The 144179-nt window shown below is 39.2% G+C and overlaps 1 protein-coding gene across 1 annotated transcript; it reads right to left on the reverse strand.

Moving 5' to 3' along the window:
- Window positions 1–5844: 5844 nt before the first annotated feature.
- On the reverse strand, window positions 5845–104402 carry LOC122654829 (exportin-7). Its single transcript, XM_043849094.1, has 31 exons — window positions 104274–104402; window positions 103383–103551; window positions 102895–103233; window positions 102276–102436; window positions 77065–77130; window positions 58975–59092; window positions 58719–58828; window positions 58493–58588; window positions 54663–54786; window positions 53889–53956; window positions 43120–43206; window positions 42845–42997; window positions 42664–42759; window positions 42392–42451; window positions 42167–42288; window positions 41991–42078; window positions 36271–36375; window positions 36091–36195; window positions 35957–36009; window positions 35777–35840; window positions 35515–35649; window positions 35157–35269; window positions 34978–35071; window positions 33625–33844; window positions 29878–30008; window positions 27541–27687; window positions 22534–22662; window positions 14883–14984; window positions 9621–9659; window positions 6278–6458; window positions 5845–6245 (listed from the first exon to the last, which is right to left on the reverse strand). Exons 3-30 carry the CDS (start codon window positions 103133–103135, stop codon window positions 6321–6323), a joined length of 3165 nt encoding a protein of 1054 aa, XP_043705029.1. The 5' UTR covers window positions 103136–103233; window positions 103383–103551; window positions 104274–104402; the 3' UTR covers window positions 5845–6245; window positions 6278–6320.
- Between the last annotated feature and the right edge of the window lie 39777 nt (window positions 104403–144179).

Raw genomic sequence — 144179 nt, forward strand, 5'->3', positions numbered from 1 at the left:
AAAAACGTCGTTGTAGGAAATCTTCCACGGCGTTTATTAGAAAACGTTGCGATAAAGATACCTACACAGTCACTCCCAAAAAACGCCGTTTTTACGCCGTTGTTGTACAACCAAAAAACGCCATTTTTACGCCGTTGTTGTACAAAAACGGCAGTACCTTCACCAACATTTCTGCGGCACAAAGTATAAACGCCGTCATATCATACGGCGGCGCTTTTTGGATCTATAGCGGAGCTTAAAAACGCCGTCGTAGAACCAATTTCTTGTAGTGATTATACTTTGAGTTCCCAACTCTTGGAATCTCCAGGGTTGTTCCAGGGCACCTCGAATTTGCATGGGCATCCTATTTTCAATTTTTAGGGTTTCCATGGTAGCCCATGGTGTCCTACTGTGACCCTACTAGGGTTTGGTATGACAAACCAATGCCTAGTCCATCTCTTTGATGTCCCATAAAAATTATGGGATCCATGTCAAGGAGAAAACACATCTCTATTCCATCCCATGGTAAGAGGGATCCATCCCATACCTGAATACGCAGCGGAACGGAATCGATTCGGGTTACTTTCACATCCCATGAATAATCATAAAATTAAAACAACAGGAATTAACATAAATTTGCTAATCTGATGAGCCTCAAGTATTGCTCCTCCAATAGACAGTGATTCTTCCTCTAATGAGCACTCCAAGTAAACAGATCTAAACCTCCAATGGTGCAGCCAAGGTTCTCCAAGCCAATCCTAGATCCTCTTTAGTTCCTCAGTCACATATTTGGGTTTCCAAAACCCTAACTCTTAAAATATCTAGAGACCTAGAAGAAGGAGAAGAGATCACAAGAGAGAGAGGGGAAGAGAAGAGATCAGAGAGAGAGAGAGAGAGAGAGAGAGAGAGAGAGAGACAAAAACATGAGCGAGGGGGCACTGCCAAAAAAGTGGAACACTGGCCCCCCCTCTGCATTTTTGGTGTTTATACAAAGCAAGTTTCTAAAACCTTGGATGAGAAAAATCCCAATGAGAGTCTGACTCTCTCTCCTTGTTGGCTTAATCCTGTTTAAACTCAAAGTACTTCTAATTGGTGAAGAAGCAGAATCTAATTGGAAATAGTACAATTAATTAATTATTTTAATTTATGAATAATTACAATTAGCATCATATCCATTAATTAAATAAATAACCAATTATTTTAGCATATTCTAAATAAACCCTTACATGATAATTAATTATCATGTACCACCCCTCCACTAATCAACACCATCAGTATGGAATCTAGGGCATGTACACTAATACTACCAAACCCCATTCCGTAGTATATGTCCATATAAGAGTGTTTGTGTATCTGATCGGGTCCCGTAAAACTCGATAAAATATTTTAATTAAATAACTATATATAATCCATCATTTTATGTAAAATAGGTTTCGCAAAAACCATTTCCAAAATGGCACTGGATCCAGATTTCGATTTGACCATTCACAGACAACCTCAATCTTGGTGTTCCCCAATCGAGTAGTGGTGAACATGTTGAGTAACTCCTCACTCACAAAATGTTTGCGCATTCCCAGAACACCGGCTTTGACTCATTGAGTCTCTGTCATTGATGAACCAAAGAATGCGGTTACATTTTGCAGTGACAGGGTCCCCTCAAGTACAGGGTCTCGGCGACTCATGTCTATCTCATCCTACATCTGGCAGTAACACATGAGGGAATCGACAAAGTAGATTCTTCACCAATACACACATCGAACATGTGAGTACTCGCATTCGTACCCTGACATCACATGTCTAGGCATACCCAACGCGACGACCATATGATAAGGGTGCCTAGTCCAAACCCCAGTCGTGACTACCATTTTAAGTAATACTTACGGACACATAATGCTCAAAAATTTATAGCGCATGTGATAATATTAAATCAAAATGTATAAAGGTTCAATACAAAGTAAAACCGGATCGAACCGGGTTTGATGGACACATAAATCCAACAATTTGAAGTATCACCCACCATGCTGCCGTGGTTGGCCCGATCTCTCAGATCCTCCAAAGTTCTGTTCGTTGAAGTGGGTGAAGAGCTTTTCCTGCAGAGGCAACAACAACAACCACAAGCCTTCCTCATCACCTGCAGTTGCTCCCTCATCATCTCCAACACAAGGCAGTAATGGCGCCAAGCTCAATCAGCAACTCTCCCCAATAGGGAAGCCCCTCTGAAGGGTTGCTTTCGACTTCAAGGAGGCTCAACAATTGCTCCTCCTTACTAACAACACATGCTCCTCTCCTCTCTAGAGGAATTCCACAACTTTTGATCTTCTCAAGATCAGTGCCTATAAGGCTTTCTTAGATACATCTCAATTCCTGAAGTTTGTCAATTTCACCTACAACCAGGCCCTCCTTTTTAAGTATTTGATGGGTTTGGTGGAGGTTGCCAGTTGGGGCCTGGGGTGGTGGAAATGAAAATGGAGCCAAGAGGATCTAAACTGGTGGAGCGACCGGGGTGAGAGTATAGAGGGCGGAGATGAGAAGTGGAAGAGTTATTGAGGGGTAAAATTGAAAATTTACTTCATTTGAGATAAGACTAATCTAATAAGGAACCCCAAACATCACTTTTAAAAGATTAGGCATCCTTGCACCTAAGATGTAATTTATCCTTTTTTTTAAAAAAAAAAACTTGCATATTTGGGTGGGTGATCCTCTCTCTCATCTATATTCTATATCATAGTTGGAAAACCTATGAAATATACGTACCGCTTCTTAAGTGCCCACCATTCCGCTCTAGGTCACGAGATGAAGTGTAATATAACAACAACATCATCATGGTCCAACTAAATGGGGTCGACCACTCGACCACATGGGTCTTTGCTTTCCAATCAGCTCTATTTGAGGTCATTCCAAGAACAATGCCTAAGGTTATCTTGGGCCTACCCCTGGTTCCCTCAATCAGGGTCAGGTCACTCCTCGAAACTAGGGTATCCAGAGGCCTCCATTGAACATGGCAACATCACCTCAAATGACTTTCTCTAAGTTTGTCGTGAATCGGAGCTACTCCCAACCTAGTTCTAATATGGTCATTCCTCACTTTATCATTCCTAGTTTTCCACTCATCCATCTCAACATCCTCATTTAGCACACCCAATTTATTTAAATGACAGTTGTTCGCCGCCTAGCATTTCGTTCCGTACATTATTGCCGGTGTAATCACCGTCCTATAAAACTTTATTTTAAGCTTTAAAGGGATACACGGATCACACAGAACTGCAGTCGTACCTCTTTATTTCATCCATCCTATTTTAATCCTTTGGGTAACGTCGTCATCTACATCGCCCTCCTTGTTTACGATTGATCCCAGATATCTAAAATGATCACTTGTAGGATCTCCCTCTCATCAATGTTCACCATCACATTATCCCGCGTAACGGCTAAAGTTACACATCATATATACCGATCAAGACAAGTTACATTTAAAAAAAAAAGAAATTTTAATGCAATAAATATATATAAATTAGTTTTAAAATATCAGAAAAATACAAAAGAAATATGGAAAAAGTAGAAAAAAAAATCAAGAATCACTTCAAATGCATTTTCAGTTTATACCATTGAACAATAGAAGGAAGTCAAGGAGTCGAGAGTTTCTTACTGTTTTAGAATACTGATTTACTATTTTACTCAACTCAGTTTCTAAGTGAACCGGCTAAATGGTTTTTAAAAAAATAAATAAATCACCGAGTTTGTCATGACTCGAGTAGAAATACCGACTCTTATTTGATTCAGATGATTTATGATCGAGTCTCGTCATTTTTTACCCTGATCGAGTCTATATGACTCCTGACCAGGTTTGCCAAAATTTGGTGACTTGCCCCCAGTCAAAACTCAACTTTCCAACTAAGATCTATGCATTGGACCCCACCCACGTTCTAAGGACACTTGGAAACCGTGCAAACTCACCCCAAGTGCTAAGAAAGGAAATGCTCTGCAGGAATAGCAACTTGCTGTGTTGATTTCTTGACCTGTGGACATTCCCTTGACCCCATTCCGGTGCCACTGGCAAAAGATATAAGTGTGAGGATATATCAGGCTGCCCTGTACAGGGAATTGGTGTGCCAACCTGAATAATTATCACCTCCAATTCGCTGCCCGCTCCAATTTCCTCCAATTCCTCACATAGGAGCAAAAATGACCACCCTACCCACCTTGGGCAGTGTGTGGCAGGAGGTAGGGTGGTCATTTCCGCTCCTATATGAGGAATTGGAGGAAATTGGAGTGGGCAGTGAATTGGAGGGGATAACGAGTCGTGCCAACCCCCCCCCCCCTTTTATTTCCTTTATCCTATCATTTCTAGGGCTAGAAATATGATATTAGTTTTCCCTAAGTTTATGAATGCTCTGAAATTTTCCTATATTTTTTGTTATTTTAATATTTTATTTCTGATTTTTTCTACATCATATCATGTTTTTTAGTTTAGAATTTTTTTCATTCTATGTGCATTTTTATGTCATTTCCATATTCTAATTCATTATTTAGGTTTATTTAGGCCAGGTTTATATATATATATATATATATCACATTTCATATTTTTTTGCAGAATTATAGATTTTTTTTTTTCATTTTTCATGAAATAACAATTTTAGCCATTAGGTTTGTTATTTGCATTAAAAAAATCATAAAAATTTGATTTCATGTTTCAATTGCATCATCATATTAATTAAGAGTTTAGTTGGATTTTGATCATTTTTCGTTTACATTAAAGATTTTTGAGATATTTTAACATAAAGGGCATTTTGATCTTTTGGCCATTTTCTTCTTCATCCGAATTTTAAATAGGTTCACCAAAAAAAAATATTAAATAGGTTTTTATTTTAGTTTTCCATTTCTCTGTAGAATCATGTTCAATAGGATTTTTTAATAGTTTCTTGCACTTTCATGCATTTTAATAGTTTCTTGCACTTTCATGCATTTTTTAAGTTATTTCACATTGGAGGGGAATTTTGGTCATTTTAAGCATTTTTTTCCCTAAAATTTTCAGAGTCCATCTTCTGATTTATTTTGGCATCAAATAGCTTTGTCTAAGTAATTCTTGATTTATTCTACGGGTGCTGTTCTCTGTGCCGCAGCGCAGCCTGCGCCCAGGCACATGGAGGTGGGCACAATGACCACCCTGCCCCCCCTGCACAGGCTGCCCATGTGCCTGGACACAGGCTTAGCTGCGGCACAGAGAACATTCTCCCTTTATTCTATATCGTTCTCATTTTTAGGGTATTTTAGGCATTTTAGTATTTTTTTTCCACGCATGTTTATATTAACACTATTTCCCTGAATAAGATTCTGAGCATTTTTTTAGCATTAGTTGGTGTGGATCAGGAAAATTCATGCATTTTTTAGATTTTTTTTTTTAAATGATGATTTAGTCTTTTTTTTCCCCCTGTAAACTTGAGTTTTTTGTCGCTCGTTTCTGAGTTTTCTAATAACAGTAGTCAATTGCAATTTATTTTAATTATTTTTTTCTGATTTTAATCATGAACCATTCATCTAGCAATGTTTAATCAAGAAAAATTTTAAGCTAAAATCTGTCTATAACTATAAAGCACTCAATTGTGTATTTTGTTTACCTTTGTTTGGCATTGGACGCGCATGAATGAATAGCCTTCTTTTCTACTCAAAAAAAAAAACAAAAAAACACTCGATTATGCAGTAAATGTTCTAACCATATGATGAATGTTCAAATGATTGCCTTAATGATCATACCGACCTCTATCTGTAAGGCTCTCATCACAAAAAAAGCAGAGAAGCCTTGGCTTAATGACATTTTCACAATTTCAACCTTATACCAACAAAGTAAAAGAATCAAATTAACAAGATATCTGCTTCAAATGACCTTTTTCTTATATCAAATTTATGAATCATTTACAACCATTTTCTACTATTAAGAAAGAATTGAATTTCCACAGAAGCTCCAGAAGAGACACCAACACTAAAACATTGCCTGTCATCAGCTTCTGCACATTCTGAACCCATCTATAATAGACAAAGACCACCACTGCACTGTACATCCTAGATCATTCTAAGCCAAAAGAACACATATAATATTAACAACCCTTCAGATAATTCAAACAGGACCACCAGCCCATTCCAGAGAAACTCAGCAATCTTAACAAGATCCTCCTCTCTGGTGGCAGGAAATAAGATCAAGAACTTGAAGTAAAAGATGACCCAGTTCGATGTCCAAAGTCCATGTCTTGACTGAAAATGGTATAAAATGCCAGCACTTTTTCTTTTGTTTTGCTGACTATTGGATGGAGAGATTCTCCCAAAAACTCAGCTGCTACATTGAATGGAAGTTATTTGGCACGGAATTCATGCCTAAATATTGTCAGATTTTGAGTGAACTTATCCCTGTTCTTAGAATCCAAGCTCCGGGTCATGTCTGCCATTAGTTTATCAAAACATAGGGAAAGACGCTGCTGTTGATTCACTGGCTGCAAATCAATAGAAATGAAGCACCGTATGGGGCACATAAATCAAACAGATAAAGAGAGGAAACCATGACAAGATTCTAGTGATCAGAAAAAAAAGAACTCCTAAATCATGAATGACAAAAGCATATATTGGATGGGAAAAACTGTTGGATAGGTATTTGTCAATATTTTCTGGGCAAGGCAGTGCTGAAACTGCGTATATATTTGAGTTAGTCTCTAGGGTAAGGCAGTGCTGAGATTGCGTATATATTTGAGTTAGTTTCTAGCTGATACTAGTTTTACTGTGCTACCTTTTGCTTCTCGATTTTGCTTTAGTGTTTGGAGTTATGTTTTAAACTTTTCTACAGATTACCAGTTCCCTTATGATGACCTTGTGTGTCTTATTCATGTATCTTATTATTGTGTATCTTCTTCTTGGATCTTTCAGTACGTGCATGCTTGTAGAGCTGTTTCTCCGTTTAAATAGCAGCTCAGTAAGCTTATGTATATGCGTTCTATTTTAAGTGTTGAGATTGTCTATTTAATGCATTAGAGTTGTCCCTTTCATTATAATTTTATACATAAAAAGGGCGTATCCAGTGCAAAAGGCTCCCGCCACTGTGGGGTCTGGTAACAGTCATAAGGTACGCAGCCTTACCCCTGCTTTCACGGAGAGGCTGTTTCCAGGCTCGAACTCGTGACCACTTGATCACAATGGGAGCAACCTTTATATATATATATATATATTTATTTATTTTTATTGGTGAGTTAGGTAAGCCAGCCGACACCGTCATATATTCAGCCAAGCACATTTTGCAAGAATCTTATTTTATGAGTACTATTATTTAAGTTTCATGTCCTATCGACCTTCTGCTAGGGAGACGTGCCCTATAAGCGATGTGCCACACTGACGGAGAAGAAGAGTTACCATCGCCTATATTCCATAGACTAGATGGAAGGATAAAAAAGGTAAGGTGTTGGACGACTTTAAACATTGGTATACAGGAGATCAAGTAATAGAAGTAGAGTGGGCATAGTAGTGGATAAAGACCTTAAGAATAATGTGTTGGATGTTAAAATTTTTGGAGATAGGATTATATCCATCCAGCATGTGTTGGAAAAAGGGGTTGTCAATATAATTAGCACTTACGACATCCCAAGTAGGATTGGATGAAAGTAGTAAGTTACAATTTTGGGAACACATGGATGGATTGGGGAAAGGTTTTTGTCAAGGAGAAAAGATATTATAGGGGGTGATCTGAATGGACATGTTGGGAGAGATCGTAGAAGTTATGAAGGCGTATATGGAAGCCATGGATTTGGAGAGGGGAATGAGGAGGGGATCTCAGTATCTGACTTTGCAGTAGCTTATGATTTATCCATTGTGAACACTTTTTTTTGTTAAAATAAAGAGAGGTGCATTTAGTTACCTACAAAAGAGGTCATCACATCAACCAAACATATTTCTTCCTAACAAGAAGGTCCCATAGATTGGTGGTCCCGGATATGTGCCTCATTATGTAGAATCGTAAGTGGGAGCCTATTTGCCTTAAGATAAGGCGGGGTGGAACTTAAAAGGAGATTCCTTGAATTCATTTACTGATAAAGTGGTAAACCAAGGGAAGTGGGATTTTGAGGGCGACACTAATATGATGTGGAACGAGATGACGACTTGTATTACGAAGGTTGCTAAAGAGGTTCTAGGGGAATCGTAAGGTAAATGTCATGCTCCCAGGCAGACTTGGTGGTGGGATGATGAGGTCCAAGTAACTATTACGACTAAGAAAGCTAGTTTAAGACCAGGCAAAAGACTAAAGAGGTAGAGGATCTAAAAAGGTATAAATTTGCTAAAAATGAAGCAAAAAAACTCGTGGGGAAACCAAGGGCAACGAAATATGAAGAAATTTATAACAATCTTAAAACAAAGGAAGGGAAAAAACCTATCTATAAGACAACTAAAGTGAGAGAAAGGAAGAGTAGAGATTTCGACCATGTTAGATGTATTGATAGTGAAGATATCAATGGTAACAAGTGTGCAAAATAGATCAATCCCATGTCATTTTCAGCAACAGTGGTTTCACTTCCATTAATGTTTAGATTCCATCATTTGGAAGATTTCTCATGCTTATCGAAAAGTAAATGGGGTTGTGAATTCTATAGCCAAAAAAAAACGCAGCTCATCATGCTTCTGTCTCGTGGCCTACTCACCCAGCTTTGTTACGGAGGATTTAATCTGGGACTCAAGATAGACCAAGATATAGATTTTTGCATTCATAGTGGCAATGTAGTTCTTTGATAGAACACTTTGTATGTTTTTGGTTAGAGGACCTGCTGATGGCAATGTTGAAGTTGGTTTCTCTAACAATCTTCAGTAGTCTTGTTCCCTGCTGACGGCCATGCCGAAGGTGTGTTTCAAGTCTATTTGATTCCTTTCGTATTGTTTGGTCTGGGCCTGGATATTTCTTTTGTATATCCTTTTCTTTATTATTTTTTAATATAACTCTTTGCTGATCTTTAGCAAAAAAAAAAAGTGTAGCAGAGATGAGGATGTTGGGATGGATGTGGCAAAACTAGGAAAGATAAAATAAGGAATGATCATATTAGAACCGAGGTGGGAGTAGCTCTGATACATGATAAGCTATGAAAATCGTTTGAGGTGGCATGACCATGTTCAATAGAGGCCTTAGGATGCTCCAATACAGAGGAGTGGTTTGATCCAGATTGAAGGATCTAAAAGAGCCAGGGGAAGGCCTAAAATAAACCTAGAAGAAGTGGTAAGGAAAGACATGCATAGCTTAGGCCTCATATCTTGTATGATTTAGAATAGAGTTGATTGGAGAGCACGGATCCATGTAGCCGACCCATTTAGTTGTGATAAGGCTATGCTGTTATTGTACACTGCTGAGACTGCTGCTCAATTAGCAGTTGGAATCAAGTGGCCAAAACTTTCCATGGAATATATGCTGGACAAGGATGGCATCTAGTTTCCCAATGCTATCAATCATTCAGTATTATCATATAACCAGGTAAGATCAGATTCCAAAAGGGCCAGAGCTCCAATTTCAAAATTCTCTGTGTCACACTAGAAAAAAATCCAGGTAGAGAAAAAAAAAATGCACTGGAGATGTAACCTTTGTCTAAGAAAAAAAAAATATGATAATCAAGCAGAAGAAGAACACTTACTTGTGTAGCTGAAATTTTTGCCTTCAAATCAGTGAATATCTGAAGTTCAAATCATGATTTTGTCAGTTAAAAACATCAGTACATGGAGAAAGAATCAGTAGTTCATACATGCAATCAAAAGCACAATTGTTTCATGCTCACACTAAATTAGGTTTTTTTAAGTTGAAATGAGTCATTGTATACAATCAATATGCTAAAGATAGCATCCAAAAAATGTGTGGCATCAGAAATCACTGATACTGCAACCCCTAAGAGGATATGAAATGAGATGAGGGCACTGGAGATGAGCAAGGTCCCTGGGAATGAAAACCACAAGATCTAAATGAAAGCACAATTTTGTCACCAGCGAATTTGCAACAAGAAGCCTGTGTGAGAGGGTAAAGAAATCTAAAACTCGTATCGTGGTAATAGAAAAAACCTAGTAGAGTCCAATCTACAAGAAGCCCATTGTGGAGCAAGGTATAACCCAAAAAAAGCAGTAATAAGCACAAGGAAAGAGATAAAATAGAGATCTGTTAGTTAGGTATTTCAGACAAGCATTAGTCGATAAGGAACTATGAGAGAAAAAGTTGCCAGAAAGGATAAATTTGGAGAGGAGAGATAAAATTGGAAATAAACAGAGGGAGAGAAAAGGTAGGATAAAATCTAGGTTTTAAGTATCGATATGTATTGTATCAATATGTATTGACCGTATTGGTCTCATATGTGTCTATTTTGTCGCTCACTGATATGATATAGAACAATATATAAAAAATTTTATGTATAGAACTGTAATGAACCAACCAATACAATAATGATATGGATCGATACAAGTGCTACACATGCTGTCAAAACCCAAAATCCCAATTTTTTAAAGAAACTTTTCCTACTCAAATTTTTTGGCCAAAAATCTAGGTGTATCCCATCAACACAAATAAGCGGCCTAGGAGTGATTAAACAAGAAAAAATTTGTATTAAATCTCTCCAAATTGAAGATCGAACATCAAAGCCACAACTTGAAGTATGCTAAAAAAACTATTTTTTCTTGCTTGCTTTTGCCAAGTATCACATTTAAGCTGAAAAATTGACAGGGTCTATGCATTTATTCTTGAAAAGGACAAAGATTTATGCATCTATTTTTGAATATTTTTTCCAAAACTAAATAATGAAATTTTGGGGAAAAAATCAATTTCATTACTTTAAATGTAATATTCTAGTGTGAACACTATGTATGTGGTTTGTCTTGCATGGATCTATGATTCCCATGATTTTTAAAATTTTTTGAATTTCATTAATTTCAAGAAATTAAAAATAGAAAGTGGGTACTTTTTTTATATGTAATTTTTTAACATAAACATGTCAAAATTACATGTTGACCCTAGAAACAGCCTCTCTGCGAAAGCAGGGGTAAGGCTGCGTACATTATGACCCTCCCCAAATCTAGCAGTGGTGGGAGCCTCGTGCACTGGGTACGCCCCCATTTGTTCCAAATCCTTCGAATGTTTATATATTTCTGAGAAATTGCATAAATAGGGATTTCGTTTCCTCTCAAATGATATGAAATTAAAACAATTGCATAATTAGGTAGATTTGAATTATCTTGAATGACTGATCAATAATGTATAATTATAATTTTTCTAATTACTACTACTACTACAACAACAACTACTACTCAGCCTTATCCCAACTAAATGGGGTTGGCTACATGGATCCTTGCCCTCCAATCAGCTCTATTCAAGGTCATACTTGATACATGACCTAACCAATGCATGTCTTTCCTCACCACTTCTCCTCCTAGCTCTTTTAGTTCCTTTATTTTGAATCAGATCACTACTCCTTACTGGAACATCCAAAGTCCTCCGCTGAACATGGCCATGCCACCTCAAACGACTTTCTAGCTTATCATGTATCGGAGCTACTCCCAAATCAGCTCTAATATGATTATTCCTTACTTTATCCTTCCTAGTTTTTCCATTCATCCATCTCAACATCCACGCTACACTGAATTTATCTATATGATGCTTCTTAACTACCAACCAAGGTTCGAGAACTCGGGTCTCGGTGGCATCTCGGCTAGGCCAGAAACCGAGTCGAGCCGAGATCTCGCCGAGATCTCGGCGAGTTGGTGCAATTTTTTTTTTGGACTCGGACCCCCAACTCGGTGGGTTGTACACATATTTTGGGTCCGAAACTTGGTATCCAGCCTATTTCGGGCCATTTAAACACAATGGCATGCCCAGATTTGCCAAAAAACAAGTCCAAATATGAGTTTCACTTTGGACCATAGGTTGGTAGCGACGAGTCGTACTAAAAGTCTAAAACAACATAATCTATATATAATTTAGTAAAACATAGCAAATTAGCAATCAAAACATTCTAATTAGCACACATCAATCAAAACATTCAAATAAAATGTACATTACATCAATGTTCACTTAATTTGTTACATAAAATGAGATTGAACAAGAAATTCATCCCTATATCGATCCACATATAATTCCCATGTCATGGAATTGCTATAGTGTTGCAAATAGTGTGACACGACTTCCATATAAGTCTTCTGATCAACATATACCAATCTCCCTATCTTAGGGTACATGGGAGGTTGGTATGAGGTGTAAGATCCACTCATTGTCATATTGAGTTTGAGGCATGTATGACTGGTTTGGGACTAGGAATGTATGCCCAACACCGACCTAGAGCTGATCGTTCATACTCGGGCGCGCCCATCGACCATAGGCACTATAATCGAACCGGTGCTCTCTGGCCATAGTCATAGCCATGATGATCTTGAGATGATTGCCATGATCGATGCTCACTAGTAGTATCTATACTCATGCTTCCGAAACTTGTAAGCATGGTGTTCATATGCCTTGTTGTCCTCCTCCCGAGCATATGGACGGATGTGAGTGTTTTTGTTTCAAAACACCTTTGAAATCTTGCAAATAGGTGATGATGCTCCAAATTGGCACTTGAATCTTCACTTGGCACTTCAATCTAACTCTAAACAATGCATTCCATCCAACAATCGAAAGAAAGAAGAAGAAATTTGAAGGAGAGGTTTTTTCCCCTTGGTTTAGAGCCTAAGAACTTCTTCTGCTCTCTCTTATGTTGGAAATGGTTTTTGGGTGAAAATTGGGCTAAATACAACTAACTAGCATCTTTGGGCCCAACCGAGATCTCGCCGAGATCTCGCCGAGATCTCTGCGAGATATTGGTTTTTTGTACTAAAAAACCATGATTTTCACCTTCGAGATATCACCGAGATCTCGCGAGATCTCGGTCGAGAAATTGTAGTTTTTTGTACCGACTAGGAACTCGACTCGGTTTTGCCCAAAACCGAGAAACTCGGTGAGATCTCGGCGAGATCTCGCGAGTTCTCGAACCTTGCTACCAACATTCCGCACCATACATTATAGCCAGTCATATACAACTTTATACATCCTATTTTAATTCTATGTAAAACATCATTTTCTATATCACCTTCCCTATTTATGATTGAGCCCAGATACCAAAAATAATCACTTTGCAGAATCTCCCTCTCATCAATTTTCACCACCTCAGTATTTGTCCTAGTGTAACCAAAGTTCCACACCATATACCCCGTTTTTGTTGTACTTATCTTAAAACCTTTTGATTCCAAGGTTGATCTCCATAACTCCAACTGGGCATTAATCCCTACTTTTGTCTCATCCACCAAAACAATATCATCAGCCAAAAGCATACAACCAAGGAACCTCATCTTGAATGTTTCTGGTTAAATCAACCATGATAAACACAAACAAATAAGGTCTTAAAGCTGATCCTCGATATAATCCAATTGTAATTGGGAATTCACTACCTTGGCCTCCTACAGGTCTTACACTTGTCACCGCACAGTCATACATATCTTTAATTATGTCTACATATTTAAATGGAACACTTCTCTTCTCTAGTACTTGCCAGATTAACTCTCTAGGGACTATGTCCTAAACTTTTTCTAGGTCAATAAAAAGACCATTTGGAGATCCTTCTTGGAATCTCTAAATTTTTCCATTAAGTCAAGTAAATAGCTTTTGTCGTGGACCTTCCTGGCATAAAACGCAATTGGTTCTCCGTAATAGTAGAATGTTCTTTGCTTAAAAAAATAGAGGGGCAATAGAAACCTTGGAGTGATGCCAAGAGGACTGGTGAGATGCTGGTTGAGTTCTAGGTGGGAGGTCCTAGTCCATGTCTCTCTTTCTCTATCTTTTTCTCTTTCCTTTCAAGGTCATATTCTGTTCTTCAGTCTCTTGCGCATATTATTTTCTTCTTTGGTTTGTACTCGCGAGTACTATTCTGTGCACTAGGTGTTGTCAGAGTTTTCTTTTAAGTTTTGGCCATATTCTTATGTTATAGATAACTCCAAGCATCCCTTTGAACCTTCAAATTGTTAGTAGTTTACAAACTTCCTTTGAATTCATGTGCCAGCCCCATATTTGATTGGTTTCTAATTCTGTTCTGCTACATTCTATTTTCTATACCCACTTACTAATTTGTTCTCCATAGTTACCAATTCCATTCCCCAGTTTCCATTTTTATTTCATTTGTTATTCTATACATTTATTGATATTTTCTCTGTTGCTAGCAATTCTGAAATCCAGTTTTTAGCAAGTTATTAATTAGGTAATCTCTTGACATAATCAAATCTGAACGTTGGATGGAAACCAAATTTTGCTGAAACATTCATCACCTCCTAAGCCACTCGACCAGACTTTGGGCCACATCAGACCCTTCCTAATCAGGTTGCTAAAATTTATCCTACTCGAGCTAAACTTGACCTATGGTTTTAGATCATGGTGCTGGTTTCTAATCCCCCTAGCCCTTTGATGATTGGTTATCCATCACTAAATCTTTTGAAGCCCATTAAATTTTCCCATTCAATCATTAGCTGCTGCATTACCTACAGCAACAAGATGTACATACAACAGCAATAATATTGCATGGGCTTACTGAACTCAAGTATCAAAGTCATAAACAAAATTCTAACACTAGCAGGCTCACATTCGGTATAGTCCTACAGCCGGATTAAAGACAGCACAGACTGAATAATGTAAACAACAGGTAAGGCACAATTAAACATCCAAATAACAACATTAACACAGGTGAAAGTAGTCCTCAAAGAAACTACAGCAGCAGAAAGCATGAAGGCTTTAAGCAACAAACGACACATGAAATATACATGCATAGAAATATCTCCAGTATCCAAGAGAATAAACTATGAGAAAACTAGAGAAACCTAATAAATATTATGGAGACTCCGACCTGTTCACTTATAAGTATCAAACTCAGCATTGGTCTACTGAGACTCCACTGATTGCTACAGTCCTCAAATAAAACGATCTCAAAGAGGGTCCTCAATATCTGCTGAAATGACATATACACATGTTATTATTAAATTGTGTTTCAATTGAGAACATATTTCATTAAGCAGAAGATAAAAGAATATAGAAGGGCAAAAAGTCACAAGGAATCAGGTCAAAAGGGCTGTTAGATCTTGCAAAATAGCATGAGGTCCAATTAGACATTCAAATCATTAAAAAATAGGAAATGAGGACAGTGATGATGGCCCGCAAACAACAAATGGAATCAAATGGCCCAAGGGAACATATTCCTCCCTATGGAAGGCCAGGCTCAACAGTAATAGATTTGAGCCAAAGTTTAAGGCCAGGTTTAGCTAATCCTTGTTTCGGACCTTCATGGGTAATAGATAATATAGGTATTTAGGCTTGCTATTTTGTGGGGTTTGTATTGTACGGTGCCTGTTTATAATGCCATAAACAGGTGGTATTAGTCCAATACGAGAGTTAGGATTTAGTTTGTAATTTCTGTAAGATTTTCTAGAACTATGGTCTGGAGATTTTACTATTAATAGGGTAATTTCTATTTCTGTTTTAGGAAGTTGTATCACGAGTTTCAAGTTTAGGGATTCAAGCTCTCTCTCTCTCTCTCTCTCTCTCTCTCTCTATACACACACACACACACACACACACTGGTTTGGGTTTTGACATGGTGAACATGTGCATCTCAAAGTGGTTTTGCTAGAATCTATGCCTGGTCAATTGCTACTAGAATATATTTGTTAGTTGCTGCTTTTTATGCTCTGTTAGTTTCCAGTTTGATATTATCACCTCAGGTCATGGTTTTATTACTCCCTGCTATTTAGAGTTTCTAACTTCAAAATAACATTGTACAGGTTCTGTTCTGGCTCGACTTGTTGGAGTTGAAAGAAAGGGTTCAATTCTATCACTCCTCCATTTAACCAGGGATTTTAGGGACTTCTTCAAGGTTATCATGAGTTCTGGACTGCGTTTCTGACCAGTTGATAGATTTTTACTTTAATTTCTGGTCCAGATTTGGAATTCTTTTTAGCTGGATTTCAGAGGTTCAAGGGTATTGTTCTAATCCTAAAATATCTAGTGATTTGGAAAAGGGGTTTGGTTCCAGAAAACAATTGGATGAGAGCTGGTTCTCTGATTGTCAAGAGGTTGCTCCCTGCTGCTGAGATTCCTCCTTGACGAGCCAATCATCTCAGTGAAGTGTGCAGAATTTATGATGAGACCTTCCTTGGAATATCCAATGACATTCCCACCTCCAACGCTGAAGTCGCCTGCGACATTTTTCCGAGAGAATCCGTTCCCTATTCTCAATGGAGAAAATTGGAATTAGTGCAATCTTTTCTGCAGCTAGCTAACTTGTACAAGTTAGAGAAACCAAGGCCACCAAATGGCAAGCTCATGCTGCCCATCCCCACTGCAGTGATAAGGCCTCTGGCGCACATAAGCTTCACTGCGACAAGTAGCTTAACCATTGCAGCTCCCTTGGTGGTCCCGCTACCAGAATTGGGATCACAATTCTCCGCCGCCTGGCTTACATGTGTTGATCCATCCAAATGAAAATAGCCCCGAAATTGCCACTAGAGCATGCATTGGCTCATTCAAGTCAGTCCCACTACTCCATATAATCTTTGCCCAGCCCACTCACCGTCATCGGCCACTTCATCAAAATCTGCATTTATTGTTTATCCAACTGCTCTTTGTATACAGCATGATCTCTCTCGGAAACCTTCAGCTCCATTCTTCAAGCAGGATTTTCCTGAAAGTATATTGGAAGTTGAAGCTCATCAACAACTAACCCCTCCTTGCATGAACCCATCCAGCTCCAGTACCATTTATTCTCAACTCATTAATGTCACCGTGGCTCCATAGGAGAAGTGGTGAGGAAAGACATGCATAGCTTAGGCCTAGTCTCATGTATGACGTTGAATAGAGCTGACTGGAGAGCAAGGATCCATATGGGTGATCCCATTTAGTTGGGATAAGGCTATGTTGTTGTCGTTGTTATTGTGAGGTTGTTCAGAGTCAAAAGGGTATTAATCTTTTGCAGAGGAAATATGTGCTTGATCTTCCGTCCGAGACAATATGTTAGCCCCTAAGTCTGTTGATAATTCTATGGATCTTCATCAAAAGCTTGCGATGTGTGATGGAGCATCAATATCAAAGGTTGGTTGGTAAGCCTATTTATCTTCATTGTGACTAGGCTAGACATCCTTTGTAGTGGGTGACATAAGGAAGTTCATGGAGACACCTAAGTAGGTTCATTGGGAAGCTACATGAACCTACATGTCGCACTTACGATATCTTCAGGGTGCTCTAGGAAAGCGTCTCGTTTACAAACCTCATGGAGATATTAATCTCGTTGTTTACTTTGGTGTTGAAGGTGAGAGGGGGTCTATCACTTTTCACTTGGAGGAGTAAGAACAAACTACAATGGCAAGGTCTAGTGCTAAATCTAAGTATAGAACTGTGGCTCATATGGCACATAGTTGTCAAGGCGTCGCCTAGGCGTCCAGGTGGTTTTCTAGGTACCTAGGCGGCAGCCGCCTTATTGTAGGGCGCCTTGAACTAGTTTAATTGGTGTCGAACCAGGTTCGGGCACTTAATTATGCAAAATTTGTTATTTCATTAACTTAAGATATTATTCATTAATATGCAAATACCCCCTACTTGAATCCAATAAAAATAGTTAAAAAAACAAATTCCAGAAGGACAAAAAGTCAACCCCTCAGTTCAAGAACAAAAACTGGATTTTTGGCGGTAGGTGAAATTTTCAACTTTCTAATGCTGGGGCTTTTCTCAAATCTAAAAATTTTATAAATCTTAATATGGTAAAGCATTGCTAAAAACTAAAAGTGCGGTAAAATGTTCATTTGTTTTGATATCTAAAAAAAAAATTTCATTCAAAGGGATTTTGATAGCATTCACGTACACCATAGAAGGTTTGGCCGGAACTTAACTCCTTCAATATAAATCAGATTTAAGCAATCTTGGATTTGTTGGAAAGCTGGTTTTGTGCTCTACCTAATACAAAAAATCTCATGTAAAAACAAAATCATTCGATCAATCAAATTTCTTAGAGAACAAGAACATTTCTCTAAATCGAGAGCAGGTTAATTACTTGTTGATAAGATCATATTTTGTAAGAACAGTATAAACCAAATGTGAGACTAGGTATACCTGAAAATGACCAAATCCAAGCACATATAAACCAAATGTATGTTTTGATTGTTTCAAACTTCCAATAGCTTGCTTCTTCAATTCTACTGTCTTCTATTTCTATGTTGATTTTTGATGACTTGATATGGCTTAATATTGATTTTTGATGACTTGATGTGAGTTAATGTTGATTTTTTATGACTTTTTTTTTTTTTTAGGATGAATAAATAATTCAATTACCAAAGGGGGGAGGAAAAAAAAAAGGGGGGGGGGATACAAGCAAAGTCAACACTAAGCCCTACCAAAAGGCAAGGACAATACAAAGGCCTAAGCCCAACCAAAGAGCCAATCCCCGCTCAAAGAGGACCCACTAACCCGGGTCAATAAGCTCACCACTTAAATTGAAAATTCAAGAATCTGAATTGAGGGTCGAATCCAATTTCGGGCCGTGCAGGGAGTAAGAATTGTAAGGACACTTCCTAGGGAAAGGAGGGGAGCTGGGATTACGGCGACGAAAAACAAGGATAGACTGAGAAGCGGAAGGGAGGGGAAGACGGGAAGAATTAAGGGAAGAGGGGTTGGAGGGAACAGGCCTATTAAGACCCAATGGGCCAACCTGAGAGGACCAGAGAGAGGACTAAGAAAAAGAGGGATAGGAAAAGGAAGAGGAATCTGGACCAATTGGACCAAAGGAGGACTAGGCCAGAGAGGGAGAGGATAAAGGAGAAGTAGACGCAGTGGGGACCACATCGATTGAAAGGGGGACCACGTCGATTGGGAGGGGGACCACATTGGTTGAAGGAGAAGTCGGGGAGAGAGGGCCTATGGGATAAAAATCCCTTAGGTAATGATTTGAGGAAGGCACAGATACCGAGAGGCGAAGGGAAACCTGCAAAGGGGCAACAGACTCAACAGAGACAGAAGGGATGGCAGATTCAACAAGGGCTACAGGAGCTACAGGGAGAGAGGAGGTCAGCACATCGAGGGAGGAGGAAACTACATCATCACAGAGCCTAGCAGATTGGAGAATGGAGAACCTGTTTGACCCTGCTGTTGCAGGTTGGGGACCACTGGGACAGAGGGAGAAGGCCGGCGAGGAGAAATCAAAGTCGGGAGGCCTTTCCGGCGAGTTCTGCGGTGGCGGCTTCTTCCCCGATCACGGTTGAGATTGCGAAGAGCAAAAGCTAGCAGAAGAGAGGCATGGACTTCTACTCCGGTAACAACAGGGACCACTGGAGCCGCGATTTTGGGACTTGCTACTCCGGTCACAACAGGGACGATTGTGGTTGCGATTCCTTTCCCATCCACGACGGGGAGACTTATGCAAACCGTTACAGCCGGAGATATGATTTTCGAACCAGGGACCTTGACTGAGGTACTGCTGGGCAACAGGCTAGGGCAAATCTCCAAGGCATGGGTGAGATTCTCGCAAGAAGAAGGCGGAACAGAGGAGGCTTCCACTGTAGAGGGATCTTCAGCAGAGGCGCCACGCCCAGCAATAGGGCATTTTCCGGTCGAATGGCCTAACACCTTGCAAGATAAACACTGGGGAGTGGTCCATTCATAGTGGACAACCTGGTTGAAGGACAACCCTTCGTCATCAACTACAAGGATGGAAGCCAGCAGGGGAGCATCCGCCGAAACTTCCACACAAATTCTAGCAAAGGCGAGACGATCCTGGAGTTTGGTTCTGCCATCAGAATAGAGAGGGTTTCCAAGGACTGAGCCAATAACAATGAGGCCCTCCTCACACCAGAAATGCAAAGGGAGCCCAGGGAGAGAGACCCAAAGAGGGAGCGAGCTGAGATCGAAGCGATGTGGCTGGAGGTAGTGATTCCATTGCCGGAGGAAGAGAGGTTTTCTTCCAACATTCCAAGGGCCTCTATCCAAAACTCTGCCTTTGCCTTCTACTTCAGCAAACTTGAAGATGAAAACTCCATTGTCTAGCAGGTAGGTTTCAAAACAACTCTTTGTTTTCCATTGCTTCGAAAGGGAAGCTTTGACGAGAGGGAATGGGGGTCGAGTTCCCAAAAAATGCCCTACAAGACAGTTGTCCCATTTCTTAGCTTCAAGATAGAGGAGATCGGCTTCATAGTGGGCTGCTTTGGAGCCACCGATGATGGTAGGACGAACAAAGTGGAGGGGGAAGCCATCACGAGATGAGGGGCTTAGGTTTGAGAAAAGGGAGGACCAAGGCCTAGGATCAAGGGGTGCCCTGGGAGGTGGCGGCACCACCCCAGAGTGGTCGGACATAGGGGAGAGAGTTCAGGCAGGTTCCAACATAAGGGGAGGCCAAGATTTAATCCCACCAGTCTTAATCACACACAAGACAATCTTCAGCAATGATATTAGCCGTAAGTTGTCGCATTGTACTTGTCAGAATGTGATCTCAGTAATATATTGAGAGCCCAGCAAAGAAATACTAACTAAAGTCTCCTTTCATTGGAGATTATGAATTTTGATGACTTGATGTGGCTTAATGTTGATTTTTGATGATATAAGGTACATGTTGTAGCATACTAAATAATGTTAGAAAAGAGGGAAAATAAAAAATAACACTTGGGTTGCCTAGGCAGGCCTCCTAAGCGGTTAGACACCCCTCCACCACCTTGAGTCGCCTTGCCGCCTTGGCAACCATGATATGGCAGCTGAGTTGCTATGGTTAAAGCCTTTTCTTCAAGAGCTTGGTTTTTCAACTAATAAGCCTATTGACATGTATTGGGATAATCAAACAGCCCTTTACATTGCCAATAATCCTGCTTCTCATGAAAAAACTAAGCATATTGATATTTATGCTCCAGCTTGAGGGGGAGTGTTAAAGAGTTAGTACCGTAGGGGTATTTCCGGAATAAATTTGTTTATTAGGCTCTTATGTCTCTTATGTGAGTGTTACACAAATAAAAAAAGGTATACCTGTAATTCTTTTATAGTTTTTATTATAAATACAACCCTACTCCTACCAATTGGATGATTTAGCTATTTTCTCCAATAGGGAGCTTCTGTTTTCACTCTATTCTCTTCTTCTCTTCTCTCTAGTTTCATACTTCTTTTCTTCTTCTTATAAATACTGTTGCTAGTTGTTCTAGATCTGACGTCGTCACAGTCAGGAATCCAATCTATGGATGAAATTACCCCAAAAGTAAAAGTAAAGTATTTAATATCTGGGTCGATTGGATATATTCGGGGCTCCTTCAAAGAGATTCAATATGGACCGTTTCCAGCTTTCCGGATGCTTCATGGGTATGGAAAAACATTCTCAAATTTAGATACTTAGCCCTTGGGGCTGTTACTACCAAGATTGCTGATGGCTCCTCCACCAGACTTTGGTTTGATCATTGGCACCCCTTGGGCATCCTCCTTCCCTTCGTGATCTCAAGAAGTATTGATAGGACTGGTCTTCATAGACTTTCCTCACTTGCCAACATCATATCATCCGGATCTTGCCACCCCCCCCCCCCCCTCCTTCCCCTAAGCTTGCATTTATTTGGAATTCTCTCCCTCCTTTGATTAGAAGGGCAACAAGATCTGGAGACTTGGTTTCTTGGACTTCATCAGCTTCAGGCATTTTCAGCTCCAAATCGGCTTGGAATATCATAAGATCTAGAGGTCCAACTATTGCTTGGTTCAAGGCTGTTTGGTTCAAAGGGCATATTCCAAGACATAGCTTTTGTGTTTGGCGTACTCTTTCAAACTGTCACCCAACTCAGTCTTTCCACATTCACCGACATCTAAGTGTCTCTCCAGCTTGCTGGCTCTGTTGGAACGCCTCAGAAACTGTTGATCATCTGTTCTTTGAATGTTCTTTTTCGGCTACTATTTGGTCTGGAATCTTCATCAAATGCTGGCTTAGAAGAAGAATTTTGACTTTTCAGAGAGAGTGGAAGTGGATCATCCAATCTTTTGGGGGTATCCCACAATGTGATAGACTTGGCTGGTTGGCTTTTGGGGCTACCATTTCGCATATTGGGAATTTGGGATGGAGCGCAACATTAGGAGATGGACTACCAACTCTACATCTTTCAGACAGATTTGGGATTCCATCTCTTTAGATCTCAGCTCCAAATTCATCTGCCCTTACCCCTCGTGTGAACTCAACAAAGAACAGGCTCATTGTTGCTTCCTGGGGTCTCCCATCTTCTCTTCTCTCCCCTTCCCCCTAGGGGGTCAGTTAACCCTATGTATTGTAGGATGTTCTCTTCTTTTCTTTTTCTCCCCCTGAATTCTGGGGGTTTCTTGTTTTCTCTCTTTGGTAATGAATTTTTTATTCACCCAAAAAAAAAAATTTAACATAAAAAACACAGATACTTCATGAAAAGAATATATCATGGTTTAGACATATTAAATATAATATGAGATCATTGAGATATCATTTAGTTGACTGACAGGAACGTAACTAGCAAAATAAAGAATCTTAAACATACTTCTGGAAACAATCTGGGGCACTCAGCAATATGTTGGGCTAGACTAACTGCAGCTGGTGATGTAGGTGCCTCCCCAACTGTAATGTTGTTGAAATAGAAAGAGGCCACACTATCCACAGCAGATGCACACTGCCATGAATAAACAAAGTTGCATCGTCATATAAAGTGGCAAACTGAATTTCACAGCAAGAAAAGATGACAAATAAACAATCAGAGTTAACAATGGGAAAAGAAGTCAGCTTTAAGCATATGCCTATTGCCCAATGAAGAAAATTGTCCAATTATAATAAATCACTGTGAGCAGCTCATGTAGGGCCAGCAACAGAAAATTTGAGAGAGAGACACAATTAAAAAAGCCCATCTGGACATTGTTATACACCAAGAAATCAAACTTGAATCTTTTGATTCTAGAGGGGTCCAAGGTGAGTTGTCTGCTAAGAGATAAGAGGTGGGTTTTTTACATTTTAACCTTTCCATGGGTGCATCAGGCGGGCAAATTGTTGTGGAATCATAGATTTACTGAGTTGATTGAGGACCTTACTGGGGCTCAGTCTATTTCTGTAAAACTAAAAACTGTCGATGACAGATTTGACTTCTGTTTATAGCCATAGTTGTCCTAGGAAAAGAAGTGGCCTGCAGGAAGAGTTGACTTATGCTGGTACCATTGTGATCACAAAAGGTGATACTTTCCAAGTGTGGGGCCCATTGTCAAAATATGGGTTAGTCTTTCCAATCAATGGGGGATGCATGTATATCAAACTCATCAAATAAGAAAGAAAAATAAGGGAGAAGGAAATAGATTGCAGGAGAGAGAATAAGTGACCAAAGAGAAGGGGATAAAGGATAGAAGTTCAAACCACACTGAGTTTTTGAAAAATAATTTTCTAGTCTATCCAATCGATGTGAGGGGGGGTTGGATACATGTATATAAAACTAATCAAAAATAAGAATTGTGCTACAATTAGCTTTCCTAAACCTGTCATGACTCTTAACAAATGTAATAATCTTCCTAACAAAACTCAGATACTTCTTAAACAACTAACCCACGTTTTGACAATGGATCCCAAACTTGACACCTATCAAATATCATATTTAAAAGAACAAAAGTACAAAAATATCCTAGCGACTTAAATAATCCCAAAGTAAACTAAGTGTTGGGCCTTGTCTGGACCCAGATCTGAGCCCAAAGCATAGTTGGCAAGGCATCGCCTAGGTGTCCAGGCACTTTGGTCAACTTGGACGCCTTGGCTGCCTACTTGGCGCCGCCTTGATTTTTTACCCTCTCCAACGCCTTGGGTCGCCTAACCGCCATGAAAACTATGGCCCAAAGACTTGGAGAACGGTCTGGATCTTCGGTTTCCAAAGCCTATCATGCTTATCCAGTCATTCTAAAGCCACTGCATCATGGAGATTTTAATGTTGTTAAAATTTCGAGTGAGAGGAATGGGGGTGGCAGAATTTCCAGAAGAATGAGAGGACCAAGTCAGTCTCAACTGTTAACATTTGAAAACTCCCATCTTTCATTGATAACCTCAGGATTTGGTGGAATGAGCCTATTGATTTAGATTGAGACTTGAAAAGCTATAAATCTGCGAGGAATTGCAGAGCGTGGAAAAGGGAGGCCTTCAGAATTCTAAGAAGAAAAGAAATCTAAATTGATTCAAGAACTAGATTATAGGATAAAATAAGAGAAACACAAATGTGGAGAACACTGAAAAGGAGAGAGAAAGATTAAGATCTGAGCTAATCTAAGTGCTGAAGAGTGAAGAATAAAGAGGTGAGTTGGTGATAAAAGTCTAGATATAAGCGGATTAAAGGGATGCGAATACTAGATCTTTTCAATCAATTGGCTAAATTTCACCTCTCAGGTGAGATTGATGGTCATCAAGGTCTAAAGTATCAGTATCTACAGTATATCAAGAGGGTTAGGAGGAATTTCATCTTTCCTCAAGTATGTTTGCTCTCTGTGTTGAGTGGTGATCTGAGTCATCTTTTCATCCACTGAAGATTTGCTAGAGCTGTCTAAGCTCGTTTTGCAAACATCTTTCGTTAAAATTGGACGAATCCTCTAGGGATCCAAGATCTCATGGAATTTTGGCATTCAGCTCCCTTTGACAAAAGTAGAAAGCATATGTGGCCCTGTGTGTTACTAGCAACCATTTGGATCATTTGGGAAGAAAAAACAATAGGACTTTTTTAGGGATGGCAGGGGTCAGTTCAGCAGGCTATTGAGCTCATTATGTTGGGCACATGAACACCTAGATTGGCTGGTACTCTTGCAATATTCAGTGGTATAATCGATTGATGAAACCTTAAGGAATTGGGCAAGAGTGGCTATGTCTACCACCTATGAGACCCCTATTTCATAGCGTATCGAACCCTCTTCTCAAAAAACATGCTGAAGTTCAATATGGATTAGCAGTTCTTTTGTTAATCTTGGGCCACCTAGGGTTGGGACTCGGGGGAGTGGGGACTCAGGGGAGTCATGTTTTAAGAGATAATGATGGAAACATCAGACTGGCTTTCTCTGGTTCCACCATAGTTATTAAGGTAGCAAGGCAACCCAAGGCGGTGGAGGAATGCCTAAGCGCTTAGGCAGCAAGGCGCCTGCCTAGGCATTGCCTAGGAGACTAAGGCGCCAAAGTGTTATTTGTATTTCCCCTCTTTTCTAACTTTATTTAGTATGTTACAGTATATATCTTACATCATCAGAAATCAACATTAAGCCACATCAAGACATCAAAAATCAACACTAAGTCGCATCAAGTCATCTAAAATCAACATTAAGCCACATAAAGTCGTGAAAAATCAACATAGAACTAGAAGACAGCAGAACTGAAGAAGCAAGCAATTGGAAATTTGAAACAATCAAAACATACAGTTGGGAAGCAAGCAATTGGAAGTTTGAAACAATCAAAACATACAGTTGGTTTATACTGTTCTAACAATGGTTATTGTCATGGTATATCTATTCTCACTTTTGGCTTATACTGTACTTAGAAAATATGATCTTATCTATATGTAATTAAACTGCTCCCAATGTAGAGAAATTATCTTGTTCTCTAAGAAGTTTGACTGGTCAAATGATTTTATTTTTACATGGGAGTTTATGTATTAGGTAGAGCATAAAACCAGCTTTCCAACAAATCCAAAATTGTTTAAATCTGATTTATACTTTCCAGTCAAACCTAATTCAGTGTGCACGAATGCTGTCAAAATCGCTCTGAATGAAAATATTTTTTTAGATATCAAAACAAATGAATATTTTACTGCTCTTTTGGTTTTTAGCAATGTTTTACCATATAATGATCCATGGAACTTTTAGATTTGAAAAAAACCTCAGCATTAAAAAGTTGAAAATTTCACCTACTGCCGAAAATCCAGTTTTTATTCTGAAACTGGGGTTTAATTTTTATCCTTTTAGAATTTGATTTTATAACTACTTTTATTGGATTCAAATAGGGGGTATTTGCCTATTTATGAATAATATCTTAAGTAAATAAATAATATTTGCCATAAGTAAGGCCCAAAGCATTCAATACACAAAAGCAACAACCGCTCAGGCCCCCAAAAAAAAATTAAGGGCCAAGGCATTCAATACACTAAAGCAACAACTGCCTAGGCCCCAAAAAATCCGCTTGGACACCTAGGCGGCGCCTTGACAACTATGGGTCCCACTGGTAATTGTGATTTGGTTATAGTAGAGTTGAAAGCTTCCATACAGGAAGAGGTCCTAGGAGACATGCACTACATCGTGAAAATAGAGCATAATGCACCAGTCGAGACTTATGCATAACATGGACGATGCGTTCAGCCAATTCACTACCCAAGTTGGGAGTTTCTAGGGATGTTTTGTACTTGTGGCCTTATCTTGTTGTGTAACTTCTTGAGGTTTCCAACCTTACGAGATTAGTGTTGTTATAGTTGTTGTACAATAGTCTTGTTTTCTCTTTGGTCTTTTAAAAAAAAATAATAAATCATAGCACTAGGGTTCATTAAAAAAATGAGGGAAAAAAGAATCATAATTTCAGATAGCTCCACTATATTGATACTATCATGCAGACCAATTTCCTTCTCTACTTTTGGTGTTGGTCAGAGGTAGATGCAAGTTGATACATGGCCATATGTGGTTATGGTCACAGATGTATCAAATACAATCTCAGGGTTCACAATTTAACACTTTCCAGTTGCCATGTGATTGAGTTTTCAAAATATTAACCAATCTTTTTATGTGATGCTTGCATCATCCCACCTGTAATGGTCAAATTCAACTCTCTAGCATTTCACTGCATGACCCCTCCTTAGTGCACTAATGCAATTAAATTTTCTTAACTCACTTTACTGCAACTCTACGGGAAAATCAAGTACGCTATCCCCCCCCCCCCCCAACTGTCCACATCGAAAAAAGCCAAAATTTTGAGTAACTGACTTTTCTATATTCATATTTCAGCTCCAACAGTATTTTTCTCCTAGTTCAAACTCTGAAATATTAGTGATCCATTGGATGTGCTGATAATGGGAATGCACCTGCACAGTGGGTTTCAACTGCAGTTATGGGCCACATAATTTTCTTTTTCTTTTTTTTTTTGGATTAACAATCGGCCTCAAAAATAATCCTAATCAATCTTTAATCAGAGGCACCACAAGAATGCTTCTAAGAGTCGCTATCAACTAAAAATGCCAAAATGAAATAAAAATAAGCACTCATTGTAAAAGTAATATCTTTCACTTTTACACATGTCCTTGTTGGTTTTTGAAAGTTTGAATAGAGATGGAGGAGGTTGTAAAAGACAATCATGTCCTCTGAACATCAAAAAATTAAAGTTAAGGAAACAAGAATATGGGAGCTTGTTTACCTTTTCCATAAGCAGCAAAATTCTAATTAATGTGCTAGAAATGTTGGGGAGCAGGGGATCACATCAAATAAATCAAAAATAGAGAAAGATGGAAAATACATATTAGTTAAAAGACTAAAAAGTAGAACCAACAAGCCAGAACGACACATACCTGTGATGAAATATTGGAATCTAGGCCCTTAAGACCAGATTCAAGAGACAAAACAATGTGCATGAATGTACTTGTATCGAGCCTCAAAATGAAAGTAATATGGTTGCTGAACAGAACATCTAGGAATGCAAAGTATGCCCTAGAAAGCTGGTAAAAAAGAGGGAAACAATGTAAAATTGTATTCCGAAGAAGAGTGATAAAACAGCACATAAAACAGCCATATGTAACAATGATAGAAATAGACTAAAACACACAATATTTGGCAAGATTCAATGTATCGATTTATGAGAATACTTTTAAGTTTCCAGGCATTTCTATTTCCCCCACCCCAAGTAAGAGATAATTAATTGATAGGAAAAATATACACTGGCACAACCCCTTCTAGACGTAAGGAAATGCTTAGGATAGTGCAAAATACAGTTTTGAAGTATAAAACACTAAACAAGTAATGAGTAAAATATATTACATATAAAAAGGAGAACAAAGTAACATGAGATAAGTGCATTCAATTGATTACGTATAAAGGATGAGGTTTTTACATGTATTAATACCAGTTTTTTTAGGTATTGTATCGGTATCTTAAAGATACGATAGGATACTTAAAACCTTAATGGGAGTGATTTGGCCAAAATAACAAAAACTGAGGTTTTCTGGGAAGTTACCCTCTTTGAAGTCGAAACTGAGGTTTTTTAGGAGGTTTGTAAGGAGAAACCTCCTAGGTATGTTTCTCAGGGGGAGAATGCTGGTAAAGTTTGTCGACTTCATAAGGCAATTTATGGGTCGAAACAATCACCTAGAACCTAGTTTGACAACTTCAGCTCCATTGTTACCAAGTGTGGGTTTACACAGTTATTCTGATCATTCAGTCTTTGTTCGTCAACGGAACTCCAAAGTGATTGTTAATTGCTTATGTTGATGATATGATATCTGGTAATGATACACTTGGTATTACAGAGGTGAAATCCTATTTACAACAGCATTTTTAGATGAAAGACTTGGGGCTTCTTAGGTATTTGCTTGGTATTGAGGTTATTCGTTGCAAGAAAGGGATCAGTATCCCTCAAAGGAAATATGTGCTACTGTGCTAGACCTTTTAACTGACTGGTACATTAGCACCAAACCCGTTAATACGCCAATGGATCCACATCAAAAGCTTGGGGCTAATGATCGTGAAGAGCTTGCTGATAAGCATCATCAGTACATGAAGTTAGTTAGTAAGCTTATTAATCTCACTGTTACCAGGATATACATATCCTTGGTTGTGGGTGCTATCAGTCAGTTTATGGAATCGCCTAAGAAGGCTCATTGGGACGCCGCCTGTCAAATTCTGAGTTATCTTAAGGGTGGTCCAGGAAAGGGTCTTGTTTATAGACCTAATAATCGTATTGAGTTGGTTGGCTACTCAGATACAGATTGGGCTGGCGCTGAAGGTAATAGGAGATCAACTACTAGATATTGCACATTTGTGGGTAGTAATCTTATTACATGGAGGAGCAAAAAGCAGACTATTGTGGCTGAGTGTAGAGTTATGGCTCATACTGCAGCTGAATTGATTTGGCTGAAATCACTTCTTCAGGAGCTTGGTTTTCCTATTACAAGAACTACAAATAAGTTTTATGACGATCAGGGTATTATCTACATTGCTGGCAACCCAGTCTTCCATGATCGGACAAAACACATTGAAGTAGACTGTCATTTATACAGAATGCTGTGATGAGGAAACTGATCTCACTTTGCTACTTCTAGAAATCAGCTTAGTGATATGTTCAGTTGTTCACTAAAGCCTTATTTCGTCCAGCCTTTTAGGATGGTTGTTTCAAGCTGGGCATTGGTGATGTATATGCTCCAGCATGAGGGGGAGGGGGGGGGGGGGGAGAAGTGACGAAATTAGTAGTCTAGTAGTAGTCTTTCCCCCGTCCTGTCGATAGGGGTATTTTAGGGTTTGGTTTCTTCTTTTATATTTTATATATTAAGAATGTTGCTCATGGTTTACCCTCTCACAATCAACTTCCTTCTTCTATTCTTCTTTCTTCTACTTTCTTCACTTCTTCTGTCCACCTCTAATTACAGTTTTGGTACTGCTACAAGTATTAACCATAAGAGAAGGACAAAGACAATGTGGAGCAATATTAGGAATATCACCAAATGAGACCATTCTAAAGCAAAATTTACTTACAAAAAGGGTTAGGACAAAAATAAATGTTTTTTATGTTTTTTTTTTTTTTTTTCCTAATTCAAATATGTTATATTGAAACCATTTCTATAAATGAATCAAAACATTATTCCAATTTAAAAACTGATAAATCATATGCAAATGACTTGCTAAAAATGCCATACCTTCCGATATGCAAGTATATCTGCTAATGGAATTGAAAGTATCATCTTTAGGGCAATATCAAGCACATCAGCAAGTGCTCTATCCCCATACAGTTCAAATACGCCAAAGTTGCAATAGTTTCCAGCTAGTGCTGTCATATAAAAGCAAATTACTAAGAAAAGCAGTATACAGTGTTACATGAAACAATTCAGATTAACAAGTAAACAACAAACAAAGCAACATAAAAGGAATACTTCATTGTGGATATCATGGTAGAGCAGTAACAAACAATAATTGGCTACAAAGACAAAAATGAATGCCACCAATAGAAAGAGGAAAAGAGGTTGTAAGAAAGGGTACATGTGAACGACCTTCGTATATCTGCAAGAGAGAGTAGAGAGAGAGAGAGAGAGAGTTGCTGAGCTCTTGGTAGCATTCAGGGCTATCAACTTCATGGGTCAATACAGACCTACATGAATGAAAATCCTATGTTGGACTGGAGTCCCTCAACATTCCCTTTTAAACTTCTTAAAAAGTAGAAGCTTTAGAGGTTACAGATCTTGGATTCATTGTACAAAATCTGGTTTTAGTCAAATCATGCACAGAGATGAAACTAAAGAACACAGCAAAGATCAAATGTGCATCACTTTTGATGGTAATAATGAGTATATGCTTGCTTCCTGGCTGGCTGGTAATGCAAGTCAGTTTACCATGTTTTGAAGGACTGCAGAAGAAAGGGAAACCATAAATCATCAAGAAATCAGCAATGAGCCGATACCTCTTTTGATTAGTTATGGAGGAGCTAATCAGACACATACCGGACAAAGTGCCAAGGTGTGTGCACTGTGCAGCTTGCTGATTGTATCATTTTTGTTTACGACACTGGAGAATGTGCAAAAGCCCAGGTAGGACAAAGGGCTATCAAATTGTCCAGCATCATTGAGTCAAGTTACTACAGAACAAGAGGCTTAAAAAGAGTGGTCAACCAAAACCCAGATAAGTTATATGTTAAGTGGGTCCCCTTTGGACTTGATTATGTGATTATGAGTCTTATTTTGCTTGCATTTTATCATAAGTCCAAGAAAAGGCTGCTTTTCTGTCGTCTGCATGTATTTGGCAACTATATAGTTACTTCTTCCAGCCGAGTATGAATCGCAAGGTTCAAAAAGAGATTTATAAACTAATTTACAGGGTTCACACAAGTAATATGGAGAGTATACATAGACAGTATTCTCATTCCACTTAATTCTATTATATTTGTCTTTCCTAGATATGTCATCCTTCATGTAGGTCACCATTAGCCTGTCGAAAACAAAATTGACCAATGACTCCAACACAGAAGTGGACCCATCAAACAAGCAGCCCTCGCATGGACAATACATAAGCAAGGCCATTACAGATGGCATCTCCATCATGGTCTTACTATTAGTTCCAAAGTAACGGAGGTTCCTTTTTCCCTGAAAAAAAGCCATTAAGTTCCGCTTGTTAGTGGATAACGAAGATAAACATATCCAAATATCAACCAATCATGAAACGAAACCCTCTTTTCAACAATAACAAATTTCCTTCCAGTCCTAACATGAGCGGAAATTCAGCCCTAGTTTGCAACCCTGGGCTAAAAATGCCTGCAATTGTTTTCCAACCCTTCTATTGCACCTTGTGTTTTCCCGTTCTTCTACCCTTTAAAATTTCTTCTGCCACGTCAACTACAAAACATGCTTTCCTTATTCCATTCCCTAATTTTATACTATCTCAGTCTCTCAGAAGCTGCAACCAGATATAAAATTCAGTTCAATCACATAGGTTGAAGCCTTAGAATTCATTTTCAAATTTGATATTTTGAACCGTGGTAAACTTATATCCTACCCAGTTTCTTCATAATTCTCAATTCCCATTAATCACAGTCTATCAATACTTCTCTAATACAATGTCCCAAACAAAGGTTCCCATCCAAATTAAAATATACGACTGGTTGGTCTCACCTCTGCTTTACGACACCCCTCCCCCCTTAAATGCAAACCAGTTTCCAGACCAAATAGTCTACCAGAAAGTAGTCTAACACAGAATCGCAGAACATGGAAACAAAGAGATCTGGCAAAAACTTTACATCTTCAAGACATACCCTAATTGAGTATGTTCTAAATTTCTAATAGCAGATTTAACCTGCAAAGTTTGAGCCAAAACTGATAGCAGAATGGGTAGTTCTAGTAGAGTCCTAGAGCCACTGGAATGAGAGTACTAAACAACTACAAAGTTTCAGATCTGATTACAGAATTGAAACATGAAAGAAACTTAAGTTTCAGTTTAGAGCTTAAACAGAACAATATTCTATGGGATATTGCAAGCATAATAGAACTGAAATAGAGACGAAAACAGGGGTGCCGCAGGGGTGAAGAACTGTTAAGAAATCTGACCTGTTAACTTGGAATAGAATGATAGAGAAATAAGGGAGATAACACAGGGCATTGATCCACCTGAACCTTCACTTGGAATCGACCAAGCACACCTGAGAATCCACTCAAGTAGAAGCACTGAATCCACAGCAGAATTTCAGAAACTGAACTGATAATTACTTTAAATTGGGGGTAGGACGTGAGGCCTTTACATCAATCTATAAGATTTGTGAAACCCGAACATGAATGACTTTAGAAATGACTAAAGTCAATCCTGACCTGAACAGGAAAAGAAAAACATAAGCAAAAAAAGCTTCAATTTCCTCCAATTGAACCATTTATTTGATTGCCGTAAACTAACTAGGACTGAAAACAAGCAAAAAAAGACTGGAAAATAACTAGTGTCTTATCCCGCCTCAAGATTAAGAATGACTAACAATCAGAAAAATGAAAATAGGACTGACAAAAGACCCAACGACCAAACAGCCATGGAATTCCTACCAAAACTAGGAATCTTGGAAACCACCTACATTATTTCAGCCTTCTACCCTTTTCTTCCTCTGGTACTAAACTTCTGCATAACTCCCCCGCCCCCGGCGGCCATACAACCATAGTTTTCTCTTCTTTATTCTTTTACTTTGGGCTGCTAGCACAAGTTTGTAGTTTTTGTTTGCTTTTCTTAGTTTGTATTCACTCCGAAGATGTGATACTGGATGCTTCCAGGAAGGTTGTGTGATTTTTATTGTTTTTCTGCTTAGTAGAATCTATTTCAGCTTCTCCACTTCATTTCTCTGCTATCTTATTTCATTTTACAGAGATACTACCTTAACGACACTCAATTCATACCCCAATCCATAAACCACCCTAAAACTCTCCAAACCTCCACTAAAACCCTCAATTTCTTGCCTACATCCTTCAATAGATATACCAATTCATGAACCTTCGGAATTTGTTTCTCAAGCCCATCAAACCCTATATTCCCCATCTCTTAAGTAACTATATTTCCCATTTCTTATGATTGAAATGCAAAACCCAAATTCCTGTAGTCCTAGAAAAACTTCGTAATTGTCCAGTCCTACCTTGGTTAGCAATATGATCACTCAACTCCATGACAAAGGAAGGAGGAAATTCATTTAGCAATATAGAGCATGGTGAACACAGCCAGACATCCTACTTGACAAGATATAACATGCAAGATGGACATTAAGTACCTTAGCAAGTAGTCAACATGGATCAACATGCCAAGTACTATTGCAAACCATAGTACTCCAGACATGTCTCACTAGGCAGATGCATCAATCACAAAGCAGAAAGAACACAACCTTACATTTGCAACATAAACAATGAGTCCCACTCACAGATATAAAGACATACCTCTTGAAAGAATAGTTAAACAAATCCACATTCCCTTGTATTTGAAAGCATAAATGTCAGCAGCATTGGGAAGTGATAGAATCCTTGTTCCATAGGCAACAATTAATTTGCTCACTTCTCGGAAAAGAAGTATGCCATTAGGAGATGAAGAATCAAATGTTAAACGTTGAGCTTTGTTCAGCACAAACTCCGCCATAAATTTTAATAGAGGGGTTGTAACCTGCGACATTTGGTTGTAGAGAGAGAAGGGGGGAGCTTATGAACATAGAAATACAACGAAAAAGAATAAATTAAATAATCAAGAGTGCCTGTAGAGAGCTTTCATTTCACAATCATGACTAGATCAGATACACAACAATTGAAAGAATATTAGTTAAACATTACTTAAGAATTCTCTTTAGCCCAAAAGGACCCTATTTGGACCCTTACAACCAATCCTATTGCCAATAACTACTTATTCACGATGAGACATCTTCTTATCTTGGTGCTGGGCTTTTGTTTCATGTATACTTGGGATTTCAAGCCTTCCTAGGCTGAATTTTCTATTTCTGCTTCTTAGCCGTTTCATAGACTCTTCCCGGACATTATTAGCTGCATAAATTGCATCACAAACATTCTAGGATAAACATGTGATACATTGAAACAAAAAGGATACTAATAAACAACCAGCCACAAAAATAACTGTAAGTGAAGCAGCCTATATGAAACTTATTTTATAAGGAGAACTACGGATAATATCACTACTTCCAGGATGGTATTGGAAATGCTCACTGTTGGACAGACAGGTCAAGGTTTAAATAGGTCATGTGTCTAATTTCAGCCTCAAATTCAATCATTTACCTTCCTCTGTAATGGCATAACCCCCCCCCCCCCATATGTCCCATGCACCCCCTTGGTAATCCTGGATCCTTAAAATGGTTTCTTTTGCCACCTGGCCAATGCGGATTGGGGTCTGAACTTGACACATGGGCAGGGGACCTTGGGATCAATCTTTCACAAAATTTAGGCCCCATTGGAGCTCCCACGTGGCAGATATTTGATGCAAGGTGACGTTTCATGAACATCTTCTCATGGGCATCCCATAACATGGACCTTATGTTATTTTGGTTGAATTTCTTCCAACAAATTAGATGACAATATAGAACCAAATACAGAAAGGCAAATCCATCCATTACAGGCTCCATTCAACAACAACATAGCCTTTTCCCAACCATTACAGGCCTCATCGCAGAATCTAATCGCAATAAGCATTGTCTATAATAAAAAATCACAACCAATTAAGGCATGCTTAAAAATTGGTAGATGAACAAGGTATTACAGAAGCTTCAGCAGAAGGAAACTGATGCAGCATACCTCCGGTGTATCAGCCCAAAGTGAGACACCCTTCAAGAGAAGAGGCATGTGTGCAGGATATAGCCAATCAAATAGCATACCATATGTTCTGCGACTGGACATAGAGTAAAAGGCATGCATATAGAATTAGATGGAGACTTTGCAACTAAACCATACTACCAGAAAAGGCATTAACAAACCTGTTTGTAGCCATTGCAATCCCTCTAAGATCCCGCATCAACCCAATCAATGTGTATTTTACAGTATCAGTGCGAAACATAGCATCAGGTGTTGACTCCAAACTAATGAAAACCTAAAGAAAATTAAAATAACATATTATAGAAGACTAGAGCAGCAGATTGTGTCAATAGGTTAAATGAATCAAATAAAAGAGGCAGTGACTGTATAATAGTAAACTATCGAAATAAAGAGAATGTAGTAATTGTACACAAAGCTACAACTTTTGGGAATTACAGAGTTCCACCACATCCACCCCTCAAAAGACAATAAGGCAGTCCCATTCCTACGCAGCAAAAGTAAAATAAGGAAACATGATACCTGCAGAAGAGGATCCATGGAGGATCTAAATTTCACTGGGCTTTCTTCCATGAAGATCAACCAACCAATAGTATAGTAGAAGGTCGTTCTACTGCGAGAGCATCTAGGTTGTTCAAGAAATGGAAAGTGCTCCCTCTGAAAATATAGAAGGTTGACAGATGAATTGCTACATCTAATTGGAAAATAGTCCCAACGAGAAGACGCATGAACACACACAAACTACAAAAGAAATATGAATAAATTGTAAGATATCTGTAGTTACAGTGTGATGCGCAATTATGACTTTAATAGTATCCAACTTCAGAAGAAGCTTGCCAGTCATATATCTGCGCAAAATTACAATATTTCATGAGATACAAAACACCAAGTAATCAAGTCTGCACTATTGTATTTAAGATAACAAAATCTGATCTCGTAGTAAAATATTTAATAATAGACTAACCCAGATGCCAGCTCCAAGAACAAACTTAAGGTGTGGTCAATAACCTCCTCACTCTGCATATAGGGATAAATATAGTGCATGAATAAAACTGCAAGAAGAAATGAAGAACTAGAAACTAAGAATTAAACAATCACCTCTGCGTAGTACTTGAGATTTGTCGCAATTTTTCCAATGATGACATTTAACAATAATAGATGATCATGGAGCCCTAGAAGCTCAGACAAGCGGGCATATAACTGCTGCAGCAATGATAGCAATCATCAAGGAACATAAAGGATAATTTTAAATTGCTGAAAAGAAAAGAAGTTCCATACCTTTGATGAATGCATAGCCTGGTCACCCACATAAGACTTTCGAAAATTCTGAAAGAATGTAAGAATTGCACGATCAAGTCTTTGCTTGCTTAATTCATCATATCTCTGCCAAGTATCAGGGAAAACAAATTATTGCAAGTCAAATACACCGAATTCAGTGCTCTGCCTCCATGGCCAAATACAAGAAAAGATTGTTTGACACGTAATTATAAAAGCGTCGCAGCCTAGGCGTCCAGGTGCTTTTCTGGTACCTAGGCACCCGCTCGACTTACAGTAAGTCATAAAGATGACTGCCTTGTGCTTTTAGGCGTCTCCTTGGGCGCCTAGGACACCTAGACTAACAATTTGGGTGCCATATGCATAATGTTTTTTTACTTTTTTTATTCTTTTTTTCTTTTTCGATAATAACGCTGCTATTAACTTTTTTATTATGTTGGTTTACATATTCTACAAGTTCTGAGAAGCACTGGATCATCAATACATAGATGGGGGGAAAAAAAAAAAAAAGAAATTAAACAAAATTGTAATGAATGAGAAACCCTTAGAACTCAGTGAGAAGTACTGAGACGAGAAAGAACCCTAGCTGTGACTGAAGGCATGACTGTCAACTTAAGCCGAAGGCTGAGGCGTGAACCAAACTACTCCAGCGGCTTCTTCTTCAAGTTGAAGACTGAGCCGTGAACCGAACTCAGGTAAGTTGCCTTTTTTCCCTTTGGTGGCTTCTTCTTTCTTCATCTTCATCAGCGTATTCTTCAACTTCTACTTCTTCCCCCCTCTTTGTTTTCTTCCTTTTCTTCCTCCTCTCCTCCTCTTCAACCTGGTTCATCAACCCACTCCCCTTCCCATTTTCTTCTTTTTTTTTCCTTCCTTCCTTCCTCCTCCTCAGATCTTCCCATCCCTTCTTTTTTTCCTTTTTCCCCCCTTCCTCTTCTTCCTCCTCCTCGTAGTCCCCCACTTTGGCTTTTATTCGGTTCTTCCCAATCCTTATTCTTTTTTTCCTTCCTCCTCCCCCTCCTCCGCTCCTTCTATTCGGTTCTTCCCAAGCCCCCAACCCCCTTTCGGAGGTTTTTAGTTTCAAGTTTTACTTTGCCAGTTGGAAACCAGGTTTTTGGACTCGTCATGCCCTTTTCAAAACCTGGTGATTTAGGCGAGTCAAACCTAGTCAGGGAGATCATGTTTTTATTTAATGTCTTCCTTCTCCGAGTAAGGAGGGATTGAGGATATGGTTGCTCCACAGGTGAGAAGAAGAAAAAGGGACTAATATTGAAGACATCAAACAAAATTTCTAGGGTTTTGTTTCGTTGTAGACCAAACTTATGGTCTATGAATAGTATATGGCCATATAAAAATACTTAGTGAGTTTCACATGACTCAGGCAAAAACGCCGAGTCAATAAAAACTCGACTGACTTGGACCTGGTTTGGCCATTTCTTAAAACTAGGTGAGCCTTCATGACTCTTAACCAGTTTTCAAGTTTTTTTTGTATAATTGAATCGGGTGACTCTACCCAGTCAAAACCTGGTTTTCAACTATGCAATGGTTTTTACAAGTAATAGGTTATATGTCAGTCCTAATCCAATTTGGAATTGATAGGTACTATTTTATGTATTTCCTTTTGTTGTAATCAGCAAGGTTGTCAAGGTGCCGCCTAGGCGTTCAGGCGGTTTGTTTTGGGGCGCCTTGGTCGGTGTCGCCTTGCCGCCTTGGTTGGCGTCGCCTTAAGTTTTTTACACCCCTCGACCACCTTGACAACTTTCGTAATCAGTCCAACTTCCCATTGAGGTGCAATTTTACCCATTTTACAGTACAGTAGGATTTGGATTTTTAAAATCTATATTAAGTTATGGCCCTTGTGGGAAGGAACTGAACCATGGCTTTTCAGCAAGTATGGTGAGAATGTTTTCAGCTGCGTTGAAACATGGGGTTGATATGCAGTCTCCTTTGGAGTTGGTGGATTCCAAGTGATCAATCAGGTTCTCTAAAATGGTGGCCAGATAATAATGCAAAAGTCGACCTCGGACCAGGGAAACATCTAGAGATTGATTGCAGCCAGGATCAACACAATAAGGAAGAACAAGTTGGATAACTGAAACACTTTTTTTTAGTGCTGTTTTTCTGTTGCATATGAAGGAGAACATAAATGATAAGGAAAAGAAGAATAAAGGGATATAGAAGAGGGGATAGGATCAGCTCTCTCAGCCCACCATCCTCCACCCAGGGCCTCTCACCCATGGTCTCTCACTGTTTCTGCATCTCACAAGCTTCAACCATAACTCTTTTCTCTTCAATATCTGTCCTTTTTCACTCAGCCACATACATGTAATTATAATAAACCCAATTACAAAGCAACCCAGTCCCACTCTAGTTAAGAAACCAAAGAGTCCTAAAAAGGAAACTGCTAAGCATAATTATACTTAGTGTTGATTCTTGATATGCAATTTAAGCATAAATATATGTTATTATGCTTTTTAGTTTATTGCTTTTTTTTATGAATACACTTTTTTATATCTTATACTTTGTTCATCATTTGTTGAGTTTCTCATTTTAACGTACTTATATCATTTTGCATTGATATAGCTTTTATATTGATTCTTGTCTCTTGATGTTGCTTTAAGTGTTGATTCTTGTCTCTGGATGTTGCTTAAAGTGTTGATTCTTGATAAACAATTAAGCATATTTATATCATTTCTATTCTAGATACATAATAGATATATTAACAAAATACTAGAGCTAGGCCTGTCAAAAAAGCCCGGCCGGCCCGAACCCACCCTAACCCGCCCTGAGCCCGGCCCGGACCTAACTCTAATTTTTCAACCCGAAGGGCGGGATTGGGTTTAGCATTACCCTGGCCCTGGCAGGGTCGGGTCGGGTCGGGTCGGGTTTAGGCCCCGGGCTTAGCCCAGCCCGGCCCGACCCAACCTTGTGCTATATAGGTTGGGCTTTTGGGGGTCTATATTTTGTACCGTAGGATTTAAGTTTTTTGTTTTTGTTAGAACCGTAGGATTTAAATTGGTTTAGAAAACGAAAAACCCTAATCTCCTAAATCCTAACATTTTGTTTCCTCTCCCACCCAAGTTTCTGGATTAGCCTCATCTATCGTTCTCGTTTGGACTATGGAGGAGAAGGCGAGTTTGGACCAATTAGGTATGTCCGATTGTTCTTCTTCTTCCGTATCTCTCTTTTGGTTCTATCTCTTGCTCTCTTCTCTTTGCTCTTTCTCCTTTTTTTACTTTTCACTGGGTCGAATCCTAGAAGGGGTTGATCGAAGTTTCAGAGGGAAAAAAAGGGGTGGTGGGCGTTTTCACTGGGAATCGACAGTGGGTTTTTTTAAGTCAAATGGGTGGGTGATTTTCGGTGAAAATTGAAGAAGTTATCTGGTTTGGGGTCAAGGAATTGGGTGGGAATGAGAGTCGGAGGGATGAGTGTTTTGCTATGAACGTCAAGGGTTTTTGTTTGTTTGTTTGTTTGTTCGCTATTACAAGCTTACAGTAGGGGGTAATGAAAGGAGAATAGGTTTTTACTGTTGGAGCCGAGAGGGGGGGGTTGGGGAGATGGGGCTGTTGTAGATGATTTTTTTTTACAGCTCTCAGTGGCAAATGGCAAAGGCATGGACGACAAAACTGGGTGTAGAATGAAAAAAACAGAGATCTCTTAACTTTTGAATTAATAGATGGAAATTTCTTAAATTTATCTTGGATTATTGAATATTTTTTTGTGGCTTTTAGTAGCCCAGCCTTCGGGTTAGTGTGATGGTATGTACATGTTTGATTTCAGTACTGAGGACTTGTAGTACTGCAGTTATTTTTCTTCTTGCGATCTATCTTCTATCTTTTGACTTTCAAGTTTTTCCTTTCCCTATTGATATTCATACATAATCAAGCTAACGAGATTCATTGAGTGTACTGTTTATAAGCTGTTCATTTTTACTGATTCAAATTCAGTTAAAATATTTTACTTGCAAGAGGCAGAATATGACAATTACAATGCTGACAATCCTAGAAACTTACAATCTGATCAACTTTGACATACTAAAAATTACAGGCATAAGAAAAACCATTTCCAAAAAAATAAATAAAAATTAAAGTCAGGGTCAGGGACAGGGTCAATCAGGGCCGAGTCGGGTTAGGGAAAACCTTGGCAGGGTCGGACTGGGTTGAGGGATTCTTAGACCCTGCCAGGGTTGGGTTGGGTTAGGGTTTAGATTAAGGCCCCTAGGGTTGGGTTAGGGTTTAGGGCAGGCCCGGCCCAACCCGACCCATTGACACCCCTAACTAGGGTGCCATGTCATCTAAGCGCTTAGGCAGCCCTCCAACACCTTGGGCCGCCTAGGCTCCGTGACAACTATTGCAATGATGATGGTCGATGGCATAACTGTCATAGAGGACGAATCTCTCCCAATTCAGTGCCGCCCCCATGGCCGAATACATGTCCAGACATATGGACAAACAATTTGGCAGGGGAGTAGACAAATCAGGTTACCATATGCAGCAAAGTAGCATTATATGATAAATAATGTTGGACCTAGCAGGTTCCATTAATATATTATGAGTTTTGAATATGAAAACTATTGTGTAATGTGTGTTTGGGTGTACTCATGTGGGTGCTAAATGTGCTAAAAGATAGATGTTACCCAAGCTGTTGAAGATGTATAGTTGAAGAAAGAACAAAGCATGTTGATCGAAAGTATAACTATGAAAGACAGTCTTCTGTGTGGAGAAGACAGTCTTCCGTGTGCTTGAAGAATCACGGAGCTGAAAGCTACATCAAATGGAAGATTCCTTCAAGTCTAGTCATTATAATTTGAATATGATTGGAATATCTATGTAATCCTACTGTATATGATCATTAAGATGTAAAAAGCCCAAAACGGACATCAAAAAGGACCTGAATGGAATAACCAAAAACCCTAGGTGGTTTGACTTGGAAAGAAGTCTACGTCTGATGTCCACGGTCTTCTGTGAACAGGGACAGATGACCGAGCTTAATTGGCAAATTCAATATATTTTAAGTCTCAACTCACGGACAACTGAGATTTTAAAACTAAGTACCCATGAACGATCACTGCGGCCTTCCGTGTGATCTTCCGTGAATATCCAAGAATTATGAAACTAAGTCTTCTCAGACGGACGATGCCACAGTCTTCCGAGCATGTCAGAGAGTATATCTCGAGTCTCTACAGCCATGGTCTTCCGTTACTGTCGTACGGTCTTTCGTGTGATAGTGTTTAACGTTGCATGGCCAAGTATTTGGAAAGTCTTTGACTAACTATTAATAACCATTTGGACTCTAACTACTTGAGTGGAACTCTTAAACATCTTCACTGATGTTGAGGAGGTCCAACAGCTAGTTTTTTGGAAATCATTAGTTGAAACTTGGAGACTAAACTGGATTATTACATCCATCTGATTTTAAATTTTAAATAATTCTCCAACAGCTAGTTTCTTTTGGAAATGAAAGTGGAGTTCAAATGTTCAAAGGAGAAGCTTAGCTTGACTCTAACGGCTAACGGCTAGCTCGTTTGCCTACATTCCTTATTCTTCAACGCTTCAAGGATTCAACCCCAAGAACCCCTCAGCATGGTTTCCTTGGGATGATTATATTCCTTATTCTTCAAGGCCTCCTACCACCATGATTTTTTAGACTCATGTTATACGCTACCTTTTCTTCTCAATTTAAGAATTTAAATATAACAAAGCATAGGTTCTTTCCCAAAGCTATACCTGACTGTGTAATCCACTATCAGTGACATTTATTAACTGCAAAACACGTGTCGCAAGTTCTGCATCAATTATTTCTTGTGATTCCACACTGCAAGAAAGAAAGGAAAAAAACAAAATGACAAAATTGAAACTAAGTTGAGTCATGTAGTGTACTCCAATGTGAAAATATCACTTGCCTATAGCCAGTACACTGTTTGATCTTAAGAATCGCAGCAATAATATGAACTATCCATGCAAGTTTTGCTTCAATCACAGAGATTTCATTGTCACCTCCACTGACAGGAAGTCGAGCTTTTTCCTATATAGACAAATTATATATAGAATTGACATGTAAAAATCATAGCAATTTTCAACAAACTCTCAACCAAAATAAAGGCATTTAGAAAATTCATGTCACACACCGTATAAGTTTGCAAAATGGGTTCCATAATCTTAATAATATAAAGACTGCTACTTTCATACTGCAACACAAGCAAACAAGGTGGTTAGTTTTGGAAGAAAAAATGGAAAGAGGGACTTATGCCATTAAGAATTCTTTTTAATACTGCACTTTCTGAGATCAAGAGATAAAATTTCTAGGATGTGAATAGTAGACACTTATACAAGGACAATGGAACCTAATCTGTCTTAGCATGACAATTAAACAAACACAAGCTAAATCTAATTTTAGAACCTGAAATCTGCAAAGATAAGGAAAGCAGTCTAGCTGATCCTGAAGAAGTTCAACATTGTCCAGTGGATTCTCTGAGAGGTCATCAGGAAATCCCGCCTGCAGGAATACCGAATGTTACGTCTTTTAAAAAAAAAAAAAAACCAAACATTTTAGCTCATGAATTGGAAGCATGCAAGCATACCTGCACAGAATCAAATCTTGATGCTATAAATCCTTCAGTTATTTTAGGCACAAATTCATCTAGCAAACTTGGAGTGTCACCCTTCAGGTAAGGTACAGATGTCACCAATCTAGACCAAAGCCCTAAAAGGTAGTAAACACTACTGCTGGCCCACTGACAAAGGACATAAGTAATCAATTATGTATGCATGAAACAAAAGTTCTCACTAAGGCTTTAAAATAAGAAAACTTTAAACTTCCACAATCACTAACAAGGAACACAAAACACTAGTTAACCTGCCAGGACTGCAGAGACCTTGATGTGAACTCAGCAACTAAACGTATCCAATCACTATAGCCTTCCACATTCACAAGTTCTGACAACTGTAGCATGACATATAATCATCAAACAGTGAGTAGTCATAGAGGAAACCCCACATATTTGCACAGAATACCAAGTAACAATTTACTCCACATGATGTAGCAGCCAAAATTTTCTACAACTTTGAATAACTTAGCTGAGGCTAAACAAAATTAACTATCAACTGCATAATGAAGAACACACATGAATCAGGAATAATTTGAATGGAGTTTCAATAGTTACGACCAAGGGGGGGGGGGGGGAAGGAACCTTAGATCAGTGGAATCAGGTATATATAGCCTAACGAAGGTGGGTTTGAATTCTAGCATACAAGGTATATTGATCAAGGTTCAAGATTTAGGTTTCGACCGGAATTTCGACCCTGGTCAAAACCAAAATATACCACCAAAATATGGAGAATCAAAATAACACCAAATTATCAAAATTGCAAAAATATACTACCGAAACGGTCGAAATGGCACCAAAATATGGTCCATTTTGGTGAAAGAACCGAAAAATTGAAGACCTCTCAATTCACATGCCATTCTGTTTCAACAAGTGTCTAAACAGAAATATTTTGTAGAAATTTGGTAATTCGATCAAAATTTCAACCGATGCTAGTGATAAAGCGAGAGAAAATGATTGCAAGACATGGTCTTGAGAGTTAAGCTTCGTAGTAAGAGATGGTCAACTCTGAACATGGCATTAGGAATAGAAGTGCAGTTCAAGAAGATGACTATGCCACATGGTTCAAGGTCTCGGTTTCGGACCTGGTTTTGGCCAGGCAGAAAACTGAGTTGGACAGAGATCTCAGCGAGTTGGTGCAAATTTTAATTTTTTTTTTTTGAACTCAATCCTTGGTTTTGATGGGTTTTTGACCTAGTTAGGTCCATGGTTGAAAATCTCGCAAAATTTCGGCGATATATCGTCAAATTTCATATATCTCGACATGTCTAAGATACGAAACCAATCCGAAACAAAAAAATACAATATTTCATCGATATATCGTGAGATATCAACGAAATATCGTGGACCTCACAATATATCGCGAGATATTGAAAAAGTGACAAATAGTGTCACGTGAGGGGCCATTTTATACCATATTTCGCAGCTCTTGGTCGATATTTCAACCGAGAGCTGCTGAAACTCTATTTTTCTCTCTTCTTCCTCATTTTTTGCTCTTCTTCCTCCCTTCCAAGCATCATCCAAGCATTGTTGAAGCTCCTTGTCGCCGGGAAGACGTCGAAGGGTCATCTAAGCTCATCATCCAAGCCTATTTTCACTATTTAAGGTAAATTCTATTTCTCTAAAACTTTTTTTTTTTTTAAATACTTTGTACAAATGTTGTTGGATGTTGATGATATTAATATATGTTAGACATCGGAGGCCGATCTACAGCCTCACGGTGTCGAAACTTTTTTCCCATATGTATTTTTTTTTTTTTTTTCTGATTTTAAAAATTCATTTTCCTACAACTAAAATAGGAAATAATTAGGGGTAATATGACTTAGATGGTAATGAATTAAATATATGTTAGACACCAATGGCCGATCTACGGCTTCATAGTGTCGGATTTATTTTTCTGCTCTTAAATAATTATTTTAATTTTCGAAAATTAAGAAAAATATATAAAAAATAAAAAAAACAGAAATAAATAAGGAAAAATATGAGTTTTAAGTTTAAAAAATAATGAAAAAATATGAAAGTTATTTCTATATGTTTTGAAATGCATTACTTGTATATTATGTTTACTAATTTTTGGTTTTGTTGTGTTAGGTCAATACTTATATTAACATTATATATAAAAAATTGGTTTTAATTATATGAAAAATATAAGGGTTAGGTGAAAAATATTAAATAACTATACAAGTGTATTAGTAATCTAAAAGTGTCAATTGAAGTGCATCTACATTAAGTTTTTTAATTATTTGTGTTACTTACATTGCAGTAAACAAGTATCATTATGGCGGATCGTGATAGACAACGTGCGAAGGGCAAGCAAAAGGTGGGGGAAAGTAGTCAACAAAGGGGGCGGAGGGAACAAAGAGAACACAAGAGAGACCAGCCAGCCAGCATAGGGGTGACATTGCATGGTTACATGGCACTCCCATTGATGGGGATAAGAGAAAATCTATATGTAACTATTGTCACATGCAATTTATGGGAGGTGGGTCCAGTAGACTTAAACAACATCTAATTGGAGGATCTAAAGATGTTGTAGGTTGTCATATGGTCCCTACTGAAGTAGCCAGGGAGATTGGTGATAGTTTGAGGGGAAAGAAGAAGAGGAAGGCTGACAAGCAAAGGATAAGAGAACAACTTGAGGATACAGTGAGGAGTTCGATGGGAGGAGGAAGACGATACAATGATGATGATGATGATGATGATGATGACATTGCAGTACCTGATGACATACAAACAGCAGAGGAGGCTAGGGATTTTAGGCGGACTGTTTCAAGGAGTAGAGTAAGTTTTCAAGATGATCAGCAGAGACAAAGAGTAGGGGGTAGTGGAGGAGCTGGCAGTTCTGGAGGTCCTAGATCTTTGAATCCTTTTAGAAGATCACAAAGTGTGAGGGCAGCCCCAACACCTCTACCAGTACCAGTACCACCATCAACATCTGATCCTAAATTGCATAAGAAGAAAGGAAGCAGTCAACCCAGAATCAAAGGAGCATGGAAGGGGATGAAGAGAATGGTTAAAGAATCAATAGCTAAGTGGATGTTATACCATATCATCCCAGCAAACACTGCACAAGGCCCCCATTATGATACCATGATAGATACCATTGCAGAGGCTGGCCCAGGATTCAAGGGCCCCACCCCATATGAGGTAATGAATGTTTATCTACCTCAACAAAAGAGTGAGATTGATGAGTACATTAGTGAGATGAGGAATATGTGGGAGACATATGGGGTGACTATAATGGCAGATGGATGGACTGGGCCTACAAGAAAGTCCATCATCAATTTCATAGTTTATTGTGATGGGAGGACAATGTTCCTCAAATCTGTGGATGCATCCAAAGAGATAAAGGATGCAAAATATATTTACAGATTGTTAAAGGAAGTAGTGGATAAAGATGTGGGTATTGAGAATGTTGTCCAGATTGTAACGGACAATGGAAGTAACGTCAAGTTGGCCGGTGAGAAGATGATGAACAATAGTAAGTACCGGCTCTTCTGGACTCCTTGTGCAGCCCATTGCATTGACTTAATGCTAAAAGATATGGGAAAGTTAAAGTTGGTGAAGACTGTGGTTGAAAGTGCAAGACAAGTCACCAACTTTGTATACAACCACTCCTATGCACTCAATCTATTGAGGGAAAAATGTAGGGGTGACTTGGTTAGGCCTGGCATCACAAGATTTGCCACCAACTACATTGCCCTCAAAAGCATTGAGACAAAGAAGGCCGGACTGAGAAGCATGTTTGCTTCTGAGGAGTGGTTTGAATGGAAGGGTTCCAAGACTGCAAATGGGAGGGAAGCACAAGCAACGATGTCATCTGAGGACTTCTGGACCAAACTAAGTAAAGTGGTGAAAGTTTTGGAGCCAGTAGTTAAAGCTCTACATGTTGCTGACTTCGCTCTGAAGGGCCCAACCATGCCAATCCTATATGCTGCAATAGACTTGATGAAAGATAGTGTCTATAGTGTGGCTCCTCGCAGTAGCAAACACTTCTTAGATATCATAAATGCTCGCTAGGAGAATCAACTTATGCATCCATTGCATAAGGCTAGTGAGTAAATTTATTTTATGTTTACTAATTCATAATATTATTATTTACTAATTACCTATGCATTTGACAATACATCTATTCTATATGTCATATTTCAGCATACTACTTGAACCCTAAGTATCAATATAATAATAGGCTTGGGTTGGAAACTCAACTTATTGATGTTGTGAAACAAGTAGTGAAGAAGTTGGAACCAGATGGTGCACTACAAGCAATTTACAACAATGAGGTGAGTTCAATTGGAAACTCAACTTATTGATGCTTCAAATAAGTAGTGAAGAAGTACTTACTAATTTTCCACATGGGTGTAGATCAAGGTATTTAGGGATGCATTGGAAAGTTTTGGAACTGAGGTTGCGATACAAGGCAGAGTACATGGTGATACTGGTAATTCTTTTAAGTTTTAAATTACATATGTATTGAAATTTGAAAGTTGAAACAACATTTGACACATGTCTTTTTTGTTGTAAACTTGTAATCCAGCTGAATGGTGGGTGTTGTATGGGGAATCGGCTGAAAACTTAAGAAGAATAGCAATTAAAGTCCTTGCCCAAACATGTTCTGCATCTGGTTGTGAGAGGAACTGGAGTACCTTTGCACTCATCCACTCCAAGAGGCACAACAGATTGGGGTCTCAACGTTTATCTGACATGGTGTATGTACACTACAACTTGAGGCTGAAACTGCAACACATACGCATGGGACATGAGGGACAGAGGGGCACCATTGATCTAGCTGACATCTTTCAAGTTGACTCAGACGATGAGGACCCTATTATGGATTGGGTGAGGGATAGAGGTGAGCCAGTGTTGGATGAGGAGGGAGGTAGGCCCGACCCCATGATAGCTTCTGAGATTGGTGCTGATGTGGACGAGTATATGGCTGACGAAGGTCAGATACATGCAAGGGAAGCCTCACCCATACCATTCCATCCCACTGGTGGCAATGTTGTTGATGATGAAGACTAGTCTAAGTCCTCAAATGATGATGATGGTGATGATGGTGGTGGTAATGCTGGTGGTGGTGATGTTGGTGAAGAATTTGACGGCATGCGAGAATGTAATGTGGTAGGCCAGGAGGCCCAAGATACGGCACCTGTAGAGCCACTCCGATTCACTGGAAAGACACAGTTTGATCATGCCACACAAGATATGGACCACGGAGCACATACCCCCGCACCCCCACCCTCAAGAGGCCCGTTACATACATACAACAGGAAGCGTAGGGGTCAAAAAACACAGTTGCAACCTGATCACATGGACATTGATAACCTATCTAGCTCTGTTGGTGGTTTGAGTATGGGTGATAGGGAGGGAGGACCGACTAGACATTGGCGTGCCCCATCTTTTGACGCACATACCACTCCATTGGCATCGGATTATGGTGCATCACAACCTTACGGTGGATATGGATATGGATCATCATCATATGGGCAGTTTAGTGGGGTAGGGGACTATGACTACCAGTCCCAGTCCCAGGGACATCCTGGATCATCTTTTGTAGATAACATCTTTGCATACCCTAGCGGACCTAGTTACCAACCTCACCAGCCATACATGCAGCCAATGCCATCGCCTCTTGCGCCAGCGCCAACATCATATTACAGTGGATCATCTTCTTCACGGACTGGATCGATTGATAACCCTAACTTATATCCTAGGATAGGTTACCTACAGTATGTTGATGATTCCATTTACGTGACACTTGTGGATGACTACACTCGTTTCTTCTCCGATTCTCTACTGTGGTCCACATATGTCCTTCAAACAGAGAGCAATGGACGTCGACTCCAGTGAGGCATGAGTGGGATTGATCCAGGGAGGCACAGCAACTACTATTAGTAGTTTAGCACTTGTAATTTGTAACTTAAGTTGTAATTTCATTGATCTATGAACTTGTGAGTTGTGACTTGCGAGTTTTGTGACTTTGACACTTAGTGTATTACCTTTAAAGCTTTAAGCATTTCAGCTATTGAGTTTTGAGTTATTGAATATTATGGAGTTTATGAGAATCATGGTACTCATCAATGTGTATTGGTTTTAACTTGATATGTGATGAAGTTAAATACTATTATTAAATATTAACAGCCTAATCTATGTGTATTTAACTATTTATACATTAGGGTCGGCGACCGTATGTCAATCAAGGGTGCAAGCCCAAAACACCAATTTGAATTCATATTTTTGCAATTTTATGGTTTAAATGTGTTTATTAAGCTTAAATAAGGTGTCCATGAAGTTTCAGGCCTAGATATTGCCAAATACCCCCCGAGATGGACCCCCGATATATTGCAGAAAAAATGCAATCTTTCGGTCATATTTCGCGATATTTCGGGTATCTCGGATATCTCGGTAGGCCCGAGATACCGAGATATCACGAAATATTAAACCTTGGTTAGGTCATGAAACTTGGTATACAACCTATTTTAGGCCATTTAAACACAATGCTACTATCTGATTTTGAAAAATCAAAGTCCAAATAGGAGTTTGACTTCGGACCCTAGGTTGGTAGGCTACGACATACTAATAGACCCTATTCTACACATAATTTAGTAGTAGAAAGCATAGAATTAATGTCAAACAACTTAAATAAGCATAAGGAATGTATAAATGTAAAATATATCAATTTTATCTCACCTCTATCACACAAACGAGTGTCATGCAATCCGGCGATTTTTCTATCGAAAAATGGGATGAAAACCAGTTTTTTGGAACCTTTATGCCAAAACCAGCAAGACGACTGAGAGCAGTCGAGATTTTGCCTGGTCTCAGTCGAGTTGAGTCACTTTATATGTTGGGTTTGGTTTAGTTTCGGTCGAGACAGTGTCTTTCTCCCATTTCGTACCTGGTTTCGTCTCGGAGTCATAGTTGTGAAGTCGTCGCCTAGGCGACGCCTTGGCGTCCAGGCGCCTTTGTCACACCTTGATTTTTGTGCCATCTTGTTGGTGTCGCCTTGCTTTTTACCCCCTCAATCGCCTTGTTTCGCCTAGTCGCCTTGACAACTATGCTCGAAGTTGCAAAATACCAAGATAATTCTGAGATCTCAGTGAGACCTCATTCCATGCTATTTCGTACGGACTAGACATATGTAAAGGATAATGCAACTACTACAAAAAGATCTGGTACTGGATTGCTTTCAAGGTGAAAGAACTAGATTTTGGTAATATGAATGGTGAAGTGTCAAAAACATTTTGTCATGTCTGATGTCTCCCAGGCCTCATAACTCACAAAGAAGTGTCTATGAATTCCATTCAAGCAGGAAGGTGGTCCGCTGTCTGACCATTTCAAGAAGTTCACATATACGAATGCTTGAAGCTCCATGGTGGGTAGTAAGAGTTTATATGACCTGAAAAGCATTATCCTACGCGGAAGGGAAACAAAATAAAAATCTTTTTTGAGCATGTTCTATAAAGATTTAACACATGGCATTGAAGAAAATAGATAATTCTTTACCATAGATTTTCTTTACAATTATAGAGGGAAAAGTGTGATGGGGATTTGGTGAGGCCTGGCATTACTCGATTTGCCACCAACTACATTGCATGATAGAGCTTTCAGGCAAAGATGGTTGGCCTGAGATCAATGTTTGCTAGTGAAGAGTGGTTTAATTGGAAGGAGTCGGGTTCGCCAGAGGGTAGGTCAGCACATGCAACCATCTCCAGTGACTAGTTCTGCCAGGACCTGAATAAGGTCTTTCTTACATTGGACATAGTCGTAAGGGTACTTATGATGGTAGACGCAGAGAAGAAGCCTACTTTGCCACACATGTACACTACCATGGAGTTGATGTAGGAACGCGTGAGAGCTGTTATACCTCAAGGTGGTAAGGCGTAACTAAAAATCATTGAGGACCGATGGGAGAAGCACTTGCAACATCCACAGCATAAAGTTGATGAGTTTTATATGTTTAGTGAAAGATACTTAAGTTAATTTACATTCCATTTACATATTCATAAGTACTGACAAGTTATTTATGTAATTATCAACATAATATCTCAATCCAAGTATCACTACAACCGTCAACTTGGGATTGATGACTCACTACTAGAAGCAGTGGAAAATGTGGTGGCGAAGTTGGAGGCTATTGCTGATATACAGGCAAATGCAACAATGAGGTGAGACCAAGGTAGTTACTAATTTATAAGTAATGTAATTACTCAATTGTGTACTAATGCAAGGCATGTTTGAACTTTGAAATGGGTATAGATAAAAAACTTCATAGATGTTGCTATGAGTTTTAGTCACAAGGCTAAAGTAGCTGCTAGAGAATCAGCAGACGTTGGCAAGTCCACTGCATTATTTGTCATCTTGTCTCCATTGAATTCATATACTTATAAGTAATCCTAATATTCTAAATTTGTAATGCAGTTGACTGGTGGATGCTCTATGGGAAAGACTTGCCTAACTTGAGAAATCTTGCAATCAAGGTGCTTTCTCAGACTTGTTCCGCCTCTGGATCCGAGCTCAACTAGAGTACATTCCCACTAATCCACTCCAAGAGGTGAAACTGACTGGGTCACAAACGACTAGAGCAGTTGGTGTATGTGCATTATAACATGAGACTAATGATGCAGCACATATGCCTAGCCACGGAGGGTAATAACGATCCAATTGAGCTTGCCAACATTTTTCAGATTAACTCAAATGATGATGAGGATCCCTATACCAATGGGTGAAGAATCGAGGTGAGCATGCCATAGATCATGTTGGGAGTAGGCCCGACCAGAGATAGCTATTAGATGGGTAGCGATGTGGACAATTGTCATCTAGCGAGGGCAATATGCATTCACAGACACCCCAAACTTTCGAGTCTCAGGTTGGTGGCGATGATGAGGACCCCAAGTGGTTGCATTCCATTGATGGTTATGATGGTGGTGATGAGGATTATGATAGTGATGGTGATGGTGGTGAGGGTGATGGAGGGAATGTGCGAGAAGTACTAGTACCAACTTGACATGGAGTCAGTGTACTTCACAAGCAAGACTCAGTGTACTCATACCACATAGGATAAGGATCACTGTGCACGTGCCCCCACAAGTGCAAGGCCTGCAGGCTACTATAGAGGTTAGCGTCGCCGATTCATACCACCACCCGAGGAGAAGGGTGATACATTGGAGTCCATGGACATCAATATCAAGAGCTTGACTAACAGTCTCGGAGGCATGAGTATGGAGTGATATGTATGGAGAGAAATGGCGTGCACCGTCATATGGATATGGCACGGAGAGCACCGGTTCTGACTATAGTCACTATATTGGGTATGGTTAGTTTGGGAAGGTTAGCTCCTCATCATTATCACTCTCTGCCTCTGAGTATTAGGGTCAGTCACGCACTGGGTCAAGTTTTGTGGACAGCATCATCAGGTTCCCAGCCCCCAGCCTCATGTCTGATCCAGTTCCACATGCACCATCCAGTAGCAATGGCTCTCGCTCGAGTTCTGCACGGTTCAGAGATATATACATAGGTTAGGGTATCTCGGGTACATTGATGATTCCATTTACAGGACTGTTGTGGACGACTTCGAGCATTTCTTCCACCATACTATGACATGGCCAGTTTTTGTGATTCAGTCAGAAGAAAACTTGCTTCGGCATCAGCAACATTTTAGTGGTTTTAGTCAGAGGAAAACTTGATTCGGCACCAGCTTGACTCACTGACTTGTTGCTTGTATTGTTCACTCTTTGTAACAAATAATGTTAGATGTATGATTTATTTAATGGTTTATAATTTGATGTCTTTTCATTCCTAATGCTTATTTAAGTTGTTTTACTTGAATTATATGTGTTCTACTACTAAAGAATGTGTGGAATAGGCCATATCAGTGTATATATACAGCATAGGCTACCAACCCAGGGTCTGAAGTCAAACTACCATTATGGGTTAAATTTTTAAGAATCTAAGGGTTCCACCACGTTTATAGTGGCCTAAAATAGGCTGTCATGCATCTTTCATGACTTAATTAGGTCATATGGCCCCTAATACCCTGAAATTTGGAAGAAAAAACAATACAAAGTTTCAGCCGAAATCCGAAAAACCCGATTTCAGGCCTGACCAAAACCATGCCCAAAACCGAGACCTCAAACTATAGTTTTGGGCAATATGGGATTGTATCAGTATGGTATTGCAGATCAGTATTCATAGATCTTGAAAGGGATCAGGCAATATGCACAAATCTGATCCTAATATTTGAGACTATGAAATTAGTGGTATGGTATTCAGTGGACTCAGTACTTGCAAATCTGGACACAGGTTGGCTGAAAAGCAATCTAATCTCAATACTTCAAACCATGAAATAAACTGTTCTATTTTGAGACAGAACAAAGGAAGATTAAGAATACATGCCACATTTCAACAAAAATAAAAATAGATATTAAACTAAAGAACCTTATAAATTATGCATAAATTTTTCAAGACTCTGCATGTATTTGTAACAGCATTATAGACTGAAAACAGATAAAATTATCCCCATTTGAACTCTTAGTTTCTTTTTGACACGTTGAGACTTCTATAGCCACGCAATTATTAACAAACAGCTAAAAATATTAATGATCTATGGAATATTCCTTGGGCAAGAAAATCTTGAAATACGCACTAATAGCAATGGAGTTTTGAAAGTTCCACAATCCAAAAAAGGTAGAAGAAACATTACTAATTAAAAATATTGAAATATCTAAGGAAGCCTATCAAAAAGGGACCAGCTTTTTAAATGGTCTGTATGAAACACGGTAAACACTTCAGCCGTCGGATAGGCACATGTGAATCGAGTAATCCTGTTCAACAGCTGAACTGTTGACTGTGTATGAAACCTTCCACCAAATAATAATATAATTCATACAAAAAATTTGAGATTCTAAGAGCAGAAATTAAACCCACTACAACTTTCACTCCAAAAACAAAAATCGGGAGGATAAGTGGCCATAAATTCAAAGAAATAGCATTCAAAGCTTATTTATGTAATGAATGTTACCTGATAATTCACTTTAAAACGACCAAGAAGACGACAATACTCATGGTAATTATCATGATCAGCAAGGCCTGATTTACATTTGAAATTCATAACAATCAACAGAGTACAAAATTAGTACCTTAAGTACAACATTACTCACCTAAATGAGGCATTGCAGACTTTCCAGAAAAGGTGCGCAAATGAAGTAAAAGTTCGAGCAGATTTATTTTTTTAATAGGCTCAGACATTATATTTTCCAGAATCTAATAATCAAAGAAAGTAAAAATATTCCCTACTATGCACACGCCCACTGAAAACTGATAATGGATGCATGATTGTTGAACATAGGAATGTAGATTCGCCTAAAAGTAGAATCAAAAAATTTCTCTAACATAAGATTCCACTCATCTAACCGAAGAAAGAAATAGATCAAGTAAGAAACCCAGAGGTAAATTGGAACGACAAAAGTGTTTGACCAAATATGGGAAAAAATGGGTCCGTTCCAAGTCAAATTCCTCTATACCTACTGACCCAAAACAAAAATCATCAAACAAACATTCTTAAGTCATTTATTGCCCATTTTCATATCAAAGACTGCTACCAAAAGATGAGACTGAATTGACAAGTATGGAACTCTTGCAAGTTTGCCTCAATGATTTCTCTCACACCATACACAGCACAGTGTGTTCACTAGCATATTATTTTACACGACTATAGTCAATATCTTAAAATAAAAGAATTGGAATACAGAAACATTAAAAACAACAACTATGGTGTTGTACAATGACACATCACCTTTCCCAGTTTGCAAGATTTCTTTGGTTCCAGTCATGAGATGGGCCAGAAATTTGGAACGTTCAGTATCATTCGTGAACAGGGAACGTCTTACAGAAGCCAATCGCACTAAGCATTCCAAAGCCTGGAAGCAAACACAACAAATGACTAAGAGAGAAGTTCAGAAGAAGAAAAGTTTTGCATCACAGTCAGGTTCAGTTCAAGAAGAGGTACCAATAACAATTATTAAACAAAGCCTCATGCAAGACATTCATAAATCATCAATGCAAACTTATTAGAAAGTGAAAAAATTATAATTGTTCAACTATCAAAATTGAAATGAGTGAAACAGACGGAGACAGGGAATAAAGTCTAAGATGGTTATAACTAGAATAAAGTTTACATGGTAAAAACCAAGGCATTCGGAGGCTAGACTCATCTTGGAATGAAGTACATAAACAATTAGTAATGTTCTAATAAGAGAAACCATAAGTAGAAGTGTAGAACAAAGCCAGCAGCAAGAAATTTCTTTTAAGAGTACGAAGGATCTGTTGCTATTCTTAAATGTCAAATTTGTATTCTAGTTGCATCTAGTGGTACCAATGTCTATAGTCAGTATTTGAGTCTTAGTTGATTAGTATAAGGGTCTTTTTAATGTAAAGGTCACTGCTAAAGAGGGTTTTAGCAGGCTCCTACATATAGGTTACTTTCCGAAAGTAGGAAGCCCTTTGAGAGTTGATTGAAGCTTGGATTTGTGAGAAAATAATTAATTATGTGAATTATTGTGAAACCCGAGTAATGCAGTGTCAACCTAAACCAGTGAAATCTAGTGAGAGATCAGCCTGCGATAGGACAAACCAGAATTGGAGAAAACAAAAAACTATTTACAGAATAACAGTAGATCCGATTTGGCAAATAATCAAGTTGAAAGGTTTGATTTTAGAGTAAAAAGTGTTCTGCAAAGAGTGATCAAAATTTGATGGTCAGACTCGCACTTACGGAGTAATCCTACTTGGGAAGGATAGTTCAACAACTGCAGCATTGATTGATAGAATGGGGGTTCAAACCAGTGATCAAATAAGGTCTAACAGTTGTACCAAAATAAATAAATAAATAAATGTCTAACAGTTGAATAACAGTTAATAAAAAAGTAGGAAAACAACAGCCAAAACAGAACAAGAAATCTGAAGATTTAACAAATCATAGTTGAAGTAGGAAACAAGAATTCAATAGGAAAGATAGGATTGTTTTGGGTGTTAAAACTGAAACTGAAATAGAAAAGAAATAAAAGAAAATATCGAAAAAATATATATGATAAGGGATCACCACCAGTACCACAACCTTGGCATCACCACCAGGGAGCCTATTGGATCACCACATCTGGGACATTCTTAATCACCAGAGAACTAAAGGCAAAACTATCTTTCATTACTCAAATTTGTGTACAAGGCTGTAGCCACTTACAAACTTATATAAAAGACTCAAAAACATACTCAAACGGAAAAAAGGAAAGGCCCAAACCAATACTGAACAGGTAAGGTATTTAAACTAACTAGAAAAGAGCATCCCAGTGCACGAGGCTCCCGCTACTGCAGGGTTTGGGAGGGGCAAATGTACGCCAGCCTTACCCATGCTTCATGGATAAGCTGTTTCCATGTTTCGAACCCACAACCTGATGGCTGCAATCGCAACTTAACCGCTGCACCAAGGCTCACCCACTGTTAAGGTATTTAAACTAACTACGAAACTGAAATAATAAAAGAATGAGACTGAAATAATGCTGGACTCTTAAGAGACCTATTCCAGCCTACGTGAAACAATTAATAACAAATAACATAAAAAATACGACTTTAACAAGACTAACTAATAAAGGAAATCATTCATTCGTACCCATATTTTAGGCCCATTAAATAAAGTGGCTTATTACAATAAAAACCCATTGGACTATAACCCCAACATGCATAGAACCCAACCAAAGGCTTACTTCCATTAAATAAGCCCACTTTTGCAAATTTATCTGCATCACCAAGCTCTGCTAAGCCACTCTCTCCTTCTCTTCAATTCTCCTACATCTACTGGTGCGGCATCTATGGCCTTCCTAAGTCAACCATAAAAGCAATGGAATCCCTCTTCTGTGCTTTCCTATGGAAGGGAAAGAAGCTTCCAGATTCCTCCACCCCATCAGCTGGAAGTCCATTTGCCTCCCTAAATCTGAAGGAGGTCTTGGCCTTCACCGTATCCGTGACTCCAACATTGCGGGTATCCTCAAGCCTATTTGGAAAATCTCCACTAAGCGTTGATTCTATCTGGGTTAATTGGGTGTACTCCTACCTCCTAAAAAATGACTCCATTAGGACCGCCTCGCTTCCTGCCGACTCCTCCTAGGTTTGGCGTAAAATCCTTCTCCTTCACCCCCTCGCCCTCGGTGCAACTTCCTCTGTGATTGCCGACGGGTCCTCCATCTCCCTCTGGCTCGATCTCTGGCACCCCCTTGGAGTCCTTTACCCCCCTGGAATCCCCAAATCTGCTCCTCTTTCCTCAATCATCTCCAATGGTTCCTGTTCCCCCCCCCCCCCCACATCCTTTCCCCCCCGGTGTTTCCCAGGTCTGGTCCTCTCTCCCCCCCATCCCCCCTCTCCCCTCTCATGTGGATAAGGTTATTTGGCTCCCCTCCCCTAATGGCCTTTTTAGCTTCAATGCAGTGTTTCCCAAGTATTTCCGGCGCTGATGTGACGAAAATTCAAAAAATAAACCTCAAAATAGCAAAACCAGCCTTTGGAGTCGAAATGGGAGCAAAAAGAACACTCTGGTATGGTCTCAGTCGAAATTTCAACTGAGACCCACGAGTTTCTGCCCTTTTATAACTGGGCTTTGTAACAGCAGGCCGTTATGTCCGCGAAATGTCACAACTGGCCAAAATTTCAAAAAAAATATGGTCTTTTTCAATTCGATGGTGCATTTCGTCTCGACCTTTCCGAAGTTTCAGCAAGACTTAGCATTATGTTATAAGTATAAGTGTACTGATGAAAAGTGTTGCTTTTGAGATGACATTAAAAAAGTTGAATGAAATTTCTGGTTCGATGCCAATAGTTGTGAGATGCAGTGGAGCCTATTGAGATGTTGGGATGCATGGTGAGATGCCTTACTTTGGTTGGTGAGATGCTAACCAAGGCCTTAGTGAGAATCCTTGGTCATATCCCTCTTATCTCTTTCTTTCTTCTTCCTTTTTTCCAGCGATTTTTTCTGAATTTATCCACCTATTTGTTCTTGAGTTGTGCTGGTAGTTTGTTGTTGTTTTGGTGGATTCCAGAAGGTGTTTGGTTGGTGACCATAAGGGACAAACGGTGCTTAAACTGACTTCAGTTTTGCAGTTCTCACCTCCCTGCAATCTTGTCTATTGAGGATTTTGATTCTGTGGCAAGGACTGACCCAGGATCCCATTATTAACCTATTTTTATTTCATGCTACTTCTGCAGAACACTTGCAATCAAACAAGGATAAGAAAGAATGACACATCATTTGAAAGATAGCAAAGACATAAGGATGCATCAGGACTGAACTAAACTAAAATCTAACAAATTAGCCGAGCCCCAAAACCTAAGATCTTTAATACCACTGGCCAACTAGGGATCTGAGCTCATCATGCAATTAATTCACCATATAGTCTGCAGTATCCAAAATATAAAGCAGGCACTTGGTAACTAAATACATCCAATATTAAAAGAAGAAATATGTTGTGGAGTTCAAGTAAACTAAATAAGATAGTTTAGCTAAAAAAATAGATACATGTACCAATTTGGATCCATCGCACAGTTCTACTGTTAAAAAACAATTACATAAGATATTCTTACCTCCTTGGAGAGGGGAGGCTTATTAATTGCATAATAATCAAAAAAGATCTGCAAAGTCGAAGTATCCTCTATGACTGGCCTCCAAGAGGAGGGAATCTATCAGGAAACCCACAAGGCACAAATATTTCATTTTCCAATAGTATGAAAGACTTCATGCTCTACTCAACTAACATTAATGAAACTATAACCAAGCAAAATTTATTTGTAGTGAAACATTAACGTGTACCTGAACAGTACCAAACTCTTCAGAACTTTCATCCAAGGATGTACCAACAAAGTCATAAGACAAGCACTTAAGCGAAAGCGAAAGTGCCAGTTCCTGCAACCTGCTTGCAACTGCATCATGACAGGGAGAAAGAGAATAAAAACAACAGAAAAAGTTAGGGCCATCAAAACAGAAAAAAGAGTCACATAAAAATTACCAAAGAAAACAAATGAACTAACCAAAACCACAGCCACTTAAAACCATTAGTAAAAGTTACCATCATTCTTAAGATGACCCAATGATGTAAGCGATATCTGGAAAATTTGAAAGAGTGACTGATCCCTAAACGAGCAGGCAACTCTTCGATGATGCGTTGAGGACAACCCCGAATTAGGCTGAATGGTCCAAGAAACAAACAGTAATCAGAGGATTTCTCCTTTTTTTTTTGGGTAAGAATAATAACAAAGGATGTTGAATGGCAAAATTACATGCGAAGAAAAAATTATCAAAGTTGAACCTCAGTAATTTAAAGAGATGAAGTTCACACCAAGGAATATGCATGAATTGCTTGGAGCTTCACCAGATATCTCTAAAGTTCCTACGCAAAATTTTGCAAAAAGCAGTACCACTTGCTATGTATCAGGAAATGTGGAATGGGAAGCAGAAGGCAAAAGCAAGAGCCATGAGATTCTATGTGGGATTCACATAATTCACCAGTGACATATATTCCACAGCCATGTGGAAATTGAATGAGGAGCTAGCGGAAGAAGAAAGAAGAAATAAAGTTGAAGTAATACTTCTTCTATATGATCCAAGTTGGTTTTCAACACTTTTTCCCCTTTCTTTGGTCTATGGGGCTCAAGTGTGGAGTCTTTGTCAATAGTCTGGCACTCAAGTAGAATAAATGGCTAAAACAGTTCTGTTATAGACTGGTAGATCAGCGGATATGGTTGATACAAGTTAGTCTAACAAAGTGACTCAAGATATATGCAGAATATCATTGAACTACTCAGTTGATGCCTTAACATGTTCACACATTCTCTGTACAGAAGAATTGAAGTCTCCCCTCAATTTTTCAATGATTTTAGAGCTTGCACCATGCTTTCTTCAACAGAGGCACCATTGAGTTTTTCTCTTCCTTCATCGTTGAATAAAATACTAGTGCATTTGCTGACACCAAACCAACGAATCACGCATTTAACCTCTAACGTTTCATTACATACCAAGGGGGAAATAAGATTGATTCTTGGTGCAAGACACTACGATAAGAGTTAGAATCCAGAGCTAGAAACCAAAGAAACACTGCCAAATTCATTCCATACTTCACTAGTTCACTAAATACACATAACCCAATGAGTCCATAACCATGTAGCTAAACTGGAAGGTCCCTCACATCCTAATGTGGCAGGCTGGTATAGAATTTCACGAAAAAGGGAGATATCATGGATGGAGAAAAAGAAAAAAACAACCGGTCAAAGAGAAAGTCATGCAAATTGATTGAAAACTAAAAAGAATCATGGAAAATTGACACGATGGAAATCAGATAAATGTCAATGGGTTTCTTTGAACTTTTTTCTTGGGTAAATAGGTTCCTTGAACTTGAATCGAGAAAACAGCGAGACCAATGTGTATGCACGTTCAGATTTCAAGAAACAAAAGAATTTTGACTAAGAGTGCAAATAAAACCCATAGTTTAACCTGAAACAAGCAAACCAACTGGAAACAAAGTCCAAACCAGAAATCAACTGATTCAAGCAAAACATGGAGAAAAAATCAATAAACTATGAAGCCATATTTGAGTCTTGCATTCCAAACAGTATTCCCTTCCCACCACAGATCCAGCATTCACAAGGATTAAAATCACCACCTGATCAGTGGAAGCCTTACTTACAGAAAGCTTCCACCGCAACGAAACCATGAGTTAAAACATCTACCCGATCACTGGGAGATTGAACCCTAAAGAAACTAGGGATGCTTAATAAACTGGTTCATCACAGAATTTTTATGCAGTTATAACTAATTTAACCTCATCTGTTCACTAAAGCCGAAATTTGATGTGATACCAAGTTCAACAGCCCCAAATTAAGATCGCTATGGGCCCACTAAAGCAACAAGAAATCAAATATAAGGAACCAATGGCAATTCTGTAATTATGGTGAACAGTTGAGGTCCCTCTTGGGGAGCAAGGTTGAAGAAGTTAATTTCGACCAGGGTTTCAACCCTGGTCGAAACCAAATTAATTTGGAGTCGACCGAAATCTGATCAAATTTTTGCCGGGGTGGGGTGGTGGCTGCGTTTGACCATTTCAGTGGTCAAACGGCCATATTTTGAGCTGACACTTAGAAGAGACCCTAAGTAAACATCCCTAAACACAACGGAATCTTTAGATTGTTGAAAACACACTCAAATTGGTACTATGGTTTCATACCCTAGGTTGGAAGTGTACGTCGTACCTTATCTGTATATTAGTCAAAGATAGTTACAATTGATTTAGTACTATAACATACCAAATATGAAGAAACCAATTAAAATATGCAATTGAAAGTGACAGATAAAAAAAAAATCTTACTATTACTAAATTTCAGAATACATCAAAGGTGCAAGTGAACAATCACTGACACTGACTTCACAAATCACAATTCACATGAAAGCCCAAAGGTGGAAATGAGCAAAAGTCCCATGCCCTTCCTCCTAGTATCCTACTCTATGTCAAATTGTAAATAACAGAAAGAGGTCCGACGGTCTCAAAAGATGAGGAAGATTGTTGCCGCCAACAAAACCATTCCTCTGATTCGATCACAAAATATGGCCATGTCATAGTATGTCGGAAGAAATGCTCAAAGTCCAACACAGCAGCCTGATAGGCCGCATCATCAACATACTCTAGGTGTAACACCATGTATGCAGGTCATCAATATTTTATTATTATATTAGGTGTCCTGGAATATTTTAATAGTATTTGAATAATTGAAAGTATTTTACTGTTTGATATTCTGTTTTAGTATTATATTAGTAGATTGTATAATGTTTTATTTTATTATAATATGAAGAGAAATATTTTATCAATTTTAATACAAGTTATATGAATTAAATAAGTATATATTATATAATACACTATAGTGTACGTATGTGTATATATATGATTTTTTTTTGGAGGGTATGTGTATATATATGATTGATATAACATATAGTTTGTAATTGTATAATACACTAAGTGAATAGTAGGTGTGAATAGTCAAGTAGGAGGTGGCTTGGCTTGGCTTGGTTTGACTTGGTTTGTTCTGGTCTTGTTGGATTGGGTTGGGTTTGGCTGAACCAAGTTGTTCAAATATGGATAGCTATTGGTTTGCTTGGATTATGAAGATTCAAAAAGGAGCAGCCACATGGTAAAGTCAAAAGGAGGTGGTGGCAAAGTCAGCCCAACCATCTAGCATGGGAAGTAGGAGTTGGCATTGAGTGTCATGTGCTTGACCAGGACCTGTCAAATACTTTGATAAGCTAAGTTAACTATGTAAATAGTGTGTTACTAGTCTAATTAATCTAAATTAGTAAAGAGATTAGTTGAATTAATTAGACTAAAGTTAGATTAGTGATTTGAGATAGTACTTAGTTAGTTAGTAGATTGAATTAAGAATTTACTAAGTCAGCCATTCTCCTAAGCTAGACTAAGAGGAATCAGTTCTTTCATTTCTGGGTTTGTTGACTTAGAGAAAAGAGAAGAAAGAAGAAAAAGGAATTGGTTAGCATACTGCAGAGTTTCAGACATGGAAGAAAAAGAAGAGGAAAAATAAGAAGGAAGAGGATGAGAAGCTGAAAGTTCAGAGGTGTTGCTAGAGTTGCTGAAATTCTAGAACTTATAGAAGAAAGAAGAAGGAAGTAGTGGAAGCTGGAATTCCGATTTTAATAGGGTTGCGTTGCTGGAATCCTAAATTGAAAGGAGAACTGGGCTTTATGTTGCTGCAGTTCCAATTTGAAAGAAAGGATTGAAAGAAAAGAAGAAGATGGAAGAGGGACTGCTGGACAGCATTATTAAGAGAGAGATCAATGATCTTCTGGTTGCTGAATCACTAAATTCCAAGAGGTTACTAAGATTCAAGAAGGGTTCAAGTGAACTTATCAAGGATTAGAAAGAATTGGGAAATGGTAGCTGAATCTGTAAATGCTATGTGATGGATCTGTGCTGCTGGGATTTTGGAATGAAGAAGAATTACCCAAAGATTGAGAGGAGGAGAGAATAGTGCTGCTGGAACTGTTAAGAAACTAAAAGGACAAGATGGAGGAAAGCAAGAATTAACATAGGAGCTGGGATTCCGACTGAAAAGGAGTTCCATTCACTGTTAGCAAAAACACGTTTAAAACTCGGTTTTAAACACATTCCTGTTTTTTACCGTTTTAAACACGTTTTGCCGTATGCTTTCCAAATAAACGGTTAAAAAGGGCAAATGGCAAGCATTCCCGTTTTAAACGCGTTTAAAACACATTTAATACATGTTTCCCTTTTTTTGGCGTTTTATAAGATCTTGGACTTAACTGGCCATATCTCTCTCTACGGAACTCTGATCAGCCTGATTCTTTCATCGACGTAAAGATGACTCGAAGGGCTACATTTTTCATGATATCACCTTCAACTCATGGTCAATGCACGGTTACCAAAAATAGAAGCATGTATTTCAAATAAAAATTCCTCAATTTATATGAGAATAGAGCCATTTTTTTTGTTCCTTTTTTTAAAAATATAAACGTTTAAAACTCGTACCGTTCGTTTTCCGTTTTTTACCGTTCTCTATTTTTTTGACCGTTTTATTTGACCGTCCGTTTGCAATTTTTTACCGTTTAAAACCCATACTGTAAGACTCCGGGTTTTTACCATTTAAAACCCGTACCGTAAGACTACTACTTCCATTTACTAAGGTTGGAATGACTGAAGTTGAGAATTTGTGAGTTGGGCTGCTGGAACCATGAATTGAAGAAGAATTTCAGGAGGATTAAGAAGAGGAAGGAAGGAGCTTGGAACGAAGAGGAATTGCTGATTTGGTGAGTAAATTATGTGACATTGGGCCTTTTGGAGTTGCTGAGAATTCTAGAACAGAGAAAGAAAGAAGAAGGAAAGAGTAAGGGAGAGAGAGAGAGAGATTCTGAGAATAATAAGATAGAAATGAAGAATTAAAGAGTTGATACTATTGAAATTCATAACTGAAGAGAAATTGAGATATGAAAGAAAGCAATGTTGGATCAATGAACTGAGAAAGAAGGAACTAATTGGAAGAACTGGAATTGCTGCTGAACAGAGTAAGGTATAGAATGGTACTGTCTTGCTGAATTGGGAAGGAATTATGTGGAAGTTCATGAAATCAGAGGCTGGAATGGTAGGAGATTGAAGAATTAAAAAGAATGTAAGTTGTATTCCTGAAGTTGTATCACAAAGGTTGGGTAATTGTTGATGGGTAGAGCCAATAAAAGAAGGGAGTGAGTCTTAGTGCTGCAGGAGCAGTAAATTAAAAGGAAATTAAAAAGAAACAGAGAAATTAAGTCAAAGGTGAGGGAAATCATGACTATGTACTTTATTATAATGTGTGTATACTACGTGATGGAAATGAATGAATGTTTATGATTTGATCAGTGTTAGAAAATACGTTATCAAGCTTCTATTAAATGAAATGCTTAACACAAAAACAGTACATAAATGATGAATGGTGTGTACTATGAAGAGCTTGTATGAAGAGTTAGATTTTAGGTTAGGGATGCAAGTACATGAAGGAGAAGAAGACAAGGAGGGAGAAAAGAGACTATTTCGGTTGTAATTCCTTGAGTAGGAGAGACTTCTCCACTCAGCTATATTACTTCATTACTAATGATAAACATATCACATCCACCTCCTTAGGGAGGTAAAAGGTAAAAAAAGGAAAGAAAAAGAAAATACATAATAGGACTGCTAGAACTTAACCAGTTCCTAAAATACCCTTAGACCAAAATATCTAATAACTCTAACACTCCCCCTCAAGCTGGAGAATAAATATCATGCATTCCTAGCTTGCATAAAAGAGTACCAAACTGAAGGGAGATAAGCCTTTTGGTGAAGATGTCTGCCAATTGATCACCAGTCTTCACAAAGGGAGTACAAATGCAGCCAGAGTCTATCTTCTCCTTGGTGAAGTGTCGATCCACTTCAATATGCTTGGTCCTGTCATGTTGCACTGGATTGTGAGCACTACTGATGGCTGCCTTGTTGTCACAATAGAGTCTCATAGGGCCTTCAGTATCAAAACCCAATTCATGAACTAGTCTTTGCAACCATATGAGTTCACATACTCTATGAGCCATGGCCCTAAATTCTGCGTCTGCACTGGATCTAGCAACAATAGGCTGTTTTTTGCTTCTCCATGTGACCAAATTACCTCCCACAAAGGTACAATAGCCGAAGGTAGATCTCCTGTCTATGATGGATCCAACCTAATTGGCATCAATAAAACCTTCCACTCTCAAGTGATCATGCTTGGCATACAACATTCCTTTCCCTGTAGAAGACTTCAAATATCTGAGAATATGATACATAGCATCCAAGTGGTCACTTTTGGGGACATGCATAAATTGACTCACCACTCCCGCTGCATAGGAAGTATCTGGGCATGTCATGGAAAGAGAAATAAGCTTCCCCACTAACCTCTGGTACTTTCCCGCATCAACAAGAGGGGGACCACAATCTTCTCCTAGTTTGTGGTTCTGCTCAATCGGGGAACTTGCTGGTTTGCAGCCTAACATTCCTGTCTCTGTCAACAAATCAAGGACAAACTTCCTTTGACAGATGTTGATTCCTCACTTGGACCTTGATACTTCAATCCCTAAGAAGTACTTCAAGGGGCCCAGATCTTTGATTTCAAATTGGTGAGCCAAGTAGATCTTCAGTTTATCTATCTCAGTTGTATCATCTCCAGTGACAACAATATCAACATAGACAATAAGGGCTGTAATGGTACCATTGCCCCGCTTAGTAAAGAGAGTGTGGTCTGCTTGACTCTGGGAATCGCCATTCTTTAGAATAACCTGTCGGAAGCGCTCAAACCATGCCTTTGGTGACTGTTTGAGACCATATAGTGCCTTCTTGAGAAGACACACTTTCCCTTCAGCTGAAGGTATTTGAAACCTGGTGGAGTATGCATGTACACTTCCTCTTCCAAGTCATCATGAAGGAAGGCATTTTTGACATCTAACTGGTATAATGGACAATCTTTATTGGCAGCCAATGATAAAAGGACTCTTATAAAGTTGTGCTTAGCCACAGGAGCAAATGTCTTCTGATAGTCAATTCCATAGACTTGACTGTACCCTTGGCCACCAATCTTGCATTGTATCTCTCAACAGTACCATCAGATTTATACTTGATTGTGTAGACCCATCTGCATCCAACTGGGACACGTCCCTGGGAAAATCCACCAATTGCCAAGTACCATTCTTCTCAAGAGCCATCATCTCCTCAGACATATCTTGTCTTCACTTTGGGTCAGACATAGCAACAGTATCATTCTTGGGAATAGAAGTAGTAGAGAGGGCAGCAATAAAGGCAAGACCTGTAGGAGAAAGAGCATCATAGGAAACAAACTAAGCTATAGGATTAGTACAAGCTCTTTTTCCTTTTCTAACAACAATAGGAAGGTCTAAATCAGATGAAGGAGAAGGGATGTCACCTGATTGAGAAAAATGAATCTCAGGATGTGGATCTAGATCTAAAGAGGACTCTTGGCAGGTCTTTTTCCCTTTACTCTTCAAGCTTTCACCTTTTTTGTACTGAAGGTGGTAATTCTTCTCATTGCAACCACTTACAACATTCACACCTGATTGATCATCAGTATTAACCACATCCACAGTCCTGTGTTTTCCAATGTCAAGCATAAAAGGAGAGAGAGGGAGAGGAGAACGAAGGAAATCAGCAGCCTGTTCACTTCCACAATTCTCCCCCCTGAAGAGGATGCTGAGAAGGGGAAAAGAAAGGGGCAGATTCAAGGAAGGTGACATCTGGGAAAGAAGACACCGACGAGAAGAAGAATGATAGCACTTGTAGCCCTTGGAAGTAGGAAGAATACCCAAGAAAGAGACACTTGAGAACTTTGGGATCAAGTTTAGTGCGATGGGGTTTGTTAACATGCACATAACAAACACAGACAAAGACTTTAGGAGGACGAGAGAAAGTAGAAACCTGTGGACACAAGGTTTCGAAGGGAGATTTGGAACCAAGGAGTTTGGTAGGTATGCGATTTATGAGAAAAGAAGCAGTGACAAGAGCTTCAGACTAGAAGGTCTTAGAAACATGCATGCCAAAGAGAAGACTCCGAGTGACCTCCAATAAATGGCGATTTTTCCTCTCAGGTACCCCATTTTGTTGGGGTGTGTCAACACACGCTAGCTTATGGATAATGCCATTATCAGTAAAAAAAGGTTTGGAGGCCACCAAACATGTACTTCCCCCCCCTCCCTTTATCAAAATAAACAATTTTGATTTGAGTATCAAACTGAGTAAGAATCATTTGAGAAAAATTTTTAAATGCATCACAGACATCACTTTTATGCTTCATAAGAACAGTCCAAGTAGCACGAGAGAAATCATCAACAAATGAAACAAAGTAACGATAGCCAAATAAAGAAGTCGTGGAGGCAAGTCCCCAAACATCAGTATGCACAATATGGAAAAGAGAAGTAGATCTATTATCATGACATGGATAAGGTGAATGCCAGTGTTTGGCAAACATACATGGTTCACAATGAAAAACATGAGAAGAGGAAATAGAAGAAAATAAGTGAGGTAACTGTTTCCTCATTACAACAAAAGATGGATGACCAAGACGACGATGCCATAACATAATAGAATCCACAGAACTACTCTCATTACGTCCACACCATAGGACTGAGCTGTGGGCAAAAAAGAGTCAAAAAGGTAAAGTCTTTGCTCCTCACGACCATTGCCAATAATCCTCTTCATCACCAAATCCTGAAACAGACAATAAGAAGGAAAAAAGGTAACACAACAGCATAGAGATTTAGGCAAATGACTCACACATAGATGATTAAGAGTAAGGTTAGGGACATGAAGAACAGAAGTAAGAGAAATGGATGATGTAACAGGAATATTGCCCTTACCAGAGATGGAGGAAAGGGAGCCATCAGCTACCCTAACCTTATCCTTAGTTTTTTACCAAAACAAATGGTATAGGAGTCATAATAATGGGACGTACCAGTCATGTGGTCAGTGGCACCAAAGTCAATGACCCAAGACTAAGCTGCAGTAGAAGCTGAGGTGGAGACCTACAAAGTTGAGGATGAAGAGGAGCTAGCCATTGTGGGTGTAGGAGATATGCTCAGCTATAACATGACCCTGTGAAACACCACATCTGCAAGAGTGAAGTCCTCCTGTGTAGCATCTGCCTCAGTCATAACAAAGTGTACTCCCCGAGCTCCCCCTTTACGGCCACCATGAGCACCACCCCGTGTACCAAGAGGACGACCATGAAGAGTCCAACACCTATCCTTGGTGTGTCCAGATCTCCCACAATGATCACATTTAAACCTATCTCTGCCACCTCCAATAGTACCACCTGTCTCAACTACTCTGTCTTCCCCATGGTTAGGTCCCTGGCCTCTACCACCTCCACGGGTGTCCCGGAAAAAACTAGAATTGAGAGCTGACCTCTTAGGAGATGATGTTGGAGCTGGTTCCATAGTAACACGCCGAGTCTCCTCACTTTGTAAGTAGCTACACACCTCATCAAAAGATGGAAGAAGGGACCGACCCAAGATCTAGAGCCTGATTGGTTCATAATCAGGGTTTAGGCCACCAAATAAAGTGAAGACTCGATCCTTTTCAAGGGTGCGATGCACCTTTGCTTCATCCTCTGGATTGGTCAATTGAAGATCCTTGTAGTGGTCATACTCCTCCAAAAGACTAATATAAGCATTATAGTACTCGGAAATGGTCTTGTCACCCTGCCTCATTAAATTAATTTTTTGGTAAAGCTGATAGACCTTGGAAGAGTCACCTACCCTGTCAAAGGTCTGGGAGACACTGTCCCAAATAGCCTTGGCAGTTTCTTTTCTCATAAACCTTCTCCCAATCTCGGGCTTCATGGAGAAGATGAGCAAATGTCATAACTGTGGAATTTTCTGTCTCCCATTTCTCATAGGTAGGGGAACCCGGCTCTGGGGCTTTAATAGCACCTGTAATGTACCCAAGCTTCCCTTTGCTCCTAAGGGAAAGCTTCAATGAGTGTGACCGGTCAAGGTAATTGGTGTTGTCAAGCTTCACAATGGAGATTTGTGGATGGAGGTTCTCAAAAACAACTTGAGGGACTGTTGGAATGGGCTGTGAATCGGCTGAAGTAGCCCCAGAGACATTTGAATCAACCATATTGTAAGGATAAAAGAGGCACTTGACCACAAACAAGAGTACCCAAACCAAGTGGAGAGTACACACTCAACCCAAAGATGGAACTCAACACAAGAATCGAATTTCAGCAAGGTAAAACTTGCCAAATTTCACCCCAATACTCTCCAATGAGGAACACAAACTTAAACAGGCTCAAAAAACTTCACACAAAGCTGTCCATAATCAGTCCTCAACCAAGAAAGTAACCCTTTGCAGTCCAAAGGCAGGAAAAGAGGAAGACAAGCATTCTCAGTTTTACCTGGGCAAGAAATGAGACTCCATGAAATGGAGCTATGCTCAAACAGGTCTTGTAATCAGAAAAGAGGGACATATGGAGGATAATAACCACCCTTGCGCGATTCTAGTGGTCCATTCCAAGACTCAAGCTCATGCCGAGGGAGAGAGAAACCAGACCTGCAACTTTCAGCTGGCGGAAACCCTAGGCAGTGGCTTGGTGCTCTTAAAACTTCAAGAGAGCTTTAACTCAGCTCAAATAGCAACTTCAAATCCTTGAATAGGTTACATAGAACCTATTTCATACTTCTCCAACAAGTTCTTCACATAGGAATCTCCTCATTGAAATCCTTTGTGACCTAGGATTCCAAAGAGAAGAAAAAAATAGGAGAAAAAGGCTGAATATGACTCTCAAACCTAAATCTCTGATACCAAGTTGGATTTTAGGTTAGGGACGCAAGTAAATGAAGGAGAAGAAGTTGGAGGAAGAAGAAGAAGACAAGGAGGGAGAGAAGAGACTTCTCCACTCAGCTATATTACTTCATTACTAATGATAAACATATTACATCCACCTCCTTAGGGAGGAAAAAGGTAAAAAAGGAAAGAAGAAGAAAATACATACTAGGACTGCTAGAACTTAACCAGTTCCTAAAATACACTTAGACCAAAATATCTAATAACTCTAACATGAAGTGATATTATGCATATGACCAATGACTGTAGAATGAAATCTGTTAAGTGCTATGTGATGATCAATGTAAGGAAGTGATTTTATATATCATGTCAAATGAAAATGGAATGAAGGAGAAAAAATGAGAAAGGAAGTAAAGAAATAAATGTAAAATAAAGAAAGAGAATGAATGATGTTCATGTATTCACTGATTTAAATGTAAGTACATGGATGCTTGGTTGGTATCCCATGTAATGATATATGAAATGTTGAAATGTCCAGTTTGTTGGAATATGAATTAATATCTTAATGTATGTTGTTGAGTATGCTAAGGAATGTCTTATGAGTTCCATGAAAATGTTACCTTTATATGATGAATGAAAATGGAAAGAAAAGATTGAATGGAAGTGAAAGAAAAAAAATGAAAGAGACCCATGTGTGATTGATTAATAGTTATTGTATTAAATACCCCTGTGGCTACCACCCCTTTCCAGTAGGGGGTTATGTACTGGATGAGGCTCTTAAAAGAGAAAGAGAATAGACGAGGGGTCCTCCCCAAGGGCTATGGTGCCTGGATACATGGGAGTAGAGCGCATCTATTATGATGTTTGATTAGACGAGGAGTCCTTCCCCAAGGCTACGGTGCCTGGACACATGGGAGTAGAGCGAATCTAATATGATGTTTATATAGATGAGGGGTCCTTCCCCAGGGCTATGGTGCCTGGACACATGGGAGTAGAGCGCATCTATAATGCTGGGCTACAGTGCCTGGGAATGTATGTAGTCGACAATCACCCTTAACTGTATGTGCACTATGGTAGTTCACTAAGTGGCCAAGACCTGACCTAATTAAATAAAAAGTGGCGTTTTATGAGGTGCCATGTATGTCTCAGTTCCATTTATTGTTCTTTTGAATGCTTGTGTGTATAAGATCATGTGTACCTCATTGGGTGTAAGCTCATCCCTATATATGTGATGTTTTTCAGAGGACGAGTCAAAAAGAAATATTTTGAGAACAAAGTTATTTCAGAATATTTAATGTTGATGAATGAATGAACAAGATTTTAGTTGTACAACAATGTAGATAACTGCCACCAGTGTATATATTTGATTTGAACTGTTATCCAATATCTAATGCTTCTGCTACGTTGTAAGCGAGACCGGGATTTATTTATTACTATTAATGTAAGATTGTAACCTACTGGATCGGCACTTGCAAGAGCAGTGCTTAGAACCCTGACCGGGATTGGGACGTTACACTAGGTACCACCCAACCGCAGCTATATATATATATATATAATCTCGACTGGTCTTAGTCAAGATAAGAGCCTTTTATAATTGGGTTTGGTTTTGTTTCGGTCGAACCGAGATCTCAAACCAAGATCTCGACCGAGACACGAAATCTTGGTCGAGTCAATGTCTTTTTTTATTTCATATAATGTTTCGTCTCAGACCTTCAGAAAACGAGATATTACCGAGATCTCGACCTCGGCAAGACCTCATTCCATGGTAAAGAAAACACATTTAAACAAACTTAATGTAGCTGAAATAAGATTGCTGCAAAGGATGCATGGTAAAACTAAACAAAATATAGTGAAAAATGAATAAATTAGAACAAATGTGGGCGTTGCCGTATTCATGATAAGGAGGGGGAAAACTCTAAGTGGCATACATGTGCAATGGAGGCCATTGTATGCTCCAGTACAGAGAAGTGATTAATTTTAAATTGAAGGAGCTAAAAAAGCTACAAGTAGGCCTAAAATAACAATAGGCCTATTGCTGGGAGGGCTGGGAAGGAGAAGACCCTATCAACGAAAGATGCCAAACCCTGTGATTGATCATCATGGGTAGTGTGGAATGAAGAAGATGAAGAGCCATGCTAGCAAACCCAGCATACTATCCATATGGTCCATACCCACAATGGATGTGTATGCGGGAAATGATGGTACACGCCAATGTCCTGGATACTCAAACCCACTACTACCCTCCAGACAGGCCTCCTAGTGTGTCAAACACGGAAGAAACATATATCTCCATGTCAATGTTGTCATGCTCCTCACCTAACTCCCTATCTACGGCACGACCTTTGTATAACCTGCACGAGTGCACGTGTGGGGGCACGTGCACCATGGTCGGCATCCTAGGTAGCATGATCAAACTGAATCATTCCTATGAATCGGATAGGCTCAAGCTCCGGTTATGCCTCCACCTCCTCTGCCTAGTCAGACTCCTCTCGAATGCTCACATATCTATCTCCATAACCTCCACTACCACCACCACGACCATCATCTCCACTAACAAAGGGAGACAATATGCCCATACGGTCACTGGTGTACGACCAGTCAACATCCTCATCATCACCGCCAAGCTGGGACTCCAAAGGTCTGGGTGTCTACAAGTAGCTTCAACCCTCTCGAGTAGACATGAACTTGCTACATAGGCCGCCATCTGACTGGCAATCTTAGGGTCGGGCCTACCACCGGCCTGATCAATCACCTCACCCACTCATACAGGGGATCCTCCTCATCTGACTCCACCTAGAAGATGTTGCTTAGTTTGATTGGCTCTATCATTGTCCATCCCCATGTGTATGTGCCCATTCCTCAATCTCATGTTGTAGTGCACATACACCAGTTGCTCAAGAATTTTATGAGCTAATTGTTTTTCTGTCTTTTCGAGTAGACGAGTAAAAATATACTCCATTTACGCTCACATCCAGAGGAAAAACATGTCTAGGAGAGCACTTTAATTGCTATCTTCCTCAGATTAGGTGCATCTCTCCCATATATCATCCACCATTCACTTGCATTAGAAAGAGCTACCAGGAGCAATCTTTTAATGACCGCCAAGTGCGGCAACACGGCAGAAACTCTCTATTGCATCCCTGAAGCTCTTCATCTATTTCCATTGCATCTCTGACCATATCTGTTTGGCCTTTATCTTTGTCCCACATCGGCAGGCACAAACTCCTCAACAAAATCAAAATCATAGTCTGAATCCCCTCCTTCCTCTACATGTCTCTCCAGCACTTCCTCATCAATTCTTCCATTGCCCTCTACTTTTTAGCATTCCACTTTCTCTCTCCCTTCACGAGGGTAGCCATAGCCTTCAACACATCATAAGGAATCCTACCACACTTGACCACATCCATATATCCTCCTGCCAAATCTCACTTCAGTCTAGTGGCCCCACCACCCAAAAATTTTTCACACAATAGTTGCATTGGGATTTTTCTTGTCATTTAGTTTTACCACGCCTCGATGCTATGCCACCCCCATATCCTCCTTGACCCTGAGAGGCCCCACTTACTCCCTAACCCTGAAAGGCCCCACCTCCTCCCTAACGGGACAAACCCTGAGAAGCCATGATGCTCTTCTTACATTGTTGCAACAAAATGTGTTGCATGATTAAATTTTTTACAACCAAAAAAAAAAATTTATTTCCCAATTTCTACTCAATTCTAATGTTTTTTTCTTGCTTAAACTAATTTCTAACAATTATTTTTTAAATAGTAATAACATAATTAAACAATATGTAAGTATGAAACAACACATAAACACCATTTTGAATTGAAAAGAGAACCACAATTCTTTTTTAAATGTCCAATATTTTCAAACCGAAACGACATACTTTTCCATAATTTTAATAATTTTTTTGGATTTTTAAATATTTTTTAAATTTTAAAAATTAAAATAATTTATTTTTTGCCAAAAAAAGGAGTGTCACCAATGTTGTAAATGGGCCAACGGTCGACAATATATATAAAATTGAGCTCAAACCACTCAGTATTAACCATATTTTTTTCAAAAATTTATTACAAGAAAATAAAGAACATCCAAAACGAGGTACCATGGTGTATGCTCTTCATCGATGATATTGTTTTAGTGGAAGAGACAAAAGCAGGGTTAACGCTAAGTTACAGATGTGGAGATCGACCTTGGAAAGAAGAGGCTTTAAGATTAGTAGATCAAAGGAGGAGTATATGATGTGTAACTTTAGCCAAATTATGATGGATGATGATATGGTGAAAATTGAGGAGAGAGATACCGCCAAGTGACTATTTTATATATTTAGGGTCTATCATATACAAAGAAGGTGACATAGATGATGTTTCACAAAGAATTAAAGTGCGATGGATGAACTGGAGAGGTGCGACCGGAGTACTGTGAGACCGACACATTCCTTTAAAGCTTAAAGGAAAATTTTACAAGACTATAGGTCCAACCTGCTATGATTTATGGGGCGGAATGCTGGGGAGTTAAGAAGTTCCATATAGCAAAGCTATGTGTTGCAGAGATGAGGAATGTTAAGATGGATGTGCGGCAAAACTATGAAGGATAAAGTGACAAATGAACGTATTAGAGCTGATGTGGGAGTTGCTCCGAGAATGTCGTCTAAGGTGGTTTGGCCATGTGCAACGGAGACCTAGGGACGCCCCAGTAAGGAAGAGTGATCCGATTCCGATTGAAGGAGTTAAAAGAGCTAGGGTCAAGCCTAAAATCACCATAGGTGAGGTTGTGAAGAATGACATGCATAGTCAAGGTCTTATACCAAGTATGACCTCAGATAGAGCCTATTGGAGGGCAAAGATCCACGTTGTCGATACCATGTAGCTGAGATTTTCGTGATTTCCTAGGATATCCTCTTTCCTCTTACTTTCACTTTTCATTTTCCATTTCTTACTTTTCTTATCTCATTTCTTCATTTTTACTCTTCATTCCTCTTATTTAACTTTCATTTTGTGAGGACCTCGGTTCCCCCCACTTCATTTTGAAAGGATCTATGTAGTCGACCCCATTTAGTTGGGATAAGGCTGAGTTGTTGTTGCAAGAAAATCAATTTTTAAAACCAAAAAATTTTTTTAAAAAAATAATAATAAACAGAACGGACAAAATTCTGACTCCTCGTATAATAAATTGAAGCCTCACCACTACATATTTACCCAATTTTTTGCAAAAAAAATAATAATAATTTAGAGAAAAGGGTATTTCCTCAATCGGATCTCTGTGTTCAGCTGAAGTCCCAGCTGGCATGCTCTAATCAGATTTCTGTGTTCAGCACACTGGTATACCTTAATACCCGTTACTAATCCATCTCCTTGAGTTTGCATCTAGATGACAATTTATAAAATTCGATGATGTAGGTATCCACACTTTTATCGCCTTTGTGGAAGAGCATCTTCTCAACATGAGGAACAAATCTTTCATTCCCAATTGGTGACCAGTCCAAGTCGCCTAATAAGTCTCAATAAAAAAAAATGCAAAACATCATCCCACCACAAACAAGCATACCTAGTCAGTTTGGTGAGGGGAAACTCACACTTCTTGTCATCTGGGAAGGACTTGTAGGCAAAAATCCTCCCAACTTTAGTCAACCAGTCAAGAAAATACTCTAGTCCCTTCTCGCGATCAAACTCTGGAACCTCAAACTTGATGTCATACTCCCTGTCAAAAAACCGCCGTGTGACATCCTGGGGAGTAACTAGCTTGAGTTGCTGTCTCAGAGGCATATTCGTTGTCTATAAAGTTCTAAACTGGGGAACTGGTGTAGATGGTTCAGCTTCATGTAACTTTTTGGCCCTCTTCATAAAGGCAAGAACCTCAGCGAGAATGCTTTGAGTTTCTTCCACAAACTTGTCATATTTTGTCACACTCCTTTGCTGGTTTTCCTATAATTCTTTGTACAGCTTGTAGAGCTCAGTGGTCATGTGAGAGGATCCTGTCATGGTTAGAAATTGCAAGAAATTCGACTCTGATACCAATTGATGTGTTCCTATGTTCAATAACCCCAAACTAGGATCGCTATGGCCTATGGGCCCATTAAAGCAATAAGAAATCAAATTTAAAAGAACCAATGGCAATTCTGTAAAGTGTAAGAGGAGAAGGAAAGAATAAGCCAAGGAATAGAGGGGTGTTTATGTAAATTGAAATAAGGTGGTGTTAATTTATAATGAGTAGGTTGTCTTCAATCTCACAATAGAGAAGAGGTGGACAACCAGAATTGGTGCAGGAGATCTCTTCTGTTTGGACACCACACAACTTGAAATTTCAAGGGGATGATTCCTAATTCCTTACCTACTTGAACAACCTAATAGCAGGCCAAATATTTAGATGCAAGGAATAAAAGAAATCCCTGAAACTGGACCTAATGGAAGTCTCAGATCCAGCTCCGGTTGCAGGGTTTTATCCCATAGCATACAAAAGCTTAGGGCTTAAAACCTATGATTCAGGTTGCCTAAGAATGAGCTACCCATGCCCGAGCTATCAGGCCCAACTGAGCAGGGATGAAGAAGTCGAAGGACTTTCTTTCCCAGTCCAGCAGTACCGCTAACAGTAAAGGAAAGGAGGAAAACAACCATAAGAATAATGAGAAAACAGAGCGGAAGATATGGTATAAGAAAACACAGTTGAAGAATAATAGCAAGAATAAAGAAGAACAGAGGAGGAGAAGACGGATCACACCTGAGAAGAGAAACTCAGACCAGAACTGAGTACAGGAAAAGAGAGAAGGGAGAACAAGCGCAGCTCCACAGCCATAGGTAAACCAAACTCAAAATTTTATTCAATCATCAATACTGTCCAAGGATGGGATTACATGGTAGCATATAACTAACTCAAACTAACCGCTAACCATACATCAACTCCAAAACAGACTTTGACTCTACTTTGGACTCTTATCTCCCACTAACATTATCGATAGTCAACTCCGAAAAAATGGAAGAAATGAACTTCAAATTACAAAAGTAACCCTATGTATAACTGCATCAAAATCCTCAGAGCATGAACTCATCATCCCAAAAACTGCATAAATGGAATGCACATATTACAAGCTGACCTAAATGCAGAGGAAGCAACTAAGTACGAGAAACAGTGGTTAAACATTGTGGCATACAAGCAGGTATGTGACTGTATATACATATCCATCATTCCTCAAAATCATACTTCTTCCGATGGCCTTTGACCTTGGTCAAATTGTTATATCACATAATACATAGTTTAAAAATTTATACCATAATTATTCCGGAGAACAATGCCAAGCTAAAACTTGCTAACCTGATTCATCTCAGACACAAGTTGATTCAGTATCTTCAAACCAATGGCATAGTGATCAGATGACACCTGAAGAAAACAAGAGATGACAGTCAGATAAATGCATTTGTAATCGTGCCTGCACTAAAAACCTAAAACTTTGCAAATGGAATGAGCACAACATACTCGGGGATCAGGAAAGAATAACTATAACTCAACTCAGCCTTATCCCAACTTAATAGGATCGGCTCCATGGATCCTTTTTCTCTAATCAGCTCTATCAAATCCATGCAAGATTCCAGTCATAAACTATAAATGTCTTTCCTCACCACATTAGTTATTTTAGGCCTACCTCTAGCTCTTTTAGAACCTTCAATTTGAAATAAATCACTTCTCCGTACTAGAGCATTTAAAGGCTTCTGTTGCATGTCCATGCCACCTCAGACGAGTTTCTCGCAACTTATCATGAATAGGGGCAACTCCCAGGTTTGCTCTAATTTGTTCATTCTTTATTTATCTTTTCTAGTTTTACCACTCATCCACCGCAACATTCCCATTTCAGCCACATTAAGTTTGTTTAAAGGTATTTTCTTTACTGCACAGCACTCAGCCCCATACATCATTGCTGATCATATGACTGTTCTATAAAATTTTCCATAGTTTTAAAGGGATATGCCAATCACACAACACTCTGGATGCACTCCTCCAGTTCATCCACCCTACTATAATTATCTGTATAATATCAACATCTATTTCTCCTTCTTTACTCATGATTGAGCCTAGGTATCAAAAGTTATCACTTCGTGGCAACTCCCTATCATTAATTTTTCACCACCCCACTCTCTTCCTATTGTTACTAAAGTTATGCATCATATACTCCGTTTCTGTTCTACTTATCTTAAAACCTATTGATTCCAAGGTTGATCTCCATAAATCCAACTTTGCATTTAATTCCAGCATTTGTTTCATCGACCAAAACAATAGCATCTACAAAAAGCATACACCAAGGGATCTGATCTTGAATATCTCTAGACAACTCATCCATGATTAGTGCAAACAAATATGGGCTTAGAGCTGAACCATGGTGTAATCCAACTGTTATTGGGAATTCACTACCCTCTCCTGTCATAATACTTACGCTAGTCACTAGCATAGGTCAAAAACTCGCCGAAATAATTTCGACATGTCCAAGACAAAACGGGAGGTGAAACCCAGAATCAGCATTCATTTCGGTCGAAATCTCATTTATTTCGGTGACAAAAAACGCATTGTTCCGTCAAAATTTCGGTTCAAATTTTTTGTCATCTCGGTCATTTCGGTCGTTTGCCCCCAAAATGGCCAAGCGGAACTCCTGGAAAAAAAAATATACTGTCTTGGCAGAATTTTACTAAAATTTCAGTATTTCGCTCATTTCAGTCTGACCAAAATGGCCTACTGAAACAAGATTTTGAACCATGATCATTACATCAATATATATATATATATATATCGTTAATTGTGTCTATGTATTTACCCGAAACATTTTTCTTCTCTAAAACTTGCCAAATTAACTCTCTAGGAACTCGATCATAAGTTTTTTCTATAGCAACAAAGACCATATGAAGATCTTTCCCATATGGCCGAGATTTTTCCATTAGTCTCTTAAACAAATAAATAGCTTCCTTGGTTGATCTCCTTAGCATAAAACCAAATTGGTTATCTGAAATATTAGTTTCTTGCCTCATTCGAGCTTCAATTACTTTCTCCCCTAATTCCATAGATTGGCTCATGAGTTTAATTCCTCTATGATTATTACAGCTTTGAATACGGTAATAATAACAACAACAATAATTATAATTATAGTACAGAAGCAGCAGTAATGCAGTAGGCCATAACAGAAAGTTATAATGGACTGAATTGGACGAAGCAAAATAGTTACGTATGACATATATGAATGCCCTAATAGTAAATACACTAAAATGTGTCCAATAACATAGAACTCACTTTACTTTATTGTTATTTGTCTGGGGCAGAAATTTGAACTTTGAGATGGGAGTTGGGTCTATCACATGGAACAGCCTACATCTGTCCAGATTTGCCTCATTACAAAAAAGTGTGAGTTAGTGACAATGACAAAACATCATCAATCCTAACAAGTGATGCAGTAGCAGAAGGTTGGTCGGATGACAAATAACCTGTTTGGAAGCCCAGAACGAAGAAATCTAGGCACATTAAGTCCAACAGGGGTAAAAGGGTTGATAAATAGTTACTTGGCGTTATTTTTTGTAAAATGAGGTTTCTTTGTAAGAGACTTACCTATCGATAGCTGCTATTAGGAGTTTTAGTTTCAGTTTGAGTGTGATTAGGAATTCTTCCAGGAGTCATGCCCTGCCTTTGAAGAGTCTACATATACTATTTACTCTTCCATAGATTAGGCAGTTCAATGAAAAGATTTACTTGCATATTTTGAGTTGCTGAGCTACCCGTCAATTGATCTTCTTCCTCTCCACTGTTCAACTCCAGACCAGACATTTCTGTTCATGGGTTATCCTTCCACACACTCTCTCTTCAATATTTTAGTTCCCTATTCTAGTTCTTTCTTCTCCTTATTTTTCCCCCCTTTTGCTGAAGGCGGATACCCTGTTTTCTGTCAAGCTTCAGCTTGCTTCTTTGACCTATATCATATCCAATAGCTGATAACTGGCTCTAAAATAAGCGGTTACAATGCTGTTAACATTTTCTCTGATTCTACCCGTACTTTCCAGTTTATTTTTTTACTTCATGGATCGATTTGAGCACATGCCCTAATTCTGGTTTTCCTCCTGCAATTACCCACAGCACCCTTTACAACTCTCTTAAAATACTGTTTTCTAGCCTGGAATTTATCTAAAGACCTAGGTGATTCTGTTGGTAAAAATCTCAGCACCATTGGATACTGTTCCGAGAAGTTAAAGAGCTCAGATTTCTAAGTCCCTGTTTATCATCTACTTTTCTTACTAGTTTTTCTGAAATTTAAAAATTATTTAGGGTAAATTACATGTCACCCCCTGGTTTTTGAAAAAACTCAAATCACCCCTGGTTTAGACCCCAATATGACAAATTAGTCCCTACCGTTAGTTTTATGTTGTTAAGTGATGATGTCAGCCAGTTAAATAAATTTAAATCCCTAAACAACCCTTGACATCCAAACATAGATTTTGAAGGGTAGTATTGTAAATTTAATTCTACTGTTTTAGTATAAGGGTAAAATAGTCTTTTCACACCAATAACTAACAGCAGACTAAAACCGTTACTGTAGAGGGGGTGATTTGAGTTTTTTCAAAAACCAGGGGGTGATCTGAGTTTCGTTTGAAAACCAGGGGGTGATGTGTAATTTACCCAATTATTTACTAATAACTACCACCCAGTGCAAAGTATGGTAAATACTTCAACAAGCAGTTTTTCCCTTCAAATTGCACTAATTACAGAATTTTGTCCAAAACTCTGATTTTTCCATCAAATCTTCAATTCAGATTCTAGTTCTAAGTATGGTCCCAGTCCCTGTGATCTTCTAGATTCCATTCTAGACTGTCAACCATGACTGGACCCTTTCATATCACCAATCTTGAGCTTCACAAGCTATATAAGGAACTCCATTAGTCAATAGAAGACTGAAGCAAAGCTTGACCGGCACATTGCACATTCTGAATCCAAATTTCAGGAGAGTTCAACAGCCATAGCAGCTCTTAATTCTAAGGTGGATCTAACATTGGAGGGACTAAATATCAACAACAAAAGTGACCAAGCTGTCCACACCAGTTCCCCAATTCAGTACACTTCAAATCACGGATACGCCTCCAAAACAACAGCCAGAGCCAGTCATTCCCCAAGACATCACACATCAGCTCTCAGATAGGGATTATTGCATTAAGGTCGAGATTTAAGAATTCGATGGCAAGAAGGGACCCGAAGGCTTTTCTAAACTGGTTAACCAAAGTCGAGAGGATTTTCGCTTACAAGTCCTTTTCGAAATTATAAGAAAGTTGAGCTCATCCTGGTGGAGGGGTCTCAGTGTTCAGAAAAACTCGCCCACGAGTTTTGTAGAACGGAAGAAATAAAAGCTCATGAGCGGGGGCTATATGTTTACAACTTGAAGAAAATCCAAAATATGAAGCTTTGGTAGTGCATCCATGGTTAGAAAATCGTGGGGAAGAACAAACTCATGATGTGGAATAGCTTTCACTGCATTGGATCCATCGTTACTTGATCCACGATCTTCTCGTCGTCCGTTGCCACTACTTGTTGTTCTGGTTAAGGCTCTATCACTGGTGCTACCTCGTTTGGCATGGAACAAACATCATCAACTAACCCATGAAGAATGAATGCTCGGCGCATGTGAAAAGGATGTAGGGTGCACAAGTCTCAGTCAAGAAAAATGATGCCTTTCGTTCTTCCAACAATTCTCGATCCAATTTAATAATACTTTGAGGAGAATCAAATACTTCACAATATGCAAGCGTCACAATATTGAGAAAAGGAGAATTCGACGAATATATAATCCTCATTGTGAATAATGATCTGGTCATTCTTTGATAACATATCCACCACAGATCACGATACGGAATTGACACTTTGCCCTTCATCAATAAACAACATAACAAGCTTTCCACTGGGCAATCAAACTCTAAACTTGAACACAAAAGAATCCATCGGAAACTCAAATCAATGAGTTAATGGCAAATCCCGTAAATAAAGAGAAGTTTATGGCATTAGTGGCAGAACTGTAATTATGGGAAGGGCAACTAACACACAAGGGGACGATGGAGTATCAAGTATAAGGTAAAGGGCAAACCAGGAAGTGAGTAAAAAAAAAGATACAACAAAAAAAATATAAACTTGATTGAGGGGCAATTTGGGCAAGAGGCAAGAGGTGATGCAGGTCCAAAGACTTATGTTCAAAAGAAGAAGAAGTCAAAGCTGTCCAAGTAGTGTTAAAGTTAGTCGTTATTTACTTAGTTTTATTTCGGTGTAATAAGTCATATGACTATTTAAAGGTTGCATGACCCCTTTTTATTTGAATTAGTATTTTTTATAGTCATGTGACTTTTAATTTATGACTGGAATCTTGCATGGATTAGGCACGTTTAAGTTTATTTAGTAGTCATGTGACTATTTGTCACCCTTAGAGAATCGGTTAGGCAAGTTTAAGTTTATTTAGTAGTCATGTGACCACTTTAATTGGTCACATGACCTATTGTTCTGTTGGTTCTGTAATACGAATTGGCTAGGGGCCTTTTAAGTCTCCTAGGCTGAATAGGAGTAAGGCCTTTTGGCCATTATAATTAAAGCCAATTCATGAGGGCTCTCTTTACCTCATAATTTTGAAATTAAACTCTTACATTGCATTTGGTTGCGTAAATCTGTGGGTGTTACATCCGTGGACGCATGAATCTCAATTTTTTTAACCGTTTGGTTGGAAAAACGGATTTACATCCTGAGATTCACCGAATCTTAAGATTCAATATTTTAGCCTAAAAGGCTGAATCTCAAGATTTTACCGCATGAGGTAAAATCCAGAGATTCATGTTTTTTCGTTTCTTGAGATTCACATATTATCGAGAGAGGGGCGACCAAATCGTGAAGTTCCATCGAAAAACCGCCATTGCCGCTTCAAGTACCTGCAATATTGCCGGCGCTCCTCTACAAATCGCCATTGCTGCTTGATTTCCCGAGGCTTTCTCGAAAAACCTCTCATCTCCATTTCCTTTTTTTTTATTCTCCACCTTCTAATCCACTAACTGAATACTCTCTTTCCCACTTTCTTCCAAAAATCAAACCCATCTGTTACACAAAATTCATTTCTCTTTCTGATTTCTAAATCCCTTCCTTCAAGAACGAGCCCCACCGACTGAAATCTTTCCTATTTTCTCATTTCCAAGCATTATTGAATCATTCATCAGTGTGGGAGATTCCTGCAATTTGAATTTGAATTGGGATTTTCGTATTTCTTTTTCTTTTTCTTTCCTGGATACTCCGTAAATGCAATTCTACGTCAGGCGAGACCCACTTCCATGGCTGCACAACAAAACCTGAGAAGGAAACGGAAAAGTATTGAATGATCTGAAAATCTTTGCCAAGTTGTTGCGTCATCAAATGCAATTTACTTTAGCAATGGCCCTAATTCAATCCCCATTGATATTTCTCCAAACCTCACCGGATTCTGTAGTAAACTGAACGTCACTCTTGCAAACTGCCATTGCCACTTCGAAAGTAGATTCAGGTTTCAGAATCAGGGTAACCAAACAGTTATTCTGACAGAATTCCAAATCTACAGATACTCTCATCTATTGATGTTACATCTGAATCAATGCAGGCATCCAGATAAGCTGCTGCTGCAACTTATCTTCTCCAACAAGAACTGTTTTGTGTTTGATCAAGGCTGGTGGGATTGGTGTTTGATCCAATCGACACCTTGCGGTATGAAGCCCAAGTGGTTCAGTCTAGCTCTCTTTGTTCTTCAACATTGTTAAAGTTCTGATCTTTCAAGGATCTTTCATTCAAACAAGCTGCTGTCCACGTACTGCTTCAACAACTAGTAAGTTTGAATCATCCCAAACCCTAGCCTTTCTTCTTCTAATCCTCTAACATCCAAACCCTAGAATCCCCTCCATCTTATAACCTTTTTCCACACTCCACTCACTACCCAGATCAATCCAACCATAGAAACAGCCCCATAATTGGATCGAGCTTTCCCTTCACCCTATAGGAAACTCGGTTCAAGTTGCAGCCCATTCTGACAGTCAAACCCTAAAACATCCACATAGTTCCCTTGTCAAAACCCTAACCCTAATCACATTACTCACACCATTCCTCGCTGCCGAACCTGTTACAGCCCCTGGTTTTGAATTTTTCTAAACTTAACCTTCACTGGAAGATTCATACCTAACCCCTAACCTAAACCCTAACCCCTAATCCTAGACACCATCAAACCCTAACCCTAATTTGCCTATTTCACCTATTTGAACCCTAGCCGATCCACCTTTGGAAGCAGATACTGCTTTTGGCTTCTAGTTGGATTACATCCAATCTAGAACTACATTAAGTGGTATCAGAGCCACGGCTGAAGGTGAACAAACAGTGCTGCCACCAGCACCCGATCCTATGTCTACAATGATTAAGTTGTTTCAAAAGTTCTTTGCTGAACAAAGAGCTATATCTGAAGAAATAAGGACTGCACAAAGAACTATTAATGATAGGTTGCAGCAAATTGAGCAACGTCAAATTTCTCCAACAAGGGATAGCAATTTACCACTTGAAGAAGACAGATATCAATTACAATCCCAAGTTAATCTCCCTGACAGAAGGAATATAAAAGACAGGGAACGTCAGAGAACTCTAGAGGCTCGACTTAGCTTTGAAGACCATGTGAGACCCTATTTTAATGATAATGGTACTCCTTATCGACGCTTTGATGATACACAAAAGGTCAAGCTCGATCTGAAGGAATACAATGGCAGAGACGATCCACTGGTATTTTTATGATTGGTTATTTGCTTTAGATAATTATTTTGATTGATATGATTTGCCTTAGTGTAGAAAGATGAAACTAGCACGTACTAAGCTAGTCGGTTCCGCCTATGACTGGTGGAGAACTACTGAGTTGAAAGAAGATCTGAGTAAGAAAAATCTGCCAAGGCATTTTAGGGCACAGTTACAGGGCAAGTTGAACACCCTTCGCCAAGGGAATTTATCTGTGGCTGAATATATGCAGCAGTTTGATTCACTCTCTTCTCGTACTGACATTAGAGAGAATGAAATTCAGTTGTTATCTCGATTTCGCTTGGGATTGAGGAGTGATATCAACAGGGCTATTGCTGTTGCTGATGTGGCCAATGTTAGGGATTATTTTGAGAAGGATCTTCAGGCAGAATATTGGCATCTACTGGTAGACGGTTTGGAAATTCAGCTGTCAACAACAAGAAATTTTTCCAACACCCAATCCTTCTACTACTGGTAAAAGGGACTGTGTTCTTTCATGTCTCGGATTTCCGCTTGAGGATTTTACATTCTGATCTATTGCGCATTTGCTTTTAGGTAAACCCTTGGACTTTGATTTGAAGGGCTTATTTGAAAATGAGCTGTTTAGAATAGTAGAAGTATCTTTCAAATTCTCTTTGTGGGTATATAACATTATAACATCTTAGGACCGTCTGAAAACAGGATCTTGAGCAGGTTAAAGTGCTTACATCTATCGCCCTAAGCTCCTTGAGAACGGACGGGTTTTCACAGAGATCAGCAGGCCTTAGGGCTTGCTTGTTATCCATCCTCCTCCATGTGAACCTTTTTTTTTGAAGATCTCCTAAGTCCTGCCTAAAGTATTGTGGGCCTTTCCTTCCAACAGAGGTGATCTACCCCTGAAGGCTTGAGATACTAGAACAATGTCAAGATTTTATTTGATGAGGTGATTTTGATTAATTGTTCTATCAACTCACTGAAGTCCATGAAATCAGCCCTTGCTTCTCACTTCCCACTTAAATTTATGAGGAAGAATAGGGGTGGGGCAGTGAGTTTGTGAGGAAGAACAGGGTGTGGCGAGATTGCAGGGGTGAGGTGGTGGTGTCCTAAGAGGAAGAAGTAGCAGTAGTGGGACCCACGGATTGAATAAAGGGGAAAAAAAAAGGGAAAAGAAGCAGCTCAGTTTGGTGGAGTACACATGGCAACTTACCTGTGGACAAGGAGTGAAATCTCTCTCCTCGTACGAGGAGCTGGGGACATGAGAAAACTATGAAGTGATTGTGATGTGTGATGATTGTGCTAGACCCACTAGACAGTCCATCAACTACATGTTCTATTGTAATGGTAAGAATCTGTTCCATAAGTCTGTTGTTGAAGGATGTGGTACAGCGTACAGGATGTGGGAGTACAGAACATTACCCAAGTGGTGATGGACAACGGCAGCAACTATAAAAAGGCTAGGAAAGATTGATGCACAACAACTAGTACCACCTATTTTGGACACCATGTGCAGCCCACCGCATTGACTCTATGCTAAAGGACATGGGAAAGAGATCCTTGGTACAGGGTGTGGTCGAGAGGGCAAGACAAAAAAACCACATTTGTCTACAACCATGGACATGCTTTACAGATGTTGAGGACAAGTGCGGTGGAGATTTGGTGAGACCTGGCATTACTTGATTCGCCACCAACTACTTTGCCCTAAAGAGCTTTGAGGCGAAGATGATTGGTCTCAGGTCAATCTTTGCTTCAGGATTGGTTTAGTTAGAGGGAGTCGGGTTTGCCACAAGGTAGGGCAGCACACACAAACATATCTATTGACTACTTATGGAAGGACCTGAAGAAGGTCATTCTTATACTAGAGCCAGTGGTAAGGCTATTGAGGATGGTCGACTCTAAGAAAAAGCCCACCTTGCCACACAAGTACATGACATTGAGACGATGAAGGATCGCATGCAAGAAACAATACCATGTGGACGGTGGTGGAAGGTCATACCTAAATATTGTTGAGGATCACTGGGAGAAGTACTAGAAGGATCCACTTGATAGGGCTGGTGAGTTTTAACTTATTATTTTAAGCTACCTAAGCCAATTTACGTTCAATTTACATCTTCGTAAGCATTAACAAATTCTTTATATCACTCCTAGCATATTATCTCAATCTCAATCCCAAGTACCAATACAAGCATTGACTTGAGATGGATCAATTGTTGATAAATGCAGTGAAAGAGTCGGGGGCCAAGTTGGAGCCAAATCCAACTATACAGTCTACCTGTAATAAACTAATAATGAGGTGAGACTTGTAGTTTGTCAAATATTTGTAAGGAGTGTGAATTACTCGATTTCGTATTAATGCGAACATTACCAATGTTTGAAATGAGTACAGATAAAGAACTTCAGGGATGCACTAAAAACTTTGGATTGTGCAGCCACAAAGTCTGGAAGAGGAACCACAGCTCCTAGTAGGCCCATTGCATTATTGTCTTCTTTCAATTCATATATGTATGTACCAAGTACAATAGTTCCAATCAGGATAAGTAGGTTGGTTGGTTTCGTCCTCCTATCAACCTAGTTCTCTGTTCCATTCATATACATATGTACCAAGTACAATCGTTCCGATCAAGACAAGTGGGTTGGTTCATTTCATCCTCCTATCTACGCAATGCTTTGTATGGATCAGGACAACAGTGCTCTCCCAGACATGTTCTGCCTCCGGATACAATTGCAACTGGAGTACATTCTCACTTATCTACTCCAAGAGGCAGAACCGATTGGATCACACACAATTGGAAAAGTTGGTGTATGTTCACTATAACATGAGACTGAAGATAAGGAGGATCCTTCTACGAGTGGATGAAGAATTGAGGTAACCCTGTCTTGGATTGGCTTGGGGGTCGTGAGATTGCTAATCTAGCAGGGATGATAATGAAGACATTGACTGTTTTCTTTCTAGTGGCCACACTCACACATTGTCCCCGTCTGATGGTGATAGCAATGGGAGTGATAGATTTGCATCCCTCTGCAAGGAGTATGACCAAGCAGAGCCGGAGTCAAAGCCCGTTTAATTCACAGGCGAGAGCCAGTTTGATCAGGCCACACAGGATGTTGAACACAATGCACTCACCCCCACACGTGCAGGCTACGTGAGAGACCCGTAACACCGATTCAAACCAGATGAGGAGGAACATGAGTGATGTAGATCAAAACATGAAGAAGAAAAGACCAAAACACTATTCACGTGAACAGTGTCACAGCCCCGTCAAACCAAGTTATTGGGCTAGCATTGGACCAGGTCAAGCCAGATCGAACCAGCCCAGCTGGCCTTCTAGAAGATCCAATTTGCAGCCCCACGATTTTGACAAGGATGCTGGTCTTTGACCAGTCAAATCCTAGTACCTAGTTACTAAGTTTATTAGTTTCTATTTTGGTTATTCTTGCATGTGGCTGTGTATTTCTAATTCTAGTTAGTTTCTATTTTCCATAGTTGTCACGGCGGTTAGGTGACCCAAGGCGCTGGAGAGGGTAAAAAATCAAGGCGACACCAAGTTGGCAACCAAGGCGTATTTCTAATTCTAGTTAGTTTCTTACTTGAATTATTCTACACTAATGAGAACATGGATATCGATGTGACAAGCTCAACTGGTACTCTCGGAGGCCCGAGTATGGAGGAGAGTTATGTACATGGGCAATGGTGTGTACCTGTACCATCCTATGCCACAAAGAGCACTGATTTCGACTACATTGGGTATGGTGGGTACAGTGGCTGTGGACAATATAGCTCTTCTTCGTCATTACCTTCCAAGCTGATGCAGGCTCCTCATCTACCATCAAGTAACGGTGGCGCTTGATCAAGTTCTTAACAGTTCGGAGATCTATAACCTAGGTTAGGGTACCTACAGGCTACAGTATGTAGATGATTTCAGTTATAGGGCTGCTATGGAGAACTTCGAGCACTTCTTCCGATATACTGTGATATAGCCAACATTTGTGATACAGTCCGAGAATAACTTGCTTCGACAGCAGCAACACTCTGCTAGTGATTTTGATCCTGCACGGAACTCAATGCGGCACGAGGAATCTAGGACTGGAATAGAGGTGCCTTACTTGTGTTCTTCACTCCCATATCTTTGCCTCTTTGTAAAGAACCATGTGTACTATTTGATAATTATGCTTATTCATTCCTAATGCATATTTTAGTAGTTTTAATTGAATAATGTGTGTTCTAGTACTAAATTTTGTGAAATAGGTCATATTAGAGAATGTATACAGCAGTGTACAGCATATACTAACCTAGGGTCCAAAGTTAAAGTACCATTTTGGGTGTGCTTTTTCACAATCCAAGGCCCCATTATGTTTAGAGGGTCTAAAATAGGATTTCCTAGAATTTATGGGACCAAATTTAACCATTTGGATCTCGAAACCTTCCAGTTTCGACAGAAATTTCGCAGTTTCGCAAAATATTTCAGTTTCGAACCTGGTGGAACCAAGCTCGAAATCGAAACTTTGAACCTTTCCTACAAGAACATATCCAAAGATAGCACTCCCTTGAACAAGATTACCACCAAAGGCTATTTTAAGCTGAAGAGAACTTGAAGCAGCCATATATACGAAATTCAGTTCGCAAGTTGGAGAGTATTGAAAGTCCAACACAAACAATGTTAAGGCGAAGGTTGAACTCAAATTTACACTACCAAAGGAAATTGAGAGAGTAACGGTGAAAGAAAAGGAGCCTGAAGTTGAAAATAAAGTAGAAATGATCACAGTGAAGTGTGATGATAGAGAAAAGATAGTGCTTGAAGCTTCAAAGACAAAAGATCAACAAGTAGAAGAGTCCACTGCAGAGGTCTATGTTGAAGAAATCAAAATAGACAAAACTGTAACAGTGGAAGAGGAGGTAGTGGTCGAGAACACTCCTCAAGAAATCATCAACATCCATGATGTTTTCTTAAAGAAGCAGAGTTCGTGCCTCAATTCTTTGATGAGAAGGCTCACAAAGTTGAGGACTCTGCTTCATAATTGAAATTGATTCAAAGGTTGAACACATAGAGTTCATCACGCCGCCAGAGTTCTTTGAAGAGAAAGCTCCCCACCTCAAAGACTACATTCCAAACATCCGTTAGCTACCAAAATACTGCAATAGGCTGTGTATGGATATTCATCACACAATTGATCCCTCGACTTTTTAAAACTCAAAGTCGAGTTTCTTTTAGGGAAGAATTGATGTAGATCGAAAGAGGAGGAAGAGAAAAAATGGCCAGCCAGCCAGCCTTTGTGGCTGGGTTTGGTCCAATTCATGGGCCAGGTTTGGGGCCTATTACCACATGATATCTAATCCTTGCATGGGGATATTGTTTCTATATTTATTTCTAATATCTTTATATTAGTAACTTTCTATTTCTAAGGTTGTTGTACATAGGAAACCTGTCTCACTACATATGTGATAGGAACTAATTAGTAACTATTTTCATTTGTTTCTATTTTATAGTTTCCTTATTGTACAAGGCAGCCCTACTACATGTGAAAGACTGTTCTTAGACACTTTCTATTTTGATGTTTTCCTTTTTCAGAGGCACTATTACCCTCTATACATTGTACGGGCCATAGAGCCTACCTTGCCCCACAATTTCATGAATGAAGTTCGATTGGCTTTGTACCTTTGTTGCTGTGCGAGACAGTGAGCATGGAGAGATTCCTTGCAAAGCATGGTGAGATTCCACAGAGTTAGTGAGAGACTAACCTAGGCCATAGGTGTGAGGCCTTGGTCATATCCCCCTATTCTTCCTTATTCTCCTTTCCATCTTATTCTTTTGTTTCAATTTTATTACTGCAGCAACTTCTGTTCTGTAGAGTGATCAAAATCTGATACAGCAGTGTTATTGCTTGCTGTTTATAAAGCTGAAGTATGATCTTATCAAGCCAGCAACAAGGGAAGAGTGGGAAGACATTTTGCCATCATCCCTGATCTGCAGCACCTTTTCTGTGGAGTGATATTACAACAGAATTTCGGACCTCAACATCTCCTATTCCGGCCGACAGAATCAATTCTTATTTTGAGGGTATAGTCCTACCTTTGGGACTTCCCTTCAACTGATTCAGCCATATCCAGTGCTGGATCTCCTCTAAGTCTGTAAGTGGTTAATTCTGTCCTAGATTCTAATATCAGAATTGGTGTTATTCTACATCTGACCATCAATTATTCATAGGGTTTTGAAGCGTTACTCCATTCTTAGTCCCCTACCTACAAGGCTACAACCAAGGATTGAGGTCATCTGCTGGATAGTTTGTAAGTTGTTGGAAAAGTTGCTAATTTGTGAGGCTACTTACTAAATTCAGCAACTTGCTTAATTGTCCTAATCTAATTGTTGGATCACAGCCATATTGAGGGTTGTTCACCTATACTAGGGTATTGTTCGACCTTAGTCTCAAGCCATTAGATTTCTGGTTTGTTAGTTACTGTTAGTTGCATACTCTGATCTTATCCTACACCCTACGGCTCTACTTTGTGGGTGTGTTTAATTACTTGCTGTTTTAGTAAGTTTAGCCCTATCAAAGGGAATTTATTTCACGATGATGAATCAACTGCAATCCATACAATTGTTGATACTGGAGCACAAGCCAACCCTAGCTCAACTGACTTAGTATGTTAACCTTCCGCAAAAGAAACTCATTAAGACGGTTCATGTGAGAGGTTTGGAACCTACTGCTAGAGAAGAGGCCGATGTTATTTGTCCATTACAATTTGAGCCACTTCACTATCAAGTGCATTGTTTAGTTGGTCCCTTAGCAAATTGTGACATTCTCTTAGGGCAACCATGGCAACATAAGGCTGGTATTCCCTACAATGGTGCTTGTAACACCATCGAAGTGAAGCAAGAAGGGTGAACATATTTGATGCTCCTCATACATTGACTAATATGTCATGGCGGTGACAATTTTTTCCTCCTGTAACGAACAAGCCTGTTCTACCTACTTATAAAGAAAAAGTTACACTTCAACCAACATTTTCCCCAAAATATGTGCCACCTCAGCGCCAAGAAAACTACAAGGGTATATTGGGTTTGAGATTTTCCAAGAGAGGAAGAATTGATGCAGTAGCAGAAGCTTGGTTGGATAATAGATATCCTGTTTGGAAGCCCAGATTGAAAAAATCCAGGCACATTGAGTCCAACAGGGGTAAAAGGGTCGGTAAGCAGTTGGATGGTGTTATTTTTGTAAACTCAAATTTTCTTATAAGAGAGTTACCTATCCATGGCAGCTATTAGAAGTTTTAGTTTCAGTTTTAGAATTTAACTAGGAATTTCCTTATGGAGTATCCTGTCTTTGAAGAGTCTATGTAAACTATCTATTCCCCATCCATTAAACAGTTCAATGAAAATATCTGCTTACATATTTTTAGTTGCTAAGCTATTGGTTGATTGTTCTTCTTCCTCTCCACTGTTCAAGTCCAGATCAGACTTTTCTGTTCAGGTGTGATCCTTCCACACTATCGCTCTTCCAAATTTTAGTTCCCTATTCTTGTTCTCTCTTCTTCTTATTTCTCTCCCTTTTTCTGAAGGCAGACACCCTGTTTTCTGTCAAGCTTCGGCTTGCTTCTTTGACATATATCTTATCCAATAGCTGATAACTGGCTCTGAAATTTAATAGTTACAATTATGTTCACATTCTTTCTATCATAGTTGTCAAGATTCCAGCCTAGGCATCTAGGCACCCTGGTCGCCTAGGAGGGTGACTTGGTGACCTAGACGCATAGTTCGAGAACTCGCAAGATCTCGCTCGAGGTCTCGGTTTTTCAGGAAGTCGATACGAGCTGTTATACGATTTCTCAAAGTGCAATTTCTCGGTCGAGATCTCGACATCTCGACCCAATCTCCTTTATATGGGCGCCAAATCTCGAGTTCTAGGCGTGACCTCGGTGGGAAGTCTTGGCATACTTGGAAATCTTGGTATACAGACACTTATTTATGTCAGTAATCAGGACAGACACTTATTTATGCCTAATATCATTTAACTATATCATTTACTTAAGATAATATTCATAAATAAGCAAATGCCCCCCTATTTGAATCCAATAAAAATAGTTAAAAAATCAAATTCCAAAAGGGAAAAAAATCAACCCCCCAGTTCAAGAACAAAAACTGGATTTTCAGCGGTAGGTGAATTTTTTACTTTCTAATGCTGGGGTTTTTCTCAAATCTAAAAATTCCATAAATCTTAATGTGGTAAAACATTGCTAAAAACCAAAAATGCGGTAAAATATTCATTTGTTTTGATGTCAAAAAAATTATTTTCATTCAGAGCGATTTTGACAACATTCGCGTACACCAAATTAAGTTTGAATAGCCTAAAATAGGCTGAATACCAAGTTTCAGACCCAAACTAGGTCTAAAACCCACCGAGTTGAGGCTTCGAGTCGGAAAAAAAAAATGGACCAACTCGGCGAGATCTAGACTCAACTCGGTTTTTCCAAGGGTGAAGTTGGTACCAAGTTCCGAGTTTTAGTACCTTGCCTAGATGGGCGCCTTGGGTCACCTAGACGCCATGACAACTATGCTCTCAATGATTCTACCTTTCCTTTCCAGTTTATTCTTCACTTCTTGGATCAATTTAAAAGCCTGCTATGTTTATGGTTTTCCCTCTGCAATTACCCATTGCACCCTTTACATATCTATTACAATATTGCTTTCTGGCCTGGAATTTATTTAAAGACCTCGGCGATTCTGTTGGTAAAATCTCAGCACAATCTGATAATGTTTTGAGAAGTTACGGTTAAGATTTCTACGTCCCCTGTTTACCACCTACTTCTACAACTCAACTCAGTCTTACCCTAATTAAATGGCGTCAGCTCCATGAATCCTTTTCCTCCAATCAGCTTTATTCAAAGCCATACTTGTTACAAATCTTAAGCTAGGCATTTTTTTCCTCACCAATTCTCTTAGGGTCATTTTAGGCTTCCCCAAACTATTTTAGCTCATTTGATCTTAACCAAATCATCCCTCCATACTGGAGCATTCAAAGGCCTTTGTAGCACATGTCCATGCCACCTCAAACAACTTTTTTGCAACTTATCATGTATTGGAGCTACTCCTAAATTAACACTAATTTATTTAATTGTTCATTCCTTATTTTACCTTTTTCTACTTTCACCACTCATCCATCTCAACATTCCTCATTTCAGCTACACTAAGTTTGTTTGTATGTAGTTTCTTCACTACCCAACATTCAGCTCCATACATCACTGTAGGCGGTACAACGGTCCTATAAAATTTTCCTTCGAGTATTAAAGAAATACACCGATCACACAACACTCCAAAGTCCAGATGCACCCTCCACCTCATTATTAATGTAGTGCTATCCTCAAACCGGTGCATGCCAGTGGGAGATCAACTTGCGACAGGATCGCATTATAGGGATAGAACTAAATTGAAAGAAAACCAGATAACTTGATGAACTGGAACTGATATACAACTATGGGAAAGAAAAGGAGGATACGACGGGTCACCCCTGATCTACAGGGATGGAATCACCACCAGGGAGCCTACTGAATCACCACAGCAGGAATCCTACTAAATCACCACAATAGGGAGCTCTGAATCAGCACAGAACCAAAAGGCCGAACCCAAACTATCCATTAATCAAATCATTGCATTACATAGCATATCAGAACACTAATTTATAGACTAACAAACCTCTCAACTTTCTATACTTAAGAGAACTTAAAAATTAAAAACTTATCTAAATTCCAGAACTTGAGAACCAAGGAATCTAAAAATAGAAACATTTCAGAGCTTCTAGATTTTCTAAAATCAGATTCAACAGTTCTTCAAAAAAACAGAAACAATCAAAATTAGTAACTCAACATGGACCCAATAACCTATATCTTCTAGAAAACTGAAAATAGAAATCAGAAACTAACATCTAATCTCGTATTCAAATCCCTTATACTTGGGCTTATAGAATTGGCCCTTCATAGTAGGAAACTCAAAAATACGTAGCCCATGGTCCATATAACCCATTCAGGACTTAAAATTGAGTCTAATCAGAGAATGGAACCAACTCTGAACCGCAGGTTCTTCTTCTTCCTCTTCCTTCGTCTGCTGGAATTCTGCATCATCCACCCTACTCAAATTCTTTGTGCAAACATCGTCCTCTATTTCTCCTCCTTTATATAAATGATTGAACCTAGGTACCTAAAATTTTCACTTGTCTTCTTTGTTTACCAATCTATGTCTCGTCCTTGTTTTTTCTGAAATTTAAAAATTTACCCAATACAACAGCCCCAGTGTTGTGTTTGGTGTATACTTTAATAACTTGTTTTTCCCCTCAAATTGCATTAATTTCAGGAATTTGACCACTTATTTAATTTAAATTTTCAATTCAGATCCTAGTTCTAAGAGTGGTCCCAGCCCCTGTGTTCTTCTAGATTCCATTCTAGACTGTGGACCCCACCATTTACTTTGACACCTTCTCATTAGGCCTCAACTTGACATCAGCATACTAAACCTGATGCAGCAAGGACTCTCAGTCAGGTTTTTTTTTTTTTTTGGGTAAAATCAGTTAGGTTAAAGCAGGGCTGTATCTGCCCCAAATTCTGGGTTTATTCAGACCCATATCGAGTAACCTATGCCAGCCCATTCTGCCATATCAACCAGCAGTTTAGTTGGGAAAGCTATTAGCCATCGACCAGCTCTTTTAGGAGATTATTTTCAAAAAATTTCTTTGGCTATTGACTTGCTGATTTGTAGGAAGATATTTTCCAGATTTATTTCCATATATCCCAGATTTCCTTGCTGGTTAAAGCGGAGATAATGACCAGATCGTGTGGCTTCACGGCCAGCTAGCTTGGAGATCATTGAGAAGATCTTGTGGGCCCCACGGCCAGCTACTGTTAAAGACCAATGCTAATGCGTGGAAGGCTATTAGATAGATTAGTCTTTGTTTCCAATTAGGATATTATTCAGTTATTTAACATAATTAGAGTTGGAGATAATTTAGGATTATTTTCTTTATTGTGGCAAAGAATAAAGAGGAGGTATCAACCCAGATTTGGTGGGACATGATAGCTTGCGCGGAGTACTTTGAATCCAAGAAGGTTGCTGCCTAGCGTGGGGTTTTAAAAGTTTATTATTTTAGTTATTTTCTAGATTAGGAAGAGGAGTTTCATTTTAATTGGGATTATTGTTTTGAGATATTTCTAGAAGAACCTAGGATGTAATCGATTGGATTTATAAATAAAGGAATAGGCTGATAACCAGCCAAGTCGAGTTTAAGAAAAAGAATGAGTTTTTGGTTAAACCATTAATGGCTGTGAGATACAGTTGAGAGGTGAGATGCCTTGAAAGGGTGCAATACCTATGGGTGAGAGGCCTGGGAGAGAGTGAGAGACTCAATCCAAATCCATCCTTCTACCTATCTTCTACCTTTCTTTATTAACCGATTTTGCTTGTGAGGAAGCCGTGTCCTGAATCTACTGCAATCTGAGATCCATTCAAAGATCTAATTCTGTGGTTGCTATCCTTGTTCGATTGCTGAGAAGTGCTACTGCTGATATCTTAGTGATCCTGCTGTTGAATTAGTTCCTAGTTGGGGACTGATTCTACATTAAACCTCTTCACCATTCTCACGGCATTAGGGCATCAACTTCAATAAGCGCCAGACACAGACTCTGGATCAACCACATAAGTCTTTTACCCTGTCTCATGCACAAGTGCTTCTAATTGCAACCTGTCCCACTCCTCCAACCTTTTGTAAACATGGGATTGCATTCTCTAAGCCAAATAGAAAAAGTACAATCACCACTTTCTACTTATACGCATATTCAGATTCTTTGAAGATTTTTCTCTCAAAGAAACATACTTTTTTTCTGTGGTGATAGTGAACCTTCAGTTAAGTTACTTCTTACAAAAGACTCCACAGGTCCCTGTATCACCGTTTTATACAGGATGGGATCAAATAAATCCTTATCTAAGCAATGCCAATGATTATAAAGCTCAACAAACAATCCGCAGCATCAATTTACCAGCGATGCTTACCCTCCTCATAACTCTATATGGTATTGACGGAGGGCTTAGCAATTTTATAGGGCCTAAAGGCCCATTGGATATTGAATTTAGAAATAGCAGGAAATTTGAACTTCTTGTCTATGATTACACATTGTGACTGCGCAACTTTATGTACGCTTCCAATGTTGTATGTACTTAAATAAATGTTGGTACTTTATGGTTTGACAGTTCTAAAGCATGTTTCCATTAGGTGTTCTAGGTCGAAATTATATGTAGAATAGGTTACATAAGTGAAAGGATACAGTAAGCTATGCTAAACACTAGTAACATACGGTTTGAAAGCAAACTACCACTTTGGGTGGGTTTTTTTCCCATCAAATCTTTCAAAAATGTGTATTTACGCTAAAATAGCCATAGCCCTAAAATTTCGCCCATTTCTGTACATTTCGGTGAAATTTACCTAATTTCTCCCACATTTCACCCATTTCGGCATAATATTTTGGTTTCAACAGGGCAAATTAGCTACACAGTCAAAATGGGTTTAGGCTGTTTGGATGGACCAAGGCTATAAGTACTTAGGCCTTTGGGGATAACATCTGCTGGTCTATTTGGATAGGCTCGGATCCTTTCACGTACTCATATTTGATGGGCTCGAGTCCTGCTTGTTGAGCATGGTTCGAAGATTCAGGTATCGGATCGGTGAATCGCCTGATTTGGATAGAAATCAGCGGACACCAATTCCAATTCCAATTCCTACCAATCTTAATCGCTGGTGCCCAGATCAGAATCGTATCAGCCGATTCCTAATCACATTCTTCACCTTTTCAATAGTATCAGACCGATTCTTGGGCTGATTCCCTATTCCAAGGCCTATCCTGTTTCCACCCCAAAATGACTTGGAATCGGTTGGATTGGACCGATTCAGATCAGAATCGGCACTGACCGATTAGATCCCTGGTTCCGCTTTTTAAAACCCTGTTGTTAAGCTTCATTTGATGGAGCTCAGCTCCATAACCTTGCTTGAAAGTCAAGCTTCTTTCCTTGTAAGCTAAGAAGCATAGTTCAAAATCTCGCGAAATCTCGATCGAGATTTTGAGAATTTCGAGAATTTCGACCCCCTCGAAACGAAATGACCCCTCGAATCAAAACAATACTAAATTTCGATCGAAATTCTCGAGATTTCGAGATTTTTTCAAAATCTCGAGAAAATGCTTTATATAAAATACCATGTTTCGATAGTCTCGGTCGAAATTTCGACCGAGACTGAGAAACAGAGCATTTTTCCTCTTTTGCTTGGTTTTTGAAGGTTTTTGCTTATTTCTTCTTCAATCTTCCACTTTCCACTTGAATCCTTGCCGCATCTATGCCGGAATCACTTGGAGAACAAACTTCTTAGCACATCTGTGAAGCCTTTCCACTATTTCAGGTAAAACCATATTCTCAAAATTGATTTTTTTTAGGGAAATGCTTGATTAACATGTTTGTTTGTGATGAAATAAATATATGTTAGACACCGGAAGCCAATCTACAACTTCACGGTGTTGAAATTTTTTTTTGGTATATATATTATTTATTTATTTTTCTACTTAAAAAATTGGATTTATTTACAACAAAAATCAAAAAATAATAGGGGTTAATTTATTTTTCTACTTAAAAAATTGGATTTATTTACAACAAAAATCAAAAAATAATAGGGGTTATGTATATTGTATGGTGATGAATTAAATATATGTTAGACACCATTGGCCAATCTATGGCCTCATGGTGTCAAAAATATTTTTCTGCCAATAATTAATTATTTTAATTTTCAAAAATTATAAAAAATATTTAAAAAATTCAAAAAAATAGCAAAAAATAAGAAATAATATGAGGTTTTTGTTTTAAAATTACTGAAAAATATAAAAGTAAATTGTACGTACTTCTTATCAGCATCTGGCTGTGAACGGAATTGGAGTACATTTTCTCTCATCCACTCCAAGAGGAGAAATAGATTGGATTCTGAACGTCTCTCTGACTTAGTGTATGTGCAATATAATTTGAGGTTGAAGATGCAACACATACGCATGGGACAAGAGGGTATCAGGGAAAATATCGATCTCGCCGACATTTTCCAGGTGGAGTCGGATGATGAAGATCCTAATGTTAATTGGGTGAGGGATAGAGGTGAGCCAGTGTTAGATCAGCCGGAGGTAGACTCGACCCCATGATAGCTGAACACATAGAAGGCGATGTGGATGACTTCATGGGCTGCAGAGGGTGAGGTACATGCACGGGACGCGTCACCCATACCGTTTCAGTCTACTGGTGGTATTGATGAGGAGGATGAAGATTGGTCTATGTCATCTGGTGGAGATGGTGGTGGTGGTCTTGGTGGAGATGGTGATGATGGAGGTGATGATGGAGGTGATGATGGAGGTGATGATGAAGGTAATGATGGACGTGATGATGATGGTGATGGTGGTCAAGCATATGAGGGAACTCGAGTCCCGTTTGTGGTACAAGAGCAGTAAGAGGCAATCCGTGCCCCTACCGGCCCCACACCAGCCACACGGCCCACATCGTCCACCTCGACCTACTCGAGAAAGCACCGTGGCCAGTCCCGTCCTGGTGGTCGTGGTAGTGGTACTAGTAGGCAGGCTGAGCTTATGGACATTGATGCCCTATCTGGCTCTGTTGGTGGACTAAGTATTGGCGATAGAGACAATAGATCGAGTGGGCATTTTCGTGCCCCATCTTTTCATGTAGACAAGATCCATCTCCAGACAATTAGAGCATGGTTCATCTCATTCACATCCATGTGGCGAAGGGCATTCTGGGCAGTACCCTTGGGGGCAGCAGCCTATATCTTCTCCATCCATTCCCATTTTGAGTATGACTCCCACTCACAAGGATATAGTGGATCGTCTTTTGTGCATGACTTCTTTTCCTACACTAGCTACCCAACCCACGCCGCAGCCGTACAACCCGTACATGCTCCCGCAGCCGTCATATGACTCATATCATAGTGAATCATGGGTAGTACTTCTTCACGAGTTTGGTGACCTATATCCTAGGATAGGTTACCTTCAGACATGTTGATGATGCGTTTACATGGCCACTGTGGATGACTACACTCGCTTTTTCTCCCAGACTATGACGTGGCATGCATTTGTCCTACAGTCGGAGAGCAATACACGTCGGCTCCAGCGGACCATGAGTGGGGTTGATCCTGGATGGCGGAGTAGTTATTATTAGCAAATTTGTAAACATTTGAGATGAATGATGACTAGTTGACTACTTGACTTGTAGCCTTGTAGGGGACAATTGGGGATATTGACATATTGTGATTTGGAATGTTTGATATCATCTTCTTAAATCTTAACTCTTAAGTTGTTATTTGTTAACTTGTTATTGACTTGATGTCTTATGTACTTAATATTATGATTTATGACTTAACTTATGAGTCATTATGTTTCCAACTTAGTTCCAAGTCAATTTACTTGTTTAATGTACAATGTGTATGTGTAAATGTGTAATTAACTAAGTTATACACTTATACATTAGGGTTCGACCGTACGTTGCCAATCAATGGTGCACATCCAAAACACCATTTTGGGTGACTATTTTTGCAATTTGAACATTTAAATATGTTTATATAGCCTAAAATAGGGTTTCCATGAAGTTTCAGGCCTTAACTTGGCCTAAAACCCACCGAAATGACCTATCGAAATATACCAGAAAAAATACAATATTTCGACCGAAATATCCAAAATTTCGAATATTTCGGATATTTCGGTCAACTCAAAATACCGAAACGAAACGAGTTCTCGAACTATGCTAAGAAGTGCCCTATATATGTGTGTAATGTCTCACCTTCCAGGGTAATGAAATCAGAAAATTTAACGTAAAGAGATTTCTCCCATTGAGGTGTGAATGTTTTCCATTTCTAAGTGTCACTAACTAGAAGCTTGGGTGCGATTGCATAGAAACCTAAGCGTGATTGTTCATGACCATTCTTCTTGTCGCTTCCAATTCTAGGTGTGATTACCTAAAATCCTGGTTGTGATTGCCCAGAAGCCTGAGTGTGAGAGCTCAAGATCTTTCTTCTTCATTTATTTTCAGCTAATTGTATAAACACCTTGCTGTCCTACATACACACCTATTCCACCCGCAAACCAGATTTGTTTCCCACAACCTAACTTGCAAACATTCATTAAAACCTTGCAGTCTTCTCCAAAAACCTCACCACAAGCATCAATCAATCTTTTTTCCCCTGAAGCCAAACCACAGTTTCCTCTTCCTAGCCTTGCTATCCCCGCATCAATAACCCAGATGCATGATAGAAGACTTAATGACAACTAAGCGGACCCCATGAAGGATAAGGGCCTTCCACTCAGCCTTTGTATCATGCACCCACACATACAGACCCCACATATGCACATGGCAATATGGCATATGAGTGGATGCATACATGCTCGCTCATATAGAAAGGACTAGTTCTCTAAACAGGTTACTTAAAGCAGGTTCTCTAAGTAAATTTATCATGTGACAGCTTTGTCTATGCTCAATTTTTATGGACATAGTAGGCAAATCAACCCTACTAAATATAATTTTCAGGCTAAACAAAGTTCACTAAATGGCAGAATAAAGCTTAAGAATATAGTTGCAAAATCTAATTTTGACAAACGTGTTGACAACTGAAAATATCAAGGAAACTCTACTTCATGATAGCATAGTTGTCATGGCGTCGCCATGGCGCCGCCATGGCGTCTGGCGTTGGGAGAGGGGGCATATCGAGCTACGCCATGGTGGATGTCAATATATCGTTCGATATGGCTTCCATGGCGACGCCATGGCGTCGCCATGGACGCCATACCACGATATGTTGGCATATCGGTCGATATTTGTACATATAAAAATTAGATTAAAATTTTTTTTTTTAAACCATTTAATAGCTTAGATGCTTTGCTCCAAATCACATACACTAAAGAAAGACTATTGCTATCAAGCTTCAGAAACAGAGTTAGCCTATCATTTGATTTTTACTATTGCTTTCAATTATTTGATAGGTTAATCTATATTTTCAATTTTTCATACTTTCATATACACTAATGGATATTAGTTACACTTTCATGAATTAAACCATAGTGGCATAGTATATTAGTAGTAGTGTAGTACACTTTCATGTTGATTTTTGGAGACATGGAAGAGTTGGCTCACCAAATTTGATGTGGGCAATCTAGAACGTCATCTATTGGCTCACCAAACTCTACCCTTCCTGTGGTTCAAAAACATATGACCCAGACATATATACTACGAGTGCAAGTGTATAGGAAGTAATAATAGAGACTTATCTTACCCTCCTAATCTGTCAATAATATGGATAACAACCATAAGTAATAAAAACACAGGTACTACCAGTTGAAGTGTGTAAAGCAGTAATACAAAATTTCTTGTCCTTCCCACCTATCAATAATACAGAAACAACCTAAAAATTAAAAGCACAGGTAAAACATAATACTTTAAAGCGACCAATTTTCCTTAGGGGGTTGTGGGGTACAGGGGATACAGTAAAAAAAATTATTTTCACACTCGAAGTTGTGTCATGATCAAGGGACTACTGAATCATTCTAATTCAAATGAGAAGCAGCTGCAAGATAAATAACCAAGCCAGATGGTATACGGAGCTTCTGCTACCGCCCATCCTTTAAAAGCATCAAAAGTGAAAGGATTTCCTTTAAAAGCATCAGAATGAAAGTAGCTAATGCATAGAAGCCAAGTCACCTGACTCAAAAAGTTCATTGACTCTTTCACCACCTCTTTGAATCTGTCATCATCAAACCATCCAAACTTTGTGACTCGAGAAAACAGTTGAATCAGGGAAGCAGTTACAAAAGGTTGCAAGTCAGGTCCTCTGGTGGCCAGATAGCTTAGAAGGTAGTTTCCTTCAGACAAAGTGCAGATACATCAACTCAGAGAAGTGTAAACAATCAACTGTGAATTCAAAATAATACTTGAAGGCTATCATGGATGCAATTTTAAAGAGTCTGAATATTATCTATAAATGCTAAACAACATTAAATTTTGTAAGATTAACAAGTTTTAAATTCACACTTATAACCCAAAGTAGAAGCCCATGAGAAAGAAAATACATTGCTGAAATGCAATTGGAAACCAAAGAACCAGAAGGTTGAGAATTCATGCATAAAACAATACCTCTTTTTACTGTGGGAGATATTAAAGTATCCAAAAGAGGATATGAATACACCACAGAATATAGCCATGGTTCATTCTATTATGAATGAACAAATGTACATGTAATACAAATATTGGTTATTACAAAAATGTTCATTTATCTATCAATCTATCTATCTATCTATATATGACAGAACAAGAATATTACGGATATCCAGACGGAGCTGCAAAGAGAGGCTGTGCTCCGTTACTTGCTTCAACAAACTCGAACTAGCCAACATCAATGCGTATGGAGTCAATGCATTGTCCAAAATATATTGACATTGCGAAATGTAATCGGTGTTCACAGAAAAGCATTTCAGAGTGCTCTCTGCATGAGCTCGCTCAGCCGAATCCTGGGAATTGTAAAGCCTTTCGCACAACGCTTCTAGTTGCGCTAAGCTCTCCATTGACGACAGAGAAAGATGTTTTCCAAAATTCAGGTGATCAGGAATCCACCATAAAAGAAGTGATTTGTTTCTCCTTTCCACGTCTATCGAATACACATCTACAATTTCCGACGAAATGCGGTTACATAGTTAACCAAATAAAATAGGTAAGAGAAGGTAAAAGAGGAAAAGAAAAGAATAATCGAGAAAAATTATTTGTTAGTTCATTCAAACATTGCCAACAACGTTGAAATGCTGGAAACTTTACATTAGTTACAAAATTATTGTATAGTATATTTGACATTGTTCCATGTTACAAGAAACGCTCAAAATAGAAATGATAATTCAATAGAAAGGGCAAAGGAAGCTGGTCCTCAGCAAATCTCAGCCACAACAGGTGTACTATTCCAACAGAAAGATAGGTCACAGCATCAGTCCTGCGGAGAAAAAAAAAAAGAATTGCAAAATATCAAATCAATTTAACAGGGAAAAAGAAGGTCAAGGTTTGACACCAAAAGTTAAAATATTGCCACAAAGCAAACCCCCACCCAAAAAAAAAAAAAAAGACTAGCAAATAGCATCATGAATGCCCCCTCTACTGTTGTTTGGCAAAATTGATCATAGATAAGATAAACTATCAAACCAATATGGATACATACACAAAGCAAGGAACTGTCTAGCCAAATTAAACAAACAAAACATTTCTCGGTATGAACAGGATAACTCCAGAATATCTCCTTAACTTCATTTGCCGGTCCACCCCCCCCCCCTCTTCCGTATTCTACCAACAGAGGGGCATAAATACCCACACCATAAACCTAATCCACTACTCCATTTACATTTTTATACTAACAAATTTGAAACTGAAGAAATTGCAAAAGAAAAAGAGAGAATGAGCAAAAAAAAACGCAATTAGTACAACTGCTCTTGGCTAACACAGGTGAATATAACATTAAAAAAAATTCAAACAGTAACACAGGAGAAGCCCATTTACTAAAAATTGGAAATCACTAAACCAGGACAAGCACATCTTCTAAATAGTACATGCAACCCAGAAAATAGAATAAAATCAAATGAAAATATATCTCAACGATCAGAAGTTGAAAGAACGAAGACAAATCCATCCGAGGATGAGAAGATCAGAAGAAGACTAGCTTACCTGTTGGGCGAACACCAATCGAGAGATCTTGTTATCGTTCAATCTGCAATAGAATCTCGTTTTAGTGAAATCTCATCGAGAAGAGAAGCAAATGAGCTTAGGGCTTCTTATTTCTAGCTCGGAAAGATGGAAAGTGGTCTAGGAAGTCTTTTGTCCTCGGGCTCTTCGTCTTTGTCTTGGACAAAGGAGGACTTTGCGTTGCGTATCACCCTGCTTAGATGAAGTTACGCAATTACCCTCCTTTTTTATTACAGCGGTACCATGAAAACTGGCCTATTTGGATATAGGTATATAGCCTGCCACGTCACATGTTTAAGAACAATCTAGCTTGCACGGAATCCCTTTTTTGAGGTAAATAGCTTGCACGGAATCATGAAAGTTTTCTACTCAAAAAAAATATATATATATATATATCATGAAAGCTTACGCAAAATGATCTGTTCCACGCAAATTGTACACGGGCAATACTGGCAATTACTCAATTAGTAACACTCCCTACCATGGATTTATATTCTTATGGTAATTATCATCGCCACCCTGAGACATCATTATTTTAATGCAATCCCATTAAGTATCAAAATATCAAACTGAACCCATAATCTAACAGGGTTAATCTTTTAAATGCTGAGTAGTAATGTCAGCAAGTCAATTTTTTTAAAAGACAATTTTGCCCTTGTTAATGTATGAAGAATTTAGGGTTCATTCATCGTGTCACCCACCACTCCTTCCTCATAGGGGTGTCAATAAAGCTCGGCTGGCCCGAACCCACCCTGAGCCCGGCCCGGGCCCGACCCTGATTTTTCAACCCTGAGGGCGGGTTTGGGTTTAGTTATAGTCTGACCCTGGCAGGGTTGGGTCGGGTCAAGGTTTAGATCCTGGGCCTAGCCCAGCCCGGCCCGACCCGACCCTATATTAATTATAAATATATAATATTACATATATATATATTATATACTTAATATAAGTATTTTCTTAACAAAAAAAAAACATAAAAGAATTGTAGAGAGATAACTATTAGCTTTGTCATCATCATGAAGTGGAAACCCATAAAAAGAGTAGATCATCTACTATTTTGATCATGGCCATAAAAAGAGTCACTGACATGATTGTTATTTAGTTGAGGGGACACCATTACAATTAGAGAGAGAGTCTATACACATATAGTTGAGATCCTATGTTACAAAAACATGGTCTAATGAGACACGTGGACCGCCATAAATGAGACCAACAAAACATGGCCTAATGAACACGTGGCGCAGTCGGGTCGTGGTTGAGTTTCTTGACCCTGGCAGGGTCGGGTCAGGGTCAGGGTCAGGGTTAAGGCCTCTAGGGTCGGGTCAAGGTTTAGGGCAAGCCCGGCCCAACCCGACCCATTGACACCCCTACTTCCACATCTCTTTTTTCTTTTCTTTCTTGTTGTTTTGCCGCTGTAACTTTCAAACCCTCCTTGTGGGATTTTTTATTTTTTTTGTTGCTTCAGCTTCTTAGAAGAGCGACCTCCTCCACCACCGCTGGCACTATAGTCGTCTGGTTGAGGTGGGCCGATTCCGATCATGAATCGGTTTGATTTGTGAGGAGTCAATTAGATTTATGCATATAGCAAGTATGATTCTCCCTCTTTCTCTCTCTCCCAAGTCCTCATTCTTATCGTCTCTGTTTCTCTCCTAATCACTTCACCATCCCCTTCTTTCTAAAACCCCTCACCAACCTCCAATATCTCGACCAAACAAATTGGGAATCCTTTTCTTTCTTTGTTATTCAACCTTAGTTCAAGTAAAGCAAGTCCAAATCATCCCTCTCGAATTGGGAATCTGCTAAAGCCCCAACTCGTTTCAGAGATCAGTCTTTTTTTTTTTTGGCCCTTGATGTGGTTAAAATGTATAGATGTTTCAATGGTGGGTTTTACGCAGAAGTTGAGGCAAAATTGCAACAAGGCTTGAAGAGATGATGATGCGATTGGTTGACCCTAAGATTGCAGCGGCTGCAATGTGATGGCATGGTAGGCTGTTGGATGCGTTGTGATGCACGATGATGGGCAAAGGCAAAGATGCAGTTGTGATATGGAGGAGTGAGGATGGAGGCGGAGATGTGCAGTGACAAGTTTGGAGTACGCAGGGGAGCAACGTGCAGCGGGGCTGGGTTGTGAGCAACAACAGTGTAGACACCTCATTTTGTCATTTTCCCCCCGAAGGTTTCCCGTAACGGTGATGAGCACCCTCCAAGGCTTAATGTCGGTGTATCTGTGGATGTAGCGTTAGTGTGTACTGCCCGAATTCGTTTACCGATCATCAAATCCCTCTGTCGGAGCCCAAACTAGAGCCTCCATGTCACGTCCCTATTCCAATAAGGAATATATTAATACAAAGGGTGTGATAAGGACGACACATGTCATCTCAAAGTTACCAAGATCACAGATACAGTGTCCCAATCCACAGTCATAACCAATATTAAAATACATTAACAGCAGAAAACGAAATAAAAGGAATATTGCATTCCAAATATGATCAATGTTTTGCGGAAGCGTAAAGGTACATAGTTACACGATGTTCAAAAGCTAATGATAGTAAATATTGTAGTTAACACATCTCCTATGACCATCATATAATTACAAAAGAAATGTATAACATGAATGTTTATACAAGGGCTTTAAACCCCAAAATAATCTAAAAGGGACCAAGTCCCAACCATCAGTACGGCCCATAGGCGCAATCATCATAAGGACATCCTTCGTCATGTTCCTCCGACACAGCCTCCAACTCCTCGGTTCCAATATCATCATATCCTGAAGACTGGACTTTGAGACTAGCAAAATATTCACCATCTACATGAAAATCTAAAAAGTGTGCACAAGGGGGGTTAGCTCCACTGAGCTAGTGAGGGGATGGGAAATGCGCAAACACATAGTCCATGATGCATATAAATGTTAGTAGATTTTCCACCTAACACACAGCCTAAGTCGATGGTATATACTACTGTGACAACTCGGAAAAAATACCATGGGTCACTTATCTTTTGCCATAGTGCATCCTCAATTGTCACAAGAGGCCCGTGCCAGTCAAAGCCATCAAAACCACCCAGAGGCTGACCCCGATGATCAGTGGTCATCCCTGACCTGCCCTCTCTCCCCCATAGGCAGCAAGGAGCCCTAATCACCCAATACCTAAACCCCTGTTGGTAAGGATTGTAGCATAAGGGAACCAAAACCTAGCCACAGATTTACTACATGCAAAACCTATCGTCTCGAGAGGTATTTAGGGTGAGTCAACGTCTCATTCCATCTATTACCCGAGTACCAGCACAACACGGCGCATATAGATCATCATGGCATGCAACAGAGGATTTCACATTTCTGAGGTTCCGATGCCAGTACTCCCTGGCACCGTAACCCGATACAAAAAGGAATACAATTCATAACAGATCTCATATCAAATCATATATCAGGAATAATATGCAAGTATGCAATATGCTCAATCATGATGCGATAGCATGTTAGATACAATTATAATAAACAAACACAAGGAAATCACCCAAGACCAACTCACCTAGTGCTTGTTATAGAATTTGTATAAGCGTAAGGATTCATGTTACATCCGTACCCTAGATTCTAATGGTTTATCTCTCACTTCGTGACATGTAGATGGTGTTGCCTTGTATGCTAGTGAGCTGTTCTCGATGATGGTCAAACCCAGCTTTGATATGGGTTTGCCCATCGAGGAGAGGTTTCTGAACCGGGAGTGGGGGAAATTCGTCGATGGTGACTTCACCGACTATCCTCCTAGTACAAGTTCTAAGAGCAAGGAGTACCGAAAGGAACACCCCGTGTCGTGCCATATCGACACTTCGTCCCTCGATGAAGTTAGCATCGCAATGAGGAAACTCTTTGGGGTCACTAAGGACACACCATGACGGAAGTGGGATAAGTTACTGCCCCAATTTACTACTTGTTACTACCCCCTCGTAGTTCTAGAGGTCCGGGCCAACCTGTGGAGCTTTGATTGAGTGGTCGAGATAAAGGGCGTAAGCCCATTGGTGAGGACCTACATATCATTAAGAAGGCAAACACAAATTCCTTGCAACTGTATAGTTCACCATCAGATGTACAACCTTCGGTAGGCATCATGCCTTGATTCTAAGGTCCTACCCAAATACACATTATAAATGACCTAAGATGCATGTAGGTGGGTGGTCATGCGAAGGCCTTGGCCTATGGATGATCTGACACAAAATAGTAGAATGCTTTCAGCCTGCTTTGGGTTTGAGATCTGACTAGGGTTATGAACAAGTTCTAGTCTAGGTTGGGGTTGGATCATCCAAACCCTCGTATGTCATGATGAGAACTCAACTCCTTACATGCTTGTTAAATCCCAACTCGAATGTCAAATTCTGCTACTCTGGCAGATTGACCCTTGCTTAATTAAAATGGTATAACTTCATCATCCAAACATCATTTGCTTTAATTCCAATTTGTTTAAAAACTATATTCATATATCTTAATTTTGTTAGGCAGAACCATAATCCAATTCTATCTCTAGGTGATCTGGAATTCCACTTCAAGTTGCTGTCATGGATTGAATTCTTCTATTCTGGCAGATTAACCCTTGTTCAGTTAAAATGACATAACTCCATCATCTGAAACTTGATTGCCTTAATTCTTGATTTTTTAGATACTAGACTCATTGGACTTCTTTTTGTTAGAATAAACCATTTTTCAGTTCTCCCTCCAAGTGAGCTAAAACTCCACTTCAAACCCAAACTTTTCTGTTGTTGTTGTCATTGGTCGATCTACACTGGTCAACTCGGATCAACCAGTCCGATCAACCAATGTTGCTATTGTGCATATTTTTCATCTCTGATGTGTGGGGCCTAGTGTCTCGCACCATGAATCACCTCCCCGCATCCCAACTAACCTGTGGGAATGTTACCCTGGCAATGTGACCATGTGAGGCCCACCTATAGGCTTAAGTGCTTAGGAATAGGCTATAGAATGTGTTTTTAGCCAAAATGACCTTAACCAAACAAGCCTTAAGCCAGCCTCTATATAAACCCAACTCTATTTCTGAAGTTCTTTTCTTTCCCAAAAAGAATCATTGGAGAGAGAGGGAGAAGAGAAAGAAGGGAAAGGAGGAAGGTAGAAGAAGAGAGGGCTTGGGAGCTCTTGAACCTTGGAAATCCTAAGGTAAGTCTGCATGCCATGATTGTTTCCTTCCCATAGACCTCTCTAAATTTTGGTTTTGGCTAGATGATAAGTCAAATTATTAGCTTCCTTGACCTCTCATGTCTAATCTATCATGTGTGAGCTTAGGAACATGATTCACTAAGCATGCAGCCCAATATACTTGTTGTTTGTATTTCTTTAAAGTTTCAGAACATGAAACCTCCCTTTAAGTTCTGATTCTTGTCCTTTTGTAGTTCAGTTTATCAATCTCTTAAACCCATGCTCAATTCTTCTTGTATTCAAGCTTAGGAACCCAAATCCATAAACATGCAAGACAAACCCCTCCTTGATTGTCTCTTTTAAACTTCCAAAACCTAAAACCATCATGAATACCAAATGGAAGCCATGGAAATGACCCTCTAACATGTAAAGTGATCTATATAAACCTTGGATTTGTAGGGCAGGACTCATTCCTTTACATGCATGTTAAATTTCTTAGTCAATAGCTTAAATCTTGTACTATGATGACTTAATTCTGCCCATTCCTGTTCTATTTAAGTAACTGGGTATGTTTGCAGCCAATCTACAGCCATGCATGATGGGTTGATGAAACATGAACCAAATCCATCATGCATGTTGAATCTCTCTTCAAGACCATGAAACTGGGTCAAAATGGATAGTGAAGGTGTTTGCTGATCTTGAATCCTAACTCACCTTGAGTAAAAACAAGCCAAATCCTCGGAAGACATCTATTTTCTTGAGTTGTGCATGCACTGGTCGATTGCCACCGATCTATTGGATGGACCAGTACCAATCGACCACTACAAGAAACTTGAACCAGATTTGAACCTGATCAGCCACATAGCCTGAAACATTATATGAGAGCCCATTTATGTAAACCAAATAGGAAACCATGCCCTGTTGCTACCTTTGGGTGACAGGTTGATTCACTCGGGTTGATTGGATCAACCAGTGCAAATCCTTGATTGAAAACTGACCAAACTGTGTGGGAATCCTTAGAACATCACCTAAGAGCCCTGTGATGGGAAGCCATATTTAAAACCATAAAATCCTTTTCAGTTTTGTCGCTGCTAGCCCTACTGATCGATTGCCACTGGTTTATTCGGTGGACCAATACCGATCGACCACTGCTGCTGTCTTTCTAGAATTGAGTCTGGCTTTGGTTTAAAACTTAAACCAAGGATACCCCTGGACTCCATAGCCATTTTCATATCTTTTAATATTTGCTTTTGATTTAATTAACCCTAGGCTATAACAACTTGCTCGGCGACACGTATCGGAGTTCTATCGAGAGCCAGCAATCCTTCGAACAACTAGAGTTTAGCCAAGGTGAGTGGGTTTTGGGTGATTTCCTTGGGTTTGCTTACGATAATTATGTCTAACATGATTATTGCATCATAAACGAATATATTGCATACTTGCACATCATTCTTGATATATGATGTGAAATGAGAACTGTTGTGAACTGTATTCTTCCCTTGTATCGGGTTATGGTGCCGGGAAGTACTGGTGCTGAAACCCCATAAATGTATATGATATCCTCTATTGCATGCCATATTGATTTGTATGCACTGTGTCGTGCTGGTACCCGGGTGATAGATGATATGAGACATTGATGCACCTGGAATACCTCTCAAGACAATAGGATTTTGCATGTAGTATAATTGCGATTAGGTTTTATTTCCCCTATGCTACAACCCTTACCAATAGGGGTTTAGGTGTTGGGTGATCATGGCTCCTTGTTGCCTATGGGGGTGAGAGGCCAGGTCAGGGATGACCACTGATCATTGAGGTCTACCTCTGGGTAGTTTTGGTGGCTTTGATCGGTGCAGGCCCTTGGTAGCAATTGAGGTTTCACTGTGGTGATAACATAAGTGACCCATGGTGATTCCCAAGTTGTTATAGTAGCATATACCATTGACTTAGACTGTGTGTTGGGCGAAACATCTACTAACATTTACATGCCTCATGGACTATGTGTGAACTGGGTGATTGTGCATTCCCCATCCCCTCACTAGCTCAGTGGAGCTAACCCCCTTTGTGCACACTCTCTTAGACTTTGATGCAAATGGTAAAGGTTACTTTGCTGGTCTCAAGGTCCAGTCTTCGAGCTATGATGATATTGGTACTGAGGGGCCAGATGCCGTGATTGAGGATCATGATGATGGTTGCCCCTGCGATGACTGTGCCTATGGGTCGTATTGATATTTGGGACTAGATCCCTTTTTGATCATTTTGGGCCTCGTGCCTTTTATAAACAATTATATTATACTCATTTTGATAGTTACTTGATGGTCATGGAAATTTTGTGAACTACAGTACTTATTATCATTAGCCAATGGACATCTTATAACTATTTAATTATACGCTTCCGCAAATGTTGATCTATTTTGGAATATAATATTCCTTACCTTCCACACTCTGATATTAATGTGTATTAGTGTTAGTTAATGACTGTGTATTGAGACACTGCATTTGTGATCCTAGTAGCTTATTGGGATGACACGTGTCATCCTAGTCACCCCTTTATTGTATTTTATTTCCCTTGTTGGAATAGGGGCGTGAAAATTCCCGTTCCAATCACTCCTTTGTACATACAATAATGCCTAAAGAAGTGTGTAAGAGTGTTAGAGAGGGTAGGGAAGGTCCCCAAAGAGAAGCCCCTAAGATCACATGGGCAAAAGGCCATGACAGCAGCATTAGAGGCAAGCACGGATGTAAGCAAAGTCTTGCCTCCGGCCGTGCCTCCGATGTTAGCAAACCTGCAGGACTCATCAGATCCAAGCACGGATGCATGCCCAAGCTTGGATTCGGCAGTGCTTCCGATGCAGGCTAGGCTTGAGCTTGGAAGGGTTTCAAGCCCACAACTTGCCCCACTTGGATTTCTAAGTTCCAAGGGTTAAGGAGGGGGTGTCCTAGGGTCCATTAGGGTTTTAGAAACACAAAGCGACCAAGGGTTGAGAGATTCAATAGATCAAATCTTAAGATTCTAAGATCTAGGGTTCCTCTAGGGTGTTTGAAACCTTACAATTAAAGGCCTTAATGAGTGTAACAAGAGGATAAAACCCAATTAATGAAACCCCGTACAGGGTTAGGGTTATTTCTTGGGTTCCAAGTGAAACCCTTGGATCCAACTCATTGTTAAGGGAGCCAACTGTAGACACTGAATTTTGTCACCCCACGGTGATGATGATCACCGAACACAGATAGATCTCGGTACCTCTCTCAAGAAGGACTTTTGCCCCAAATACCAAAGCCATACTACTTTGACACCCTTGAAAAATCCTAAAATACCCTTGAAAAGCCCATTTGGAGCCCAAAAGCGCTCGATGACTTCATATCTTAAGCATGGCGTCGTGTGGGACTACCACGACGCCGTATGAGGTCCACACAGCACCGTGGAAAAGGACAAATGTCATCTTGGTGATGTCATCTACGGCATCGTGGTGGTCTTTCACGGCACTGTGAAGGACCACCACGGCGCCGTGATTAATGGGTGCCCACCTATAAATAGGGGTGACCCCTCCCTCATTTTCATGAAGAAGGAGCGTGGGGAGAGGGTCCCAATCCGTTTTCTTAGTATTTTTGCCTCCCTTGAAGCCATTTTGAGTGAGGGTCTTCCTTAGCCTCGGGTAGATCCTTCGATTACCCCAAAATAAGGAGGAAAGGATCCTTTTCCAAGTTTATCTTTTTCGAGAGTAGGGAATCACTCTGGCGATGGCGATGGGTAGATCCTTCGATTACCCCGCCTAAGAAGTGATCCTACTAACTACCTCTCCTAGCCGTTATTCTGTCTGCATATAGATAACGAGGAAGCCATCATCACAGCTGTTATTCTGTCTGTATACAGATAACGAGGATCCCTTATACAACCGTTGCTCTGCCCGAAGTCTAAGTAACGAAACCCATCTCATATAGTCCTTACTTTATCCGACAAGAGAGAGGCAAGCCGATCATCTATCTCCACCTGAGCCGTGGGACAACACATATTTCGCATTTGGTATATTTTCATTCATTTCTTTTATTGCTTGACAAGTATTTGTCTCTTTCCTTATTATTTTTTTGCACAATGTAAACCATTAAAATAGTTCACTTTAGTGTACATAGTAAATGATTTTTTTCCTTTCTTTGTTATATTTATTGCATCATAATATAACCTTGCATGTTGGAATAAGATATATTATTAAGGGAGAACTTTCAAAGTCTTGCATCTAGTAGAAAGATCGGTTTTACCGGGGCGAGATGGGTGCTAATACCTTCCCACGCTCGTAATCTTACCACTTACCCGTAATCTCTGACCAGACCATATGGAATCATGTAGTTCATTTCCTCTCATTTAGGATAGGGCTACTGCCATCGGGTCCTAGGCCCTAATCCTAGGTGGCGACTCCATTTATTTTAATCTATGAAGCATGATCCCAATCCCCATAATGATGTAACGAAATGATTTATGACAATCCATGGAAGGCAATTCTTATCACCATAAGGCTGAGAAAACCTCCTCCTCCCTACGAGGACTGCGGTACTTATAGTGGCGATTCCGCTAAGGATTGCGTCAAGCTTTAAACACTAGATGCACTTATTAAATGCAATAATATTCTTCTTTATGCATTGTTTGTATGATAACATGTTTGGCTAACCCTTTTATTTGTATTAACTGCATCATGCATTGTATTCGAAGTGAAATCAAACGACGAGGGTACTCCCTGTTGTGCCTCTACCCCCGGGGAGGTGGGGCACATCATACTAAGTACTCTAAGATCGGATGATAGCTGCTTCCTGCACCACTTTCATGCACACACACACGATATGGAAACACATTTTGCCCTGTGGCAAGTCGTCGGACCCCATGTGTAGTCATGGGTAATTCGCGGCAAAACCACAGCCCTTGATATTTACTGTACGGGTTTAGAATCATAAGCGAGGATGGTCACTAGTGTGCTGTGGGGTACATTAGATACTCAAAAAAGGCACTAGTTTGATCATTCTGAGACTGACCGACCTACTCCTTAGGTATATTAAAAGAACCACATACCCACGACTCGTGCAAGCAATAGGTATATCAGCTCTATCAAGGGTGACCTTTTTCTATCCTATTAGCCTACCTATTGCATGCATCATGTAGGAAATTAGACTATATATGATTAGGGTACGTTGGGTTCTGGTCCAAGATTCTCAATGGTATATTTTACATAATATATTGTGCCTAAAAAGAACTCGAATTGTCCCTCGACATAGCAGCACATTGTTATATACCATTAGGATATTTTTGTCCAAACCATTTTTTATTTTCCTCATGTGATGGTATCTAAGACCATCACATGAACTAACTTTGTATATATTTCATGTATATATTGTCTATACATAAGTATGGTAAAAAAAAAAAAAAAACAAACAAAAACAAAAACAAAAAAGACTTGTACAATCAAGTGAATTCCTTATGGTCTGAAATAATTCTCTCTGACTTATGTAAGGCAAAATTCCACATCAAGATCTTCCTGTTACCCATTTAGGCCCGTCATGATGATATCCTAACCCGAATTGGTCTGATCCAATCCATGGGTCTTGAGAGCTTCCCTTTCTCCACTCAACTTCGTGAGGCAAAGTCCGATAAGACCTTTCGCAGACAGGACCACCCTTGGATTGATAAATGAATTAGTTACAGGCTGAGATGGTAGAGATAAAGCAACTTATGATGCAAATCTTACAGACAGTACAAGACATGTCCCAAAGAGACACAATACCTACTTTCGGAGAGTAGAAGCATGCTCAACCTGTGACCCCCAGCGGGGCACCGACAGTATCTAGGGGACCTACAAGGATTGTGATGGAAGAAGAAGAAGATGTCATAATCAATGCATCTCAGGAGTATACCAAGACCGAAAGGGAGCGTATGATGAGGGAGAAAGTTGAAAAGCTTGAAATTGCTGTCAAGAGCACGACTCATGAGAAGCTCGAAAATGACTTGGTGTACTTTCCGGAAGAAGAGATACCAAGGGATTTTGAATGGGAGCATGATCAACATGATGGGACTGCAGACCCTAAGGCCCATCTTGAAATCTTCACAAATATGGCCAAAACCTGGAATCTTACAGAGAATCAGACGAGTCAAGCTTTTCACCACTCGTTGGCTGGATCGACTTTAAGATGGCTGACACAACTAGACCAGGTTCAACTTAAACTTGGTTGACAGTTGTGGGAGCATTCATCAAGTAGTATTCATATAACACCGAAGTGGATGGCACACGACAAGAGTTGGAGACACTAAGGCAAAGACCGAATGAAGGGCTCTCCAATTTCATCACAAGGATAAGAGAGAAGGCCACAAAGATGCAGAGCCGCCTAACAGAAGCAGAACAGGTAGAAATGATCCTAGAAAATCTATATGAAGAATATCATGATTATCTCTACCCCCAGCGCCCCAAAATTCTCGAAACATCTATAGGGAAGACAGCCCATGCTGCGATAAGAAAAGTTTCCAAGACTTACTCTAAAGGAGGGAAGGGAGAAGGTGAAGAAGTGAACGCAATTGGTTCCACTCAATGCGCTAAAATTTAGGATAAGACAGTCATCATTCCCCCTCTGGTGGTTCAAGATGGACGAAAACTTTCTCAAAGAGAATTTAGTTTTGGCAATATGACTCCTACTCACCTCTTCTTTAGGTTAAGGAGGAAAGGAATGTTGAATACAGTGCCACTTCGGTATGAGGATATGGCTAATTTACCAACTTGGTATAAACTGCTTTTTTATTGCCACTACCATAAATAGAAAGGTCATTAGACTAACAGGTGCATGCAACTCAAGCACGCAATCTAAGAACTGATAGATGCAGGGTAGGTCAAGATTGAGACAGAGCAGTAGCCTGTTGATCAAGCAATCAACGTTCTCGAAAAAGATCTAGAAGGTTTTGATCCCACCTCCTTGATCCGAACTTTATCAGTTCCTTCAGTAGAAGTCATGATAGAACAAATGTCTCCATCAATGACGGTCATCCAGGTTGCCTGGGAATCTTTCCTTCTTCCATCAGCCAATATGATTATTACCAAAGTGGGAGAGCCAAGTGAGCCTGTAGACAGTGAGGAATCCAAGGAAGAACAAGTTTTGGCAAAGCTGCAATCTCGAATTAACTTTTTGCCCTTCCATCTCCAAGAACAGATTGTGCATGGTGTCCTACAAACAAGGGGTGAAGATTGCCTAAAGCTGTTTCATGAAATCACCCTCTTCAATTATGGGAATGATGACCTCCAAGGACTCCCTATCCATCTAGATTATCCTTTCTTCAATATCTTTGGCATAAGAGATCTTTACCAGTTATCCACTGAAGCCCTTTGTTTTCTTTTATACCTCTGTGAAAGTTACGTGATAGCATTCAGCTTTCGTGTTAAAAAATTATTGACTTATATGAGCCTGGATGAATTGCACCCAAATTTTGTTCCCCCTCGGTTAAGTGCGATGAAGTTTCTTCTTCAATTTCTGACGCGAACCCAATGGCTCGAGCAATTATTTGGTTGTACAAAATGGAATGTCTTTTATATCCTCCATAATCCTATGGAATACCTTCCTTATTGGGGGCAGGAGTCGCAAGGAGAACCGAACGCAAATCCATTCAAGCGTTGACCTCGTTGCACCTTCCATTTTGATACCGCATTCAGTTTGGTGGATTTCTTTAATAGAGGATATAAAGGGGATGATTGGGAGAAGATAAGGAGTCATCTTTGTGAGATTAACGGAGTCCTTAAGGAGTAGATTCCTCCGAGTTTATGGGAAAATCCTCTTGATGCTACAACCAGCTCTAGAAGAGAATATTTCTTTTGCATTGCCAGCCTACAAAGTGGTGGAATCATCGAAGAAAGTTCTCCATATTCCTCCGATGGAACAGGGGCAGACACTGATTGAGGTCATCACTATCGCCCAAAGGCATTAAACTACAATCATTAACTTGATGAGCATCAGTCTTGTTGGTTGACTTAAAATGGTTGAAATACCTAGCTCTGGTTAGCAGGGCACTTTTTGATGGTATAAACAGCATAGTCCAATGATGAAGAAGCAACAGTACATTACTCTTGAGTAAATGTCATCGCACTGAAGACATCATCGGGTCCGCATCCCTTAGGTCTTTAGGTTCTTTTTTTTATTCTGTCGAATTTCCTTCTGTAATCTCATCTGCTGTATTTTCCACAGTTATCAATGAATATATTTCTTTTCCAATCACTTTCTTTTAACATTCATCTAAATAGTAGTTTGTGATGGTTTCATAGTTGTTGGTCCAAAAAAAAAAAAAAAAAAAAGAGAAAAATGGTAAATCCAGAATGACCAGAGAAAAAAAAAAAACCTATTGACCTTTCTTGATGTCAAAGCTGTGATGGTCAAGATCTTGAGCTTTCCATACATCAGATCCCCTTCTAATGAGCCGGAAGTTTAGATGAAGATTCCACCCTATGAAGCCCATTAAGGGAGGCCTTCTTTGGCCACCGGTTATCCCAGATAAATCCTAAGACAGCAAAATCCGCTAGTGGCCCTATTGTGCCTTAGCCTTTTTTTCAAAAAAAAAAAAAAAGGATCAGCTCGGCCCACCTACAACTTATTATCCATACATTCTCTTACTTGTTGAATGTCCCATCAGCTTCTAGGGTTTAATTGGAAGAGGTCTTCAGGTTAAAATCAGAAGGGCAATACGCTCCCCATTAATAAAAAAGGAAAAAGCTTTGTTCCCAAAACCAAAGCTGGGCCAATCTCCAAAAAAAAAATGAGAGTTCAATAAAGAAAAGAATGAGAGTTAAAAAAAAAAAAAAAAAAAAAGAATGGTGAAAAGAAAAAAAAATGAAGATGATGAAAAAAAGAAAGAGAGATTTGTAAAGAACAGGTGTTGTGCAACACAAAAATGGAGAATATTTGGTAAGCATATATGGTTGTATGTGATTGCTTTTCACTTGCTCATATTTGTGTCATAAACATTTGCATAGAATTGATTACTTGCATGGGATTGTGTTTTCATTTTTACATGTCATAATTTGCATTAGGACCGTGTTTCCCTTTGCATGCCATAAAAAAAAAAATTTACTTGCATATGATTGTTTTTTCCTGTTGCATTCTAGATCTTACTGCTCGTGTACTACCTGAATTTTAATAGTAGACATGTTGGGTTACTTTTCAATTTTCATTATGGATCCATATGCATAAGATTGCATTCTCCTTTGTACATTCTAGTACTCTGATCATGACAACACTCATGTGCTATCTGATTTCTGTCATCTTAGTGCATGTGCACTACTTGACTTTTAATGGTATACATGTTGGATTGCCTTTCCATTTTCATCATGGGGCTGCATACATAGGATTGCATTTTCTTGTCCAATGCATTGATCATATACCATATGAATTCTTTTTTCCGTTGTACTCATGTACAACCCATTTATCCCATCATGGTTGAACTCATGTATAGTTTGATCTCTAATCATTTGGTTCCACCGGACCCTCGTACGGTTTGACCAAACCTTCAAACGTTCCTGCACTCACGTGCAATTGGACTGTCTGATCACTATTGAATTTATGTACAGTTCGATCTCTGATCATTTTGTTCCATTAGATTCGTGTATAGTTTGACCTAGTCCTTAATTACTTCGGCACTCATGTGCAGTTGGTTTTTCAGACCACTGTTGAACAAATCTTTCGGTCATATCAGACTTGTATATTGATTCAACTAGACGTTTTATTGAATGTCGCACTCATGTGCATTTTGATCATCTAATCAACGCCGAAATCGCGTACGGCCTGACTGAACCACAGATCTTTTGGTTCTTATTGTACTTATGTACAGTCTAATTATTTGATCAATATCAAACTTACATATAAAGCAAACTCTCATATCTTTAGGTTAAACGGTTTAATCGAACCTGTGATCGTATCCCATGTGCAAATGAATTGGATGTTTAGTCCTTATGATCATCACTATACTCGTGTGTAGTATGATCACCCTATTAATCTTTTGGTCTCTATTGTACTCATGTACAGACTGACCCATCATCTGATCATACTCGTGTACAAGTTAATCATTGACTCTTCTAATCCTCACTCATACTCGTGTACAAGTTAATCATTGACTCTTCTAATCCTCACTATACTCGTGTGTAGTTCGATCATCCCATTAATCTTCGATTTCTGTTGTAGCCGTGTATAGATTGACCCATCATCTGATCCTCCTTGCACTCGTGTATAAGTTAATTATTGAAATTTCTGATCATCGTTATACTCATATGTAGTTCGATCAATCTTCGGTCTTTATTCGACTCTTGTATAGACTGACTCATCATCTGAGCATTGCCGGACTCATATCAATCACCATGATCTCTTGATCAATTTTGCACTCGCATATGGTTTAGTTATCCAACCATTGCTAAAACTCATGTACGGGTCATTCCCCAGTGAGACCCATCCCTCATTAAAACCATATCGTTCAACAGATGGCCAGATCGGTCATAAACCATATCATTTTCTTAGATTGACTAAAGGGTGTCTCTCTATGTAACAATGTCTTGGATTGACCGAAGGGTGTCTTTTCCTAAGATGTCCAAATCGGATGAAACCATATTATTTGCTTGGATTGACCGAAAGGAGTTTTTTCACATACCATTATCGATCGAAGGGTGTCATTTCATAAGTTGTCCAAATCGGATGAAACCATATCATTCTCTGTGATCGACTGAAGGGTGTCGTATCATTCCCAAAGTTACTCTGTGATTGACCGAAGGGTGTCTTTCCTCATGCTATTATCGATCGAAGGGTGTCATTTCGTAAGATGTCCAAATTGGACAAAACCATATCATTTTCTTGGATTGCCCGAAAGGTGTTTTTTCACATGCCATTATCGCCGAAGGGTGTCATTTTGTACGTCGTCCAAATCGGATGAAACCATATCATTCTATGTGATCGACCAAAGGGTATCGTATCATTCCCAAGTTACTTTGTGATCGACCGAAGGGTGTTGAATCACCATCATGAATATGTGATCAGTCGAAAGGTGTCGAATCCCTATCATACTTCTAATATGATTTTCATTCCTTTATGGAGCAGTCATTTACCCATATCCCAGTGAAGTAATCAGTCCTGCTACTCCAGCACACATCTATTCACGATTGAATGGTACCGTATTACTCTCATATGATTGAAAACGGTGTAAGTGGGGCCATCTCCCCATTAAACCCTTTTGATTCCAGCTCATCTAAATCCTTTTCAAGATCTAGCGAATGACTCCAGCTCGTCTAAATCCTCCTTAAGATTTAGCGAATTATTCCGGCTCGTCTAAATCCTTTTCAAGATTAAGCGAATGATTTCAACACGTCTAAATCATTTTCAAGTTTTGTGAATGATTCCAGCTCGTCTAAATCCTTTTCAAGATTTAGCGAATGACTCCAGCTCATCTAAATCCTCGTCAAGATTTAGCGAATGATTCCAGATTTAGCAAATGATTCCAGCTCATCTAAATCCTTTTCAAGATTTAGCGAATGATTCCAGCTCGTCTAAATCCTTTTCAAGTTTAGCAAATGATTCCAGTCCATCTAAATCCTTTTCAAGATTTAGCGAATGATTCCAGCTCATCTAAATCTTTTTCAGGATTTAGCGAATGAGTCCTGCTCGTCTAAATCCTTTTCAAGATTTAGCGAATGACTCCAGCTCATCTAAATCCTCCTTAAGATTTAGCGAATGATTCCAGATTTAAAAAATGATTCCAGTTCGTCTAAATCCTTTTCAAGATTTAGCGAATGATTCCAGCTCGTCTAAATCCTTTTCAAGATTTAGCAAATGATTCCGGCTCATCTAAATCTTTTTCAAAATTTAGCAAATGATTCCAGCACGTCTAAATCCTCTTCAAGATTTAGCAAATGACTCCAGCTCGTCTAAATCCTCCTCAAGATTTAGCGAATGATTCCAGATTTAGCAAATGATTCCAGCCCGTCTAAATCCTCATTAAGATTTGGCAAATGACTCTTGATCATCTGAGTCTTTACAGATAATTTCTGACTGTTCATGAAGTCTGTTACCCTTAGGTAATGGACACGATAAGTCATATTACCAAAGGAGTACAATTAGAAGCCTGTTACCCTTAGGTAAAGGACACGATGAATCGCCTTACTAAAGGAGTGCGATTTGAAGCCCGTTGCTCTCAGACGTGGGACCAGGTGGGTCACCCGATAAAGGTTTACGATATGAAACCCATTACTCTCAAACGTGGGACCAGGTGGGTCACCTAATAAAGGAGTGTGATATGAAGCTCGTTACTCTCAGACGTGGGACCAGGTGTGTCAACTGATAAATGAGTACGATATGAAGCCTAATACTTTTAGACGTGGGGCCAAGTGGGTCCCTCAATAAAGGAGTGCGATATACTCTCAAACTTGGGACCAACTAGGTCACCCGATAAAGGAGTGCGATATGAAGCCCGTTACTCTTATTTATGGGATCAGGTGTGTCACGTCCCCATCCTGATGAAAGATATTTTACAATAAAGGGGATGATTGGGACAACAAGTGTTATCCCACTACCTACCAGGATCACAGATACAGTGTCCTGAGCCACAGTCCAGCCTATCATCAAGTCTTGATAACAGCAGGGAACGTACCCAATGGATTAAATTGTTCCAATTTCAGAGTTAGCGGAAGCGAAATTCAATTAAATCATATGAATATAGAGCATCGGTTCTCTAATAATAACACATAGTACCATTTCAATATCTCATAACCATTCATTTCTATCCTTAAAATTAAACATAAAGTTTATACATGTATGAATACGAATACATAAATTAAATAATAAATCACGCCACTAGGGCTCCATTCTTGGGTGTACATCGACATCCAAGTCACAGCCACCGGCTCCACTTAATTCGCATCCATAAGTGCGCATTAAGAGATTACCTGCATATCAACTAAAAAGGGGTTACGCAATGGGGTTAACTCCACAAGCTAGTGAGAGAGCAAAGGGAAATGCACATGCACATAAACACGCAATTTCAAACAATTCATAATGCATGCTAATGTTAGATTCAATTTCCACATAGCACACAAATTCTAAATCAAGTGTATGCTACTGTGATAACTCAGGAGACATTGAGGGTCACTGAACTTATCGCCCTAATGAAAGCTCAATTATCACACGGGAGCCTACGCCGGTAGAAGCCATCAGACCACCCAGTGGCAGACCCCGATAGCGATCACTACCCCTGGCCTGGCCTCTCCCACCTCCACAGGCAACATGTGTTCAGACTATCCAACACATAAACCCCTGTTGGCAAGGGTCATAGCATAAAGGAGCAAGAATCCTAGCCATAGATATACTACATGCAAGTCCTATCATCCCGAGAGGTATTCCAAGTGCATCAATGTCCCATTCCATTTAGTACCCAGGTACCAGCACGGCACGATGCATACATATCAGAATGACAATCAATCAATTTCATAATTAAAATTGGAGTTCTGGTACCGGCACACCTGGCATCGTAACCCGATACAATGGTGAGAATAATATCACATCACATTTATAGCAGTTCACATTGAGATAAATAATGCAATGCGCACAATACTTATATTTTATATAATAGCACGATAATGATTACTTAATATGTATATTCAAGCCCAACAAAATCACCCAAAACTCACTCACCGAACTCGGGTGTCACCCGGCGTGGTTGACATGAATCTCACCGGTGCACCAGCTATCCATCGAGTTGGGTAGCCTAAAAATACAAAAGCAACCATCAAAAGATGTATAGAGGGGCCCCATATTATGCCCCCAAAGTTAAAACTAAGTTTCAACCAAGACAGCACAGGCGGACTCACGGACGGAAGCAACAGGGTGAGTTCGTCCCTGACTCCGTTCAGGCCAAAAGGTCAAAACATGAAGGGCGGATCCATGGACGGAACTTTTACTTGGATCCATTCCTGCATCCATTCGATTTCTAAGACATTCCCAAGAGCAAACAGATCTACGGATGGATGCGCCATCTTAATCCATCCCTGCATCCATTCGATCCCTGAGACATTCCCGAGAGGAAACGGACCCACGGGTGGAGGCAATAGAGTAAATCCGTTCCTTCATCCGTTCAGGTCCAGTTACTGGGATTATACTAGACGGATTGACCGACGAAACCACGACGGTGAATCCGTTCGTGCGTCCGTTGGAATTATTTTTTGAGATTTCTTATGGCTTTCCCTCCAATTTGAAACCTGGAGTTCACATTGCACTCAGGGTCATGGAGGGGGTGTCTTAGGTCTCCCTAGGGTCACTAGAACCTAGGCTTACCTAATGGATCCATAATCATATGAGGGTTTGGCTCCATTGGGTCCAAGGGTAGGGTTTGATAGCTTAAAACCAAAGGTTCAGTAGCAATGGCTGCAAAGCAGCTCATAAAAGTCTTTAATAGGGTTTGGTCTTTACCATTTGAGCTCCTTTTAAGGGTTAAACCTCACCTTGAATCCCAAATGGAACCCTAGGTTAGCTCAAGCTTAAGGAATCTACTTTAATCAAGAATGAGAAATGGAAAAGAGGGTTGTACCAAGATTTAGGTCATACCTTGGTGCGTGGAGCTCCAATTCTAGCCCTAGCCAGCCTTGAAGATCCACCTCCTCTTCCTCCTTCCCTTTCTTTCCATCTCTCCTTTTTCTTCTTTTCTTTAAGTCTTGTCCAGATAGCAAGAGGAGGAGATGTGGGGCAGCCTGCCCTCTTGGCATGCCTTCCATCTTCTTCCCTTCCCCTCTCATTTCTCTTCCTACCTTCTTCCTTCTTCTTCCTTGTCTCTTCTCCTCCACAGTTTGCTTTGAGGGGAAGAGATAAGAGAACATGAGGCTTTATTTTATCTTTTAAAGATCAATAGGGGCCTTAGGTCTTGCTTGTTTAGGTGCCCCTAAAATTCAACATAGTCCTTTGGGTTTAATTAGGCCTTAGGGCTTGTTTGGCCCAGGTTATAACCTATTAAGTCCATTTAGTTAGGACATGTTTGAGTCTACCCTAAGCCTTATAAGTCATATCGGTCTTTAAGGTCTATTTGGTCTAAGCTAGGATAGAAAACTCATTATTTATTTAAGTTAAGTCTTGTGGGCCCACTTTCATGGCCCAAACAACCAAAGAAAGGTAAGGGTGGGAGTCCATCTAGTCCGGGGATCTAGTTATGGTGTCCGGGACACGGGGATGTGGGTCCCACCAAAAAATAAATCAAAAGGGCAAATAACAGCACGGGCAGATCCACGAGTCAACCAGTCGAGTGAGTCCGTTCATGACTCCGTTGCTGTTGTCAGGGCCCAAACCTTGAGAAAAGTTACGGGGCTTTGACCCGTACTTCCAAGACTTTGAGGGGACACTTATAATGGTAATTTACGCTCAAGGCCATAGATGTTGACTATTGCCACTGTGGCATTACCCATTAGTAAAAGTCTAATTTGACCCGGGGTATTTGGGTATATTTTGGGTGCGGGTGTAACATGATGGGTCACTCGATAAAGGAGTGTTATATGAAGCCCGTTACTCTCAAACGTGGGACCATGTGGGTCACCCGATAAAAGAGTATGATATGAAGTCAGTTCCCCCATATACAACATGCCAACATACAAAACAACCATGTGTTAAACACAACAGTCATAATAAAACTGCACTGTATTGAATTGAAAATTCATGCAATAGACAGTTGATATATGAATACCAAAATTTATCAAAAGATAAAGTACTAATGTAAACTTTATTACACAATAGAGCAAAAACAAAATGACTCCCACTAAACAACTGCATCTAATGATGCTCCCAATCCCATACTAACAACATGTCTCTTAAAAACATTAGGACGAAGGCCTTTAGTTAGGGGATCAACAACCATGTCACTGTACCAATATGCACCACTGTGGTGTCACCTTCTTTAACCTTTTCATTAATGGTCAAATATTTGACCTCCATGTGTTTGGACCCTGTGACACCTTTATTGTTGTTAATAACCAATACGGCAAAATTGTTATCATAGTACAACTGGATAGGTCTATCCACAAAATGGAACACTGTCAACTCCCTTATGAGATTCCTTAGCCAAATTGCCTGAGTAGCTACCCCATAGCATGTTACAAACTTTGCTTGCATAGTTAAATAAGTAATCATTCCCTGCTTCTTGCTTTTCCACGACATTGTCCCTCCTGCCATTAAGAAAATATAACCTAATGTGGACTTCCTGTCATCTTGACAGCCAGCAAAGTCAGAATCTGAATACCCTACTAGCTGTAGGTCTTGAACACGTCTGTAGATCAACATATAATCTCTTGTCCTCTTCAAGTACCTCAAAACCTTCTTGCCAGTAACCCAGTAATTGTGACTAGGGTTGAACTGATATCTGCCTAGAAGTCCTGTTGCAATAGCAATATCTATTTTAGTACAAACTTGAGCATACATGATACTACCACGTGCACTAGCATAGGGTATCAATTTTATTTATTCTCTCTCAGCATCATTTATAGGGCACTATGATACGCTCAGTTTATCTCCCTTGATAATTGGAACATTCTCAGGTTTACAATCCTGTATACTGAACCTCTTCAAGATACGATCGATGTAACCCCTCTAAGAAAGACCCAATAGGTAGTGTGAACGATCTCTGTGGATCTTAATGCCAAGGACAAAAGATGCCTCACCAAGGTCCTTCATGTCAAACTACGTAGATAACAACTGTTTTGTCTGACGTAGCAATCCAACGTCACTACTTCCAAGCAAGATGTCATCCGCATAAAGTACTAGGAAGATAAATTTTCTCCCACTCACCTTGCAGTATATACATTGATCTACGCAGTTCTCAACAAAACTGAATGAAGTCACAACACTATCAAACTTTATGTACCACTGTCTGGAGGCTTGCTTGAGCCTATAGATAGACTTCTTAAGTCTACACACAAGATGATCAGAACCATTCATAGAAAAATCTTCAGGTTGTACCATATAGACCTCCTCATCAAGGTTTCCATTCAGAAAGGTAGTCTTCACATCCATCTGGTGTAACTCCATGTTAAAATGAGCTACTAATGCCATAATTACCCTGAAAGAGTCCTTCAAAGAAACTCATGAGAAAGTCTCATTATAGTCTACTCCCTCTTTTTGAGTAAATCCCTTGGCTACCAGTCTGGCTTTAAACCTCTCAATCTTCCCTTCGGAATCCTTTTTGGTCTTGTACACCAATTTACAACTAATGGGCTTGAAACCTTTAGGTAACTTAACAAGTTCACAAATACCATTATGTCTCATCAATTGCATTTCATCTCTCATTGCTTCCAACCATAAATCTGATTGAGGACCAGAAACAGCTTTCGAATAAGTAACTGGATCAACCACAGGACCAATGTCATAGTAATGCTCTCCCAGATAGACCACATAGTCAGGTGATATGGCTGACCTCCACTCCCTAATGGATCTCCTAAGTGGAGCCTCCACAACCACATCCTAAACCAGAGGAGCTTCAGTAGGAATAGGATCAATAATAGGTTCTTGAACCTCAATAAGTACAACCTCTGGTGCAACACTGCATCTGTCTGAATGGGTAGAGAAAAAGATACAGTTGTCCCAACCCCACTACTTTCTTGTTCAGTCTGAGAACAAGTACTACTCTTCTCAGCCACATCAAATTCCAAAAACTTGGCTGTCTGAGAATCCACAATTCTAGTGCCTCCACAGGGGTTATAAAAATGATAACCTTTTTAATGATATGGATAGGAAACAAAAAAGCAATAAGTAGTTTTGGATTCCAACTTGCTCAATGCTAGATTATACAACCTTACTTCTGCAGGACAACCCCAAACTTTAAGATGGTTCAAGCTAGGTTTACACCCAGTCCACAACTCGAAAAAAGTCAATGGAACAGATTTAGAAGGAACACGGTTAAGGATATAAAGGGTTGTTCTCAATGCTTCACCCCACAAAAACTTAGGTAAATTTGTCCTACTAACCATACTCCTCGCCAAATCCAAAAGGGTGCGATTACGCCTTTCAGGCACCCCATTTTATTCAGGACTCTCAGGCATAGTAAACTAACCTACTATCCCAGAATCCTCCAAGTGCTTGACAAACTGGCCCTTAAGCTGTCCAACATCGCCATGTTTGCCATAATACTCTCCTCCCCGGTCGAATCTAACAATTTTTATGACTTTCTCTAACTGTTTCTCAACTTCAGTCCTAAAAATCTTAAATTTTTCAAGAGATTCAGATTTTTCCTTAATTAAATACAGGTTGCCATATCGGGAATAGTAATCAATGAATATGATGAAATAATAATTTCTACACAATGTGGTTGAATAGGGTCCACTGATGTTAATGTGAATGACCTCCAATAGGTCAGAACTATGGACTACTGTTTTCTTCTTTATCTTGGTCATTTTACCCCTACAACAGTCTACACAAGTCTCAGACTCACCTTCAAGAGTAGGCAAGATGTTGGACTTTATCAGCCTTTCTACCCTTTCTTTAAAGATGTGCCCAAGCCTTATAAGCCATAAAGTGTAAGACAGTTCCTTAGGCAAGGGTCTTTTAGAAATAATTTTCTCAACATTATAAGAGACATGGATTTCATTAGGAGATAAACACAATCTATACAATCCATTAGACATAGTGTAACAACCAACCTTACTTGAATTAAAAAACATTGCAACCATATTGTTCTTTATTTCAAAAGAGTAGCCACACATGTCCAAACTAGAAATAAAAATTAAATTCCGTCTAAAGGAAGATATATAAAAAGTGTCCTTTAACATCAAATTAAAACCACTATCTAGAATTAAAATGACATCTCCTACGAACTCCACGTCAACTTGTTCATTATTCCCCATGAAGAGCTTTGATTCATCCTTATTTAGTTTTCTCCTATTTTTGCATCCATGTATGGTAAAAGCAACATGATTAGCTATACGACTATCTAGCCATCACTTACTGGATGGGGCTTCAGATAGATTGGATTCATAAATAAAAGTCAAAGAATCGGTACCTTTACTCTCACGATTGGCTAATCAAATCTTGTATTTAGCGTAGTCCTGCTTTATGTGACCTTTCTTCATACAAAAGAAACAATTGTCACCTCCTTTCTTGAAAGAAGGTTTCTTTGGACCCAAATTGTTAGTTTGACCGAACTCTTTGTTGTTTCCCTAAGCATCCTTTTTGGTAGGGTATTTGGACTTCTTACCTTTAGGGGTATTGTATTTAGAGGCAAACAATGTTACATGGGCTTTGTCTTTATTCAGTTTCTCTTCCTCAGCAACAACTCTAGAGATCAAGTCATTAATAGGCTAGGACTCAACAGCGGATCTGTAATTGGTTTTGATAATTCTAAATTCAGGTGGAAGGGTGTTCAAGGCGTAATGAATAATACAAGCATCAAGAGGTGAAACATTCAGGGCTTTGAGTTTGGTTTGATAGTTAACCATCCTAATGACATAATCCCTAACTCCTCCAGAACCATTATAAGTCATGTTAAAGAGTTCCTGCAGAAGGGTTCCTATTACAGCATTAGATGAGACTCGGTGCCTTTGTGCCACTACAGCCAATAGCTCCTTACTAGTACAATCAGAGGATAAGCCACTCTTTAAGTGCTCCCTAATTGTTCTCTTCAAGGACAATAAACAGAGACGATTACTCTTCGTCCATGCAGCATGCACCAACTTACCATCATCAGAACTCTTATCATGTAGATCTGTTGGTTTGTCCATAACAAGGGATGTATGAACATCAACTATCTCAATAGCAAACAATACATATTCTTTCCATTTCTTGAAGTTTGACCTTGTAAGAATCTCAATGGTAACCATATTATTGTTGACTGAAAAAATGACTGAAAAAACAAACAATGCATATTATTAGCACAATGTGAGCAATGTATAACTTGAAAACCATATAAGTACACTTCTTGAGAGTTTACAAGCATCACCATGTAAATACCTTTGTGCAAAATTCATGATATGCAGTTGTAATACCCCCTCACACACCAGCGGCCATGAGAATATATATTCTAGTCCTCGATAATCTACCACCTTTGGGTGTATAGACCTCTTAAGTCAGTCAATTCCCAACCATATGTTGTATATGTGATCCTCCAAGCACTAATGCACAATCACCACCTTTGGGTGTATAACTATGCATTAGAACCAGAGAAATCCCATTACCATATGAAACCGATATTCCATAAACCTAATCAAGAGTGCCATTTTGACGGTCACCACTTAATCTGATCCACGAAACTCTCTCATATAAGGACATACTTTATGTTACTCACACAAACCATATTGTATGTGATTTTACACTAGATGACAAGGGGCTAAATTGCCCAAAAATTACAACACATGTTAATCACATCGTTTGGAAAGGGTTCAGGATTGCAAAAAGCAATCAAACTTAATTAACCAAAATTGCTAGATTTCAAAAGTGAACATTCTAACAATAATATGCATAAATTACAAAATCATAGCAGAAAAATTCTAGAATTATAATAAAAATTCTAAAAACCATGCAAAATGGTGGAAAAATAAATATAAACCCACTATTTTGTAATTTTCACAAATCCCGAGGCATAAAATACACCCATATTACATATCAAAATGTAGGGAATTCTGAGACGAATCCAACGACCCCTGAGATGCCCCAATCAGAGCTCCCACACTCTCTCACGTGCAGGTCAAAGTTGGCGCATGAGTCCGTATGCATGGTTAACAGGTCAAAACCGGTCAAACCTGGTTCAGTCTCAGTCCAACCCCGATTCGGTTTGGTTCCGTCCAGGGCGGTCCATCCAAGTGAACCAGACCAATCAACGGTCAACTCCAGGGTTAACGGGTTGATCCGATGGTCAAAGATCTGGGTCGCTGGGTCAGCCCAGATGGGTCACCGAGTCGGGTTGACGAGTTTACCCGAATGGTCCTAATCTCGGGTTACCGGGTTAACCGAAATGGGTCAGGCTAATTTTCTTTTTTAAAAACCCAGGCGGCGAGTGAGATCACTTGTCGGAGTCCGCCGGCGATCGACCCATCGAAATGCTCGTATTCCCGAGCCCTATATGCCTGCATAATTTATTTTAATTTTCTTCAGTCAAAAATTCCTACAAGTTCGATAGGAAATCCCAGAAAAAAAATTTCCAATAGATCGATTCAAAACAAGAATGAACAAAAGTCACAGATCAATCCATATAGGTCCTTAACCTAATCTATACTAGCTCCGATGCCACATGTAAGAATTAATTCCTAACCAGGATCATATAGATAGATTAAAAACACAATAAAGCATGTGACAAAATCGTTCACGGGAGCGTACCTTCTTTAAGATCCATAGTGATGACAAAGAACGCAACGGAATAAACTTTCAATCTCCCTTGAAGCAAGGATCTTCTCCTCTAAGCGCCCCTTTAGCACTGGCTCAATGGTAAAACCTCAAAGACACTGTTTCTCCAGAATGGTGTTGCACTATTGTGATTGGAGTTAGAGGAGGGACCTAGCTTCCCTTTTATACAGATTCCCACAGATCTTCCTATTACAGATCTAACGGCGATCTGTGAGCCAACACTACTCAGTCTATATTAGATCTCCTAGATTCTCCATATCTTTTTTATAAGACCAACATTTTAGAAATAGAAATTGCCACAATTAATAGAGCCCACCAAAAGGAAAGAATATTAAAAAATATTCTAACATCCACTTCCTGGAATTTACAACCTTGATTTCATAGCTACTAATCAAGGCTTTGATCTCAACTTACCTGCAACCAACAGAGGAGGGGTTTTCGGGTTTGGTTCTATTCTATTCAAGCTACACTCGATCAGTCTTTGAAGCTCTCTCTCTCTCTCTCTCTCATCTGTTAAATCCAGACAAACACTACGCCCCACCAGATTTTTCCACCAAAACCATAATATCTCTCTGTTTTCTCTCATCTATTTCAGTTATCAAAATTTGATTCTAGGGGGAACTCCTGAGAAAGCTTTGGATTGTAAGAGAAACGTAAAGTTCATATTAAAGTTTGAAGCTGAACTCTTTGAGAAAGCTTTGGATTGTAAGAGAAACATAGGTCAGATTAAGGTTCAAACTCTCTCTCTCTCCCTCTCTCTCTCTCTCTCTCTCGTATGTGTGTGTGAGTGTGTGAAATTCGTAGAGAAATTCATCTCTAAGTCAGGCACGATTTTGGTGATCAGGAATAGTGAAGGAAAGATCTGACTTAATGAAGTAAGACTCGAAAGAGTTTTGACTTAGAATCTAATACTTCACGAGTCTGATTGATTAATGGCAGCACAAATAGAGTTTTTTTCACGCCTCTTTGTAACTGTAACGAACAAGAAGTCGGAAAACGAAATTATTAAAGGGAAATTATCAGCGCCACCCCTGCTTTACCAACTAATTCCACACAGACCCCTTACTCTTAGTTAAGAGCTATTAAGTGGTGAAGTCAGCTATATAATATTTTTTTAAAAAACAATTTTGCCCTTCTTAGTAGGTGAAGTACCTAACCTACCCTTTCAATTAAACCACCCACAAACCCTTCTTCTTCCTTAAAATAAACTTAATGGGAACCACCCTATCACCGTTGCTTATTCTCCTCCTTCTTCTTCCTCCTCTGCAACCCCACTAGCCCCACCACCTGCTACAACCCAAGCCCACCCCACCTGCCACTACTTTGCTGCAACCCAACCGCACCACCACACCCCACCCTCCCGTCTCCCCCTCCCTCTATTCCTTCCCCAACCCTAACCTGATGAGGCATAAAACACCCCACCAATCAGAGGCTGCCACACGGCCGACCTGACCTCAGTCCGAGAACCCAATTGAGTCGAGCAGGAAATCGGGCTGTCCCCATCTCTGATAAGTCACCTGACAGAGCTAGACTCGCACAAGCTAGCCGGTGGCTAAGGCCGAGCTCCGAGCCAAGCTCATACAGGTCAGCCATAAACCCCTGGCCGAGCTAACTGCCAAGACCAACCTCTCGGGCCGACCTCCCAGGCCGATCGACCAGGCCGACCTTCGAGGCCGAGCCCTCCTCCACAGAGGCTACCATAGCGCCCCACCGGGGATCACAGGGCCACGTCAGCACATCCCGAGAATCACGGGATAAGGATCGAGCCACGATCCCAGCGCAATACGAAATCACACTTTACATGGACTCTTACCTTAATAAGAGTCCGACCCCAAAAATAGCTCTCTACTCCGCTCTACCCGAGAGAGCCTTCCAAAAGAAGGACTCCTACCATACTAGGACTCTCCCAACCACCTCATCTCATCCTTACTCTATAAATACCTAGGTGTGGAGCACCATTCCTCATCTTGCTTTTCACTACGTAGTTACGCTTTTGCACTAGTGATCTAACTTTAGCATCGGAGAGTCCTAGGCCGGAGCCACACCGGTTCTCTTGTGCTCATCACTTGGTCTTTGCAGGCTCATCTGTAGGCAAACCAAGCATCAGAGATTTCCACACGCAACACAACCCCAACCCCAACCCCTACTTCCCCGTAACCCCACCCACGTAAATCAAAGTCATATATCTCTCTGTTCCTCTTGCAGTTGTTCTTGAGCTGAATACCGGGCTTCAATTGCAATTGCTTCTCTGGGGTCAGAAATTTTAAAAATTTATAAACTGCATCTTGTGTTCTACCACCACCCAATATTTTCCTATCTTTTAATTTCTCATCCCCCTTACAAATCTCACTTGGGTTCAATTTCTCACACAATCTTTCAATACTGATCTTTCTTTTTTGGTTTGATTTTTTCTAATGAAGAAAATGAAAGGTATCTTTAACAGTTTCTTCTATCTTTTCCCAAATTATCCCAATCTATCACTTGAATTTTTATATGGTTTCCCCTAAAAATGTTAACTTATTGACTTAATAATGTCTTCTTATTTTTTTTTCTCCATAGATTGTTGTATCAACGAGGGTTTGAGTTGGATTTGATTTTGGGATTTGGGTGGAACAACATATCTCATCAATGGGCAGGACTCGAATCAAAGACCTTGTGGATGTTCTTGACCTGGAGAGGGATCTATAAAGCGGGGCAGTAGGTGACGCCGTGACGGTGGTGGCGAATAGCGAGTAGAAGGTGACGGGGATAGATGCAAAGAGAAGAGAGGATGTGTGGTGATATTGAGGATTGTAGAGGAGGAGGAAGAAGAAGAACGAGGAGGAGAAGAAGGGGCAGTGATGGGGTGGGTTTATTTTAAGGGTAAAATTGAACAAAAAGAAAAAGAAAAATATTGAGTAATTAGGTTATAATCTGCTTTAGGTGCCTCAAACACAATATATAAAATGTCAGGTACCTAAATTATAATTTTTTTAGACGTTAGATATCTTGGGTGTTATTTACCCTTTTGTTTTAGTGCAATGGGTATTTTGGTCAAAAGAACTTCAGAAGTTAACATCGTTCAAAAATGGGTAACAATTGATATTATGATAGTTCGTGGGTGTGCTTTAAAAAACAGGCAAACATTAGGGGCTGACGCTAATAATTTCCCATTATTAAATTTTTCCTAATTAGAAGAGGGTTTCTGATTGAGAGAGAGTGAACAATGACAACGACCATTGGTGGGTTTGGAGAGATGGAAGGAGAGGAGGAAGGAGGGCGACATCGGCTATGGTGGGTGGTGGTGGTATTGGGTATTTACAATTGTAAAAGAAGAAGAGGGTATTAGTGTCATTTTACCCCATCAAGGGTATATTGGTCATAACAAGACTTAAAAATTGCTACTGTTAGCAACTAACGTGTACAGTTAACGGACTGGGTGTTTTTATTACTTAGTTTGAACCTCCCAGGAGCTACGTAAAATTTCCCAAACCTCATGGGTGAAAGTGTAAATAGATCATACCTTAGGGGAGGTACATAAAATTTACCCAAAAAATTATTATGAAACTGCCTACTTAATATCTATCCCAAATTTACCAAAAGAGTGTCTGCCAATGCCATAGAATGAGTAGTGGTGTGACTGGTGTCACAAAGCTGATCCGTTGGTTGAATCGACGATCAGTGAGTCCAACTTGAGCCAACTAATTTAAGCCTAACACCGGCCTGATCGATTAATAACCAGGTGTTCCCGATGAAGGGTAGTGGCCCAAGTGCCCGACCGATATCGATCGAATATTGTGACCGATGGATAACTGACTGTTTATAGCCCAATTAGCTCATTTAAGCATATTTGGAAAATCGATTGGGGCGAATCGTCCGAGTTGAGTCAAAATTTCCGAAAACCTTGTCAAGAGTCATGGAGGAGGGATAAAAAAATGACAAGAATCAGTCATAACTTAATCGAGTCAAATGAGACTCAGTCTTTTCATCCGAGTCACAACAAATTCAAGAGTTTGGTCATTTTTTTTTAAAAAAAATCCATTAAATTTCACTTGTGTAAAATGGTAAAAACTCTTGATTCCTCCGGTTCAATAGTTTGTTCAGGTAAAAAGAAGCCCTAAGTCCCTCAGCAACTTGTCGATGGCTAACAATCTTGAGTCTTTGCATTTGATTATCAAATTATTCCTCAACTAAATGGCATACAAAATAGATCTGTACAGAACAGTACAAAATGGACCTGTATAGAACCTGTACTACAAGAAGAATACGTATCTATTTAATCAATCATATTGTTCCTCTTGAATGAAACTCACCCTTTTTTGGGGTGAGGGTGAGGGTGAGGGCAGGATTCCATTTCTGTTTTCCCGTTGATGAGCAATGAATTTGTAACATATGCAACATTAGTTTCAAGAAGTTTCTACCAAACTTTTCAATGAAGAACAATAAATTAATTGATATGTTTTTCCCCGTATTTTTCCAATATGTTCATATTTTTCTATATTTTTTTATTTTTTCTAATTTATGGTGTCCCTGTTAAGCTATTGTTGAAGCATTATGGTGTCCTACTATTAAGCTAATTAAAGTCGTTTATAATTTAATCCCAATGGGTTGCTAAAATGATTTATTAGATCCCTAATGGATCTAATTAGTGGGCGATTTTAATTAACTATGTATTAATTAATTGTATTACCCTAATTATGGTTTCAAAGAATCATTTAAACCTAATTGGTCTAATACATTATTTTCACTTTAATTAAGCCTAAACCCTACAACTTGATTACATGCATTATGGAGGTTCATAGGTAAATGTCTAACTAGTAATATACATTAGATGGTTATATGTTAGGTGTATAAGTTGTGTCCATACCCGTGCAAACATTCCCAATTATTTTTGGGATTCTGCCTTTCTCACGGTAGCTTATTGTAGGTATAATAGATGAAAATTCACCCCCGGTATCCCAATAAGGGGAAGTTCTTATGCGAACCAGATCTCGCAAGTATCCATTAAAACATTACCCTCATAAGAGGGTAAATGGGTAAAATAGGAGCCACAACCTAGGTAAGAGGTCTAGGACCCATAAATGTTCCTCACTGAAGGGGAGAGACTAATGACTCTCATTAGATAAACTGTGATCTCCCCATATTACTGGGTAAGTGTCAGGTTACGGACTGAGTGTAGGTTGATCCTACGGTCCATGGGATCATGGTGGTTCACCTTGGTAAACCAATAAAAATTATGTTTCGAGTTCCCTAATTTAGAGAATTCCAGGGTTGTCCCTATGGAACCCTAGGTTTGCCCTAGGCCACCCTAATCTGGCTTGGGCATCTTATTTTCAACTTTTGGATTTTTCATGGTCGCCTATGGTGCCCTACTGGAACCCTATTAGGGTTTGGTATGACAAACCAATGCTCAGTCCATCTCTTTGACATCCTATGAAATTATTGGGATCCATGTCATAGAGAATAATCATCCCTATTCCATCTTATGGATAGAGGGATTCATCCCACACCCGAATGCGCAGCAAAAAATAATCGATTTGGGTTACTTTCACATCCCATTAATAATCAATATAATAAATCAACAGGAATTAACATAGAATTGCTAATCTGATGAGCCTCAAGTGTTGCTCCTCCAATAGACAATGGTTCTTCCTCCGATGAGCACTCCAAGAAAACAGATCTGAAACTGCAATGGTGCAGCCAAGGTTCTTCAAGCCAATCCTAGATGCTCTTCAGTTCTTCATGCATAGATCTGGGTTTCCAAAATCCTAACTCTCAAACAAAGTAGAGAGCAAGAAGAAGGAGAAGAAGAGATCACAAGAGAGAGAGGGGAATCAAAAACCATCCAAGAGGGGGGGTAGCCAAAAACGTGGAGCACTTGTCACACCCTAGAACGACTAGACCTGGTGGGGCCCATGACATCGGATCTAACTGGGGATCGTGCAAGCAAAGCTTAAATAGTTATATTAAAAACATATTATGCATGGATCTTAAATATTCATGAAGTTTAAAACTCCAAACCTTACATGGTAAAATCATTCCTTAGATCCATAACAAGATAATTATCAGAGTCATAGCGGGACATCAAATTAAAAACCATTAAAGCTTACACCCATTCATTGGGTAGTAACACTGTTGGCATCAACTCAGTTTAATACAATCATCCTTAAGAGGTACAATTCTTAAACATCTATAATAAAATGTTTAAATAAGCATGTCATAGACCTTACCTAAACTTCCAAGAATAGCAAGGTTCCCTTCAATCCAAGTGATCCTGTTCGATCACGATTCCCTTTCCTTTGTCTTTGGCTCCTTTCTCTGTAAAAACATTTATGATAATGGAATGAGCTTGATAGCCCAGTAAGCAAGATAAACAACCATTTATAATCAAACATACTCTTTACTTTAATCAAAACTAGGGTAATATGCATCTTTCATTATTTTCACTTTTCTTTATATCGTTCACACGATACTCGTTTAACATTCTTAGCCTTAATCTCAACTTCTCATTGGAAATGGTTTTCTTTTCTGTCGGGCCGTGTCTTGGCTAAAGCCTCAACGTATCTCTAAGCTCTTTGTATCGGGTCATGTCTTGGCCTTAGCCCCAATGCCTCTCAAAATACCATTAATTATCATTCCCAGTCGTCCATTTACTTAGGTTACATTTTACGTTCTTTCTTAAACATTTGACTTCCATTATGTATATATATACCTTTCCCTTAATCACTCTTAGCCCTATCTTGAACATATGAGTAATACATAGGAGCATAACATAGTTGCGAGGCACAACATAAGCATAAATATTCAATTCACATGCACAGTTCATAAACCATCATCATGCATCTATCTCAATCATATTCTCGATCAATTGTAATGCTAATTATCATTTTCCTCTATAATTAAATAAGACTTTCACTTCCATTCTAACATACATATCTTTATATACTATGCATACAAAAATTTATAAGTTGCATAATAACACTCAGTCATTTGTTCATTTGATCATTCAAATATGCATTTATTTTATAATCATAAATTTTAATATGATCATGTATCATTACTTACCTTCCAACGCTTCCCAATATTTTCAACTTGGATCCAATCTTTGAGTAGCCCTAAGAGTCATCAAATTAATCCATTTTTATGTCATTTTTGGTGTCCAAGGACTGACCAAAATATAGAACAAAGCTGTATAAATATTTTTCGAAAAATCACGTTTTCAATTTTTGGGATCATTCTATCTAGAGAAAAAAATATATATAGCATGAAGTCCGAAATTGAAGAGATTTCATGAAAACTCATTCCAACATTGGGGATTTCATTCCCAAGTTCCCAAGCATGCTTTCCATCATTAATACCTATCAAATTAAGCTTCCAAATTTACTTAGAAAACTCTAACTTATGCTAATTTGATCAATCAATTAATCAAAAGGAGATACATTCTTCTCAAATGAAAAACCCCTTTTCAAACTTTGGGGGTTTCTTCTCCTAGCTCCCAAACATGAAATACCCTACTGAAATTCCTCAAATTAATGCTTTAAAATCCCTTTGAGACATCAAATAATTCCTAAATCAATCAATTTAAGAATAAAAAGAAATACATTATTTTTCAAGAAAAACTCCTAATTTCAAGTGTTCTTCCTTCAATCCGCTTCTCCAATCAAGGGATTCCTTCAAATCAACATAACTATAACTTCCTTACAACCTAAACAAAAGGTTTAAATAATCAATTTCATAGATCTATACTTTTAATTCAAAGATTAAAGCTATAACCAAGCTTACTTACCTTTAGATTTCAAGTAGGAGATTGCTCCTTCAAACCAAAGCTTAAATCTTTCAATTACATCTCTAAACTTGCTTCAATCATCTTCAATTTTACCATAAAGACCTTCAAATCTTCAATCCAAAGCAAAATCCCCTTCTTCTTGAATTTTTTTTCCTCGTTCACTTCTTTAGCTAAGTGAATAGAACTAAAAAAATGTGAATTTTCTTCTCCATAGGGATGATTTATAATCCATGGCACCTTGGTAAATATCAAGTCTCCATTTGAAAATACCCAAAAAACCATGTCAAAAACTTAAGCCCTAATCCTAATATCCAATAGTGCTCAAGTATAAAAATATCTAGCCAAAGTCTTTTACTTAAATACCCTTAGTTCCATTGCTAAGTTACAATTAACTCAAGCTAAATTCACTTAAATTAACTTAAATTAAATTCACTTAAATTAACTCAAGCCAAATTCACTTAAATGCACTCAAATTAAATTTACTTAAATTAACTCAAGCTAAATTCACTTAAATTAACTCAAATTAACTCAAATTAACTCAAACCAAATTCACTTTTAAATTAACTCAAATTAAATTCACTTAAATTAACTCAGGCCAAATTTTCTTAAATTCACTTAAATTAACTCAAATTCGTAAATGAAATTAAATCAAACCAAATGAACCTAAATGAACTCAAATTTACAAATGGGCCCAAAATCAAACACATTGCATTCTAGGCCCATAAATAAAATAAAAATCATGGGCTTTAAAAGAAAATCTCATAAGGCCCATGAACCATCTTAACACAAGTAAATATCATAGATACAAGAGAATTCTTACCAAAATCAAGCAATATCATACAGTAGAATCATTCTCCTTCCATCCAGTCCAGTCACTCTTTAAAAAAAATTAATAAACTAATATTAAAAGACAGTACTTAGGTTGAGGCATTACAGCACTGGTGCCCCCCTCTGCATTTTTTATGTTTATATAACAGTAGGGTTTCTAAAACTCTAGATGGGGAATAAAATCCCAGTGAGAGTCAGATTCTCTCTCTCCTTGTTTGGCTATTTTGTTTAAACTCAAAGTGCTTCTAATTGGTGAAGAAGCAGAATCTAATAGGGAATGTTACAATTAATTAATTATTTTAATTTATGAATAATTATAATTAGCAACATATCCATTAATTAAATAAAGAACCAATTATTTTAGCAAATTCTAAATAACTCCCTACATGATAATAAATTATCATGTGCAACCCCCCACTAATCAACACCATCATTATGGAATCTAGGGCATGTACACTTGTATTGCCAAACCCCATTCCATAGTACATGTCCATATAAGAGTGTTTGTGTATTTAATCGGGTCCCGCAAAACTCGATAAAACACTTTATTCAAATAACTACATATAATCTATTATTTTATATAAAACAGGTTTTGCAAAAACCATTTTCAAAATGGCACTGGATCCAAATTCCGATCCGACCATACACAGACAACTTTAGTCTTGGTGTTCCCCAATCGAGCAGTGGTGACTATGTTGAGTAACTCTTTCACTGACAAAGTGTTTGCGCATTCCCAGAACACCGGCTTTGACTCACTTGAGTCTCAGTCATTGATGAACCAAATTTTAAGGGTGTCAATCAGTGCGATTTTGGTTATTCGGTTCGATTGCAGTGCGGTTTATATTTTGATAAGGTGAAATCAAAACCAAACCGGATAGGAATCAATCAAAATCAAAATCGTTTTGTATACGGTCCGGTTTTATTGGTTTCTATTCGGTTTTTGTTATCTGATTCACAACTGTTTTCCATGCAGTTTGTGTAGTATCGATTTTGGAAAACAATAATGAAGACAACCTCAATTTTTAAGGCCTTTATATTCTCGTGTTTCCCCATTCTCTCCTTGTCTCCCTCATACTCACACATCAATTTCCCATGTCTATGTGATTAAAACAAAAACTTCCCAGCTTCACCCACCCTTTCCTTTTATATTCTTTGTTTTTCCATTTTTTTTCTTTTCCACTCTCACATGATAAACAAACTATTTCTGTTATTAGAAAGTAAGGTTTTGTTAATCTATTTTAACATCATCCACCATTTTTCAATTTGTTCATGTTTCAAGTATGATGCAATAATTATGTTTATTAAATTAATGATTATTTTATTAATTAATCCAATTGATGCATGAGCTAGTATTCAAGTAAGAGGTACCGGTTTCTATTCGGTTTTTAAAACCGATCCGAAAAGAGAACCTATAAAATCAAAACCAGATCATATTTCTGCGGTGCAGTTCGGTTCGATCGTAAACGGTCGGTTTCGGTTCCGATAATCGGTTTCGATTCTATTTTGACACCCCTAACCAAGGAATGCGATCATACTTTGCAGTGACAGAGTTCCCTCAGGTAAAGGCTGTCGGTGACATATGTCTATCCCTTCCTACATCTGGCAGTAATACATGAGGGAATCGACAAAGTAGATTCTTCACCAATACATACATCGATCATGTGAGTACTCGCATTCGTACCCTGACATCACATGTCCAGGCATACCCAATGCGACGACCATATGATAAGGGTGCCCGGCCCAAACCCTAGTCGTGACTACCATTTTAAGTAAAACTTGCGGACACATAATGCTCAAAAAGTTTATATCGCATGTGATAATATTAAACCAAAATGTATAAAAGTTCAATACAAAGTAAAATCGGATTGAACCAGACCGAACCGGGTTTGATGGACACTTAAATCCAACAATTTCCCACTTGTACATTAAAGCCAATTTCCCATACATTTTAAACCCATGCCCTCCATGTGTTTTTCAAACACTCCAGGAGACAAACCCTTTGTCATGGCATCTGGCACATTTTCAGTTGTGTCCACTTTGGAGACACTCACGTCGCCCTGTTGGATAATCTCTCTGATGAGGTGATACTTCCGTTGAACATGCTTGTTCTCTGATGAGCCCTAGGCTCCTCAGCTTATGCAATGGCCTCTCTGTTGTCACATAATAGGGGAATAGGGTCCTTGACAAGGTCAGGGACAACCTCCAAATCTGATAGGAATTTCCTCAGCCAAACACCTTCTTTTGCTGCATAGCAAGCTGCAAGGTATTCTGCTTCGATAGTGAAATCGGCTGTAGATTTATGTTTTGCACTCCGCCACACAATGGCACCTCTATTAGATACACCATCCCAGACATGGATTTTCTGTCATCCTTATTAGTTTGGAAATCTGAGTCTGTGTAACGCAGAACTGACAACTGACCAGATCCAAAAACCAAAAAATAGTCCTTAGTCCTACTTAGGTACTTAAGGATATTCTTGATAGCACTCCAATGCTCTCGTCCAGGGTTAGACTGCTAACGACTTACGATACCTACTGCATAATAAATGTCCGACCTTATACACAACATAGCATACACAAAACTCCCTAATGCAGAGGCATAGGGAATCTTCTTCATCTCTTCAATGTCCGTCTGTGACTGAGGACATTGAGATTTGGAAAGACTGACTCCATGTCAGAAAGGGACACTTCCCCGTTTGGAGTTCTCCATTATAAATCTGGCCAGGACTTTGTCTATATAGGTAACATGTGACAAGCCTAGCATCCTTTTTGGCGATCTCTCACGAGTTTGATCCCAAGGATATAACTAGCTTCACCAAGGTCTTTCATCGAGAAAATTGTTGACAACCACTGTTTCACTGATGAAAGAAACTCTACATCATTATCCATCAGTAATATGTCATCTACGTATAAAACAAGAAAACATACTGCACTCCCACTGATCTTCTTGTAAACTTATGGTTCATCCATGTTTTGATCAAAACTAAAAGATTTGATTGATTGATCAAACCTGATGTTCCAGCTTCTAGAAGCCTGCTTAGTCCATAAATGGATCTCTGCAATTTGCATACCTTTCTTTCTTCCTCCAAGGAATAGAACCCCTCTAGCTGTTGCATGTAGATTTCTTCTTGAAGAAATCCATTCAGAAATATAGGTTGCACATCCATCTGCCAAATCTCAGAATCAAAGTATGTGGTGATAGCCAATAAAATCCTGATGGACTTCATCATCGCCACTGGTGAAAAGGTTTCCTCATAGCTTATACCCTCTTTCTGGGTATAGCCCTTTGCCACCAGTCTCGCTTTGAATCTTTCGACCTTTCCATCTGCGTCCTTCTTCCTCTTGAAGATTCATTTACTTCCAATCGACTTAACGCCAAGAGGTGGATCGACCAGAGTCCAAACCTTGTTCGAATATATCGAATCGATTTCAGAGCGCATTACCTCCAACCACCTAATGGCATCAACATCTTTAAGAGCCTCAGAGTATGTTATCGGATCATCATCCGATTCAACCGACACCATGTGGAACTCTTCCACTGTTTGCTCCTCTTTGGTAAGAAAAGTAAGCCAAGTGGGTAATCTAATAGTCCTCCCACTACGTCAAGGTTCTTGAGGTGTTGGTATTTCAGTGGGTATGTCAATTGGTCTCACTTCTGGAAGTGAAGTTTATCCAATAACTCTTTAATAACTATAAGTTCAGACCTCTTGGTCAACATTTCTTTCTCAAAAAATATGACATGTTTACTTACACTAACCTTTTAGTCAATCAGGTCATAGAAGTAGTAACCTATCGTGCCTTTAAGATAGCCTAAGAAAAAGCATCTCGAAGTCCTGGATTCCAACTTGTCTGTCTGTTGCTTTCGCATATGTGCTATGCAACCCCATACCCTAAGGTGTTGAATGCTGGGTTTACGCCCTTTCCACAACTCAAAGGGTGTCTTAGCTACAGACTTAGATGGAACCCTATTCAAGATATAAATAACCATTTCTAAAGCATACCCCCAAAAAGAGAGTGGTAGCTCACTATAAGTAGGCATCATCCGGACCATATCCAATAGAGTCCGATTACGTCGTTTGAACACACCATTTTGTTATGGTGTTCCTGGATTAGTTAGTTGACTAACTATCCCTTACGATATGAGAAGTTCTTTAAATTCATCTGATAGATACTCCCCTCCACGATCTGATCGTAAGGACTTGACGCGTTTATCGAGCTGTCTTTCGACCTCGACTTGGAACTCTTTGAATTTATCCAAGGCTTCCAATTTTTTATGCATTAGGTATATGTATCCATATCTAGAGTAATCATCGGTGAAAGTTATGAAATACTCATATCCATACCTAGCTTGTATATTTATGGGCCCACACACGTCAGTATGTATTAACTCTAACAGATCTGTGGCTCTAGTACCTTTATTCCTAAATTAGGGAATGGTTTCACCCTCAGACACTCTAAGGGTTCATCCCTTACCAATCTACTGTTTTGGTCCAAATTAATGTGACCTAATCTTAGAAGTCATAGATATGTTGAGTTCACTGGAGCTGCTTTCTGTTTCAAATAAACATTCGAAACAACATTCATTCTAATAGGGAAATTTAGGAAATACAATCCATTTTGTATGTATCCAGATGCCACAAAAGAATTATTAAAATAAATAATCAATTTAGAATTAAAGGAAAACTATACCCGTCCAAAACGAGTTTTCAAACTGAAATAATCTTTCTCTTAAAAGAGGGTACATAGTAGTAGTCCTTTAAAACTAAATTAGCAAAACTAAAATTCAAAATAAAAGTTCTTATAGCCATCGC

This window comes from Telopea speciosissima, chromosome 3 (assembly GCF_018873765.1).
Source record: "Telopea speciosissima isolate NSW1024214 ecotype Mountain lineage chromosome 3, Tspe_v1, whole genome shotgun sequence".
Lineage (NCBI taxonomy): Eukaryota > Viridiplantae > Streptophyta > Magnoliopsida > Proteales > Proteaceae > Telopea > Telopea speciosissima.

Excerpts from the sequence above, each read along its gene's own strand:
- LOC122654829 (XM_043849094.1), bottom strand. The coding sequence starts at position 103,135 with ATGGAGAGCTTAGCGCAACTAGAAGCGTTGTGCGAAAGGCTTTACAAT. Across the intron at positions 102,437-102,894 it reads GCAGCTCCGTCTGGATATCC|GAAACTACCTTCTAAGCTAT; the intron begins GTAATATTCTTG and ends CTTTGTCTGAAG. Across the intron at positions 54,787-58,492 it reads AGCCTCCCCTCTCCAAGGAG|GCTTTGGAATGCTTAGTGCG; the intron begins GTAAGAATATCT and ends GTTTGCTTCCAG.